The sequence below is a fragment of the Culex pipiens genome, chromosome 2 (genome assembly GCF_016801865.2).
Source record: "Culex pipiens pallens isolate TS chromosome 2, TS_CPP_V2, whole genome shotgun sequence".
NCBI lineage: Eukaryota > Metazoa > Arthropoda > Insecta > Diptera > Culicidae > Culex > Culex pipiens.
In genome coordinates, this window is record NC_068938.1 from 120,954,834 (window position 1) to 121,080,105 (window position 125,272).

Below are 125,272 nucleotides of genomic sequence, written 5' to 3' on the forward strand. Positions count from 1 at the left end.
AAAAAAGTCACTCAACGCCTAATTTATGGCGCATAAATTCCGCTGTCGGTTGGATTAGCGAAGGAACATCAACGGTTTTGGGTTTTGGGGTGAAATGGGGCAGGTTTTCCGGGAGGAAAATGGATTTCTATTAGGAATCTGGGAGTTTAAACAGAGAGTAAAGATCCTACATCCCAGAATATTTCAAATAAACAAAATAAAAAAGTTGTTCTAGATAAATGTTTCGATCAAAATCAAACTGCTCGCTCTACAGCACTTCCTTATCTTTCTCGTTTGCGAGATTCCTACTCGAAACTAGGTGTTCGAAGGCTTGATTGTTGAGGCAAAATTGCAAACCTCTTTTTACACCTTAGCTTCCATCCACCCCGGGATTCGAACTTGCGACCTTTGGATTGTTAGTCCAACTGCCTACCAGCGACTCCACCGAGACAGGACCCAGGGTGACGACTCCAACTCCTGGACTGAGCTAACGACCTAACCGTGATCAGACAAATCTCGTCTCGAAAAATACCACCGAGACCGTCTGGGATCGAACCCAGTCCAACTGGGGTGAGAGGCAACCACGCTTACCACTACACCACCGGTCCTGGCTGAATAAATGGTCAAATATATTTAAAAAAAAATCATTTAATCCATCTTAAGGTAATTGGTGTCCAACTCAAACTTTAAAAGTAATTTTATCTGACATAGCAAAAAAGGTTCAGAACTTATAACCACAGAACTTCAAACTCTATGAATCGTTCGGTAGAACTTTTATATCCTAGCCAATGAAGGGGTACCTATATGTTAAACACATTTTTATACATAGCTTATGAACTACTTACTTCCATCGGATGAGGAAGTAAAATGTCGGCCCCGGCCTTGGTTGTTAGGCCGTCCAGGTGTAGGAGTCGTCTCCATGCCATAAGTACAACCAACACACCAAACCAAGCCTACTCCGGTGGAATCGCTGGCGGCGGTTGGACTCGCAATCCAAAGGTCGTCAGTTCAAACACTGGGGTGGAAGGTTCCTTGGAGTAGAAAGAGGTGCTACTGCTCTCCCCATTCAAGCCTTCGGACTCCTAGGTTCGAGCAGAAACTTGCAATAGAGACCACAAAAGACCTGGGGGTCGTTAATGTGGATGGTTTGATTTTTGATTTTGAACTACACTCAACCCCCGGTGGTTGGTCACTTTTTCGTTTGACACTTTTTTAGTTTGTACCCCGTTGGTTGGTCAAAGTCAAACTAAAAAGTGACGAACTGTCACTTTTTACACGGCGCTCACGCACACTATCAAAACAAACGTTTAGTAGAGTGTGTGAACTCCGTGTAAAAGGGGTGTCAAACTAAAACGTGACCCCGTTCGTTTGACAACAGTTGGTGTCAAACCATCGGGGTTTGAGTGTACTTATATAATATTCACGACCAGTTTGGTTGAAATCGGTTCTGCCAGTACTGAAAAACTGAGTAAAATTATTGTAACATACAGACGAACATAAACCCAGACAGAAAGACATTTGTTCAGCTTCTGAGTTGATTGGTACACATGATGGTGGGTCTACGAGCTTTCTGTGAAAAGATCATTTCTAGAGCATGATAATATCCTTTCCTCAGTGTCGAACGGTGTTATAGATGACAAAAAGTACAACTCTAGAGGAATGCCCGAATGAACGAAAAAATTGCCTACCTTTTATTTTTTCGAAATTACACCTTTTGAATAATCAGAAAAATCCATATTAACTTTTTAACCGGGTGAATCCTCAGTTGTAAACAAGCAGCCTATCCCTTACTTACTCAACTTAACTGTCACTAGAACAAGTGGGATAGACTGTTTGTTTACATCTATGAATTTGCCCTATTGAAAAGTTAATACGGAAATAGAAAAATATATTTAGCTTTAGGCTGGAATTTTAAAATTGTGTAATGTTTTCTAGGTATAACAACTAAACTGTAAATTTACTTGATCATATAAATGAGCTGAAAAATCACTGATTGCGTTTTTACACTCAACAATATTTTGACTGAATGAATGTACCTATATGGAAAAGAAAATCTGCGATTTAATATTTTTGGAATAAGAAGATAACAACTTCCTTGGGTGCTGTGCACCCTTAAGTTTTTGAAATTTAAATTTGTTTCTATACTTCAAATTGTTCGCTCTACAGCTTCTCCTACTTCTGGACTGACCTAAGGACATCTATGTTAGGCCGAAACCAACTTCCTCATCCAAAAGATCAGACAAATCACGTCTCGAAAAATGCTTCCATGGCCGACTGGAATCAAACCCAGGCCAACTGGGGTAAGAGGCACCACTCTTACCACTACACCATCGGACCCAATTTTATGAAACTGAAATAAAAAATATCTTATTTTTTGGAGATTTATTGGATTCTAAGAATATTTAACTCGTCATCCCCTAGCCACTTAATCCTAGACTTTATTACTAAATCTATCAAAACTCTCACAGGTTCATAAGTATGGAAGATGTCCAAACTGGATTAAGAGAACTATTTATCACACCATCAGACTACTTATTTCAATAGCAATATTGTTTCACTTTTTACGGCCACACCCCTTAAAAAACGTTATAAAAATTAAGAATTTGCGAGATTTCTACGCAGTTGTGACCTAGACAGAGCGACCGAACGTGTCGATAACTCTCTGAAAGCCTGACAATAATCGCCGACCGCCGCCGGCCGGGGAGAGGTCGGTCTTGTCAGCGGATTTTTGAATATTTGAAGGATGCAAATGGCGCACATTTAATTTAGTTGACAGTTTAATTTAATGGTGTTTATGTTTTGGTGAAAACATCAATGGCATGGAATTAAAAATACTCTCCTCGGGTGGCCCAAGGCAGTCAACCCGAGGCGGTCTCGGCCAGTGACAAACGATCGCCGCGGTGATGAGTTTGACCGTAAGGAAATATTTCCGAGCGATTCTGAACTACTGTCGCAAATGTTGTCATATAAATTTTGCCACAATTTACAGTTAGTCTGGGCGCAAAGTTATGTAGTGATCATGATGTCATAAATTCGCAAGCCCCCTCTGGTTTGCAAAACGTCTGCCATGGAAATAAATGTAAGAAGACAGCGTTAGATATGACAGGTCACGTTAATCTTAATTGACACATAAATGCGAAAATGTTTATCACATAATAAATATAAGTAAAGGAGGCGACTTACAGACTGTAAACAAAATTAATCGAGATAATTATCAAGGGGTTTCCAGCATCAAGGATTACTGACCAGTCTAAACAGAATTACCAGGATTACTGGCAATATGCCACGGATTACTTTGATTTCCCAGAATTACTTGGAATTACCAGAAACCACGCAGAATTGGTAAAATTTATAAAAATAACTTGAATTACTGCCTAGCGTCCAGCATATTGAGAAAAGTCTTTGGAATTGGATCGACTGACGAGCTGTCAAATGCACAAAACCACTTGCTTGGCTATAATGCGTCCATCCCGGTAATTCCCGGCTCAAAATTCCCGGGATTTTTTTTTTCAAAAACCGGGATTTCCCGAATCCCGACAATTTTTATAATTTGTTCGGGAAATTCCCGGAACTAAACAAAAATCTAATTTTGGCCTGGAAATTACATTAGCATTACAATTTATAAGTTTAAACTTTTCTAAAATTTTACATAAATTGGTACCATTTTATTTGTTGTCATTTTTTGTTTTTTAGAAATCTTAAACCAATTTTTTAAGCTTTTTCAGTCATGTCATATAGAAATAAATGAAAAATAAATATTTATAAGATACCGTAAAATGGAGTGACTTTGATAGCCGGGGTGACTTTGATAGGTTCGCGATTTCCCGCAAAATGAAGAGTACAATTAAAATACTTACGGAATGGTTTAGATGGTTTAGAATCATACTGACCGTGGTAGAAAAGTGTTTAAAGTACCTCAAGAAGAACATAAAAATTTGAAAAGTTTAAAAAGTTAGTTTACTATAGTTAAGAAAATGTTGATGAAACTCATTATTTTAAGCTTCTCAAAGTGTCATGATTTTCTCAATGATCATGATTTTGAATCGGTAAACGGAATGCATTTTCGGATTCATTGGACAATTTTCCACTAGGAGAAGGTTAAATAAGTTTATAAATAATAAATAATATGTGTTTTTGAAACACAATTTAAAAAAAATCTCCAAATTTATAGGCAATTTCAGTTTAACAAATTTTATGTAAAATGTGAAAACTTGTGATTCGTGCTTCGAATTCAGTATAAAATGCAATATAAAACGATAATTTTATTAACAAAACGAGTCAGGCAAAATTCCGACTTTTTAACAATTTTATCCAAAGGTTTAATTGTATTTTATTAAAAGCTTATAAACTTAGTTAACTTTTTCTTAAAAACGATATCAGCTACTTTAGCGATGTACATTTAACTAGAAAAAAGTTTGAACATCTTAAAATATGATGTTAACAAGAAAAACTATGACTATCAAAGTCACCCCGGAATTTAAACTAAGAATTTTTAACGTAACTATTTTTTATAAACGCTATTAAATTTTTTTTGTCCAAAATAGTGCATGGACTTTGTGTGGCCTACCCCAGTACATGTTTTAAAAATAATAATCTTGAGAAAAACCTTACATGTTGGAAAATATTCGTAAAACAAATCCTATCAAAGTCACCCCGGTTTACGGTACTCATTTAATTTGATTTAGAAATGTGGTGCATATAAAATTCAAAGCACAACAGAGAACAACAAAAAATAGTTCAAGCTATCTAAAAAATGCTATCCTTGTTTAGATTGATCTTAATAGTATTAAGATTTTGTGATTTTTTCAAAAACTTCCTGGGAATGAATATTTTTCACGTTTTCCGGAAAACTCAAAAACCGGGATTTTGACGTTTGAGTGCATTTGAATACATTTGAATTAGAGAGCATCCAAATTCGCGGACATTCCGAATCCACTCTGTTCTTCTTACAACCATAAAAGGTATCAAGCAAAAGTAAAATGCATTCTGCCGACTTCCCTTTAATGAATTACTAGTAGTAACTTGAAGTAATGGGAAATACGCGAATTACTGAGTAACTATGGAATTACACGAATTACTACGGAATTACTAGGTAATTCGAGAATTACAGGAATTACTGCAGAATTGCGGAGTAATAATGGAATTACTGAATTACTTATTCAAAATCCGAATGATCCCGTACTAGCTATAACTTTGGTTTCCTACATGAAAACTAATAGGCAATAAATAGAATCATAAAAGGTTTATCGAAATTATCTTTTTAACAGTTATTTTATATTATTTTCTGAAGTATGTTTTAACAAAAAATAATTATGGAATTACCAGAATTACTGGGATTATTAGGAATTACCAGGATTACTCTGGAATTACTCAGTAAATCCAGAATTACAGAATTACTTGATCAAGTTCCAAGTAATTCCGGATTAGTGACCAATCTGACACGATGCTGGAAACCCCTTGATAATTATTAGAAGTAATTATTTGAATCATGAAATATTACTTGTAGTTATGGCTGTTAAGAAAACCCTTTCAAATTTTTATACAAGCTGTCTCTTGAAGACCATGATAATATTAACATAAACATCCAAGAAACTTCAATAAGTAAGTTCAAGCCAACCCACAGGATTTTCAACTTGCCAAAAACACGTGGCCTAATCCGCAACAGGTGAAAAGATTACGACATTTCAATGTCACTGGTTCGAGCGCCGGGAAGGCCAATAACCTCCCACCGGAAATTTGTCTAACGTGAAAGCGGAATTTGATCTGTCCACGAATCAGCAGATGGTAAAAGCCTGGCTGATCGTAAATTCCACTGTGTGGAAATATGACAGTTTTTAACGATCTCTCGAAGGAAACAAACCCGTTACTTTTCATTTTATGATCTGATTTGAAATTGTTGTGACCATGAAAATGTTTCAAGTATTAACGGATCCATCCAGCCTTAGGTTTAACCCTCTACAACCCAACCCCGCCTTTAGACGGGCTTCGATTTAAAAAATCGCCAAAAATCCATTTTTCAACCAATGTTTGATCTTTAAAAAGCATTGGAAAGAAGAACTCTTAAAATTTTAGAAAATGTATGGGTTGGAAGTTTTACTTGTTTTATGTGACTTCGCCAATGTATTTAAAAATGTCATTTTTTTAAGGGTCAACTTTGGCTGTGTTTTTTAATAACATTTACTATATTTTAAGTAAAAAGAAGTATGCAGTAATTTTTCTAGTGCCCCAGACTATGCCTTTACGCATTTATTTACAATTTAAATGATAATGGTGCCATTTTATAGCAGAAAATGTGAAAAACATGCAAAAAATTGAAAAAGTTACTGTAAAAACATGAAAAAATTAGATAGGCAAAATGTAATGATAGGAGGTGGTAGAATAGGCCAAATACTACCGAAAACAAACATAAACTAAACAAGATAAATGCAAATTAAAATACTAAAAATGAAACAAGAAAAACATAAAACAAGAGAAGTAAAGTTTTTCGTAGAACAAAAGTTGCTCAAAATGACCTCCTGAACACGGGAAAAATAAAAATATTTGAAAAAAAAATTTGGGCAGTAGAGGATTAATCGGAGCAGCGCTTGCGGAATTTTCTGAAACGAAAAATCGTTGTCCAATGCTTCCGTTAAAATGTATATCATGTGAGTCCTACCCTGCTATGTTGTCAAGTCAATGTGGAAAAGAAACATTTCGTGCGTTCAATTTCATTAGGACACAAAACTTTTGTAAACAAGAGTGTATCCTTCTTATACCTTATGTAAACTGTAATTTGAGTTAAAAAGATGCACTCATATTTACAAAAGTTATTTGCCCTTGTGCGAGGTAAGGGTCCATTTAACGTGAAGTTGCCGCTCACCCAGTCCGATCACGCCTTCCGTCGGACAGGGAAGTAATTGTTGGTCCCGGTCTAACCTAGAGGTTAGATCGTAAGCTCAATCCAGGTGTAAGAGTCGTCTCCCTGGGTCCTGCCTCGGTGGAGTCGCTGGTAGGCAGTTGGACTCACAATCCAAAGGTCGTCAGTTCGAATCCCGGGACGGATGGAAGCTTAGGTTTAATAAGAGGTTTGCAATTGCCTCAACAATCAAGAATTCGGACACCTAGTTTCGTGTAGGAATCTCGCAATCGAGAACGCCAAGGCAATGCTGTAGAGCGAATAATTTAATTTGATTTTTTTAACGCGAAGACTTCCATCATTGCCACGATTCTCGTTCAAAGATAATTTTTGCGTCGCTATAAATATTTCGACAAAATTCCTTCAACGTGTTGTTTAGAATAGTACCCTACATGTGTTGATACTTTTTGGTAACGATTATCCAATTCCTTGTAATGTTATGGAAATCGTCATTAATCAATGATTGCCAACTATTGGGACGTCAATGATTGTACCACAAAATGAGTAATGATCAACTTTCTATAAAAATGATCAACGGCTTCACCTTACGCAAATGGGTAACTCCAAGATAAAATTAAGCAATTTTAAGCATCACATTTAGAATTCAGTTTACTTATTGGTTTCTGCTTTATCTGTTGTTAAAATAATCAATCAAAACAATCAAATACTATGCAAAAACATGACTATAACATTTGTCCGTCCCCTGATTCGCTCCAAAGTTAAAAAAAAATTAAAACTATCCCATGCGTTCAAAATTCAGTAAAATGTAATACTTTGATGCCTTGGTTTTGATAAAAACAAACCATTTAAAGCGTTAATACACTCATTAAATCAAAATATTTAGCATATTTTACTCTCAGCAATTTCTCTTTGATCCCACACCGGAATCGCTGCTCTATGACACAGCAAATATTTGTCCCAAGAGTGTTATAGTGTTTGGCACGGTATAAATCACATCAGATAGACCATAAAATTGCATTCCACGCAAACGATGCGGAATAGAACGTGCTCCAATTTGTTTTATGAGAAGGGAAAATCAAGTTCGCCACCCTGTAGATCGCGCTAATGCGTCACGAGAGTGCACTCATTATTATACTTAGAACTTTTGCAAGCATACGCGCAGGTTGATTAACGACCGAAGCACCCAATGAGTGGTGACACGATCTTTAACATGTGGGGCTGGTGCCCGCGTAATGATGTAAACATTGTCAACCCTGGCACGGTGCCCACCCGCTTGCGTTTTACATTTTAAACAAACCTTGTCCAATGGGTTTTTCCTTTAGCGAGTGTGTGATCAACCAATCAATCAAAGGAAGAGCACTGATGTTTATTGAATCAAATCCGTTAAATTGAACGACTAAGATGTCAAAAGATGAAACCAATATTCTATGGGAAATAAAGATTTGTTTTTAGAAATTATAGATGTTTTTTTTTTGCATAGTTGAAAAATATAAGGTGCAATTTTAGTTTTTAAAACTGTAAAATTTACATAAAGTTAAAAAAACTAAATTAAAATTACATTCATTGAAATCTTGAACGATAATCTATCTCTAATCTAATCAAACACAAATCTTGAACGATAAACTTTTTTTTCTCAATTCCGGGACTTTTTTAACATTGAAAACTTCAGGTAACTAATTTCTAATTCAAACTTAACATTTTGAAAACTTTACTGAACCGGTGAAACAAATGCACCTATACTTGACTTATTGCAAAATAGTTTTAAGAGCGAGTCCTCGAAAAGGGCATATCCCTTTGTATGGGACGTCGTTTGGACCTCACCAATCTGCCTGAAATTTTCAGGGGTTTTTTGTTCATATGGAACTAGCATCTGGCCAAAATATGAGCACTCTAGGTCAATGGTAAGTGCACTCAAAAAAATGAGTTCGCGTAAACGTGAACAGAGTTCATGCCACCGGGAACCAGGAAGAAAACTGTTCAACTTTTATAGTGCATTGCACCATGAAAGTGAACAGTTTTCTTCCTGGTTCCCGTTGGCATGAACTCTGTTCACGTTTACGCGAACTCATTTTTTTTTGCGTGTGGGGTGAATTTTTTGGTTGTACATTTTTGTTCGGGGAACCCTTAGATCTCATTTTCTTGTGATAATTTTATCATATTTGTATTCCTGAGTCAATGTCACAGTAGAAACATGCATTTAAACCCTTTTAAAAAAGTCCAAAAAATCTTCGATTAAAATTTAATGAAATTCAAGTTCGTTTCCAAGGATACTAGATATCACCAGAAAAAATATCAGCTTCTTATTTTTTTACCTTTATTTTTTAAAGGGATGAAAATGAAATTTTTTATGTATTTTTCTATTGTGAAATTGACTCAGGAACACGAATATGATAAAATTATCACCAGAAAATGGGAACAAAGGGGTCCCCCGAAAAAAAAATGTACAACCAAAAAATTCACCTAAAGAAAAGTGTCAGGCAGATCTGAGAGATCGATGCAAGATGGGTATGCTTTGCTCGTGGACTTTTAGTAAACTTAATATTGAATTTCTTATTTAATCTATTCAAAGCCTACAGCGCAGCCAATATTTTAAAGGGATCCTGTAGAAAGCCTTACACAGTAAACAAATGTGTAAGTTTGGAAGGTGTAATTTTGGAAGGTTGAATATTACCTCTTTTATGATGTAATTTTACCTCAATCTAGACTGAAAAAGTTACATTACACCAGAATAATGGCAAAATTACACATTTTTAGAGGTAAAATTACACATTTTTTCTGACATAAAAGATGTACATACCCCTTCCCAGATGTAATATTATCATATGTTTTTCTTGTCAATTATAAGCATTTGTTGTGCGCCATAGCATTAGCATGCATTGAAACAGAACAGACGTTAAAACGGCCAGGAATACTTCGTAAAGTTTGCCGCAGGGATGATTCGTTGAAGTGGGTTGAGTTTCTGAATCTACATGGGAGGAAGAATTATTTATTCTACATGGGAGGAAGAAACAATTATTCTACATGGGAGGAAGAAACAATTATTCTTTGGGAGCATGGTGCTAAGAAGTTTTCTCGAAACGTCAAAAAGCGACGTGCGACAAGTTAGCACGACAGCGTCGGTATAAGCTTTAATGATTGCAAAAATATTTTTTTTGCCGCTTTGTTATAAAATATTTTTAATAAAACATTAACACACTAAACGGACGAACACAAATTTACGATCATACAGAACATACCACAAGCAGAACATTCCTGCTGTCAGTTCGAAAATGTCTTCCTTACATAAGCCATGACCCCCAACGGACGTCTCATTTCCCGATGAGTAAATTACGGCATGTTAAAACCCGACGCCGCCGTCAGCCTGTCGTGTATTTATTCACCGCAATCCTTTCGTGTGTGATTCCCACGAAAACAATCCGCCCTGCCCCAGAGCCCCGGTGGAGGGGCCATTCGCGCGTCCACTTTCAAAGGGAAAACTGTAAGCACTTAATAAAATGTATATTTTCATATAAACTGCGCGAATCACGGGCGCATCACAAGTCAACACGAATGGCCAAATAAACTCTGAGCTGTGGGGTAGTCTTTTCAAGAGCAATAACTGCCAACCACTAACTGCCCAATCCCACCCCGCGGAACAACGCAATGTGGCCAAGTCAAGTCAGATGCACTCTCTTTACCGCCGGCGGGCACTCTCTTTACCGCCAGATTTACGGGACGTTCCATTGAAAACTGTTTTGCACGCTTTCATCGATAAATTACCTGCGATGCAAAAGTGCCAACATCTCTTCGGCAATAGCGAACGAACGCTTGTTGTGAAGGTCATGTTTACGTGTTGATAATGAAATTGAAGACGGCGGAATTCGGAAGTGATGTTACGTCCTGAGGTACCGTAATTAGGAGTGACTTTGTCATATTGTTAAACAAAACCCGATTTAATATCACCAGAGGTGAAATAGAGCCTTTCTTACAAAATGATGAAACTGCGAGAAATATATTGGTGCAATTAATTTTTCAGAAACATAATGATACCATCCAGTGAGAATTTTACCTAAAGCTTCGAATCTTTTGAGGCTAAACCTAAAATGCCATTTTTTTTTAATTTCAGAAGTACCGTAATCTGGGGTGAATCGGGACTACAGTCTGAATAGGGACAGCAGTTTTTAGAGCACTTAAAGCTTTTAAATTTGGAAATGGATGCACACATTTTGTTGGCCTGAGTCTGTTCTAACCGAAACCAACCAAAAAAAATCAAAATATTGTGCTCCAACATGGTTAAAACTGATGTCCCAATTCGCCCCATGTGTCCCGATTGACCCCAGTTTACGGTACATTATTTGTCGCAAGATATTTCAATTTAATTAAGAAAAACATATTGGATTGACATTATTAGAAAAAAATAAAGGGTACTCAATCTTTATTGTTAGTCTATGCTTAACTTAAAAAAATATGTATCGCTGTTGCACTTTGTCGATCAATTATCAAAAGCCAGAAAGAACACTTTCACGCGCAGCGTAAAACGCGCAAGCGTAAAAGCGCTGGCGTTGAAGCGCTGGCGTTGAAGCGCTGGCGTTGAAGCGCTGGCGTTGAAGCGCTGGCGTTGAAGCGCTGGCGTTGAAGCGCTGGCGTTGAAGCGCTGGCGTTGAAGCGCTGGCGTTGAAGCGCTGGCGTTGAAGCGCTGGCGTTGAAGCGCTGGCGTTGAAGCGCTGGCGTTGAAGCGCTGGCGTTGAAGCGCTGGCGTTGAAGCGCTGGCGTTGAAGCGCTGGCGTTGAAGCGCTGGCGTTGAAGCGCTGGCGTTGAAGCGCTGGCGTTGAAGCGCTGGCGTTGAAGCGCTGGCGTTGAAGCGCTGGCGTTGAAGCCGGGACTTCGAATTAAATGTTCAGTATATGATTTTGTATAAATCCAAAAATGTAATAGGAAAAAATAGGGTAAAAATAAGACGAAAAACACTAAAATCGCTATATCTCTGGAAATACATTTTGGAAAAGCTTCAAATTTTGGGCCCAAACAGTTTATGGCGCATGTTTTCGAATGGCTTTTTGTTTGAAACTGAATTCTTTAAATTTGATAGTGTTATCTGTAAAATAGTCCAAAAAATACCTCTAAAAATGGCTTTGACCACATTTACTGGTCGAAAATTGTGAATCGAAAAATAAAATGTTCGTCTCCGACCCCACGGCTACAGATCTGACTTATAAAAATTGTGGGTTTTACGAGCGGTTTTCCAGTGATGGAAGACACAAATTTTTAAGAGCGGATACAGACATCGCTCATGTATTTCAGAAAAAGAGCTCTCAAAAATCAGACTTTGAGTTCTGAGTTTCGGGCCAAAATTCAATCGAAAGAGCGCATCTAAACCTTCAATTTAGTAATAGGATTTTTTCCTGGGACGAATCCTCGCCGTGCACGAATTTTTTAAGATTTCTGAAAAAAGCGTTTTTCCAAAAGCAAACCTTAAACCTTTCTTTTGTTAAACCTTTCTTTTGTAAGAAAGGCAAAAAGTGATATAAGTTCGTACTGGGTATTAAAAATACAGTAGAGTCTCTGGTTGTCGATCATTGCTACATATATTTCTCCATTTACCGATAATTACTTAAAACCGCATACTTCGATAGGGTAGAGTAGTCATCAATGAGACAAGGGGAACAAAGATAAAATGGCTCTCACAAGACGTAGTTTCAACCAATCAGGCTCATATTTGGGGGAAAGGTGTGTCTACACGGAGAAAAAAGAGTTCCCAAAATCGTGAACAAGCGTTCATGAAAATGGGAACCTCGAACAAAGTGTTCAAATCCCATGGTACGATTTTGAAAAACGTACCATGAAATTTGAACACTTTGTTCGTGGTTCCCATTTTCATGAACGCTTGTTCACGATTTTGGGAACTCTTTTTTCTCCGTGTACGTCTGCCATAATAGTGGCTTTGGTTATGGAAGCTCCCTTGCAAAGTTACATGTTTGATTCTGGGGTGTAAAAGTAAATTATGACTAAAAATTACACTTTCGCTCACAGGCTGCCATTAACACAAAAACTAATATTTCTCCAATTTTCTTTTATCATTTCATAGGGCATGAGTTGGGCTACAATGTCCTTTTATTAGGTTTGACCAAAATAAAGAATATACCCAGAATCCAGGGCTGTCTCATTGTCCCCCACTCTTCTCGGCCCATGGGAAAAAACTGACACTTTGATTTTTCTTCATTAAACTTTTCAAAATCTATGAAAATCTTTTAAAACATGAATTGGAAGTGATTTTTGGCATATTTATTGAGTTTGAACTTTTTTTAACCAAAAATATAAAGTTATTTGGTAAAATATGTGGATTTTACAAAATTTAGATACTTTTTAGTACAACTTTTGTTAATTGAAGTTTCATGTTGTTAAAATTGCTTAAAAATGTTCAAAGCAAGTCACCTGCAATGGAACAATATAAAAACATGACGTTTTACTAGAAAAGTATTGATTTTTGTAGAATGTCTCATTGTTCCACAGCTGTCTCATTGTTCTCCTGCCAAGTGCGTCTACGATGAGACAGTTGAATAACTCTGGCTGTAGAAGTCAGATCGATCTCATATTTTGGTCAATGTTAGAACAAATTAAAAGAAAAAAAAATGCAGCAAAAAGCTCTTCAAAACACGCTGATGAAAAATATACAAAAGTCGTTGAAGTTTAAAAACCAAAAGTGTCTCATTGATGATGATACCCTACCCTACACTTTTTTCCTTAATGCCCCCTTTAACACGTTTTTTTTCCTTGATTGGATGGTCAATTTTTTTTTCTTCAAATTCCTTCTTTTTGTCAATATTTTCCCATTCTTATGGCTTGCATAAGGGCGATTCTTTCAAATTCGCAAAAAGTATGTTTTTTGATTTTATTTTTTTCATTTCGATGAAACTTATAAAAACATTGACTTTTGTTCTACAAAAAACGTTACTTCTCTTGTTTTATGTTTTTCTTGTTTCATTTTTAGTATTTTTATTTGCATTTATCTAGTTATGTTTGTTTTTGGTAGTTTTTGGCCTATTCTACCTGCCTATCAAATTTTTCATGTTTTTACAGTAACTTTTTCAATTTTTTGCTTGTTTTTCACATTTTCTGCTATAACATGGCACCATTATCATTTAAATAGTAGAAAAATGCGTAGAGGCATAGTCTAGGACATTAGAAAAAATACTGCATACTGAGCAATTCTCTACAAAACCGGCCGATTTCGACCATTTTTATTTTTTGTATTTTTTGATTTGGCTCAAACTTTGTGGGGGCCTTCCCTATGACCAAAGAAGCCATTTTGCATCATTAGTTTGTCCATATAAATTTCCTTACAAATTTGGCAGCTGTTCATACAAAAATGGTACGTAAATATTCGAAAATCTGTAACTTTTGAAGGAATTTTTTGATCAATTTGGTGTCTTCGGCAAAGTTGTAGGTATTGTTGAGGACTTTTGAGAAAAAAATAGGTACACGGAAAAAAAATTTCCCGATTTTTTTATTAACTTTTTTTTCACAAAAACTCAAATTCCCAAAATACGTATTTTTTGATTTTCGAGATTTTTTGATATGTTTTAGGGGACAAAAATCCGCAACTTTTGAGCTATAGAGAAACATGGTCAAAAAATTTGCCGCCGAGTTATGATTTTTTGAAAAACTGGTGATTTTTGGAAAAAATCGAAATTTCATACATAAAATTTTTTTGACCAAATTTTTTTATGCAAAATTGAATTTGCAATCGAAAAGTACTTTACAGATTTTTTGATAAAGGGCTCCGTTTTCAAGATATAGCCACCGAAAATTTGATTTTAGCGAAATATTTGCAGTTTTTCAATTTTTAAAAATAGTGACCATGAGTGACCATATCTAAAAATATTTTTTTTGAAAAGTTCAGAAAATTTGCTATAAAATTGTCTAAGAGACATTGAAGATTGGACCTCTGGTTGTTGAGATACAGCGGCTTAAAGAAAAAGAAACACGAAAATTGAAGTTTTCTAAGTCTCACCCAAACAGCCCACCATTTTCTAATGACGATATCTCAGTAATTAATGGTCCGATTTTCAATGTTAATACATAAAACATTCGTGAAATTTTCCGATCTTTTCGAAAAAAATATTTTGAAAAAAATTAAATCAAGACTAACATTTTAAAAGGGCCAAACTTTGAATATTATGCCCATTAAAAATGCTAGTATTGATTAAATTTTTTTCAAAATATTTTTTTCGAAAAGATCGGAAAATTTCACGAATGTTTCATGTATTAACATTGAAAATCGGACCATTCATTGCTGAGATATCGTCATTAGAAAATGGTGGGCTGTTTGGGTGAGACTTAGAAAACTTCAATTTTCGTGTTTCTTTTTCTTTAAGCCGCTGTATCTCAACAACCAGAGGTCCAATCTTCAATGTCTCTTAGACAATTTTATAGCAAATTTTCTGAACTTTTCAAAAAAAATATTTCTAGAAATGGTCACTCATGGTCACTATTTTTAAAAATTGAAAAACTGCAAATATTTCGCTAAAATCAAAATTTCGGTGGCTATATCTTGGAAACGGAGCCCTTTATCAAAAAATCTGTAAAGTACTTTTCGATTGCAAATTCAATTTTGCATAAAAAAATTTGGTCAAAAAAATTTTATGCATGAAATTTCAATTTTTTCCAAAAATCACCAGTTTTTCAAAAAATCATAACTCGGCGGCAGATTTTTTGACCATGTTTCTCTATAGCTCAAAAGTTGCGGATTTTTGTCCCCTAAATCATATAAAAAAATCTCGAAAATCAAAAAATACGTATTATGGGAATTTGAGTTTTTGTGAAAAAAAAGTTAATAAAAAAATCGGGAAATTTTTTTTCCGTGTACCTATTTTTTTCTCAAAAGTCCTCAACAATACCTACAACTTTGCCGAAGACACCAAATTGATCAAAAAATTCCTTCAAAAGTTACAGATTTTCGAATATTTACGTACCATTTATGTATGAACAGCTGCCAAATTTGTATGGAAATTTATATGGACAAACTAATGATGCAAAATGGCTTCTTTGGTCATAGGGAAGGCCCCCACAAAGTTTGAGCCAAATCAAAAAATACAAATAAAATCCATTTCCGGTTTTGGTAGAGAATTGCTCATACTTCTTTTTACTTAAAACATAGGAAATGTTAGTAAAAAACACAGCCAAAGTTGACCCCTAAAAAATTGTCATTTTAAAAAACATTGGCTAAGTCACATAAAACAAGTATACCCATAAATTTTCTAAAATTTTAGGAGTTCTTCTTTCCAATGCTTTTAAAAGAACAAAAATTGGTTGAAAATTGATTTTTGACGATTTTTCAAATCGAAGCCCGTCTAAATTGTGTGAATTTGAGAATGGTTTATTATTTCCTTTTCTATGATATAATATTACCTCAATTTAGACTTAAAAAGTGGCATTACTACGGAAAATTGGTAAAATTACACATTTTAAAGGTAAAATTACATTTTTTTGCATAAGAGATGTTCTTATTCCCAGATGTAATATTACCATGATTTTTCTACTGTGTGGCAAATGTTCATGATACAGCGTTATGTAAAAAAAAAAAAATAGCTAAATCTAAACAGGAACTTTTCTCGTCGTGAATGTTGTTTCTTGCCAGAAAGGTACTTTTTGTTATTTCATTGGAAACGTATAAAAAATGTTTACCTTTGGTTTGACTGTAACAAACAAAAAGTAGAGGCTAATTAACATTATCATTGATAAATACGTTTTTGAAGGTTACCAATCTAAACCTTATTTATTTTGAAGAGTTTCAAAATAGGAATTTTCAAAAGACTTTCAAGTCGAAAATTTAGAATTATCATCTAATATTTTTCTATGTCGTCCTTTTAACGGTATGAAGGTTCCACGATCTTTTCCTAACCGCAGAAGTCTGAAAGCTTTTCAAGGTGTTTTAGGATGTCTATGATTTTTTTATATTTTTTTTTTTCAATATTTGGCTATCAGGGGCAAACACACGTGCAAATCGCCCATCAACCAGCTCAACCAATCGGTGTCCTCTCTCTCATGACGGCGACGACGTCCAAGCTCTCATCCTTTTCCCCAACCACTGTTTACTCTCTCTCTCACCTCGTGGTCATCTCACCGCAGCATCCCGTCGGGGCGTAATCAACGGACGGCGCGGCGCCCGCCAGCAAAAAATTACGCGCGCCAGAAGCAGCAGGAGCGGATCATCACCCAGGATTGAGCGTGAGAACACTTTTGCCGAAATTATTCTTGTATAAATAGGACCCGGCCGAGCCTATCAGGACCATTTCGTTGCAGTCGGTCGGTCTCGATCACGGGTTTTCGCGGTTCGTCGGTTAGTCGGATTAGCTAGTCTCGGATACTTAGATATCCAAATCGGTTTGGCTGGTGGTTCGTTGCTGCATTTGTGCGTAATAAATTATCCGGATCAACGGTGTGAGTTTCTTGAAGTGACGTGAAGGGAAAATTTTATAATAGAAATTTTATTTGAGCGATGAAATTAGTTTCAACTTTAATGGGCAATGTGTCGTGATTTACATCCAAACGTGTTAGAAGCTGTTGGAATAAAGAAGAGAGTTTGTGCATTTGGGCTAATTAAAGTGAAAAGTGGCGACAAAGAAAGACCAGAAGGGCAAAAGTGATCATAAGAAAATATAAATGAACAATTTGACTGACTTTGATGAATTGCAGAGGAGAGAGAAATAAACTTTAATAATTATTTGCAACGACCTTACTGTGTAATGGCAACAATATTTTTCAAAATTCACCGGTTAATCGTTTTTTTAGATTTCAGAAAATTCATCAAAAACCGTTTTCACAGTCAATACTTTGGTTAGACAGGATGAAAATTGGTATTCATACACTTTTACGTGGTTTTTGATCAGAGTATCGAGCAGCAATAATTCTCAGCAAATAACATAAGAAACTAATCAGATCAAGAAAATTTGCACCATTGCCTCACGCCCCTTAGGCCGATGCAAATATTTTTCAAAGTTTTTGTCCCTCGACCCTGGGGACGGAGTAACAAAACATAAAAAAATATAATAATTGAAATTACAAACCAGAATTTAACCGTATCGATGAAAAAACCATTTGAAAATGCATTATTTACCCGTACAGTTTATATGCAATCATTGTTTTACAAAAATGTAAAATCTCGAAAAAAAAAATTACAAAAAAAATCCCTTTACGGTTATGCACATCGAAATTTCACTAGAATTCAAAAGATATTTGAATTAACGCTTAAATTCTTAAACTGATTCTAAACACAGGGGACTGCATTTTACATTGATTTCAGTTGATTGCAACTCAGTTTCCATTGAAAATGTGAACTATTTTGAAAAAAATAATGTTTTTGCTCTCTGATTTTTCGGGCCGATATTGAGAGGGGGAGGGTGTAGGGGACAAAAACTTTAAATAAAATTTTATACTAGCCTTATTACCGAAAACGAAACAAATGGACCCAATCTAACCCTTCTTGGGTAGAATGCAACTAAAATTATGCTCAAATAAAAATGGGTCAATACAAAGACCGTGAATCTTGTTAAAATGAATTTGAATTTTTAGACATTCAATTACTTTCAATCAATTACAAAAAATAATTTTAAGGTCATTTTTTCGAAACACAGTTGCTTTTCTCCGTACATTTTGACGATTTTTCCCATACAAACTTCAAGCGATTAGAGGGAGGGCTTCCCGTGGTCATAATGAGCTCAAATTTGAATTTCAGGGGGTAGCCCCGAGAAAGCCGGAATTTGGACCACTCTACTACCTACGCTGGAAAAATCTCTCTAAAACTTACATCATTTTTTTCAAAGTTTACCCTGAAGCGTAGAAGCCGTTCCTTCACAGAAAAAAATAATGTAAATTTGGAAGCTGTAATTTTGGAAGGTTGAATATTACCTCTTTTATGATGTAATTTTACCTCAATTTAGACTGAAAAAGTGACATTACACCAGAAAAGTGGTAAAATTACACATTTCCAGAGGTAAAATTACACCTTTTTTCTGACATAAAAGATGTACCCTGGGAAGCCAGATGTAATATTACCATGATTTTTTTTTTCTGTGTAGTAGTAAACTTATTGATAATTTTCAACTAAGCCAAAAGTTACCTCTCTTATTTACAACAACGTTTCCGAATAAACTTAAGCTACAAAACCGCTCCATTTCAGGGCATGATCCCCTAAACAGCAAAAAATTGTGTAAATTTGGAAGGTGTAATATGGAAGGTTGAATATTACCTCTTTGTGATGTAATTTTACCTCAATTTAGACTGAAAAAGCATCATTACACCAGAATAGTGGTAAAATTACACATTTTCGGGGGTAAAATTACACATTTTTTCTGACATAAAAGATGTACCCCTTCCCAGATGTAATATTACCATGACTTTTTTTTCTGTGTAGGTGTACTGAGCCCGAATCTCAAATATGAGCTTAATTGATTGCGACAGGACTCGTAAAATCGGACCCGTTTTGTTACATCAATTAAACCAACTACACCTTTTCCATTAGGCCAGCAAAAATGAGCATCACCGACCGAATGAAGCGATGGGAAGGCAAGGTGGCCGTCGTGACCGGAGCCAGTGGGGCCATCGGTGGAGCCATCGCAAGGGAACTGGTTAAAGCCGGGATGATAGTTTGCGCACTGGCCAGGAGACGCGATAAGGTGGAGAAGCTGCGTGCCAGTTTGTTTGACGTGGCTGGAAATTTGAATTGCGTCGAGTGTGATATAACTCAGGAAGAGGATGTTAAGCATGCTTTTGGATGGATTGAAGGGGCTTACGGTGGGGTTGATTTGCTGGTCAATAATGCTGGCGTGATCACAAAGTGCCTGCTGACGGAGAAGAACAACACTAAAGATCTGTACACGACAATGGAGACCAACATCATTGGACTTTGTTTGTGCACTCGGGAAGCGGTGAAATCGATGAAGGCTCGAGACGTCCACGGTCACATCATCAATGTCAACAGCATATTCGGCCACAAGGTTCATCAAGCCGTACCGGGAACGAGGCCACTCAACGGAATGTACCCGGCGTCCAAGTACGCTGTCACTGCAATTACCGAATGCATTCGACAGGAGCTGGTATATCTGGATAGTCAAGTTAAAGTATCGGTAAGAAAACGACGTTCGCCATCGGTCACATTCGATAAGTGTACTAATTCGCTGCCCAAAATCTATCTCTTTCCCCTCCCCTCTACACGTTACAGAGCATCAGCCCAGGACTGGTGGAGGGTGACATCGTCGCTAATCACACCGTCAACGAGAACGACCTCGTTAAGTACATGCCAAAATTGAAACCCGAGGATGTCGCCGAAGCGGTTCTTTACGCCATCACCACGCCGGATCACGTTCAAGTAAGTGCCTCTTTGGAGACGCCGGCGCCTTGTCGAAAGGCCAGATCAATTAATCCACTGATGTTACATGTTACAGGTCCACGAACTTGTCATCAAACCCATGGGAGAGTTTTTATAATCAATGGTGTGAAACGAAACCGCATTCATTACGCTATAACAAATCCATTTAGAACAAGATTTAAACATTCAAATTTTAAGCATCAGCATCAGCCAAAGAAAAAGAACAAAATACAAAAGTATGCTTTCTAGCGCCATTTTATTTACTTTATAATTTATTTTTATACAGCAATAAAAACGAAGGAATCTCACCACTCTAGCTCTAAGCTCTAATGGTCAATATCATTTGCGATGAAAGAAATGCCCGGGTTACAACAGAAGCCAACACAGAACAGGTTAATTGGTCCGAGTTCTTAACGGTGTGCACCAAGGGAATTGGGATGATCGTCCGTCGTCGCACTTTATTCTTGTCTCTCGCTTAGCCATTGGGTGGCCTGGTTGGGCGGTGCTCAACTCGAAATCAAGGTTTTCTGTAACGACTGAATGTTATAAAATCGTTTTTTTTTTCTAAGAGTCTGTATAATCCGAATTAATTTAAGAGTTCATCTAAAACAAATTTCAGAATTTGAGCGAATGTGTTTTTTTTTATTTTTGTTTATACCAAAACATGTTGAACAGCTTCCTAACATCGTTGTTAAACTGAATAAATATCAATGCTATATGAAAGTTGTTGTAACTGCAGTGCGACTAATTTGATAATTTGCTTATGTTAAGAAGTTTTTAGACAAAAATAACACACTAAAACAATTAATTATATTTTTGATTTTAAAGCTAGAGCTGAAATATGAATTCCCAAAAAAAAAAAACATTTTTATAATCAACAAGTTTTTTTTAAACAAGAAAAATTGCGATCTTCTTAAAAATAGACAAGAAGATAAAAACAAAAATTAGGTAGAGAATGAATTTTAAAAACCAGCAGTGGGAGTGACATTAGATCTAGGGGATGAGATTGATTTTTTTTAAAGGATTTTAACCTTCCTTATGTTCTTCTCAATTAAACTAAATTCTGTTAAAAGGATTGAGTTGGGGACATCTTAAGATGACTTGAAAAAATCTTACTCCTAGAACATATCCTGTCATTTTGAAAGCTGTCTCAAATTGAGGTACGATTTTGACTAAGAATGAACTTTCGAAAAAGGAACTGTTTAAAAATCTCTACGCCTCTAATCTCTACCCCTCTAAGGGGTCAGATTAGGGTCAAATTTTAAGCGATTTAAGGTAAAGTTCATAAATTCCACCATTTTTTTTTTTTGAAACTATCCTAGAACAATTATACGTTAACAGTTTTTCGATGTTATTTAAATTGTTTTTGTTATAAAGAAATCGTTTTTTGACCCCCCACCTCGCCCCACTGCAATAATTACAGTCGACTCTCTGGCAGTCGATCTTTTCGGTATCAATATTGCTCCAGCTGTCAATATTTTTTTTCAGTCCCTTCAAGAAGCATGCTTTAATTTTTCGTTCTATAATTTGATACCTCCCGCTCTCGACGTTCCCTTCAATATCGACAAGGAGAGAGTCCACTGTATTAGAAAAAGAACAAAAATAAGGCTCAGTTCATTCATTTCGAGAATTATTAATATTCAGATAAGCATGCCCATTAGGGTGCTCAGAAAAAATGACCCCCTGCTCCACCAGTGAAAAACGGTTTATTGGGTTATTTTAAGCATCTGTGTAAATTTTGAGCAAAATTGGTTAAGATTAACCCATTGATACTCATCGCCTAAAGTTTGTGAAAAAAATGTTTTTCATGCTAAATTTATAAAAAAAAAACGAAGTTGACTTTATAGCTGTCGGCCACCATTGCTAGTACCAATCACTAGTGTCTTCCTTTTAACTACAAGGACTTCGCCGCCCTGGGCTCCTAAGTGTTTGAGTACGGCACGGAGCGACGGCGCCGGATACCCATATTTACACAAAGAATTTTTAGAGCGCTCGCCGCGGGATTCGAACCAACAACTTCTGGATTGTGAGTCCAGTGCGCGGTCCGATTTATCCACACGGGCGGGATTTCATGCAAAAATGACATATTTAAATCGCTTATAACTTTTCAAGATCAAGTTTTACAGCTTTGGCATGTTGGACAAAGTTGTAGAACATTAAATTTCCAATGAGAATCTTACTTTTGAGAATATTTGGATAGAAGAAGCGCGCCCTGCACACAAAACCGTAAGAAAATTGAGTTTTTCATACCTTTTTTTGATGTTTTCCACACTCAAAAAAAATAAGTCCGCGTAAACGTGAACAGAGATCATGCCACCGGGAACCAGGAAGAAAACTGTTCAACTTTTATAGTGCATTGCACTATGAAAGTGAACAGTTTTCTTCCTGGTTCACGTTGGCATGAACTCTGTTCACGTTTACGCGAACTTTTTTTTTTTTTTTTGAGTGCATACAAACTTCACCCTTGAGTATCAATGGGTAAATGAGACCAATTTTGCTCATATTTGACCCAGAGTCCTAACACAGCTTGTGGAGCGAGATTTTAACAAAAGTCCAATATTCTGGTCACCCTAATGTCCACACAAATCCTATATATCAATGCCTTTGTGCTCTCTTATGGTAACTAGATAGAAGTCCAAGCAAGCTTAGCACAAGAGAGCACAGAGTTATCGATGTATTAAAAAATGTTCAAAAAATATTCCTATGCATTTGAACAAAAAAAGTTGACAAAGCTCTTCGTCAAAACTTGATGGGAATGTTAATGAAAATGTAACATTAATCAAAACACTCTATCCGATGACGGGCGGACAGATGCTAGCAGAACAGATGTTTAGTAACCATTTGAATAAGTATAGCACTAAACCAAAAGTAAACATGCATGTATTACTCATTCAACGGCGCGAGTCCATTCAAATAGGCAGACAAACGAGTGGCTTCCGAAAAACTGTTGGATTTAGTTTATTTTCATGTAGCGATTTTATGCTGAAACATCTTAACCAGGAGCACACACACACCGCGACACATGTCGTTTCAATCAGAATTAAGCCGAGACCATTGTAATTAAACGAAATGTTCCCGCATAAATCATCTCAGCCCATTAGGAGTGGATTTACAACATGCTAAAACAGTGATTCTCACATCATCGCGTCAGAGGAGCAGATGAAAATAACTAAAGTTGACAAATTCCGCACATTTGCGCTTTTTATTGTAAAGTTTTCAGCATAAAACGGAACAAAACAAAATTAAGAAAAAAAAAACGTTTCTCAGCGCAAGTGAGCAAAGCTATCGATTCTTGTTAACTCTCTTGATTCGTCAATTTTTCATTCAATTAAACAGCTTTACGATGCAGGCTCGAAAGAGATTAAAATTAACATAAAAATAATATTCTTCGAAACTGGTTCTGTAATTGAGCTGCATCTCGATGAACGTTTGTGCATATCTTGGATTCTTTCAAATAGATTCTCAACGATTACATGCATGCATGCATTAACGATTAATCTTCGATGTTGATGATTATGATTATTTTTAGGAATTTGCGAATAAGCTAGTTTGAAAAAGTGCTTCATTTCCATCTTTGATTTGGCTATTGTGGTGAGTGAATTAAACCATGTCATCACTTCCCCTAATAAGCCAATGATAATTACACAAAATCACGCCTCGTAAAAACGAATCCAGCCAACAAGGGGAAGAAGCCGCAAACGTGAATTTAAATGATGTTCTGGTTTGATTTGTGGGTATAAAAATGATACCTTTTGCAATCAATTAGGCCGCCGCCAATTTGAGAAACAATAAAATGTATTCAATCTGCTGGAGTGCTTCTTGTTTCGGGTGAACTTCATCCATTTGTGGCAATTTTGTGGGGCGTTCCATTTTATTTTGAGTACAGTCATCCCACATATTCGAACACCCACATATTCGGAACACTTTTGTGTTAATTTGTCTATAGGATGCAAAATGCCACTTTTCTGCCGACCCTACTATTTGTAGGGCCTTTATTTGGTCATTCGCTTGCTATTCCACTAGTAAAAGTAGTACTTTTTAAACAAAAACTGCATTTCCAGACTATTTTATCCAGAGCAGCAAAACACTGCCTCCAAATTGCCTGTTCCATGATTGTGAGATGTTATTGTGTCTCCCACAATTGTGGAACACCTGAATTTAACTGATATTTTCACAAAAAAAATCATCATACCATTCATAAAACATTACTAAGCATGAGTTTTATTGGTTTCAGAGTGCGAAGTCATTATTTTGTAAAAATATGTACTCCTGGAGAGAAAAAAAAGTTTGTTTACCTCGCAAGAAAAGGGTGTTCCAAATTTGTGGATTTCAAGGGTCAATGTTTTTCTGTGAAAACTTGATATAAAACGTAAAAATGTACAACCGGTCTATACATCAATCGAAAGATCGCAAGAAAAGCTTTCACATGAAGATAAAAGCAAATGATTATGTTCTTTTATTAATTTTCTACGATTTGTTGAACAATGGCCGATCTGTAAACTGTTCCGAATATGAGGGATGGCTGTAGAGTTTCCCTGGCCTGATGTGCGAGTTGAACTTCATAAATAAAGGTTCTATCCACCTTGTAGTGTTTCTTTTAAATTAAAACATCGTTTTATTGAATTGTTAGTTATAAATTCTACAGTGTAATGAAATGGGCGTTTTTACACCGCCTACTCAGATGATTGCATTGATGTTTTTTTGTTTAAACATAAAAATAACTTCAAATTTTGACAAAATTCATGTCAATTATTTTATAACAATCATTAATAAAATAGTAGGCGGTGTTCATCGTGTGAAAAGTAATTAAATCCAGAAATTTTTTAGAAGGTCCCTATTTATTTTACTAAATTAGGCATAGCTCTGCTTTTATTGAACCAAAACTGGTACTTTTTTAGGGAACTTGTTCAGGATCTCTACAATGTTATTGATTCGAAAATGTTTTAAAATGTCTTAGTGTTATATAGCAGAGGATTGAAAAAAAAATTAGAGCCATTGAGTAATAAACAGCTTATCAATGAAATAATCTATGTTTTGCATTGTATAATGCTCAAATTTGTATCCGGGCAATATGTTACTGTATTCTCATGAAAAATTATGCAAATAGAATATTTGTATTCGGTTGTCTTGGTTCTTCAAGCTTTGATTTTGGAGTTATTTAAAAGAAAGTCAAAAATCTGGTAAATTTGGATCGGAAACTTTTTATTAGAGGTCAAGTTAGAGACTCCTTAGGCTTTTTTAAAATATGGTTATCAACATGAATGCACCGATTTCCAGCGACTTTTTTGTTAAATTTTGCCTTATTGTTCGTGATATCACCATTTTTTAAACCATACCCTTTCGAGTAAAATTAGGTAAAATCATCAAAAATCCGTCATTTTGCTTTGATAGTCGCCAAATCAACACCGATTTCGATTAATAAAAAGTTTCATCAGATATTAACCCAATACAAGTCTACTTTGATGGAAATCTCAGACCGCGATTTTTTATCGTTTTTCAATTTTATAAAGCCAAAAAGTTAAAATATCTAGGTTGACGCATAGATTTTGCTTAAACTTCGGCCATCGGCCTATTTTTCCATGAAGAATCGACTACTAAATATTCAGATTGATCTGAGAAACTTTTTTCAAAAATTGGTTCCAAAACGAAAATAGCATAGCATAGCATAGCATAGCATAACGGGTCTGCACCACGCTGTAGGGGGTGCCACAATGGTCAATTCAATATTCTTAGACAATTTGATTGCTGCCCGGTACAACCAAGAATATCTAAGAACGTAAATTTCCACACTGTGCTCCAAGGCTACGCCCATACAGTCCCGTGGGGATTTGGGAGGGGATGTTTTTGTTGTTCACTAGTGGCAAAAGTGCAGGGAACCCATGCGACTTTTAAAAGTGAACGGAATATTTTTGGGAGGTTTGGAATGGGGGTTAGGGGAATTTCATCGGGCCGATGAAAATGGTTGAGTGCGTAATGTATTTAATGATTTGAATGTTTGTAAGCGTAAATGTGAGTCTGTAGTGTATTATCTAATAAGCATATAGTTTTGTAATAATGATAAATAATAAATATAATAAATATAGTAAATAAAATGAATATAAGAAATATAATAAATACAATCAAGATGATTCCAGGAAGCTGTAAAAAAACAGTTATTTAAAATATGAATGCTTAGAAGGTTTCCATGCTGTTTTAGAAAGTTTCGTTAATTTAAGCAATTTGATCAAATATGGTATGAGGAGATGGTATACTACAGGAAAGGAATAGGATCAGGAATAATATGAACATTTAAATAAATCATATAGTGAGTAGACAAATTTACATATAGACATTTGATTTAAAATAATTCCAGAAAGCTGTAAAAAATTAAAATAATTTTAAAACTAATACTTCAGATGGAAACACAAATAAAACAACAAAGACACAAGAATCCTAACACGCGGCTTCGCACCTTCCACATAATTCGACATGAACACGATCACGAATACAGCACAAAAAGAACGCCACAAAAATCCATCTTCTCGGCGCTGCTGCTCACACGACATTCAAATTGGTTCCAAAACGAAAATGGAAAATTAAACAAATAGAAAAAGTTCGAACTTCTTTTTTGATTTTGTGAAAGTTTGTAGAGCTTACCCGTGTCATGAAGATTCAATATCAAATAAATGTGATTTTTTTTAAGATTATCATAAACTTCAATACTTTTCTCAATCATTTCCCACTCAACTCGTACTTTGGGTTCATCAAGATTTGGAATTTAAAAAAACGCTATTATAAATTTACTTCTGCCATTCTTGATTACCGCCCTGCCTGGAAGAATGAGTAAATTTCAGCAAGTTTCCGACTATGTATATCATCTCATTTTTGTTGTCTTTTTTGTTGTTTAATGCTTGGGCCCAAGTTCTCAACGGCTCTGGCGTCCTCAGCGTCATCATCAACATGATCATCATGTTTCGCGAATATTTTTATTGCCCACCGGGCCACCGGGTGGTTTGGCTGTGGTGGTAAATTGGACCGACTCTGCCCATGCCCAACCACCGGGGTGATGTAGGTAAATATGTTTCGGAAGGTGTGTTGTGTTTGGCGTGTGAAGCCACCACTGACCGACCGCCACCGCTCAATCCATTCCTCGACTGACCGCGGCGGTTGATTCTGGTGGCGTCCGTCGTCCGGTGCGGAGTTCTTTTTGCGCGCGCACGCTCACGGGTCTTACTTTTTAACTTCGTCGTGTGGAGAACTTACGCCGCAGGTTCAGCGCGTTCAGGTAGACCGATCTTCTTCGGCGTAGAACCCGGCGTGAGGAGGAAACCCAACAGAGCGCGGTCATTATCAGCGTTCTTCTTCGGCTGAAGCTGCTGCTGCTGTTGCCATTTCTTCATCATTATGTTGGGAAAGAACGAGACATCGGGCAGAACCGATATGTGTACTATATAAAACTAAAATGTCAAGAAGAGCTTTAATTCATTACGGTTTTGTGTATCGAGGTGGTAACACATGCGCGCGTGGCATTGAAATTAAGCAAATCTGAGACAAGTACCCGGCGTGTCGAGATCGATGGACACTGTTCAGCTATTAGGAGTGGATGGGCTTGAATAATGATTTCGAGCCAAGTGATTGAGCAGGATTGAACCAAGCCGAAGAAGCCCGGGCTTATAGTTTGGAAAAGTGGACCGATTACGGCGCGTGTTTGTGCACGATCCTTGAGAGTGTCTTCAAGTTAATTTGTGAAGGAGTTTTTTTTTCTACTAAATCGAAACCGGAATATCGACGAGACGAGCAAAATGCTGTACTTGAAGTGAGTGTGGTGTGGTTTGGTGAAACAAAAGATTGCTAATTTATGCCTTGGTTAATGCTGATCAATTGAATGGACGTTGTGTTGTGTGAAGAAGAGGAAAGGATTAGGCCTTAAAGATCAGCAACAGCATTCTGTGAGTTTTGATTCAGTGAATCAAGCGAAAACTTCACAGGATATTCGGATAGATAAACGAGTACTCGAGTAGAGCATATGGGTCATTCAATGTTACTGAGTTCACTTTCGGGCTTGACCTTCACAGACTTGGGCCAATCCCAATATTTTTGGTTCTTCCCCTTTCTGGAGGATCTTCTATTTTTTTACTCAAAACTAAGCAACTATTAGACCAGAAGACTTTCATTCGGTATCATTTTATACGAAATTGTCCAAGTAATACGATAGAAACAAAATATTAACCCCCAAATTTCCCCCAAAATCACTGGAAAACCCAACGCATTTTAAACACGGACGCCCAAGTCTCCCGTTGGAAATGGTAACTCCAATGGAATGGTAACTTCAATTCGCTGGTTCTCGAGCATAACTCAACCAATCGGGACGATTATTTTTCTCCAGTGATTTTATATAACTTTGCAGAACTCGATTTGATGAATTCTGTAATTTTTGCGATCAAAAACATCGTTACAACATTTTTTTTTAACGCGATTGCTTCCGTGGAATTTTGGGCGAATTTTTGTAACACGCGCAGCGCAATCAGACATTAAGTTAGAAAAAAACAGTTAGAAAAAATATCGAAAATATAAACGACAATAATTGTATTTCCATTACAAAAGGAGTGTTTTAATTTTAGCCGAGTGTTTTACTATAGGAGGTATTAGACTATGACAAACAAGCAAACAAACTCCCACTTTTTGACAGTTTGTTTGTTCGCAGAAAATGTCAACCGTAATACATTTCGCTTTGTTTGTGAGTTTGACAAACTGTCAAACACGAAAATGTGCGAGCATGTTTGTTTGTTTGTCACAGTCTAAAACCTCCTTAAACGAAACGAAGTTGACTTTATAGCTGTCGGTCACCATTGCTAGTACCAACCACTAGTGTCTTCCTTTTTATCTACAAGGACTTCGCCGCCCTGGGCTCCTAAGTGTATGAAAGTATGGCACGGAGCGACGGCGCCGAATACCCATATTTACACAAAGAATTTTAGAGCGCCCGCCGCGGGATTCGAACCGTCGACCTCTGGATTGTGAGTCCAGTGCGCGGTCCGATTGATCCACACGGGCGGGACCTCCTTAAGCAAACTTTAATTTTATAACATTCAATCTTTTTCAGACCGGTGGGTCATTCTTTCACAACTCACACAGCAGTTGCCCCGACCTTTCTTAGTTTTTTTTTAATTCAATCCCATTTGATCAGGGTAATTCTCCACTAACTCACATGATATCGGGAAAAGATGTCCCGACCCCTCTTCGATTTACGTGAAACTTTGTCCTTAGGGGTAACTTTATGTCGTGACGGAGGGGCGTTACAACCCCTTATATTTTTGAACATGCGAAAAAAGACAAGTTTTTCAAAAAATAGCATCTTGAAAAGGTAATGTGATGGAAATTTTGTGTCAAAGGAACTTTTGTGTAAAATAGGACGCCCGATTTGATGGCGTACTCAAAATTACGAAAAAATGTATTTAAAAATGTACTTAAAATGCTGTTTCAAAACTAGATTTAGGCCGTTGCAAATATTTTTCAAAGTTTATGTCGCCCCCCCCCCCGCCCCCCCTTCAAAATTGGTCCGAAAAATCAGGGGTCAAAAAAATATGTTTTCAAAAAAAAAAAAATAAAAAATTCAATGGAAATAGAAGTCTAATCAACTGAGAACAATCCAAAATGCCTTTTTCTGCATTGATAATCATATTTAACATGTTTGGACTCATTTAAAAATATTTTGAACTTTTATGAAATTACAGTGTACAGCACCGCAAAAACTTTTTTTTCTCGCAAAAATAAAATTTTCGTCAGTACTTAGAAATTTTGGAAATCAATGATTGCAAAACAGGTGTATGATGCATTTTAAAACACTTTTTTCATTCAAATGTTGGCGCAGTGGCCTGTCATTCCAATTTTTAACTTTTTTTATTTTTTTGCCCCTCCCCTCGACTTTGATCAGAGTCGAGGGACATAAACTTCAAAAAATATTTGCAACGGCCTTATATAAAAAAATAAAATTAACGAGATATTTCAATGGCATACTTTGAATTTTTCAATATTATTGCTACATCAAAATTCCAGTGAATACATTTTTCATGGTGTACATAACCAATAAAATAAATAAAAAATCGGCAAGTATGAAACTTGACAACACGAAAAAAGGGCTCTTTTCCCACATTTTGCGGGGTGCATTGAAGTATTTCGTAGGGGGGTGCGAACATCGGCAAGTAAAGAATTAAAATAAAATTAGATTAAAATGCATAGAAAAACATTACACTGACCTACAAAAGTTGTCAAAAATGACTGCGCAGCCACAACTCGAGGGAAAGCATGCAGTTTGAGGGCCCCAGAATCACGTGCACTTTGAATTTTTCAAAAATATTTAATGGTTTTCTCCAAAGTTTGTGTGGAGAATTAGGGCGGTTCGTCGCTGTTGCATACAAGCAAAAATTGCATGCAATATGTGGTAGCAGTGAACAGCAACTTTTGAGAAAAACCATTCGGCCTTGTCTAAATAATTTTGTTAAATTCAAAGTGCACGTGTTTCTGGGGCTTTCCCTCGAGTTAGGCCTGCACAGAAATGTTGTTGGTCGGTGTTATAGTTAGGTAAAGTAACAGCATTTCAAAATTTCGTCTTCTTTGAGACGGGTTTTTCTTGTGCTTTTCAATGCAAACCGAGTGTATGAATTAAGTGGTGCGTTCATAAAGCGATTTGAGTACATGGCCAATTTAAAATCTTATCAAAATGAGGCAACAACCTGGATCGTACGAAACACAGAGGGTATTAAATAGGACAAAAAATATACATTTCATTCGAATTTTTATTCTCTTTGGGGTTCAGAATCATTTTCATTATAATTTAGTAATAAATAAAATAAATCAAACCGCCTTTAACCTTCACATTCGCCACAAACGTTACGATCCCATTGTGCGGGTTCTTCGTGGCTACTGGGCCATTTTAATAGCGGCAGTTAACGTCATGCGGCTTCATTTCACATTAAATGCGTATACCCGACCCGGCCCCCGGGAACCGATAATTGTGGTAATTATTAATGTCATGATGATGAAGATGGGTCTAGTCTCTTGCGCGGGTAAATATAGAACAAGAACCAGAACCATCTCACGCATCAACCAACAACAACAGCCCAGAAGATACACGCCAGGGCCAGATTGACAAGTCGTGACCGCGAGCTTACATGCATCACCGGTGTGACCGTCACCAACCCCAGTGGTCAGCTTAGGCTAAGAATGTCTTAACTAGGTACGCTAGGACAGCCATCATCAACGAAGCAACTGTAAATGAATCTTGGGAATGGATGGCGCGCAAAAGTGCCGGAGCTCAGACACTTTCTTCCAATGGCAAAGAGATAATTTGACGGCTCAAGTTCATTGAACTGGTCCACTTCTAGCGACGGCAGGTGTTACGATGGATTGCCAAATTATTCTACTGAATTAATTTTGCCCGGAGTGCCTAACGTTGAATTAAACATCTGTGATTTAGGAGCAACTCTCGTTCTCTTTTTTTAACCATTAATCATATCAATAAATCTTCTTTATAAATAATGCTTAAGCCATTTTCTTACAATTTCTGGTGAGGTAGAGCAAAACATTAAATAAAAAAAATGAAAATTTAGAGTTTAGTAAAACAAAATTTAATAAAAAAAATGAAATATCAAGTCAAAACGAAAGCCTGAAAAAATTAAAATAAAATTATTTTTTTTGCTATTTTTACATTAAAACTGAAAAAAAAAGAAAAAATATCACATCACCTTTAGAAAAATGAGAATTGCATTTTATCTTGACACCAAATGTCACTCGAGTGTAACTCATCGAAAATGTTTAACAAATGTTGTCTGCGTTCATTGTCAATTAGTACAACTGAATGAAACAGCTCAACGACAAACAACAATCGTACGATTTGTTTTGAGATGTACGTACAAGTCAGGCTCAGCCCGTACTTACTCTTACAGAACCGTTTGGTGTGATGTGGTTTGTTTTGACGCGAGATTTACGGATTTTCTTGCGTGTATGAGAGGGGAGGTTATGTCGTTGTTGTTTTCCCTCATTCGAATGAAAAATAATTTCGGGAATGTGCACTTTTTTATGACAATTGTGTGCGCCCATTTCTATAACTTTCACTTCCTTGTGGTTGAAATCGTAAATAAAAATGTACTCAGCGGTGGTACAGATAAAAACGAAATTACAATCATGGCCATGATGTAGCAAATTTTCTTCTAAAAATAAACAAGAGATGCTTCATTGAAAATTTTAATTTACGAATAACGATAGAATGGTTCTTAAAGAGAACCAACAGACTTAAAAAAAAATTCTCCCGTGATCAATTCAAGAAACTTTACACCAATTTTCGTCAGTTTAAAAATTAAATAGAAACGGAAATTGAAATTACAACCATGAATTTAACATCTCAATAAAAAATTGTTATGAAATGCAATATTCACCAGTAAAATCTAAGTTTTGACGAGAACATTTTTTTGCGAAAAAATAACTTTTTGCGGTGTTGCATTGAAATTTTACAAAAATTTCAAATATTTCTAAATTGTTACAATCATGTTTAAAATTATTATCAACACAGAAAGAATCATTTTAAAGTGTTTTCAATCTATTTGCATTAAAATTGTTAAGATAAACACAAAAATGTGTTCATCAATTTTATGATATTTCACAAATTCTTGGCAGTAGCATAGGTGTTATCTTCTTATCTTCTTATATATATAAAAAATTTCGACGGTTTTGTTCGAACGCGAATCAGTTCAATACGGAGCGTTGGATCGAGGTGCTCTTTGTTGCGTTGGAGCCCAAAGGAAGGTTCTTAAGCCAAAAAGTGTCAACTTTAGCCACTCTGGAACCGATTCCGGAAAATCTGCAGATTGTATGGGAAAAGTTACGTAAAATCAAATTTTGATCACAGGAGGCTGAATAAGCCAACAGGCAAGAAACGTCAGGAAACATTTAAAGGGCAGGACGAAGTTTGCCGGAAAGAGCTTGTAATTTATAAAGCATTTTAAGAAATTTTTGCTGTCAAATTTGTGGAATAATGCACGAAAATTGAGGTTCCTCACTTTTTTTAAACACTAATGTATTGGTTTGCAAAAAAGAGCAAAATAAAAATTTAGAAAAGAAGTTGAAAGTGTAGGTTTTCCAAAATTCCTTATTAAATAGAAGTGCTAATACATTCCAACCAATTGTAACCAGCAAATCGATCCCAAATTTTGGGAGCTCGATCCCAAATTTTGAGAGCTCCCATTCCCCAGGATGCCATTCCCTAGAATCCCACTCTCCAGTATAACCCATTCCCCAGAATGATCCATTCCCCAGAATGACCCATTCCCCAGAAATATTTAGGATCTTGAAAAACATGTTATGTTTCCCATTAGGCATAATGCCATTTAGCATAACGCCGTTTGGCATAACATAATTTGGCATAATGGCGCATATTGGTCAATAGGCAGATTGATATTAAATTTTCAACATTGTTTTAATATAAGAATCGCTTTAAAGAAGACATCGCGACTTGTGATAGTTGATGACACTAATTGTTTTTTTTTTTTTTTTCATTCTTTAAGAAGGGACAATTCTCTTTACTAGGGATAACTGCTAAAGGAAAATTCAACTTGTGTCAGTATGCTGCAGTTATCGCAAGTCAAGAGAGTTTTCCCTTCTTTAAAGAAGGCAAAATTCAACTTTAAAGGGAAAATTATACTTTTGTTAGTAATTATCACAAGTCAAGAGAGTTTTGCTTTCTTTAAAGAAGGAAACATTCAAATATTGTTAGCAGTTATCACAATAAAGGCGAAATCTAAACACTTCACACTTTAAAACTGATCACTTTTTGAAATAAAGTACATTCATAATATAAAAAACTTTTCTGGGGAAAGGGTCATTCTGGGGATTGAGTTTCTGCGGAATAGTCCATTCTGGGGAATGGGATTCTAGGAGAATGGGATAGAACCAGTTTTGAGGTCGAAAAGTCATCGAAATTTTTTCTGCTAAATTTCTTACAATTTTTAACCCCAAAAGACGCTTTTCCTAGATTGAAAATAAAAAGCACAAAAATCGATGTCAGTGAATATGTGCAACACGTGAAATCAATTATCTTTAGAGAGGACTGTTATCCATACTAGGCATCTTTGTCGATTTTTAAAGATACTACGCCTGCAAAGTCAAAATCGCGTGTTGTTACAGTCCAAACTTAATTATATGAATTCCTCGGGAAATCTCACTTCGGACTATCGAATCACTAAACTTTTTTTTCTCTCTTCTTTAGGGTCCTTAAGCTCAAATAAGTCAAAAAAAATGTTCTAATATGATTTGGAAATTTTTAACCCAAGATGGCAGCCAAAATGGCGGAATTGAAATAATAATTTAAAAAAAGAGTTTTGTATTATAACAGGCATTTAAACACTCAAATTTCATTATAACGGGGTCACAGAACTGGAATTTGATGTTATAGGTGAGAAATTATTTAAAAAAAAGGAAAAATGTGTATCCGTGCTACATATAATCGTACTTCGGATAATTGAAATCTAGACTTTACCATGCATGGCATGGCATGACGCTAAACTGTTTTTTTTTCTAATTTTGATACCACCCCAATTATTCATTAAACCAGCTCCGAGACTTTTGTGAGCAAGGCTAATTACGACTGCCGAGTAAAATAAACATCTAGCTCATCGAAGTGTTCCACCGTGAAGCAGTACTTCTCTAGATGCATCTCTTTTTTAAACAGAAGCTTTCACAATTTACCCCATTTTACGGTGCAAAATTCATTCAAAGAAAACACTTTACTCACTCTCCGTGCGATCGTTTTCAATCGCTTCGCCGTTTCGTTCATTGGCAATAGTGCTGCTGAGAATGAAAATACACAAACCCTTTCCATCGCTGAATGAAGTGCAAACCGGCACTTGCTACCGCAACCGATAACTTTTGTTCGTTTTTGCCCCCAAAGAAATCACTCAAAGCGCAGGCAAACAAAGATTGCGATCATCGATACCTGCTTGCCGTGTGATTAATTGAGCTGTCCTGATTTGATTTCGCGTTCCAGTGGGCAGGTGCGTTTTATATTACGGTGGAATAAAACAATAAAATCAAGCTGAAATTGACGTTCTAACTGTTTTCATTTTCTGAATGAGGATAATATTTCAATTTTATGGAACACTTTTTAAGTCCAGCGAAAATCCGTTTGTGTCTTTATGCATGACATAATTTTCACACCAATAGTTATTATTTTGATTCTAAGTTCACCCTTATAGCCATGGGAATATTCTAGCCTTGAACTTCAACAGTGTTTTGCGCTATTTTTATTAAAGCACTAACCACAATCGGCTGCTGTGCCGCAGATTGAGCGCAATAAACGAGTCTAATTAAAAATTCGTCTGTCACTTCTTTTTTTCTTCACCCGAGAGTAACGACTTGGGACTTGGGCGGCCCCGGCGACCAAAGCGGACTGACCACGGACCAAGACCAGAACAATTCCGAACGGCAAGGTGGTATTGGCGGCGGTTGGCCGCCATCGGGAACGGTTTGGCCGAGATTGCAGGAATTCTTTTGATGTAATAAATTTTTTTTTCGCTTCTGAAGGGGTGAAATATAAAGAGCATTGATGGATATCCCGGGATTAAAACAGGCGCGAATTATGCGACAGATGATATGCGTGGCAAAGCATAAATTAATCCACTTTGAATCGGTTATCTTGATTTGAGAGTGTCGACAAGGCCCTCGTGAAGCGTTTCTTCTTGTTTTGTTTTCTGAGAAATATAATATTGTATGCCCCAAGTAACCGCGAGGCACTAAATAGCGGCATTAAATCAGCATTATATTGGCATTTAATACCAGCAAATAATGCTTAAAAACATTAAATCAGCACTTTTCCCTTGAGAAATATTTCAAGTGGCGCACAGTGATGCCGATTTAATGCCTCACCGAAAGCTCGAACAAAAAAACTGCTTTATCGACGTCAAGGCTGGGGGAAAAAAAAGGACAGCTACCCAGTCAAATCAATAGTTTTCCGAGGAGTGCTTGGTCCACGGTTGGCAAAATTTCACAAAGTGTATCAGACTTCCGGAAAGCAGCTTATTGCTTGTAAGAAAAGTCATACAATTTACCAGAGAACTTTTGATAATGTCCTTTGTCCTTTGGACATATGTTTTGAAAAATTTGGCTTAATTACAGGCTGCAGTTTTCCACAAAAAAAAAAAAACACTTCAATCGGCGGGAATTGAACCCAGTTCACGCAAAATTAAAATTTATGCACACCGGGGGAACTGCGCCTTAGCCAGCACGCTTATTAGAACGGTATGACGGGAGGAGGATCAAAGTCAATAAGAGCGTGTCTGGCTGAAATGTGTCCCGTATCGATGGGTTACTTTGTTGATAAACATCAAATGCTTTGAAGCACATTTTCAATGTCGTAAATGGTGATTTAATGCCAGTTGTAATGCTGCAAAGTTTTGGTACTATGAGGCATTCGCAAAGCTTATTTACTACTTCAAATCATTCGAGTGCTGATTTAGTACTGAATTAATACTTCAATTTAGTGCTTGTGGTTACTTGGGTGGTCATCAAATGAGATAAAAAAACGTTCAGACATTTTTTTGTTTGTAAAAATGTTATTATGGTTTTTTGTTTTTGAAATCTGTCAAAAGTGTCATAAATTGTATTGCGAATTTTTTGGTGGACCAAACTTACTTTTTTCTCAGGTGTTTAAAAACGGGGATTTTATAGAAAACTTTGATGTTTAAATGTCAAAAGTCGGAATTGTTGTGCTTTGTTTTTGTTTATATTTCGAATGGTGTAAATCCCTCCCAACGAGAAAGTTAAGAACACATAAATTTGAAATGATGAATATGAACGAAAAATCAAAGTCGCTCGAAGCGGGGTTCGATTCCTCCGTCCTTTGGATTGGTAGGCAAAAATGCTAACCACTAGGCCATGACGACTTGGTGAGCGTGGACTGGAATAAGGAATACTGTTACAGAGAGCGAGTTGTGGCGCTATAACCACGGCAAATAGAGTCCAGGGCATTCGTGGAAATACAATGTCCCATCCCAGAGGGTCCCGGAGTACCAAACCTTCTTAGCATGGTGCTCCCAACGAATACAACCAAATCTCGGAGCGTATGGTGGTGTGTCCCCACGCTTCTTCCTCCCCTGTCGATTTAGAATTGTGTTGTTGTTCAAACACTCAGTGCTCAAACTCAACCCAATTACGAGTCATCTCTGCGATACGGCTTTACGCAGTAGGCCTGGCCGCTTCAACGCTTGTGATGTTTCAATGCATTCCGATGCAATGGCGCACTACAAATGTTAATAAATGACAAGAAGAGTGCTAGGCGTCATCTAACCAAGGCACTCTCCAGGATCCCTTCGAAAGATTGGCTGCGCTAGGGTCTGATTAGATTAGATTAGATTAGATTAGATTAGATATTTCGAATGGTGTAAATCCTTCATTTGTCCAATTTTTGCATTTTGTTTGTCACTCTCACTTTATGTCTCTTTGTGAACTCTTTATAGAAATAATCTTTTCTTGACCTTTTTGTTGCAAAATGTTTGACATGAGTTTCTGAACAAAACTTAGTACTAAGCTATTGCCAATGTACTTCCAATAATACAATAAGACCAATGCAAATTTTATTAGATGTGGCGCTCCCCCTTTCACATTCACCTCTTCTTTTTTTTCTTGTCAAAATATTAGGGGGCAAAAATATATTCCTTAAATAGAAATTTTCAAGAAAAAAAACCTACAGCCGATAGTAAACTATTCAGAATACATTGCAAAACGTTTTTCAGTTTTTTTTAGATAACCACAGATCAAACAAAGTCGTGAATGGAATTATTTTTTCAGTAAATTAATTGAGATTTTGTAAATTGTTGACAGTAACAGACCTGTTACAATGCTTCAACACTAAAAAAAGCGTAAAGCTTGTTTTTTTTTAATTTTGTCTCCACTCGATCTCGATCGAAAAAAATCTTAATACCCCAATTCCAAGTTATTTATTTTCAAAAACGAATCTGTTTATTTTTCCAATCTCGAATAGTGTTTTAATGTTTAAATTAGGCGTGGTCTACAACCTCCAATCAGTTGTTTTAGTCTAAAATTGTAATTTATGCTTGTTTTACCTTTTTCATAAGGCCGTTGAGCTACCGGTTTCCCCCGAAAAATTTTGGAAGAAAGTTCTACTTTCATTTTTTTTTTGTGTAAATCGTTAAAATAGAAATATGTGTAAAAAAAATTTACATCATTTTAATTACAAAATGTGAACAAAGAATCAAAACGGATACTTAAAAAAAAATCTCTTATTTTCCCTAACTTTTCAGATTTTTAACAGTGCTGGAAATAACAGTGCTGCTCATGCTGCAACAAACTCAGGCACAATTCAAAATCCTGGGAATCACTTCCGGCCGGTCAAACAACGGCGATGTCGCACTTGTGCAAATCAAACCATTGCAACCAAACGTGTCTGAACCAGTCCAGTCTAGATCGTTTGGAGACGAGCCGATAATGATGGTGGAGAGCAGCATGACTCCAAATACCACAGTGAGAATAATATCGATGCCAACCGAAGCACCCGTCGAGTCCCAAACGAGCAAAATCATCAAACTTCAAATCATGGACTCGTTGCCGGCTCGGAATATCTCAACCCGGGAGGGCAAACTACAAAATTCCGGAAACCATCGAACGGACAACGACATCATCAACATCGCTCCTCTGCAGAGACCCACGATCGCAACGTCCACGCTGGCCAGTCCCACGTCCTCACACCGCCGGAGGGCCACCGGTTCCGTCAAACTGACAGGCGATTCGGAGATGTTCTTCATCCACAAACCCTCGTCACCGGCGCCCTTCAAAAAGCAGCACCAAAGCAAGGAAAACGACGTGATTGCCGACTACGTGATCCAACGGTACAAACGCCGGAAGTACAAGTCCAAGTGTCGCTGCGAGCGAATCTGGAACTGTCCGCGGATTCAGATCTCGATCGCGAGGTGCGCCCCCGACTATTTTATGTGCTGCTTCTAGGCTCATAACGGAGCGCGCCAATTAGTGGAGGGCAGAATTTTAACAGTGATAAATTAGACCTAGCCTCGTATTTATAACTATTTATGAAATAAAAGAAGATGAACAAGAAACATTCCAACTGTACCGCAAGCTGAACCCGTTTCTCATTCGCAAGAAAGAACGCCCAAAATTGGAGGTAGAATTTGGGGCCAATAAAGTTTGTTCGCTTCTAACCCTTTCAGGAATGGTTTTTTTGATTAACTTAGAGATTATGCTTTGATAAATCTGCATTTCATTTGAATTGGTTTACAAACTAAAAAGCGCACAATAAAAGCCAAAAGAAAAACAATCCCAAAATGGCTTTTGATTTAATTTTGCTGAGGATGTGTTTCAACAAACCACAAAAAAGTATAGCAATTGAACCACTAACTTGGATAACCATGCGTCTCCACAAGACCCCATCTGAATACGCGTAAATATCTGAGTAATTATTACAATTTACCAAATCTAGCTAAAATTTAGCAAAATGTGTCGAGAAATCAGCGTTGCCTTTGTCTTACAGAAAAACACCTGAAAACATCTTCACAACACAAAATTAATTTAATCAGCTTCTGAACAAAATGTACAATGAGCACCCAGAGCGCACCTCTGAAAAAAAGAAAGTGCTATGAAGCCGTCGGGAGCTACAGCATCTAACTACAGGCGTTTTTCTAAAAGCTCTTAAATTTTATCTCTCTAGAGCTTCTGCAAGAAGTAAGGTAGTTTTGTCAGCAGTGAAACCCTAGCGACCTAAAACAATTTGTTGCTTCAAATTACTTTATTTTTAATTTCTGTAGTATATTTTCAATAAGGTGAAACCTTGGATATAAACAAGCAGCCTATCCCACTCTTACTCAATGTGCTGTTCGCCCATTTGAAAAGTTACTACGGATTTATTTATTTGCCCATTCCATCTAAAATGCTCAAGCTGAATATTCTACAATAGATAATAAATCCCTAAAATTTCTTAAGAATGAACTCTTCGACAAAGTTGTTCCCTCGAACCCAATCTACAACCATATTAAGTTAATTAAAAAGCAATCGTTAAAGGTACAGATTACATAGAAAAGTTGTTGTTACACTGTTACATTTATGGTAGAAGCTCATTAAAAATGACCTTACTTTGTTGTAAATCATTTGATAGCCTTTGAACTTTGAATAATTTTCTAAAGCTTGTGTTAAATAAAGATAAATATAGGCTAGCACAATATTTTGGAATACATGATTAAATAATACGAACGAAATGGTACAGAATCATACTGAGCTTTTATTGAAGTGTTCAATAAATGCACCATGCGTCTCCCGCAAATGTACAGGGAACTAATCATTTCTTTGGAGAAGCATGGTACTTTTGGTTCGATTGATTTACCAAAATCCGATTTATTTTTTCAAAAATTCAGCTGTAAGCTCTTTGATCTCGAGACCTTCAAATACACAAATGTTTGTTTGTCATTTGATCTATACTGCCGCTCAAATCAAGTCCGTCCCATATGTAATTTCGTCAATATTGAGTTAATGATGCAGTTTGGTTCAAAATCATTTGAACTATCAGAAATACTCATAAAAGTTAGTAGTTTATTCTAGAAAACTGTAGCAAATTTCAGTTTTTCGTAAAATCCTAACACGTAGCCATATGAGCGGGACAAATTTGTCTTGTGTTTTTCTCGGCTTGCTGTTTTTACATATGGGACGGACTAGATTAGAGCGGCAGTAATAAGTATGTTTTAAAATGGCATAGTAATTTTCTATTTAAAGCCCAACTAATCACATTTCTTTTGAAACGTAGCTAGCTAGAATTAATTCAGCTGTTCTGGATATATGATTTGATGAAAAATATGATTTTTGTAATAATCGTAAAAAAACGCTTTTTTAAACCACCATATTAAGCCAAATCGGAGCACTGGATAATGTGTGGCCTACTCTGCCGTTTTACGGCGATATGATGTATACGCCATTGAGGTGATTTTGCTGTAGACACGATTTTCTGTTTTTGTTCATTTTTTCAATTTAAAAAAAAAACGAAACTATTGGCACTACGCCCCCCGGGGCATGGCCTTCCTCTAACGTGGGATTTCTGCTCCAGCGCCTCTGACGAGACAGGAGAAACCGGGACCGACGTTTTACTTCACCATCCGATAGAAGCTCAGTGGATAAGGCGGGAATCGAACCCGCGTCTCATAGCATCATCGGGATCGGCAGCCGAAGCCGCTACCCCTGCGCCACGAGACCCACTTTTTCAATTTAAAATGACTAAATTATGGTCTGCTCTGTAGAAACTGTTAAAAAGTACAATAAAAATGTGGCCCCTACAAAATTTCTTGTTTTTTCCTATTCTCTACGATTTTAAACCACAAACATCATTTGGCCGAAAAAATAGCAATAAAAAATCACTACTTTTCCTTCCCAATGATGTATGTATACATTGCTCGATCAAAGCAGGCTATATTTTTTGTGCCAGCTATTTTGACAGCTGAGCGGATCCCTTAATGCATTGTACACGTGAATACTTTACGGGAGGGGGGGGGGGGGTAATAGGGAGCGTTCTTTTATTACGTAACGCAGTTGTGGGGAGGGGGTGTCAGAGGCCGTGTTACGCTCCATACATTTTTTTAAAATTTGTATGGAAATTTTGTTACGAGGGGGGAGGGGGTCTAAAAATCCGATTTTTTGCGTTACGTAATAAAAGAACGCTCCCTTAGCGATTGTCTACGCTCCATAAACACATTTTTTGCATGAACAATTGTCCGCAAGGGAAGTGGGTGGGTTTAGAATTTTCAAAAAAGTGTCTACGTGGATGTGGATAAGGTGTCATCCATTAAGTACGTCACATTAAAATCAGCCAAAATTTACTCCACCCCCCTTTGTCACGATTTCCCTATGCTTTTAACACGCAATGTCACGCTTGCTCAAAACCCCCCTCTTCCCTCAGAACGTGACGTACTTTATGGATGACGCCTAATGGACGTCCCCTTAAGAATTAAATCGAAATAATGTAATAAAATGTTGCCCAGTCTTGATTTGGTCCCAAAACCTCAAATTAACAATTTGACTTCTATCAATTCTCAATGTATACATACATCATAATGAGTAAAATTGGCGTATACATCATTGTTTGTTTGCTTAATAAAATGGGCCCCAGAGCAGTTTTTTGAAAAAATATTTCATCAGGAGGTAGCTTTTAAGATTCTTTATCAGACTGTACAATAAAATTGAAAATGTCCAAAATGGCGTATACATCATATCGCCGTAAAACGGCAGTTACTCCAGTACATGGTTTAAACATAAAAATGTTGTAATATTTTTTACCTGTTTAATAATATAGTTGAACAATAAATTGAATCTTATCAATGCTACTCCTATTTACGGTAGTGCAATTTAAAATACCTTTCTAAGCAATATAGTTTTAACGTTACTACAAAATAATTTCTTTCACGTGCCAAAGTTCGGCATTACGTTGCTGCTTTTTTCAATTCAATTCGGTTTTATTGGTGAATTATCAATATACAATTAGTTCTTTTGGAATACATAACAGAGTTTTGGAGTTCCTTTCAGCTGTGTGTTACATCATAATCCATTTTGGAACAATTGTTGCTTGTAGTTAAGGGGTTACCGAAAGTAAGAAAAAGATAAGAAAAAAAAAATTACTAAAATTGCAAGGGAAAGGGGATAGAAATAGAGAAAGCTTAAAACTAGATCACAATTTTTTATCCTTTATAGATGTGCTTGATCATCAGCTCCCCGAGGGCCAGAAATTGCTCCGCCTTGTTACGACAGGTCCGAAACCGCGTCATCATCTCCCCCGCGAGAGCAAAGAACTCCGGCAGGGTAAAGAGATCTTCCCCGGTGACTCCTTGCTGGGTCGCATCGCCGCTACCGGCAGCGACCACGCTTGCAAACGACCGCCCTCATCCAGGAGGGAACGCTGGGTTGTCCGCTGGAACCGTACGCTGGCCAGCTGCAGGAACGGCTGCGCTCGTACTTCGCTGAGGAGGATGGGACGCTGCTGCTTTCTTCTTCCTCTTTTCCTGCTCCTCGAAGTAGGACTTCCGCGCGACGCATCCGCGGTAATTACCGGTATGGTTACCGCCGCAGTTCGCACACTTTACGAGCGGCTTGGTTTGTTCTGCATTTTCCCCCAAGTCCGCCTTTCGTGGCAGTGCGCACTCCTCCGAGAGGTGTGACTCACCGCACTTCACGCAGCGGGGCCGGAGGTTGCAGTTCCGCGAGCCGTGGCCGAATTTCTGGCATCGGTGACATTGCGCTGCGTCCGTCGGATTTTTTGAGTAAAACCGCCAGTTTACCCAAAAACCGTCCAACGCCTTAGTCCGCCGCAGGTCTTGAAGTTTGACGGTGCCGCGATCGAAGTACAACAGGTACAGTGTGTGTGTACCTGTGACGGTTGTCTTCCGCGAGAGGACTTTTATCTCTCGCAGCGTTATTCCGACACCCGAGAGGTGCTCCTTGAGGACGGACGTCGGGCGGTCTTGGTACCCCTGCAAGACGATCTTAACAGTGGAAATATAACAAATGGTATAGATCAAATTTCGGTTCGACCCTATTTATCCACAGCTGGTTGTTTATGATAGCATGTTAAACATACACGTTGTAAAATTTAAAGTATTCACAATATTTGAAGTCTAGACTCGATTATCCGAAGTCCGAATTTCAGTTCACATAATGGAATTACGAAGTTTATAAGAAGCTTTCGGATAATCAATCTTTTGATAATTGAAACTTCGGATATGCGAGTCTGGACTGTAAGATGAATATGTCTCAACAGCAACTGCTACAGTCCCAACTCGATCATCCGAAGGTAAAAATCAGTTCGGATAATCGAATCACTAAAATAATATTTTTATCACTGTTTTTTTTTATTTCAAGATGGCGGTCAAAATAGCGCATATAAAATATTTAGAAAATGCATTTGATAATTGAATAGGCAATCATTAAAATTTGACAAAAATGGAGATGCAGAACACGAATTTAATGTTTAAGTAAAAAAAAAATAAAAAAAGAATAACAATTTTTTGTTCGATTATCCGAAGTCTCATACAAACTTTTTGGATAATTTGGATGGAATTGTTATGTGGCAAACTCTGATCGAAACATTCCTCTAAGTACGAAAGCAAACTGCCACTTTCGGTATCTATATCAACATTACAAATTAACTAGAAATCTAATGAAAACCACCTTTAAAAATACAATAATGAATAGGGTCCTATAAAGACGCTAGGATGCAATAAAATTGATTCATACATTTTTAAATTCAGTTTCCAAATTTAAATGAGAGAAAATGTAATAAGTCCAAATACAATAATTATTTAATTTAAGTTAAAAATATTAGTTTATTCGACTAATCAAACTCAATTTCTGTGGCAACATAGACCAGCTGTTGCGCGTTCTTTCGCGTGAGCTCACTCGGAAAGAAGACACACAACTACCAACATCGCAGCAAGCCGGCTGGTTTTTTTTGGCGTCGCGTAAACAAAATACATCGATCGATAAAAGCTCCGACTGCGGGGACGCACGGTGAAGACCGCCAAATCGAAATCGCGACGCCACCGGCGACAAACACAACCACGCCGTCACGTTTTGAGTGTGACTGTGAACAGCAGGCGGAATCGGAGCACATGCCGGCAAATTGCACACAGTGGGAGATTGATATGACAATTTTTGATTTGTTTGTACAATATTGATGATTGCTTTTATTTGGCATAATTGTAACTAATGGAGTCGCACGGTATTCAAGTTCTTCAAATGAAGACGCATGACGTACACGTACAACGTAAATAAGTACCATGCGTCTCCATTCAACTAAATGTGTTTTATAATATAAAATGGATGCAGTTTTGTTTAGTGAAACTTTTATTAACTTGGAGTGATTTTGGGTTATTTATAAAAGAAAAAATAAGTGTTATTTTTCAAGTTATTTTTTCCAATGCCAAACCAACAGTGTCGACTCTTCGTTGTCGTTGTCCCCAGCCAGTCAACAGCCCCAACTAAGGTGGTGTTAGGGAAGCTCTGTAATGTCTGGCAAGCGAGACACTGCTGCTGGTTAGTAAGAGCAGCACGACTGAGGGGAACTTCAGTTGCTGGTAGAACGTGTCGGCGTAAGGTTCAACGCTGGTTCAAGTGACGTGTGCTTGTAACATACGGATTTCCTTTTGCAAACAGAAGTTTTTTTTGTGTGTGGTGCTCCTCAACCCGTCGCCGTGCACCACCTCCCGCCCCTTCAGTGTCACCAGCCGGTAAAAATCGTTTCCTGTGCAGGTTTCTTTGCAGTTCCTTAGAGTGGTATTTTAATTAGTGGCGCACTTTATGAGAAGAATAAGAGGGGAGGAAATATACACACATCCCAAGGACATTCCAAATGCGCAAATCACCACGATGTATGATGGTGGCTGCTGCTGAATAGTGGTGCCACACACTGATAACACGCAACGGGTAGATTTATCGATTCAGCACAAGTGCCCTCCACATTGATTTGTCCTTCCCCTCCCCACCAGAACCGACCGCCCTGTCTGCTCATCAGCTGTGAAAAGAAGGTTGCGAATACGCAAAAATCAGCTAATGGCGATCGAGAAGTGAGCTTGAACATGTGCGAAAAAAAAGTGTTGTTGCGTAATGTGTGTTTGATCAGTGAGTTGGGTTTCCCTCTAAGTTCTAGCAAGTGTGAAAGATTTTTTCAACAAATCTACAAACTAAGTGGAACCAGCAATCACAGCCTAGACAGTTTAACATTGTTTCCAGCAACCATCATGGAGATACGATCTGGACTTTGGATTGCCTTTTTAGAACAACAAAAACACTCAACTTACAACTAGCATGCATAGTAATGATTAGATTGCCGAAGGTTGTGCTATTATAACATTCTGACAACGGCAATCTCCAGTCTGTATAAACAGCTGCTCGCGAGTCGAAATCGCACAGGTCGTCATTAAATTCTTATCAGCACTCGTTCCGCGAGTGAATCGTCTGTTTCGCTCCCAAAACCTGCTCAAACGCTGTCGAATAATGTGATTAACGATTCCGCATTTTGCTAAGTCGTACCCAGAAAATGTAATCCTCAAAAACCGGATTCTCGATCTTCACCAAAAAATCAGGTTTCAACCAGTTTTTTCGACTCAAAAAATGCAAATAACGTTCTTATATAACCAGTATCGGTTCGTCGACTCCAAAAAAACACAACAGCCCGTCGATCAACAGACCACTTTTTGGCACAGTTACAAGTGGACGTCCTAATGTCGAACCGTATTTTTCCGTTTCCCCACCGCTCATGCATAAATGGAGAACGCGTTTGAAGTTCACGCCACCCTTCGGTGGTGGTGTTGGTTCGGTACTTTACCGCAAAACTGCTCTGCCTTAGCGCCATCACTGTGACCCAGTATCGCTACCACAGACAAACAGAGTTCTAAGCTTCAAGCAAATTTACATTTAAAGCGTCACGTCCACTTGTCTGTGGCGGTACGATGCACAAGATGACGACTTTGTAACAGACGGTAGAACAGATCGCGTGAGTAATGTCACATGCAGCGAATCAGTTATCGAAGACTGACTGGCTAAAGAGTGGTGGCGATGGAGGAGGTGGCAATGGGAGCGTTCTTTTATTACGTAACGCAAAATTTGGGATTTTTGACCCCCCTCCCCCCCCTTTGTAACAAATCGTAACAGATGAGACATCCCCCCTACCCCCCCTGTAACGCGTAACGCAAGGTCTTTTTGCAAATTTTTATGAGTGCTTATATGAAAATTTTGCGTTACGTAACAGAATTTTTCAGCACTCCCCCCCTCCCCCAATTTTCGTAACATTTGGTAACAGACACCGACACCCCCTCCCCCCCCTAACTGCGTTACGTAATAAAAGAACGCTCCCAAAGGCGTCACACGTTCTCGTCGTGTAGATGTAGACGGCGACGCCAGGTTTACCTTGACAAGGGTCAACGAGTTTATGCGTCTCGGCGTGTGACGATGTTAGTGTTGTTGTTGCAGCATGTTTAGTCTGGAATCGTTTCGATTTACGTGAGCTGTTCTTAGTCACTTGATCTGAATTTTTAATAACACAGGTTGACAAAATGCAACTAGTGGTTCTGGAGTTTTACAATATTGTTATTGCCTGGTCGTACTTGATTCTATTATCTTGTCATGGCCGGGGGTGCGAAAAATCTGTTCTAATTCCGTTCCGTTCAATACATAAAAAAAAACAAAAATAACAAAATTCATTTTTTTTTATTTGAAGCTCTGAAAAGCATCATTTTCGATCGGCCAGTTGGCGGCCATCTTTGTTTTTGAAAAACATTCAAATCTTGATTCAGAGTGTATCAATTAAAAAATGGATTTCTTTGTGTTGTTTGTAGAATCGTTTTACATACCGTCGCTTGTGTGCTATCTTGTGACACGTCTGCTCTAAAAAGATAGGACGTGTCACAAGATAGCACACAAGCGAGGATATAGTGAATAATTTTCCATTTCAATTGACTATTTCTGGACCCTGAATCCAGAACCATCATTGACAATCATTGCCCCAAAAGTGAAAAACTCCTTCTACGACCTTAAAGCTTTTGAAAAAAATAACACGGAAAAAAACTTAAATTTTCAAAAAATTAAGAAATATATTCAGCATTTTTTCGGAGGATTCCTTGTTTTATTCTACACGGAGAAAAAAGAGTTCCCAAAATCTTGAACAAGCGTTCATGAAAATGGGAACCACGAACAAAGTGTTCAAATCCCATGGTACGATTTGGAAAAACGTACCATGAAATTGGAACACTTTGTTCGAGGTTCCCATTTTCATGAACGCTTGTTCACGATTTTGGGAACTCTTTTTTCTCCGTGTACCAACTGATTTTTGGTAGAGTTATTCTCCCAGCTTTCTATTGTGGGTGTAGAGCATGTTGTTACTGAGTAATTCTCTACGTTTTCGCAAATCGATTTTTCTTTGTATTTTTTGATTTGAATAATACTTTGTCCATCCATTCTCTACGTAAAAAACATTATGTTGGATCAATTGATTTCCATACAAGGCTTCATAAAATTTGCGAACTGGTCATACAAAATAGGCATGTGACAATTCGAAAATCTGTATCTTAAGAAGAGATTTTCTTCTTGATCTGCTGTCTTGGGCAAATTAGTAGGTTATAAAAAAACAGGTACAAGGTAAAAATAAATTCCCGATTTTTTTTAATTTTTATTACAAAAAGTCGCATTCCCAAAATACACATTTTTAAATTTGCAATTATTATTATAAAAACTGTAAAGGTACCCTTTGCGCTAAAATTAAGAATGGTACAAAATCTGTTACATGTTCATCACGTTTAAGACAAATCAAATTTGCATTTTGCAAAATATAATTGTACGCATTTTATTATAAAGTGCACTTTTTATTGTCATAGGAATTTTAAGGTTTATTTTTCATTGTTCATTTTGTTTGCAAATCATAAATATTTCATGAAGAATAAAAACCCCTGCTAAGATATTTAGAAATGCTGAGAAAATTTCCTACCATTTTTATCATTATTGATAACCGACTACTATTTGCTGATATACAGCCTCTAACATTTTAATTTTTGTGAATAATGTGTTTTTCTCAATGTCATCTGATTATCTCTTATTTTTTAACTGGCGTTCTCGGACATTTATTCGACATTCAACGTAAAAAAAGGAAACTCTTGTGAAATTTTCTGGTCTTTTCCAATAAAAATAATTTTAAATTTTTATAATCAAGATCAATTATTTTAATTTGCTAAAAACACTTATCTTAGACATATTTTCAAATTTCGGACCAGATTTTTAAATTTCTAAATTATTTTGATTGAAAAGAGCATAGATGACAGAGCCTTGTATGGAAAAGTTAATGATGGAAAATCGTTTTTTTGACAAAGGGAATTCAAATTTAAAAAATGCAAAAAAAAGTCAATCTGCAAAACGTAGAGAATTACTCATAATTGAATTTAAAGAGTTTTAAAACACATCGCTCATAAAAAATTTAATACCGGCTTTAATTTAGTGGATACTCTAATAATATTTTACGCCATAAATTTTAACACTTCTGCTATAATAATTTCATACTCACAAGCACGTTCTAAAAAGTTTCACTCAACCGAGATTTATAGATATTTCGCGCATCACGAGAGTGTTCTCCCGACCTTGAACCGGGTTATTAGCAGCAACTGTATAACAATACCAAAATGAAATGCCGGCAAGCTTCAATGAAATGTTTTCACATTTACGTTTGTCAATCCCCACGCGCTAGTTCATGCGGTTCTATTTTAAATCCGCAGATCATTAGCGTCTCCGCTGAATAATGATAAAAGCGTGTGCGAAACTACAGGGAATGACATGCGGTCATTAAAAATGAAAAAAAAAATAAATTGCAATAAAAAAATCTAAAAGTTTTTGTTGGATTATCAATTAAAATGGGGTGTCGAGAAAAAAATATGGTGATATTTTTTATATAAAACAAGCTCTTCCCGGCAAACTTCGTCCTGCCCTTGTTTGGTTTCCTGACGTTTCTTGCTTGTTTGCTACGTTTTTGTCGAAGAATTCAGTTTAAAATTGGTGACACATAAAAAAATCAAATACAAATTTCATCCTAAAATATAAATGAATTCTCAAATATTGTGACCAATTTCGCTCATATTAAACACAGAGGATTAGAAAGCATGATTGAAATCCACTTGAAACATTGTTTCATATGCTGAACTTTCTAACCAACATATCGACACATAATTTAAGACTTGAATGTTCTTCTAAATTTCCCAGCGCCTGCCTTGATTACCTTAATTGGGTTTTACGATATAACTAAATTTTGGTATCAATTGAAAAAGCGAGAAAGAGGGCAGAGTTGAATTCCGCATGGTGATAAATATTCGCCAAGAAATATTTATGACGCGTCCAAATATTCGCGACTGATAACGCCACCAGGAGGGGCTTGGCTACAAGATAGCGAGAACCTGTCCGATGTTCTCGCCGGACACGATAAACGTGTAGGCAAACAGACGAAAGAAAAAGTTCAGTGTCATGAGCGGCCGCGGTTAATTTACAGCCGATACGAGCAGTTAAGGGAGCGTTCTTTTATGAAGTAACGCAGTTGGCGGAGGGAAAGAGTTTTCGAAAGCAAAAAATTAAAAAAAATGGAAATTTTGTTACTAACGAGTCCAAAAATCATTTTTTTTGCGTTACGTAATAAAAGAACGCTCACATAGAGGTTTCTACCCTAGTTTTGTCCGATAAAAGAGCGAAAAACTTGCGGTGTAACTCTATTAAAATTGGCATAGGCATCGCAGTAGCCGGTGTGCCGGCTGCTCGAGGAGAGCAACAAAATATGATTGCCTTGACACGCCGCCGTTGCCCTGGTGATACGCGTTGGGCCAATTGAGGAAATGTATGTGTTCTAGTTCAGCGTGGTTGACATTGAACTTTCCAAGCACGTGTTGAGCTTAGAAGCTATTTTTAACTCAATTAATGCTTCTGTTTAGAAAATGTGCAAAAATTTACGCAAATGTCATGAAAAGTTGGCGCTGTCAAAGCAAAAACAAAAATAAATAACTACTTACAATGTCATGGCATGCTAGACATCCTTAGTCAGCATATTTTTGACTATGGGGAGCACATAATCAGTAGTACAATGACTTGCAAAATTTGAATCTTTCTTCGAGATAAGGATCTCAAAAAATACACTAAAATTCTATGGAATCGATCTTTCACAAATACAGAACTAGACCAAAGCAGCCGTCTAATGATTTTCTTATTTTTGAAAAGGAGATATTAAGGTTCACTCAGGTAGATTAACCCTCTACTAATAAGAGGTTTTTATAGCAACTTCTACAAAACAAAATGCTGTTTTTATCTAGTTTGCAATGTTTCAACTTTTAATGTTAGAGTTTTTATTTACATTTTTTCTGGCAAAACATTGAACAAATTGAATTGAATTTTTTCTGACATGGCAATATTACCATCATTATTTTTTATAGCGTGTACATCATAATTGTCACGAAGGTCCTAAGCTAACTGATTCGACCGTTTTGATCTAATTTGAACTTTGCTATTGATTTTTGTAAGGGTTTGGTTACCTTTTGTCATGTTAAGGTCACCTACGTGATAATTTCATTTTTTTTAACACGAATCACAGCTAATTTGATGAAAATGATGACTAGATCCGTCACATTACGCATCATCAGTTAGATATTAATTATAATTAGTGTTCTGGTCACTCTATCTATTGTTAAAGGCCACACGAAACAAGTCAAACCACCATATTAGATCAGCAATTCCATTTGAAAAGAGCCTAAACCGAAAAAAAGTTCTCCGATCGGGCTCAAATTTTTTCTGTGGTTGCTTGGCCAAAATAATTAGACCCGTATTTTTTTTTGTTTGGCCATTAGGGTGACCTACATCGTGCTATGGTGGTTCAAAAAATGGCCATTTTCGTCATTTTTCGCAAAAATCTCTTTTTTCGAAAAATCATATCTCCGCGCCATTTCAGCTGTCTTAGATGCAAAAGAAAGGTGATGAGTTTGGCTATTTGGAAAAAATAGTAAGAAGTTTCAAAAATCTAGCTTACCATTTGAAAAAGTCGCATGAAAACTTAAAATGGCGTTTTGACCGTGTCTGGACCAAAGAGCCTATGTCTGAAAATATTTTTATCGGATTCCTCGGAAAATTTCACATAACATGTCAAAAAATTGGCGATGAATTTCAGCGATGACCTATAGATGTTTGGGTATCAAAATTTTCGTAATTGAAAGACGCAACTTTTGGTACTTTTGGTTTTCCGAGGAATCCGATAAAAATATTTTCAGACATAAGCACGGTCAAAACGCCATTTTAAGTTTTCATGCGACTTTTTCAAATGGTAAGCTAGATTTTTGAAACTTCTTAGTATTTTTCCCAAATAGCCAAACCAAAACCTATCTTTTGCGTCTAAGACAGCTAAAATCGGATGAAATGGCGCGGAGATATGATTTTTCGAAAAAAGAGGTTTTTGCGAAAAATGACGAAAATGGCAATTTTTCACCCTAATGGCCAAACAAAAAAATACGGGTCTAATTATTTTGGCCAAGGAACCCCCAGAAAAATTTTGAGCCTGATCGGAGGATTTTTTTTTTCGGTTTAGGCTATTTTCAAATCGAATTGCTGAGATAGTATTCCAAAATTAGGAAAAAAAATATATAAAAATATAATGTTTTTGGATGAAGTTCACTCTATCAAATTTGTTATTCACGCCACAGCAGATGACCTTTCGCGTTCTATTTCCATCTGAGGGAAAAAACAGCAAGGTCACATTAGATTACAAGCCTTACGTAACCAAGATGGTCAGCTTCACTTTCCGCTGCTGACGATCATGCTTCGATTAAAGCTTATAACGGCTCATTTATTATCAGCAGACTACATGCCCATTGAGAGTGCTCCGATGTTATATATTTTTATGTCGCTGATGCGTGAAAAATTGCGCGTGCTGGCGGTATGAACTGGTGGTCCGAGGGGCGTGCCACTGTTTCTTAGTTTCGATTCGGTTTAATTTTTGAAGTTTAAAAAGTTTATTCGAGAAGATTATTGTTTGTCATGTTATTTACAATAAATTTTCAAACTGTAACTTTTCCAAAAATAACTACTTTCAAGCCCCTCGGTTATCTGACACGTTCAACACAGTAAATCTTTCAATGATTTTAGTATACACCTTTCATGAACAACCGTTGCACACAGTGAAGCAGGAGGACGGATCCACCGGCATTGGACGGATGGCGAAAGTTGGTTAGTCTTGTGTTTGCCTAGGAACAGTGCACATCTCAAACGGCACTGAGTGGACGAGAAACGGATTTTGGTTACATGGCCGGTCAATAACGCAAGTAAATAATTTGGTCGCGATAATTGCAAAGATCAACCGTGTGCCCTCGGGCGTGAACTATATCAAAGTAAGATATCGAAGGACTGGTGCACTGTGAAAATAGGTTCTTCAAGTTACCGTGATTTACGTTAGTGAATTTTACTTCAAATGGAAAGTTGTTAATTTATTTCAAACTGCTAAACAATTTAAAGTTTAGCATGTTCAATTAACACAAAATGGTTCGTTATCAACTTTTGTAACGACAATCACGATCAAAGTGGTTCACGTTCCAGTTTTTTTTTTTTCGAAGGTGATTCGAGTGAAACCGATAAGAAATGGTTTATTGTGGTCAAAACATTTCTGTTATTTTTTACAACCTACTATCTAAAGAGAATGGGTCTCGTGGCGCAGGGGTAGCGGCTTCGGCTGCCGATCCCGATGATGCTATGAGACGCGGGTTCGATTCCCGCCTTATCCACTGAGCTTCTATCGGATGGTGAAGTAAAACGTCGGTCCCGGTTTCTCCTGTCTCGTCAGAGGCGCTGGAGCAGAAATCCCACGTTAGAGGAAGGCCATGCCCCGGGGGGCGTAGTGCCAATAGTTTCGTTTTTATCTAAAGAAAAAGAATTACTTTCAGGTGTGATAAGACTGTACTCTGTGTTTCCGTACACAATGAGTGACTTGAATGGAAACGTTACCAAGCAAAACACATCGTAGCTTGTGTGGCTGAACGTTATCTAAATTAAACTGCAATCAATCAACGTAATCCTAATACAAACTTTGAGAATTGTATTAACAAAGTAATGGATTTATCAAAGGATAAAAATAAGAGAGTTTGAAAATTCTATCATTTTTTTCCACGTTTCATTTGACCTTACGCAAAACAGGTTGTAGGAAAATGAAGCAGTAAAAGCAAACAAAATCAGCTGATTCGTAGTCTGAGAGGTACTGCTGATAGCTATTACTTGACCCGGTGACCGAATGTTTGCGATGATTGATAATGTGCTGTGCATAAATCAACGCAACTTTACTCTCTATTGCCTTGGAAAATAATTTAAAGGCGGACAACATGTTTATACTTTAATTTTGCAATTATCGCAAAACATGAAAAATTTGCTTTTACAATAAAGTGTTATAGTTTGCCTTTTGATTAGGTGCTCATAAGTTTGTCTAAAAAACGTAGGTTTGCGGAAACATGTGGACTCACCCGAAATTACAATAAATTACAATGTTCTATGTTCTATTATTATTATGTATTGTAAAACTCAAAATTTTCAAAACGATGAATATATTATAAGTCTTTGTGAATTTTATTTAAGGATCTTGTCCCTTTGTTTGGTCTGGGTCAAAGTAAATAGAGGAGAATCCATAAAAAATCATTTGTTCCTGATTTTTTAGTCTTTTTCCGATCTATGATTCCAAAATTCAAAATTTCAGATTTCAAAAGTGCTCAATTTGATTGAAAATTCAAAAATAAACGTAATACAATGTATTTATTAATTGTTGAAAATAAAAAGTTTTAATTTGGCAAAAATGTCACCTTACTTTTCTCTACCAAAAATAATAGATTTGAAAAATAATACTTTTCAGAACCAGTGCTGAAAAGTTGAACTTTTCAGCACTAGTATCGAAAAGTAACATTTTTAAATATTGATTTGTTCTGCACGGTGGATTTACACAACACATGGATGTTTGCCATAAAATTCCATTCAAAAAGCGTTTTTCGTGGTTGCAAAAAATGTTATAAGTAACTCGTTACAAACCTTGATTTTATCAACACTCGGCAAACCTCGTACGACTCGTGCTTAAAAAATCTTCATTCATTGTAATCTATAGAAATCTAATAATTGCAAATCAACTGGACTCGCGTCGAAATTATTTTGATACACTTTTTCCATCAAATGTTAAAACAATTACAGTCCACTCTCTGGTTGTCGATCTTCTAGATCTCAATATTGTTCCTTCTACTGATGAATTTTTCAGTCTCTTCAAGCATACTTCTCGAATGAGTTTTCAAAAAGCCGTAAGAGCCATTGGTAAACAAAGGCCTTTTTGCATCGGTATTCAACCTTCTTACGAAAAACCAATTTCAAAAATGCTTGAGATTGTTCATCTACACGTCCTTCAAGAATCCCACACTAAAAATAAAGGAAATTTTGTTTCAATTTGGAGAAAAACGAAAATTAGTATCGGGGGTTACGGTGGCTCTTACGACTTTTTGAAAACTCATGCGAGACTTCGATTCTCATTTTTTTTTTGCTTGAAAGATCTCTTCCTCAACAGTCCCTTAGAATTCTCTTCCACTTGTCAATAATTTCACTTTTTCATGGCATGCATAGACATTTTCCTTTGCGAAACGAAGCTTTGAACGATTTTTGACAACTGATTTGTGAACTGATGATTCTCTGCCTCGATGTTATTTTCAATATTGACATCTGTAGAGTCAACTGTACTAGTAATTTGATTTTTTTTGCCTCGCTCGGCCTTAGTCAGTGTCAGAGACATTCAAACAATATTGGCAGAGGCCGAAAAAACCAGTTGTTCAAATGACAACAAGTTTAGCCGAAAGTTTGCCTCAAGAACTAAATAAACCTCGTTGAATAATGTTTTTGCAATTTGTTGCATTTCTCTATGAAACGTTTATTTCTCCAATGTTTAAAAAGAAAATAAAAAGAAGTTTAAAAGAACAAACTCTGGAATAATTTTGAAAATACGATAAAAAAATCTTTTTTCAAATATACCTAATAAAAAAACCTGGCTAAATTCAAAATGATTGATTGATTTTTTTTTATTGTATGACTTTGGCCAGAGTCGAGGGACGTTAACATCAAAAAATATTTGCAACTGCCTTATTATGTAACAAAAATAAAACACGCTCGAAACAACAATTTATTTGAAATAATAATATATAACGAAACCATTCAAAAAGCATTGGATTTCGTTGAAATCAAAACTAATTAGTTCTTTTGGTTGGGTTTATGTTATTCAATGATTGAAATACCACGCTTCTCCATTTGTGCAATTGACTGACGGAGGCGCAAGGTACATAAACTGCAGAACAAGTAATGTATTTTCGGCTCAAGTAATTTTTTCCATAAACACTCTAGTTGACGTTAACCATTTGCCAAATATTAATGTTTTCTTAGCAAGTCAATACGCTGCGTCATCCCGCAATTGATGTTCGTCAAACTTTATTGGGTTTATCGATCACTGCAAATTATTTATCAAAACTCACAAACAGTATGAAAAGATTCGACCTCCCAACAATCATCGGCTGTTGGTCGTTGAGCGCGGTGGAGTCTAGACATCGGTCTATAAAAGTTCTCCTCTCGTTCGGTGCGCCACTTGATTACTTTTAATTTCTAGGTGATAGATAGTGAGTGACGCCAGGTTATAATCCTTATCTCATTTGTTTTTGTTTTTCCTCTTTTTATTACTCCTCAGGTACCACAACACATCCTCTAAGCCGGCAAAACAGCACTACCAGACACTGTAGCCGACCAGGGTGAAACCCTGGGCCCTCTTTAAACTCTACCACATCGGAACCGTGACTGTGAATCTGTACCTCCAATTTAGTGAATTGCGTCCTGCACAAAGTACTTTAGAATCCCGCATAGGCTAATACCCAACGCGTACCTCCCACTAGGCGTTTAATTTTGAGCGCATTCATTTTTATTAGTTAGAAATAAGTTTTTGGCTTCTCCGAATCGTCTCAACCCCAGCTGCCCAGTGTTAGTTTTTTAAGGTTTTATTTTTGGAAAGCGCGCGCGTTTTCCACCACAACCACCAGCTAGTGCAAAGAAACAGCGGCTGCAACGTCGCTAGAGTTGAGTGAAAATCCATCACTGCAACCAACAACCACATCACCAGCACCATGTCGATGTGTGGAGCTCAAATTGCCTTGACGGCCCTTAAGAAGGTGCCACGTGTCCGGGTCTGGTCGCTGTCCAAGAATGCCTACTCAACTCAGGTGAGTAACGATTGTTTAAAAGGTTTCGAATTAATTTGCGATATCAGAACTTAACTTTTAAAAAATAGTGTTACGTGACTCTCTCAGCATATTCAATACAATTTTTTAAAAAGCTTTGATTCTCAAGCTATGAATATTTATTGAATTCAATTGATTCGCAAATTTGCAATAAATCTTACATGATCTCATTGGGGTGTATGCTTCTAAAATAGTTTGATACACCAGCACACCCCAACGTATTGGCGTGGCGCCAATTTTTAGCTCTGGAATACTCTTTTAATGAAAATGTGCCAGGGACAGACACGCGATCAGACCTGAATTGTAAATTCAGATGACGTAAACTTTGAAATGATATTTCTGGATCATAAATATTGATGTGCAAAATTGTGAACTGATATTTTTATTACTAGATCTAATCTAATCTAATCTAATCGAACACAAGCGCAGCCAGTCTGAAGAAAGCATCCGGGAAGAACTTATGGTTAGATTACGCCTCAAGTTCCTTCTTGTCATTATCAATGATTGCAGCACTTTCGAGATCCCCCGGCCTACTGCGTTGCATTAACCGCATGAGACAGATTCTATGAACGGATCCCACATTTCATAAAACCATCAAGGGAAGAAGAAGAAGCCGGGGACATACCGTACCAACCGGTTCGAGTTATTTATAGATTATAATGGTGTGTGGTGTGTAGGGGAATCGTTGGGGAAGGGATTGTTGTATTATATAGTAAATGACCTTGTGACATTATTTCACCACTACGGATTAATTCACTCAAGGAGTAATAATCCCTTGGTGGCCGAATGGCTAGAGCATCCGACTTCCAATCCAAAGGTGTGAGTTCGAATCCCACCTGATTCTATGCGTTTTTTGTTCATATTCAAAGTTCAATTACAGTCGAAAAATTCCAAGTAGACCGGTCGGGAATCGAACCCTGAACCTTCCGCTTATGAGGCGGGAGCCGTAGCCATTAAACCACGGGCCGGTCTGAACTGTTATTTTTATTACTAGAGAAGATAAAAAGCAAAATACAATTCAAAATTTAAGATCTGTGCTACACTTCGGGTAAACGATGACCTGTTAAAAAAACTGTAGTGAATGTCCTGATTAACTTTTTTCATTTTTTTTTTTTTTTCAAATGAGGCATAACACTAGCTTAAAACACTTATTTTTCAAGTGTAAGCCCTGATTCTTAAATTAATTTCAGTAAAACAACAGCTTGAAAATCGAATCAAAAGTTTCCCACTTCTCACTGAGACAAAATCATTTTTCACTCCCTATAAACATAAGCTCAACAACCTGCAGTCCGATCAACCTTGTCTTAAAAGGAATAATTGGGTAATTTTTCTTAGCTTTAAAAAAATGCAGGTGTGTACTTTGAAATTTCCAAATATAGAACATTTTTCGTACATTTTAACATAAAATCTGGCAGTGCGTGGCCGAATGGTTACGCTGTCCGCTTTGTAAGCGGATGATTCTGGATTCGATTCCCATCTGCTCCAACCTTCCATCGGATGAGGAAGTAAAATGTCGGTCCCGGCCTTGGTTGTTAGGCCGTTAAGTCATATCAGGTGTAGGAGTCGTCTCCATGCCATAAGTACAAACAACACACCAAACCAAGCCTACTCCGGTGGAATCGCTGGCGACGGTTGGGCTCGCAATCCAAAGGTCGTCAGTTAAAACACTGGGGTGGAAGGTTCCTAGGAGTAGAAAGAGGTTTGGGTGCTCTCTCCATTCAAGCCTTCGGACTCCTAGGTTCGAGCAGAAACTTGCAATAGAGACCACAAAAGACCCGGGGGTCGTTAATGTGGATGGTTTGATTTTTGAACATAAAATGTCTTCAACGTGTTAAGGGCGAACTCTATTTTTCGCATGCAAATTTGGATCTATGTCCATATTTTTTTTAAAATCTAATTTTTTGTCAAATAATCATTACTCCGGTACTACAAAAATCAAAAATTAAAAAAAAAATACTTGGGTTAAATTTTAAAAAAAATATTAATTTAAGATTAAAACTTTTAGTGATGATCAGTAAACAAAAAAAGGGATTTTTCCGTGTACCTCTTTTTAAAATTCTAAACAAAATTGTATGGAAACATCTTTAGAAAATCTAATTATACAGAACGGCATCTTTTAATATAGGTAATGCCCGAACAAAAAATCATCCATAATCCATAAAAATTGTAAAGAATTACTCTATAAAAATATTTATGAAGCTCGGAAGGAATATAAAAAAGTTCGTATTCGAACTACTAATTTTCCTGTCCTCCTTGAACGACGGAACCGCCTACTTTTCTCTACAAAAATAAAAGATTCCAAAAGTAAACCTTTAGATACAAGTGCTAAAAAGTTTCCCACCAAACCAAGCCTACTCCGGTGGAATCGCTGGCGGCGGTTGGACTCGCAATCCAAAGGTCGTCAGTTCAAACACTGGGGTGGAAGGTTCCTTGGAGTAGAAAGAGGTTTGGGTGCTCTCCCCATTCAAGCCTTCGGACTTCTAGGTTCGAGCAGAAACTTGCAATAGTGACCACAAAAGACCCGGGGGTCGTTAATGTGGATGGTTTGATTTTTGATTGTTGAATAACTGTTGAACTCATGTTGAAAAACACAACTTTTTGCAACTTTTTGTATAAGCTACTATTTCTTAAGCGGTATAGACAAGAAACGAAACGAAAAGTGACGTTTGATGTTTTATCGCGCGGTGCAATATGTTTTTGATGAAAAAATGCAAAAAAAAACAAATGGTTGAATTTAGCTTTTTTGCCCACAATTGAATAAACCAGAGTAAAAAGTCATAAAAAATCATTTAAATTTGTTCTTAAATTTCCAAATACTTGAATTCCAATATCAAAATTGGTCCGAAAAATCAGGGGGCAAAAAATATTTTTTCAAAAAAATATCAAAAATTCAATGGAAATAGAAGTCTAATCAACTGAGAACAATCTAAAATGCCTTTTTCTGCATTGATAATCATATTTAACATGTTTGGACTCGTTTAAAAATATTTTGAACTTTTATGAAATTACAATGTACAGCACCGCAAAAACTTTTTTTTCTCGCAAAAATAAAATTTTCGTCAGTACTTAGAAATTTTGGAAATCAATGATTGCAAAACAACTGGACAGGTGTATGATGCATTTTAAAACACTTTTTTCATTCAAATGTTGACACCGTGACCTGTAATTTAAATTTTTAACTTTTTTTTTTTTTTTTGCCCCCCCCCCCCTCGACTTTGATCAGAGTCAAAGGACAAAAACTTCAAAAAATTTTTGCAACGGCCTAAGTCATATTTTCCAACACTCAAAAATAATAAAAAAATTATTCAATAAATGAACAAAAACAGAAACACAAAAATGTAAAATGTTAAAAAATACGATTATAAAAAAAGTCAACTTAATAAAAAAAATAAAACACAAATACACAACCAAAAAAAAAATCATTAAAATTCTGGGATTCAAAACTGAAAAAAATCGTGGATTCAAGAATTACAAAATATAAATTTCATTTTTTTGTCCTGAAAATTCAAAAAGAAATCTTAATTTTTATTTTTATCAAGACTGACCAATAATATTCCAAACTGATTTAGTATAAGTAATCTAAGATGTCCGTCAAAATGGCGGCATTGGGATTCTGTAACATATTATTTTGCGATTTGCAAATTGGGCAACCAACGTGTTGAATTCAACTTATTTGGGGACGCTGACCTTAAATTTCACTTAAAAAACAAGAAGTTCTAAATGATTCGTAATAGAAATTGATATTGATTCGGATTTTTCCTGTTGGCAAAAGTATAGAACATGTTCATGCCATTGAGACGCATGGTGTATTACTTATTCAAAAAAAAAATTAATAAATTTCACATTTTGTTGATCAAATTTGCAGAAAAAATAATCAGAGAAACTTTTTATCCCAAACCAGGTCGAGTACAAGCCCATCCGGTCCGTGCTGGTTGCGAACCGCGGCGAAATCGCCATCCGTGTCTTCCGGGCGTGTAACGAGCTGGGCATCCGGTCGGTGGCCATCTACTCCGAGCAGGACCGGCAGCACATGCACCGACAGAAAGCCGACGAGTCGTACATCGTTGGCAAGGGCTTGGCCCCGGTCGAGGCCTACCTAAACATTCCAGAAATCATCCGGGTGTGCAAGGAGAACGACGTGGACGCCGTGCATCCCGGGTAAGAGGTTACGATCTGTCGTTTTTTGTAACTCGTTGTAACAAGGATCGTTCGTTTCAGATATGGTTTCCTTTCCGAGCGTTCGGACTTTGCGCAGGCCGTCATCGATGCAGGTCTCCGCTTTATCGGTCCATCGCCGAAGGTGGTCCAGCAGATGGGTGACAAAGTGGCCGCCCGTAAGGCTGCCATCGAAGCGGGCGTTCCGATCGTACCGGGAACGGACGGTCCCGTGACGACCAAGGAGGAAGCGTTGGACTTTTGTAAGAAGCACGGATTGCCCGTGATCTTCAAGGCAGCTTACGGAGGAGGTGGTCGCGGAATGCGAGTCGTGCGAAAGATGGAAGAGGTCGAGGATAACTTCCAGCGAGCGAGTTCCGAGGCGAAGGCTGCCTTTGGTAATGGTGCCATGTTTATTGAAAGGTTCATCGAACGGCCTAGGCATATTGAGGTGCAACTGCTGGGTGACAAAGCTGGCAATGTGGTTCATCTGTACGAACGTGATTGCTCGGTTCAGCGGCGGCACCAGAAGGTGGTGGAGATTGCTCCGGCACCAAGACTGGCCCGTGAAGTCCGTGACAAGATGACCGAGTACGCTGTCAAGTTGGCCAGACACGTCGGATACGAAAACGCCGGTACCGTGGAGTTCCTCTGTGACGAGACCGGCAACTTCTTCTTCATCGAAGTGAACGCCCGTCTGCAGGTCGAGCACACCGTGACGGAAGAAATCACCGGAATCGATCTCGTTCAGTCCCAGATCCGTGTCGCTGAGGGAATGACGCTGCCAGAGTTGGGATACACTCAGGATAAAATTAAAACTCAGGGCTATGCCATTCAGTGCCGTGTGACCACCGAGGATCCCGCCAACGACTTCCAACCCAACACGGGTCGTCTGGAGGTGTTCCGATCGGGCGAGGGTATGGGCATCCGTCTGGACAGTGCCTCCGCTTACGCCGGTGCCATTATCTCGCCGTACTACGACTCACTGCTGGTCAAGATCATCTCGCACGCTTCCGACCTGCAGTCGTCCGCTGCCAAAATGAACCGTGCCCTGCGCGAGTTCCGTATCCGCGGTGTCAAGACCAACATTCCGTTCCTGTTGAACGTGCTGGAGAACCAAAAGTTCCTCAACGGTGTCCTGGACACGTACTTCATCGACGAGCATCCGCAGCTGTTCCGCTTTGCCAAGACCAAGAATCGTGCCCAAAAACTGCTGAACTACCTCGGAGAGGTGCTGGTCAACGGACCCACCACTCCACTGGCCACCAAGCTGAAGCCGGCGGAAGTGAAACCGCACGTACCTCAACTACCTCTGGGTGAGTTTGGCAGGGTCCGGGACCCGATGGTGACTGTACGTGTTGGTTTGGTTTTGCAATAACAGATTTTAAGTGCTGCATTTTTTATCTATTCTTTAGTTGTTTCGTTTGTGTGATGTTGATTGTTTAAATGTTTGCCAAGTAGAGCCTCGATGGAGGCACATTTGAAATTGGTTAAATTATTCAAACTCAAAATTTTACGTTAATTTTCTTTATTTTACGTGAGTATGACGTGATGTCCATGTCCGTGTGCGCTTTGAATTTTATGTTATCACTAATCTTTCGTGTTACGCAACGCCGTTTGAATGTGTTTATTCACAGATCTTTCGCCAGAAGCACTTGCTGATGAAGAGGAAGGCAGAAAAGGTACTTTTATTTATAAGGCTTAGCTGTAAATGCACTCGAATACAAAGGGCAATCGAAGGATCATTTTTTGAACAAAATTTTTGAAGCAATAATTTTGGACCGCTTTCTGAAATGATGTTTAGTTGCCACACACACAAACACACGCACAAAGTTTTAAGCAAGTAGTTGCACGCAAATAACATTTGACTACCTTTCAAACGCATGGTGATAATGATTGTGATTAACATGTTTGAAGATGCAAGACGGTACAAGCTGCGATTAATAGTCCAAACGACCTACTCCCAAACAGTGACCGACCCGCCCCGTGGATTCAAGGACATCCTGCGCGAGCAAGGTCCCGAGGGCTTCGCCAAGGCCGTCCGATCCCAGAAGAACCTGCTGCTGATGGACACCACGTTCCGCGATGCGCACCAGTCGCTGCTGGCCACGCGAGTCCGTTCGCACGATCTGCTGAAGATTTCGCCGTACGCGTCGCACAAGTTCCACAACCTGTACGCCCTGGAGAACTGGGGCGGTGCGACCTTCGACGTGGCGCTGCGCTTCCTGCACGAGTGCCCGTGGGAACGGCTGGAGGACATGCGCAAGCAGATTCCGAACATTCCCTTCCAGATGTTGCTGCGCGGTGCCAACGCCGTCGGTTACACCAACTACCCGGACAACGTGGTGCACAAATTCTGTGAACTTTCGGTAAGAATTGGGCGATCCGTGTGCTGCTGATCATTAACCTCCCAACCACCCATTGACCTCATGTCCGTTTCCGTCATGAAGAGTACTGCTACCGACTTCGAAAGCTGATTTCAGCACAACTGAATCACTTTTATACTTTCACGCCAATCGTTCCCTTCCAGCTGTTTTAGCGTCAACATAAACAAACATTCTTATCCGCTGGCGTTGCGCTGTCATTGTCACACACGTTCATTACAGATAACTAATTTTAAGGTTAAAGTTACACAGTTAACCAAAAAACCAACCAACTTCCAACCCTCTCCCACAGGTCCAATGCGGCATGGATATTTTCCGAGTTTTCGACTCGCTGAACTATCTGCCGAACCTACTGCTGGGCATGGAGGCCGCCGGTAACGCCGGAGGTGTGGTCGAAGCTGCGATCTCCTACACCGGAGATGTGAGCGATCGTACCAAGACCAAGTACGACCTCAAGTACTACACGAACCTGGCCGACGAGCTGGTGAAGGCTGGCACCCACGTACTGTGCATCAAAGACATGGCCGGTCTACTTAAGCCCCAGGCGGCCAAGTGAGTATTGCCCGTTAGAAAGCTAGAGTTGAACATTGACCAACAACGTAATCTTTCGCTTTCCAGACTGCTGATCTCGGCGATCCGCGAGAGACACCCAGACGTCCCGATCCACATCCATACGCACGATACTTCCGGAGCTGGAGTCGCCTCGATGTTGGCCTGTGCCGAAGCCGGAGCCGATGTGGTGGACGTGGCCGTTGACTCGATGTCCGGCATGACTTCGCAGCCCAGCATGGGAGCGGTGGTTGCCTCGCTGCAGGGAACTCCTCTGGACACCGGCTTGAACCTGGCCGATGTTAGCGAGTACTCGGCCTACTGGGAACAGACCCGTACCTTGTACGCTCCCTTCGAGGTATGCGATCCTGAGTTGGTTAATTTGAATTCCTACTTATACAAATTTAACTTTTTTCAGTGTACGACTACGATGAAGTCCGGAAACGCCGACGTGTACCTGAACGAAATTCCCGGAGGTCAATACACCAACCTGCAGTTCCAGGCCTACTCGCTGGGTCTGGGAGACTTCTTCGAGGATGTCAAAAAGGCGTACCGGGAGGCTAACCTGCTGCTCGGAGACATCATCAAGGTCACCCCGTCGTCCAAGGTCGTGGGAGATTTGGCTCAGTTCATGGTGCAGAACCATCTGACCGCCGAGCAAGTGATGGAACGCGCCGAAGAGCTGTCCTTCCCCAAGTCGGTCATCGAGTTCCTGCAGGGCGCCATCGGTACTCCTCACGGTGGATTCCCGGAACCGTTCCGCTCGCGCGTTCTCAAGGACATGCCACGTATTGAGGGCCGTCCCGGCGCCTCGCTGGCTCCGCTCGACTTTGACAAGCTGAAGAAGGACCTGCAAGAATCTCACCCAGACGTGTCGGAGCGTGACGTCATGTCCGCTGCCCTGTACCCTCAGGTCACGAACGACTACCTCAACTTCAGAGACAGCTTCGGACCCGTCGACAAGTTGGACACCCGCGTGTTCCTCACCGGACCCAAGGTCGGTGAAGAGTTCGAAGTCACCATCGAAAAGGGCAAAACGCTCGGCATCAAAACCCTGGCCATGGCTGAGGATCTCACTGCCAACGGTGAACGGGAGGTGTTCTTCGAACTGAACGGTCAGCTGCGATCGGTGCTCATCCGGGACAAGGAGGCCGTTAAGGTAGGTTCTCGATCTTCTGTAACCGAAATCTGCTAACACCTCCCAACCTTACAGGAACTCCACATCCACCCCAAGGCCACCAAGGGAAACAAGGACCAGGTTGGTGCTCCGATGCCGGGATCCGTAATTGGTAAGTGACCCACTTCCCCAACCCCAAACAACCAATTAAACCTAAATTCTTCAACCTACAGAAATCAAGGTCAAGGTCGGCGATCGCGTCGAAAAGGGTCAACCGCTGGTGGTTCTGTCCGCGATGAAGATGGAAATGGTGGTCCAATCGCCCCGTGCCGGTGTCGTCAAGTCGCTCGACATCAGCTCCGGCATGAAGCTGGAGGGTGAGGATCTGCTGCTGACGCTGGAGTAAGTCGCGCGGTATGATGTGCGAGGAGAGAATCAACAAAAAGACATTCGGTGTATATTCGCGCTTCGTTTGGAAGTGTTTTAGCATGTGGAATCACAATCATTTAATGTTAGTGCCGAAGGGATCCGCTTACAAGTGAGACATACTTAAGAAATTTCGTCATTTTGTGTCTTGTTACAGTTCTGTTTTTGTCATAGGCAACTTTTTTGTTACGATTTTAGATTTTATGTTTGTTAGAAATCACAAAATACATTTGATAAATACTCAGGCTATAGTAGTTTGCTATCTTTGCTCGATATCACCCAACTCTCCGTTTCAAATCACATGCTTTTATTGCCTCACTCTCCAGTTAATGCTACATCTCGTCCGAATCTGGCCGTCCCAGCATAGACGACTGTCCTAAAAGTTAGCTCGTGGTATCTTTTTGCAGATGATCGAGTCGTACGCGACATTGAAATAGTAATGAGAGTTGAGAATAGTGATAGCTTCTCACATTTCAACTTGCCCCCTTCTTGTAGATCCGTCATATTACTCCTTCTTTGCACTCTTTAAGTAGCTGTTCTTTGTCCCAGATCATGACTATCAACTGGTGTTGATAGGTCACCAATGAAGCCGTTCGAGAGATTTGCTGATTTCCTTCTTCTCCACTTGTTCAGGGCTGTACGTATTCCACCTCTTTCGTCCTTTTTCCACAGCGTCAAAGCGTCAAAGTCTCGTGGGAATCAAGGGTACCGGTGTAATCAGTGAAGAGTGGATACAATTCTGGATCTCTAGGCTGTTGTTGTTGTCGCTCGTTACAAGTGATCCCAAGCACACGAACTTGCGCACCTTCTCCAGCACATCACGTTGTACTCACGATATATCTTGAGGATCTGCCAGAGTACGGTTTCTGCAAACGAAAGAGGATTTTAGAGGCAGCATTGATGAGCGTAATGCCACGGTAGTTTCAGCAATTCAGCTTATCGTCCGTTTTTGTAGATGGGACATACGTCGTGCCTGTGCCACTCTCAAAGGTTCTACAAGCTGCGGTCCTGACGGCATCTCCGCATTTGTGCTCAAAAAGTGTTGCGATGCACTCGCGGAACACCTGGTACAATTCTTCAATACCTCGCTTGCTACTGGAGTTTTCCAGTATTAATGGAAGAAGCCATTGTGTTCCCAGTTCAAAAAAGGGCCCAAAACGTGATGTGTGTAACTATCGTGGAATTGCTACCCTCTGCACAGTCTATTCGAAGTTATCGTGCTGGATTTCATCAAGTTAAACTGCTGTGACCATGTCGCCCAGGAACAACACGGCTTCAGTGCGAAACATTCCACCAACTCCAACTTGGTCTGAAAACTCGTCCTTCATTCCGTGTTGGTCCGTATAGATGGCATCCAACTTTTGCGTACTGTTCTGCTGGAACATCTGCTCCATTTCGGCGCGATCTCGATCTTCCAGCTAGCACTACTTTAACTTGAACACAGTTTCTGCTGTTTCAGCGCTTGTTTGTATCATGCCACGTTCTCATCGGTTGTAGATTGCTGCTTCACCGCATAAACATAAACCACCGATTTCTAGATTCTCATGAGAAATGTCATTCAACCAGAAAAAACAGCAAATTTGATTTCAGATTATACTTTTTTGGATTATTCATGTTAAACGTTGAAACACATCATAAGTTGCGGTTATAATTTGTATTATAGCAATTCGAACAAAGTCAACGCCAAACCTTACTGTTTGGCTTTTTTAAAGTCAACCTCACTCGAGCCGCCCGCCCCCTCCTTGGCCTTACGTTTGTGAATAATGTTCTGAATCTGCTGCCACTCCCGGTCGAGCTCGGCCTTTTCGTTCTTTTCGGTCTTGTGCTTGCGCGTCTTGCGCCCATCCTGCATTTTCACGCCGTACTGGAAGGCCGCCTTCGGAAGTGCTTCCTTGCTGCTCATGTAATCTATTCGGGAAAGAAAGTGCATTGAATTGATGTTTAAACATTCTTACGAGTCAATCTTACCCGAATACTCCTCCTGTGTGTCGAAATCCCACCGTCCAATTGGGCCCTTCTTGTTGCCTAGATCCATCTTGGTGTAATCTACCTCATCGTCCGAGTCGTCGATAGCATCGTTCATTTCCTGCAAACCTGGATAACATTCGGCGTATCCTTCCGGCTCTGCCGTGAGCTTCGTTATCAGTTGCGCTGATAACTTTGGCGGCGCTGGAACTGTGTAACAAAAAAAAAAGATCAATAAAGATGATAACTCACTCTCTCTTTCATTCTCTTGTTTCATAACCAAAAACTTCCGTAACTTACTCTGAATGGCACCAATTGCTTCGCGTTCCTCTTGCTCGCTCGGCTTATCAAAGTATCTGTGCTTGTTCTGGCCGTCGTCCGCCTTAGACGAAGAAGCACCCTGATCATAACGACGAGTCGGTTTGTACTCGCCAATGTCTCCGTAGATGGAATCGTCCATGTTTTTATCCTCCGGAAGTTTGAACAACGGCTTGTCCTTGTCCTAAAGATACAAAAGAGATCATATCATCTGAAGAAAAAGCCATCAATCAGCACAACCCTACCCTGCGCTTGTTCTTCTTGCCGCGGCCTCCTTGCCGCAGATAGGACAGAATCTGCGCCAGCTTGTTAATGACGATGTCGTTGGTCGTGAGCGTCTGGGTATCCCCAGCGACCAGCGGGACCTCCGCCTTGGACCGGATCACCGTCGTCGGGATGTCCGTTTCGGCGTTCTCATCCTCCAGCTCGATGTGGTACGCCATCCGGCCGGGGGCGAACATTTCGTTGCGCTCCACATGGCGGGACCTGCGAAGGAGTCACACCTTAGTCACGAGGGAAATTCCAAAGTCGAGGTGTGACGCCAGAACGCACGCTAATAGTGCTGAGCTCACCCCCTAAAAAGCGGCAGCAGGATCCGATTAAATGATTGATTATCTTGCACAACCAAAACCAATCGCAAACCCCCTCCCACAATCCAATCACAGCACCAGCTGTCCCAGAGATTAGGATTACATTTATGACGGGAAGCCGACTCTTATCGGGATCCAGCTAGCAAACAGGTACCGTAACATGGGGTGTGCACGGGCGCAAAGATAGTATAATCATCAATCAATCGTTGTGTTAGGTAATACACACATACTGTTAAAAAGTAAGTGGGTTCGTTCAATTTTCGTAAACATGGAAAACCATGTAACTCAAAGTTGTAGTTCACATTAGCAAATACGACGGTGAATCCCGTAAATTACACCATCCAACACATTTTCTGCACATTCTCAATTTACGGGGAAGCATAAACTAAAACAGTTTTAAACAGTTACACGTTTCGTCTCTCAACGAATCATGTATGTGGTAAACTTCAAGCAATAAAGGAGAAAAGCTCAGAACTTAACCTCAAAGGTAAACAACCGAATGAACTTTTTTGACAGGTGTCAGTTCCGGGACTTAGCATTTAAAATTATAATTTTGTTCCGGTTGTTCCGTTTCGCATGGACACAAACACGGTTAGGAGCACGACAAGGACACGGCCACGGGAATGTCCAGGAACAGGCACCTACACAGCCAGGGACACGAAAACTGTCAGAAGCACGGACACGAACACGGTCAGCAGTTCGGACAAGGAAACAGCCTAGAGCACGGTCACGGGAACGACCAGGAACACCTACGTGGTCAGGTGCACGTACACGAACTCGGCCAGAAGCATGGACAAGCACACGGGCACTAATACTGAAAAAAAACTCGGGTTATGACGTTTCGCGCAATCGGAAGCAAATTTAAATTCAAAAAACTGCTAAGTTCCGATTTGACACCTGTCAAACCACTCAAATGGCACTCACAAAATGAATACTGAGTTCTTTGAGTTCATTTGCTACGTCACGGTTTTCTTGTCTTATAGGCCTGTCCACATTTATGTTTGAAAAGTTTCTTAGCAAATATTTACCTAACCGTTTAAATTTGGTTGATTGTCAAGTTGATTTTCAACTCTAGAGATTTATGTAAAAGGTCTTTTAAACATATATAAGACAAAAACTTATAGGCATTTTCAAAAAAAAGTCAAAGTAGTTATGTCACAGACATAACCGGAATGGCGTAGACTACGTAAAGTTTTGATATGTGAACCATTTCTTAATTTTGATGAATTAGCTAGACACTTGATATACATTAACGGAATAAGATCGTGAATGCGATCGGTAAATTCAGTCGGATCGTGTACGTACCGGTTGTTGAAACAGAATTTATATACGATTCGAATTGACTTTTACTAGAAAGAGATGGCAAATCTAATGCGAACAAAACCGCAGCTACCATGTAAACATACTTTGAATGTGTTGATAAATCTTTGACTAGACAACATCGAATGGAGGAAGGAAAGAGAAGAACGAAAAACGATTTTTTCGCGAACCGAGTGAATGTTTGGTAGCAGAATGAGGGGGAGGGCAGCCTCAGAAAGCTGTGCAATCCGTCTTTTCGGCGAGAAGGAGCAAGCGCGCGCCCCATCTTGTTGCTGCCTCGTCCCGGGTGGGACGATCCAAACGGTCCGGCCATCGAGAGGCAACTGGCTGACGGTGACGACGAGAAGGCGATGCGCACTTCTTTTGCAGTTCTGGTCCCTCTCTCTCCTGCTGCTGCTGCTCTGGTCACTCTCCTGCTGCTGCTGCTCTGGGCTGAGCTTTCCTGCTGCTGCTGCCGGTCCGACGTCTGAGACGTGAATGATAGAATGGGCTGAGCGCGCGTTCTTATATATGATTTCGGTCTGCTACTTCCCCTCCTTTTTCGCGACCGACACTCGGTCGCGTTGCTCGGATGATTTTCCCCTCAAAATAGGTACTTGACATTCCCGTCCGTGAGTGGGAAGCGCTCATTTTGCTTGCAAAATCTCTGCTTTTTGAAAACATTTTAAAACATTCAATTGTTTCAATAGTAAAACTATTTTGCCAACAATGAAAGTTTTATAGCAAATTGCTGAATAATTTTCGAATCGAATAGAACCAAAATCGTGCCGATTCGATTTGAGGGAAGGAAGATATAAGCGATTGACGGATGACGCAATATTCCAGGGCCTTCGGCCCGGGTTTTTTGGAATGACACCCCAGTACCTTCGACAAAGACGTAAGTCTACGTCAAAACTCTAGAACTGTTCTTATCGAATTCCAAATTTTCAAACTAGGTCAAATGTTAAAGTCACTCACAAAATGAACTTTGAGTGATTTGAGTTCAATAGAGGAGAAAATCGTGACGTCAGAAATGAACTCAAATCACTCAAAGTTCATTTTGTGAGTGACTTTAACATTTTGGCCTAGTTTGACAGCTACCTCGTTCCCAGGTTTTCTGTGGGAGAGAAAAGGAGGCGAATACTTTATGAAAATCATACCTGTCAAAATTCCTAGCATCAAAATTTTGTCGCGAGTTGCTTTTCTCCTCTATTCTGACTTCACGATTTTCCCCTCTATAAAGGAGAAAAGCTCGGAACTTAACCTCAAAGGTAAACAAATCAAATGTCGCGAGTGGCTTTTCTCCTCTATTGCATGACTGTTGGCCTAGTTTGACAGCTACATTGTCCCCAGTTTTCTGTGGGAGAGAAAAGGAGGCGAATACTTTATGAAAATCATACCTGTCAAAATTCCTAGCCTCAAAATTTTGTCGCGAATTGCTTTTCTCCTCTATTCGCAATTCGCAATTTTCAGTGTAAGAACGGGCCTTGACCGATCTTATGCACTAGGTTCCCGACGAACACGCACTGCCCTTACACCTACATCTCACCCTTGCTCTGAGTCAGTACGAACAATACGCTAGAACACGCTTTGAGTGTTCGTGCCAGGCATGCACACTAGGGTGTAATATCAAAATCGGTTTTCCAGCACAGGACTTTTCCAGTTCCTTTTGGGGTCCTAAACAACTCCCCAAAGTTTGGGCATGATTGGTTTAGTCCTCACTTTGCGCAAAGCGATTCAATTTTCCATATAAATTTGTATGGGAAAACCCATTTTTTTGAATTTTGATATTTATAAAATCCACGTTTCAAGCTGTACTAAATCCGGATTCATATTCGGATGCTCTGAAAGGTACTCTACAACTTTCCCGAAAAGAGTATGGTGCTAACATGTCCCTGAAAGAAGATACAGCGTCCTCAAAACTCGTCTAAAACGTGATTTTAGAGCAAAAAACACGTTTTAGACGAGTTTTGAACACGCTGTATCTTTTTTTAGGAGCAAGTTAGCACCATACTCTCTTCGGGAAAGTTGTAGAGCACCTTCCAGAGCATCCGAATATGAATCCGGTTTTAGTACAGCGTGAAACGTGGATTTTATAAATATCGAAATCCAAAAAAATGGTTTTTCCCATACAAATTTATATGGAAAATTGAATCGCTTTGCGCAAAGTGAGGACTAAACCAATCGTTCCCAAACTTTGGGGAGTTGTTTAGGACCCCAAAAGGAACTGAAAAATTGCTGTGCTCGCTAAATTTGGACAACTTTATTTTTTTCCATACAACCATATTACACCCTAATGCACACCTTCTTTTCCGGTTACGCATTTTAACTCGGCCGGGGGTGGTACATTACGTAGGGTTTGATGTAAGTATAAGCGCCTAACCATTTATAGTGTGCCTATCAACTTTCATTAAAGCAAAAGCTTTTAGATTTTTAGTTTAAATTCAAAAACTAGTTGTTATTTTACTGTGTATTGTTTTCTCCTGAAATCTTTCCTAGTGTTAAGTCGTTTAATCTGTTGCTATTTCTTCTGTCGCGGTGTTTTCTTACAATATTTTGGTCCTAAGCATTTTAGACAAGTTTTTCAAAAGTACAATAGAGGAGAAAAACAACACGCGACAAAATTTTGAGGCTAGGAATTTTGACAGGTATGATTTTCGTAAAGTATTCGCTTCCTTTTCTCTCTCACAGAAAACTGGGGACAAAGTAGCTGTCAAACTAGGCAAAAATGTTAAAGTCACTCACAAAATGAACTATGAGTGATTTGAGTTCATTTCTGACTTCAGAATTTTCGCTACTTAATCCTTAAGGTGATTGGTGCCTTCCTCATAAATTATTTTTTAAATAGATTTTAAATAGAGACCTATGGGACCCCAAGACGGATCGAATGAGACTAAAACAGTCAAAATCCGTTCATCAAGTCAGGAGATAATCGAGTGACAATTTTTTTGTCCGCCCACCTACACACATCCACACAGACATTTGCTCAGAACATGATTCTGAGTCGATATGTATACGTGAAGGTGGGTCTACGAGGTCAAACTAATAAGTTCATTTTTCGAGTGATTTTATAGCCTTTCCTCAGTAAGGTGAGGAAGGCAAAAATCATGACGTCAGAAATGAACTCAAATCACTCAAAGTTCATTTTGTGAGTGACTTAAACATTTTGGCCTAGTTTGACAGCTACACTGCCCACCATTGGAAAAACGGCTAATATCCACTTTTGGCAAAAACGAGATATTAGCACCAGGTGGTAGAGGATGTTCCAACGCATCTTCTGGAACTTGAATTTCACTGAAATAGTGTTTAGACTTGGCTGCCGATGCGAAAAACCAAACGGCAAATATGCCACTCTTATGGGAAATTGCCTTGACAGAGATTTTGTGACAAACACTAAAACGTGTTTTTCTCGGAATACTTGATTTGGCATAATAGCCGAATTTTCAATAAAGGAGAAAAGCTCGGAACTTAACCTCAAAGGTAAACAAACCAAATGAACTATTTTGACAGGTGTCAGTTCCGGGACTTTGCATTTAAAATTAAATTTTGATCCGGTTGTTCCGTTTTGCATGGACACCAACACGGTCAAGAGCACGACAAGGACACGGTCACGGGAATGGCCAGGAACAGGCACCTACATGGCCAGGGACACGAAAACGGCCAGAAGCACGGACATTAACACGGTCAGGAGTCCGGACAAGGACACGGCCTAGAGCACGGCTACAGGAACGACCAGGAACAGGCACCTACGTGGTCAGGTGCACGTACACGAAGACTGCCAGAAGCACGGACAAGCACACGGGAAATAATACGGGAAAAAACTCGGGTTATGACGTTTCGCGCAATCGGAAGCAAATTCAAATTCAAAAAAAAATGCTAAGTCCCGATTTGACACCTGTCAAACCACTCAAATGGCACTCACAAAATGAATACTGAGTTCTTCGAATTCATTTGCTACGTCACGGTTTTCTTGCCTATTATGGGCAGTACATTGTCCCCAGTTTTCTGTGAGGCGAGAGAAAAGGAGGCGAATACTTTATGAAAATCATACATGTCAAAATTCCTAGCCTAAAATGTTAAAGTTACTCACAAAATGAACTTTGAGTAATTTAAGTTCATTTCTGACGTCACGAGAAAATCGTGACGTCAGAAATGAATGAACTCAAATTACTCACGGACCCCGGATTCATTATCAGGGACCAACATTACACCTTAGCACAAAGTTTGCGGAAAATGACCCAACAGCTAATCTGGATATATCAATAACATGTTGTTGACCTTGGTTTCGACAAGTTATGATCTTCTCGTCTTGTTGTGAGTAATGAAATAATATCAGAAAATGTTATTTTCGAGTTATTACCAGCAGCTCGGGTAACGGAAGTTAATTTCTGACCCGTTTCAAACCTGCTGGTTCGACGTTGTTCCTGCTGAATCGACGACTGAACATAGACTGCAAAACTGCATCGGCGGTGTTAACCATCAAATTGAGACGATATTGATGACAACGTTAATGTCCCAAAAATAGAATAACAGTTTGTTTTGCCACCAATAATGGTTCCAGGAATCCATCCCGGTGTTGAACAGTGTAATCCATCTTTGTTGTGCCACCCCCAAAACAATACTGCGCGTTCGAGAAAATACGAAGGATTTCCTGCAGCTTGATTCATAAAAAATGGGCAATCGCAAATCGATGTATTTGCAAATTTAGCAGTTCCACAAACGCGTAGTTGTGTATGTTCGGCAGACGACATTCCGTATGTACCGACACCGAGAGTTCGATGTAAAGCAATATGTCCCGTAATCTTGATTGCGTGATTTTTTCGGTGGCCGTTTATCGCAAAACAACGTTTGTCTCAGCTTTTCCTGATAACGACTCGGGAATTCGGCCAAAAGTGACGAAGGCCGAGCTATAAAAGTGAACTCCGCACAATCATCGGACATCAGTAGTAATCCAGCAACCGAGAAGACAATGAAGGGATTTGCATTGCTCGCAGTTTTGTGCATTTTGGGCGCTCAGGCCGTGCCCGATCGCTCCAGCCGGATCATCAACGGACACAGCGCGCCGCACCAGCCGTACAACGCCTATGTGCTGTACCTGAACAACGCCAACGCCGGATTCTTTGGCGGTGGTTCGCTGATCTCCGACCGTCATGTTGTCACCTCTGCCCAGAACATTCAAGGGTTAGTAATTTAGCGGAACGGTCGGCTTTAAGATCGGGATTAATTCGAGATTCTTCCAGATTTGTCCGGTGGGACGTTGGACTGGGAAGCAACATTTTCACACAGCTGACGACGATCAGCTCCAACCAGGCCATCGCTCATCCCAACTTTGCGGCCGCAACCCGCGCCAACGACATCGGCATCATCACCCTGCCGGCGTCCATCGTCTTCACCTCGACCGTGTCTCCGATTGCGCTACCCGCTGCCAACTACCCGGTCACGCTGCCCCTGGAGAACGAGCAAGGCAACGTTGTTGGATTCGGATTCACCACCGGAGCTTGTAAGTGGTTGTTTAGACCACCGTTCAACCTTGCCATTCAACGAATGCTTCCGTAATCTTTCCAGCGACCACTCGTGCCGATTTCGCCCACCGTGCCTTCCAGCGAGTTACGATCAACACCCGCTGTCAGCAGTTTTTCCAGATCACCATCCCGAACCACTTCTGCGCCGAGGATAGCATCGACCGGTCGAACGTGTGCAACGGAGATATCGGAGCTGGCTTCGTGACCAACATCCGCGGCATTCCGACCCTCACTGGAGTGGCCTCGCTGATCACGCACAGCTGCGACTCGCAGAGCCCGACCGGTTTCACCCGTGTCATGACCTACCGAGCATGGATCCAGCAGGTGACCCAGGTTTAAGACTCGACAGATGAATGCATTTGCTAGTGCAAACATTATTTTTTAACCATGAATAAATTGTGATGCCCATGAATCAACTATGTTTTGTTCGTTTTCGTTTTCGTTTTACGGAGCAAGGTGGGGGACGCGGCCTCAAGTCAGTCCAAGTCCGGTTTCTTGTGGAAAAAAGGGTAGTGGCCGAACTAGTATTGCATACCAAATGAACACCACCGGAAGATATAGGGGATCGGGAGGGGGAAGGTGAAAGAAAATTAGTGTAGGTGTGAGTAGTAAGAACTTGGATGACATGAGCAGTTACGGTAATCTAAGTTTAACACTGAATAAAGGAAATCTGAAATTATGATTCAATCAAAAACTAAATTGAGATTTATACAAAAGGAACCTAGGATATATTACTAATTTAATGGAAATCAAATAAATTTACTGGAAAATTAAAGATTTTTTTTTTTGCGGAGCGAGGTGGGACAGCTAGGATCAAGTCAGTCCAAGTCCGGTTGTGTCAAGGAAAGGTAATGAATGTGTTAGCCTGTGAAGTGCCACTTACACCCCATGGGGAGCGGGGAAAGAGGACATGATTGGGTAGGTTATAATGAGATTGTGTATGTGAGAGTGTGTATTGTTGTAAATATTCTAATTTGATATTTCGTTCTCTATCGCCGCTCCCCACAGTGTCATAAAAACCCCGTCTGCAAGAGCAACCCAAAACTAGTTTTGAAGGTTCTAACTGTTTAAAGTAAAACTGTTAAAACTCCCAAAACCAGGATCAAGTAGCACGTGCAAACGGAGTACATTTTCCATACGCTAACGGACTTTTACTGATTGACAACTTCCAACAAAGCAATAAACGCAAAATTAATTATAAGGGAAAATGCCAGAAAAACTTTTTAATGGAAATTACTGTATATATAACCTGTAAAGTTAGGAAAAATATAAAGAGTCGAATCTCTGGTTGTCAATAACTAAAGGGACCATCGAGACAGATAAAATAAGAATCCAAAAGCCGATTCGATTAGAAAATCTAAGCAAGGTGTGATCGTCATTGAGATCATATTAACAAAAAGAAAGTTTAAATAAAATCAGATAGACCGTCAAAATAGAGAAATATTGGGATAAAGAGAAAGTGAAAAAAGAAAGCATCGAAAAATGAAATTTGAAGAACTAAATAAATCTTCTACAGAAGGAGGAATACATAGAGACATTGACAACCAGTGAGCCGACTATAAATAATAAAGACAACTAAAGTCACATACCTGATGATGGGTAATACCTTGGGTAATACCCATCTTACCGATCACTGGGAAAAGGCACTTTTTGCGGGAGCTGCAATTGCTTGATGGCCTACATGCCTTGGCGATCCCCAGGTTGAAGTTTCAATCGCTTACAGCCGCATCCGGAACATCACGCAGACGCTGTAGTTTCTCATCGTCCTTTTAGTGTTCGTCTTCCTTCCTTCTGGTGTAAGCTGCTTTCTTTGGTTGTTCTGGTTTTATTTCTCGATCTTGATCTGGAACTGGTTCGAAAAGAACAGAAGAAAAAGGACAGCAGTATCTTCGTTTTCGTTTCGTTTTACGGAGCAAGGTGGAGGCGCGGCCTCAAGTCAGTCCAAGTTCGGTTTCTTGTGGAAAAAAGGGTAGTGGCCGAACTAGCATTGCATACAAAATGAACAACACCGGAAGATATAGGGGATCGGGAGGGGGAAGGTGAAAGAAAATTAGTGTTGGTGTGAGTAGTAAGAACTTGGATGACATGAGCAGTTACGGTAATCTAAGTTTAACACTGAATAAAGAAAATCTTAAATTGTGATTCAAAGTAAATAGGCCCGGAATAAATTAAATTATTAGTTAATTAAATAAAAAATGTAACTTATCGGAGATCTATACTAAAGAAACCTATGATGTATTCCAAATTTAAAGGAAATAAAAAAAAAAATACTAGAGAGCAAAAGATGAAAACTAACTGCCGACCTGTCGCGTCTCTCAGTAGTCCTGTCGTACATTACAAATAGAAACAGACACTTCGACCAAATCAACTCATAATTTAAATCCAATTATTCATCTACGGAAACCTAACTAACTTTAATCAACAACCTAAACTAAATTGCCTGAATGTAAATTTAATCTCAAATCCTTAAATGTTTTATTACAACGCCAAATAAGGTAAAGGACCTTTTTAAACCAGCCTTGCCGCTTCCAAAAACCAATAAACATAAATGAACAGTTCATAAGTTTGCACACAAGCTTTGCAAACAAGAGTGTATCTCTATAATACCTTATGTAAACTGTCATTTAAGTGAAGGAGACACACTCTTGTTCACAAAACCCATGCGCCCTTTTGAAATGTTAGGCACCATTTGATCGTCAAGGCTCCAGTAGACCCTCGATTCGCAACAATGGTAGATACAACCATAATCCGTCAACCGTTAGTTCAACAGATTAACGAATTTTGTCCGATGTCATTACATTATTGATTGACCGAGACTCTATGGAAATTTTGACATATCAAAATAATACACAGCTTATAATATACTTATAAATCTATGTTTTCTGCAGCCCTACCAGGCCTAGAAGAGGCATCTGTTTATTGTGAGTAAGCGCTTGTTTTCAGAGTTCATTTTTTCAATTTAAAAGGGAGGGGAGACTATTTGCTTCAATGAACTCCTACTTAAGCCCTGGGACCATCTCTAACACTGATCACTCCTAGCTAGGAATTTACACCTAGACACAATGTAGAGATCCGATCGCAAGTGTTGGCCGGATAATTGGGTAATATTATCAATATTTAATTTTATAATTGAGCCAACCCGCTAGCGGCGACAAGATCCTTACTCATGCCCAAGGAAATTGTGATGCCCATGAATCAACTATGTTTTGTTGCGCTGATAAGTTTTCGAAATCGATTAAATTTGTGGGGAGTTTCCGAACAAATGTAATTGGATCGTTCCTATATCCGTGTAACTTAAAGCCATACCAATTGACTGCTGTGTTGATACGGAATTATCAGCTCTTCTACTCCCTTAATGAAATTAAAAAAGTGTTTTTTTGTAAGCCTAATTTTCCCAGTCAAGAAGAATTTTTAGTTTACAAGTTTTTCAAGTTAATATACGGATTTTTTAAGTTTAGGTTGCTCTAGAAAATCAGATGTCTTCAACTTTTGTATTGACATCTCAGATCATTAGGACAAAGTTTCTTGTCAAACTATGTGCGAAATAAAAAGACATCTTTACAAACCTCTGCATCTCCAACGTGCGAAAGATGTTCTTTCCCATCGCGGTGCGGAACTCGATTTCATCCTTGACCGGTTCCTTCTCGCTGACGGCCGGCTGCTTGGACGCAGTCGCTTGCGGAACCGGCGGAGCTTCCGGCGCCGGCATGTCGACCAGCTTTTCCATCTCATCTTCCTGCTCGTGCTCTTTGGCGACGATTTCGCAGCGAACCTTCTGCAGCAGCGCATAATCGAGACCCTTGACCAAATGGGTGTGCTCCATGTCACCTCCCAAAAACTTGGACTCTTGAATCTGCTGGCGGCGCCGTTCGGCCGCGTCCAGTCCGGATTTGACGTCCGGCGCCACAGCTCGGTAGCCACTGGTCGAGCTGGACGGATCCAGATTCGTGTAGTCGGGATTGGCACCGTCTCGTCGCTCCCGAGCACGGTCGCGGTACTTTTCGGCCAGTTCCTGCAGCTTATTGTCCTCCTGCTTCTTCAATTGGGCGTAAAAGTTTTTCTTCTTTCGGCGGGCTTCGTGCCGCTCCGAAGAGGGTGGCTTCATCACCGAGCTGGACGTGCTCGATGCTGACGCTTTGGCCATCGCATCGCGAACCGACCCCGCAGCGTGAGATCCGCCGGGGGCTCGTGGTGTCATCAGCAGCTTCCGGAAGTCATCGTTTGTCAGCCGCTGCGTTGCCGGGGTTTCCGGCTCATGCATGTCGTCCCCAGGCATGTTGGCTGAAAGGTCTAGTTAATTGCTCTAAATCTAGCTACGAGAATGATCACTATTTTTGAAAAGTTCACCAAATTAATCAATTTCACATCCAACTTCCAACTTTTTCACATAAACATAAACAAACATCGAATTGATGACAGTTCTGCTCAAAGCAAGTGAAAAACTCCTCCAACTACTACAGCAATGTCGATGCTTTGCAGACCTTCTTGCGTAGAGCAAATGTCTGTACAAACCTGGAGTTTATTTTTTTGAAAATTTGTAATTTGTAGTTTGTAATTTATTGGAAACGATAGCCTGTTAGTATCGAGAAATTAAAAGTGAGAGTGTGTGCGTGCAACATGGAGTTAAACTTTTCAAAATGCTATGGTAATCTTCACAGCAACTTCACAGAAAGTTTATCTCCATGTTGCACACACTCTCACTTTTAATTTCTCGATAACACTTTGTATCAGGTTAAGGAAGGACGTTGTGATGATTACTTTAGATCCAAAAGGTTCAATAAACCAAATTTTCAGTTTTTGCTTTTTGGGTGATCCAGAAATCTATTGTTGAACCTTCAACCATCAGGGTTTTTAGTTCGTTTAGTCGTTTAGTATACTGTGTATACACTATTTAAAAGAAAGTCTAGCCAAATATTTAGCCGAAAGAGTTTTCAAAGGATCACAACGTTGTTTTCTTTTAAGAACGGGTTAATAAAAATCGCTGACATAAAATTTTTCAGCACAATCTCGATCTCATCCACGTTCCACGTTGAGTAATATGTGAATGATTCAAAACGAAAAGAAAACAATCGCGAAACCGTTACAGTTTTTGTTCGCACTAAACTTGAATGGAATCTTTGTTGGTGCGAGTGTTTTCGTTCGGTGAACGCCGGATTTTTCTACTAGAAGGTGCATCTGAATTAACAAAATTGAAAAATTCCGTTGGTTTATCGCGGTTCCCTAAGATACCGCCATAATAGAGAAACATGTCTGAAGCCAATCCTTGATTTCTTAGCAGAGTGCGGACATTTTTCTGTGAATCGGCTAGGGGAAATTCTCGTATGATTGGCAGGTTAGGCATTCGCTCCTAACTCGATCCAATTTGCTAATTTTCACTATTTAAACAACTAATTTTGCAAAACTTTTTTTTTTTTTCATAAAATTATTTTTATTAGGTCCTTTTCGGTACTGGGACCTGGTTAGGACCGAGTCGGCTTTTGTAATTACATTTGGCTTAATAATTACAGAGGATCTTGTGTGTAAATGTTAGTGGGAGGGGAGCCGATTACCCGCGGCCTACTCGGGGTTAGTAGGGAAGGGATTGATGTTAAAGAATTTGCAAAACTTTTGATAGAAACTTGCTTGATCACTTCATATTGAGCTATTTATCACTCGATTTCAGTTGAAAACGCTTTTAACTAGCTTTAATTGAATATCAAAGTTCTGACGTGCCAACATTAGAGGCACGCTGGAATTAAATGATGTTCTCCTATCCTACATTCTGGCGTGATAATGATTGTGTCGGATACAAACAGTAACCAAATCGCACGGATGAATCCAAAAAAGTAAGACAGCCACCCTGAGGTGAAAACGCATTTTAAAGCAAAATAAATCGCAATTTTCACCTCTAACCTAGTACATATTCAGAGATTTTTTAAGGACCTATGAGCTATTCTCTTTCATGTGTGTATACCACCGGCAGTCACGTACTTGTATTTTGTACACACTTTGTAATGACACTTGTAAGAACGCCAAAACACGCGACTTCCAAACGGTTATATGACCTTTTTTTAAAAAAAAATCTCTGGATATCCTATTTTGCGTTTTTTTTAAACGCCTTGAGTCAGGGGTATTAAAAAACACCCAAAAAGCAAAAACTAAAAAAAAACTACAGAACTGGTTCTTCAGATTTCTGAACAAGTATTTGGTATTTTTGTTTTTTTTTCCAAACTGCATCAAAACTCAAAAGTGATTAAAATGCATATGGGAAATTTATGCCAACCGAGATGCCAACAGTTTTTAATTTCCTTCGCGAGTGCTGGAATAACTCACTAGAAAATTTTAGAATATCTTCAAAAAGTAAAACTCTGGTCAAAAAGATAGTAGGTATGTACACGTATGAAACATGTAATTTTCATTGGTTGTGGTCGAGGTTGTGTTTCTGATTGATAAAAAATCAAAGGAACACCATAACGATAGCAGATTGGGACGTCATAATTGGTAAGTAAACTAAGTATTTTGTTTATAATGTTTATTGAAATGCTTTTGAAATCTATACTTAACTGATTCCTTAGAAAATAATGAAACACCTCTTCACTTTTGGTCTTCATAATTTATAAGTTTTGCGATAGACAGCGTTTTGTTTTCAGATTATAAATATGTTTTCTCTCAGTCACAATTATTGAAGTTTATTCTATGTAGATTTTTATAAAAAGTAGCAACGCTCAATACTTGAAGTATGTGTCTTACAGTGATAAAAGTAATGTTCAAGCTTAAAATTATGGACATAAAGGCACTTGAACTGTTACAGTAGTGTATACCTTTGCATAAACTTTTGTACGCTCCTAGCCCTATCTATTGTGCCAGCAATTTGTAGATCATATCTAACGCTCTTAAGCAAAAACGGGATAAAAGTGATCGGGATTGAAGATGTGGTACAGCACGCCTGCGCCCATGAGCATAAAGTAGATTGTCACCGCACACCACCACAGGTATCTCTCCCAACGGTTAACCTTCAGGTTCCGAAGCACTCCGATGCCAACCAAAAACCCGGCCAACGCTCCGCTGGCATGCGCAATGTAGCCGACCTTATCGAACGGATCGTAAATGCTGTTGTAGATCGAAACGCTCAGATCCGTTACGCAAAACACGAGGAACACAAACAGCTGCACGATGGCGTACTCCATTTGGCCCCAGTTCTGGAATGATTTGATTTCTTATTTTGGAGAATAACAAAACATTTGAAATACTCACCATAATAATTGTGGCTATGTGGGCAGTTATGAGGGCGTAAACTCCACCGGAAGCACCGGCCAGAAATACTCTCGGCGAGAAGATGGACGTTCCCATAGACCCGGCAAGCACTCCCGCCAGATAGACTAAGGCCACGCGCCACCAACAGTGGACGAGCTCGAGGGCAACTCCGAGAAAGATCTGCACCAGTAAATTCATTACTATGTGCATGAAACTAGAAAGGTTTAAGTAAACATATTAAATTTACGTTAAAATAGGAATTCGTTAAATATTTACCCAATGTGGACAAACATGTAAGTCACAAATCGCCAAGCTTGCTCTCGGAGCTGTGGGCTATAGATGAAGAGAGTCGCCATCGGTCCGGAGGTGCTGGTTCCTTGTTGGCTGCAAATTATGAAGAAATCATCAGTCAATGCTTCCATAACGACTAAACATGTTAAAGCAAACGAAAAATCTATTAATTTTTTTTTGTTTGAACTAAACTATAGAATGAGAACTATTTAAATACAAACATTCTGGGATAAACCACTTTTGAACTTAAACCACACGAAATTTCTATTAAAATACTTACTTGTTAGTTTCGATGATATCGATCACGAAGAAAATAATCTCCACTATCGAGAACACTATCATGGTCAATGGGGGAGGCCAAAATGTCATGCTACGTTCGTACTCGCCATCTGAAAGAAGATAATTTGGATTACATTATTTGAATGTCTGTCAATGCAACTGAGTGTAACTTATATGTTTGATGGATTATTTTCCAATGATAATGAGTCCAAAGCATAACAAAATTATGTTAAAATATATAGAAAAAAAAATGTAAATTTTGAAGGTGTGAAATTTTAGAAGGAATGAATGAGTGTATCTTGTACGATGTGATATTACCATAATTACCTCATTGTCATCAGATAGAAAATGGAAAAAATAAACTTTTTGCTGGAAAATACAAAAATTGTCGTACATAAAATACGTTCTAATTCTCAGATGTAATAAAACCAATTTTTACTGTGTAATTAATTATAAAAATATTAGGGCGTCCAATTTTCCCGGGTTTTGAATTCCCCGGGAAACGGGAAAAATATCCCGGGATCCCGGGAAATTTTTATATCAGTAATTAAATCTATGTTTTCATTATATTTGTTATGTTTTCAAGTTTAAAATCATAGAATAAGCTTAATAATATTAAATGGTGATAATCTACACTTTGATCTAAACAAGGACGATAGTTTTTAAATAGCCTATAAGAAATAAAAAAATGATAAAAATCAATTTTGTTCTTTGTGGTGTTTGGATTTTAAATCAAGTACAATTTTCAATTCCAATTTCAATAACTTTTTTTTTATTTGCGGTTAAAATTACATAAGTCTTTATGAAAATATTTCCTCATGATTTTTTTATATGACATGAGTAAAACAGCTTTGAAAGTTTCTTTTATATGTTTTAAAAAACAAAAAACGACAACAAATAAAATTATACCAGTCAATGTTAAATTTTTGAATAGTTTTGAATTCATTGTTTTATATAAAACATATTTAACAAATTAACTTCAAGTTACTACCGCCAACCGGAGGAAAATTAGGTCTAAAGTATTAATAGGTACAGGAGATTTTAGAGCAATACATTTAGAAATCGGTGTACTAATTGTTTTGTTCTGTTCCTGTTTTAACCGAAGTCATCCCAAATGTTTTTTTTTTTTTGCTTAAGTAGCATTTGTCCTTATTTGCCCCAGATGCCGGTGTTTGATTGAAAATATTTTAACATGAGATTTTTTTTCAAATTTAAAATCGGTATTTCTCCACCAACTCACACGAAATCGGAAAAAGTTGCCCGACCCCTCTTCGATTTTCGTGAAACTTTGTTCTAAGGGGTAATTTTGGTCGATATCTTTCGATATCTCGTAACGGTGGGGCGGTAGGGGTTAAAAATTCGAAAAACTGGTCAAAAATGGTCAAAATCATAACTTTTTCAAAAAACTTTTTTGGAAAATTCTGATAACTCGTGAAGAATACATGCAAACCCCTTATGTCTATATATCAAAATTTTTGTTTTTGTCTGCTCTACAACTTTGTAGAACATTGTTACACTCTAAAATGTAACCCTGCAAAGTTAGAAAAAACACGTAATTTTAAAATGAAAATTTTTGTTTTAAAGGAAAATATGACCCTTCTAGGTTATTTCAGATTCGAAACATACATTAAATTTCCCATAAAATGACATGTCTCGCGATTTTTGACAGTTGAGTAACGGGAAATGGAAGCGATTTTAAAACTATTTTTAAACTTTTTTTGATGAAAAATATGTTTTTTCGGAATTTTGAGTACGCCATCAAATCAGGCGTCTAATTTTACACAAAAGTCCCCTTGACACAAAATTTTTATCTCGTCACGGTTGCGAGCTACAAATCACTGAAAAACGTGTCTTAGAAAAAACCAGAAAAATGAAAGGGGTTGTACCGCTCCACCAACACGAGATATCGAAAAATGGACTTCGGATTCGTGATCAATGACCAAAATTACACGAAAATCGAAGAGGGGTCGGGGCCACTGCTGTGTGAGTTGGCGGAGAATGACCCATTTAAAAAATAAAAGAGAATAAAACTAAAGCGCTAGGCATTTTGTGGACCTGGTAACTAAAATTATAAGAAAATAAATGCTGATATTTGCCGAATACAAATTTAAATTTATTTTATCGATTAGGGTAGAGTAGTCATCAATGAGAAACGGGGAACAAAGATAAAATGGCTCTCACAAGACGTAGTTTCAATCAATCAAGCTCATATTTGGGGGAAAGGTGTGTCTACTAGATACACGTCTGCCCTAATTGTGGCTTTGGTTATGGATGCTCCCTTGTAAAGTTATTCATACATGTTTGATTCTGGGGTGTAAAAGTAAATTATGACTAAAAATTACATTTTCGCTCATAGGCTGCCATTAACACAAAAACAAATAACGTCATGATTCGAATTCCCGGACGCTTCGAAACCCGGACACTTCATCTTGTTCTATCAGTTATTTGGATATAAGTTCGCATTATGAATGTCAAAACTGTGTTATTTGATGAATTCCAACATCAACTTTCATTTAAAGCTTGTTTGAATGCTGTAGTTAATGCCAAAACAATTTAATAAAATAAAATTATAAGTTTACCAAAAATGCGAAACATTTCACTTGAAATATTTCATAGGCGTTCGAAGCACCGGGAAGGCAAAGTAGAAATTAATGGTTTCGATTTCCTTAAATTCTAGCAAATTTTTATATAAACTATCGATTGTTTTGATGTTAACAGCTTATTTGAGACCTAAAGAATGCCATTCACTAACATTTCAGTCCAAATTTGTGCGATTCATAAGTAAAATCGAGTGTCCGGAATTCGAAGCAAAAGTGTCCGGATTTCGAATCAGCTTTCATCATGTCCGGGATTCGAAGCACAACAAGTCATTTTAATTTTAAAATTATGATGAAAAATTGTTAGAAAAGATATATTTTGCATGCATTTTCTTGAAACTGACTGTTTATACTACATCCTGATGATGTTTCTACATTTCCAACTTATTACATGTGTTTTTGCCAGCTATAACAAAAATGATATGTTACTAAGTGTCCGGATTTCGAATCATGACGTTATTTCTCCAAATTTCTTTCGTAATTTTACAGGGCATGAGTTGGGCTACAATGTCCTTTTATTGGGTTTGACCAAAATTTAGAATATACCCAGAATCCAGGGCTGTCTCATTGTTCCCCACTCTCTTCTACCCATGGGTAACAATGAGATACTTTGATTTTTCTTCATTAAACTTTTCAAAATTTGTAGACATTTTTCAAAACATGAATTGGAAGTGATTTTTGGCATATTTATTGAGTTTGAACTTCATTTAACCAAAAATATATAGTTATTTGATAAAATATATGGATTTTAATACTTTTTAGTATAACTTTTGTAAATTGAAGTTTCATGTTGACAAAATTGCTTGAAAATATTCAAAGCAAGTCACCTGCAATGGAACAATATAAAAGCATGATGTTTTACTAGAAAAGTATTGATTTTTGTAGAGTGTCTCATTGTTCCCCAGCTGTCTCATTGTTCCTGCCAAGTGCGTCTACAATGAGACAGTTGAATAACTCTGACTGTAGACGTCAGATCGATCTCATATTTTGGTCAATGTTAGAACAAACTAAAAGAAAGAAAATGCAACAAAAAGCTCATTTAAACATGCTGATGAAAAAATGAGAAAAATCTTTGAAAGTTGAAAACCAAAAGTGTCTCATTGATGACTACCCTACCCTACTTAGTATTCAACGGTTCTTCTATGTTATTGCTTCTTATCGATTACTTAGTATTCTGCTATTTCCACAACATAATCTGAATTTCTAGAACAAAATATGATATTTTTTTTCAATTTTGGAAATTCCCGGGACAAATTATGAAAAATCCCGGGATTCGGGAATTCGCGGTTTTGGAAAATCCCGGGATTTTTGTCCCGGGAATTCCCGGGATGGACGCTACTAATTATTGTAGCTTATTCTGAAAGAAATCTTTAAAAGTTAGGGAAAATATATTAATGAGTCATTTCGCGCCAACTGGCACACCACTTGAAATGGACTTTCTCTGATCAAGCTCAAATTTGGTGGAGCTGTTAATACTACTAGGGCCGACTGGTTTTTATCAAAACCAAACTTGATTTTCCGAAATCCTCGAAAAAAAAGCCATTTTAAAAATGTGACTTCGGCCGTTGCAAATATTTTTTTTTGAAGATTTTGTCCCTTGGCTGAAAAAAATAAATCTAAAATTAAAGTTTAAAAAAATTTACCTATTTTTTGAAAAACAAATATAAAAATGTTTGCGAAAAAATCATTTTGCGGCACTGCCATCTAAAATTCCCAAAAATTTACTGGTTTTTATCAAAACCAAACTTGATTATCCGAAATCCTAAAAAAAACCATTTTAAAAATGCGACTTCGGCCGTTGCAAATATTTTTTTTGAAGATTTTGTCCCTTGGCTGAAAAAAATAAATCTAAAATTAAAGTTTCAAAAAATTTACCTATTTTTTGAAAAACAAATATAAAAATGTTTGCGAAAAAATCATTTTACGGCACTGCCATCTAAAATTCCCAAAAAATTAAATAATTTTTAAGTGGTACTTTATTTGGGGAAAACGTTTTTTATATTACAAGATTTCAATAACAATTAAACTCTCTATTTTCTCAAGCTTTGATTGATAGCCAATAAATTTTATAATTGAATCATATCTGTAACAAAGATTTTTTCGGTTCATATCTATCTAAGAAACTAGTGACATTGATTATAAATTTCCTCTGCAATGAGGTTTTTATCTTTTAAGCAATCTGTATCTATTTGAAAACTTTTGCTTTAATTGTATTGAAAATAAATGCACAATGCTCTGAATTCATAACGAGTAAATTCCAGCGGCAATCATAAAACCACCATAAAATTGTTCACCAGGTGCCAACTTGTTGCAACCTCTATTACAAGATGATGTCACTTGTTCAGAGTCGCCGTGTGATTCACGCTTCCCAATGTCTAAACTGATAATACTGTCTCAAATGAAATACCATCGCTAAGATTGCGCTATTCAAAGCATTCGCACATTTCGCGACGAACCAAATCGTGTTCTAGACAAGAAAATGGTACCGTTTCTTATCAAGCCCCAAGTTAATTGATAAGCCATATTCGTGATATAACGCGTAAAGGTCAGTGTTCAAAAGAAAGGTTCAGAAAATGATTCGGCAAGCAAAAATGTGTACAGCAGTTAGATAATGAAGTTTGGTGGGAGCACGAGACGTTTCTAAATCTACCAACCTCGTTCGGAAATTACAGTTCCAGTGGAAAACTGTCGCTGGAACATCGAAGCCGAGCCTTTGGTTGCATTTGATGGGAGAAATTTAGTTAGCACGTTCTAGATTTCTACATTCTGGGAAGTTGGCACATACCTGGTTCATCGGCTGCGACCGGATTCCGGCTGGGCACCACAAGTCGACAGTACCGAACGCACATATCCCGGAAGAGATAGTTGTGCTCGCGGGACATTTGATAAAATTCTTCAAAGTCAAGATATCCATCGTTGTTATGGTCTGCAGCCTTCATCAGCTTTTTCGCGAACCCTTTGGGCAGATCCGGGCATCGTCGGCTGTTGATCATCCGCTTGAGCTCTTGAACCGATAAGTTGCCGGTGTGATCCCGGTCATACTGGAATAGAACGGTTATTTATTGGTTGATGATGGATTGGATGACGCGTTTGAAATACCTTATCGAAAATGTCCCTGATGCGTTGCCGTTCGTCGAGTTCCTCCCGGGTGGTCATTCGCTGGAGGGGAATGATTTCGTGGGGAGGAAGCTGAACCTGTTGCTGGTTGTTCAAGTATGCCGCCATGGCGAGGCAATGCTCTCAACTTCTTGGAAGTTACGTATCGATAAGATATTAGTCGCTTATCGCTTAGATGGCTCGTTCTGTTTAAATTACACACTAAAAAGGCACTATTCTGCAGATTTTTAAACTTTCTCTTTATGCCATCACTCGGCAGCTCTGACCCACTTTTCACACTTTACAGTAATGTTAAAAGGCAATATCGCACACAGATCAGAAAGAAACAAAAAATCACGGACAGATCCAAGAATCGACCGTCCCCGGCTAGGCTCAAATGATTAGTGACTCATTATCAGTATCACACCCGTCTACAGGCAGCCAGTTCCAATTATTTTTTTCGCTGTTGTGTATCTCTTTGATCAATTCACATTCACGACAAACGCGATTTGTATGTGTACACACGGATAAACGGAACGTCACCAAAAACAAACGTTGTTCCAAACGGGGATTCAAATGTGAAAGAAAGCCATCCACAAAGTCGTCTTTATTACGATACTCCCATCTTCAAAACATTAAATTACATGAATAACATTATTTTTTCATGCAACTCTCTAAATCCTTTCATTAACAATTCAGGAATGATAATTCCAAATTATCCTCACTCAACAGAAATCCCACCCAATCCCAGCAAAACTACTCACTCGAGTGCCGTGCGCTCTATGCGCTCTCATTCATGAATCCTGGCCGCAAAGCAAAATAAGAGCCATCCGCTCGTAGTAGTGTGTAAAAAGTGTACACATTCCGCTTTGCCCGATTCAACAATGTAAACAATTTATAACGGTATTTGTGAGGCAACTTGTGAGCCGCCGCCACCGCTCTGTGCCTTTCTGGAAATGTTTCAATGGTTTGTGAAAGCTTTCATTGCGAAACGGACGGGTTGCCATGGTTGCCGGGTGCGGAAACAAATGGTGGTGGAATAGGAAGTTGATGTTTGGAAAATGTCAGTAAAGTGAAGAAATATCATGTTTTCCACTCAAAAAAGTTTTAAAACGGGAGTTTACAGATCGAATGGGGCTGTTGCAAACTGGAAGTTTAGGTAAAAAGTGGAATTAATAATAAAGCCACCATAAATAAGTCCCAAAACAATTAAAAGGTGATAAAATGTAACTCTCTATGTGCTATTCTGTCCATGTTCGCATAAATGTACCATACGCAAAAACAGAAAGCTGAGAAAAACGCATGGCAAGTTTGTCCCACACACAAGGCTATGTGTTGGATGCCCGCAAAAAATAGATTTCTTCCGGTTTTGTGGAACTATCGGTTGCACATTAGCCAAACATGTCTTTACATTTATTCTGGATGAGGCTGGATTTTTGTCAAAAACTTAAAATATTGCTCTTTTTCAAAAACAAAAAATTAATTTTTCCTCGGAAAAATGATTGTAAAAAACTAGTTTATTGCAAAAAAAAAAATCAAACCATCCACATTAACGACCCCCGGGTCTTTTGTGGTCTCTATTGCAAGTTTCTGCTCGAACCTAGGAGTCCGAAGGCTTGAATGGGGAGAGCACCCAAACCTCTTTTACTCCAAGGAACCTTCCACCCCAGTGTTTGAACTGACGACCTTTGGATTGCGAGTCCAACCGCCGCCAGCGATTCCACCGGAGTAGGCTTGGTTTGGTGTGTTGTTTGTACTTATGGCATGGAGACGACTCCTACACCTGGAATAACTTAACGGCCTAACAACAACCAAGGCCGGGACCGACGTTTTACTTCCTCATCCGATGGAAGGTTGGAGCAGATGGGAATCGAACCCAGGATCATCCGCTTACAAAGCGGACAGCGTAACCATTCGGCCACGCACTGCTCCGCAGTGCATAATATATAAATAAATACAGGTAGAACAACTATGCTTTTCTAGGCAGCACAGGCTTCTGAAATAAAATAATTTTAAAATAAGGTTTTTTAAATAATATAAACAGTAGGGTGGGTACGTTTTTCAAAAAGTTCTCGGATCAAGTTTTAGTATGGTTCCCCTTGTAGGGCATGCCCATAGGGACTTTCATGCCAAATATCAGCTCATTTGGTTGTAAACTGGCTGCGCGCATCAGGGTTAAATTTTACATGAGAATTACTATGGGAAATTGGAACTTTTTGTTCAAACGCTCCTACAGGTCTGAGAAAATCACGCGCCAACTTCTGGTATGGTCAAGCCTATGGCGAATGGTCTGGAGAACACTTTTCTCGAAGAGAGCATATGGATTCGTTGTCCCTAGACATGGCGCATCGGCAAACAATCCGATGTCTCCGAAATCAACGGTTTTCCATCAAAAAGCATCAAATTTTCCTTAGCATGCTATGAAAGCTTGATGAACACTGCGACGCCATACGTCAGGCAGCTACCACGTGGTTGAAATATTTGCAAAAAAATACAAATTTGCTATGCAAGGATTCTGAATTCGTCTAAATAATATCAGAAATGCTCAAAATGATCATTTTCTAGTTGAAAGAAGGTTACCTATAGGGGAAATATAACCATTATTGAATCACTCTAAGCCGTTTGACCACATCACTTTTGCAGTTTTCCGCTACAAAATCAACATTTTTAAGTACATCAACAATGGAGAGTTGCTTGCTTACTTTTATTTGAGCTATTTGTTGCATTGGGACAGTCAACAGCACTTTATGAAAGCTGTAATTCATGATCAAAGTGCTGATAGCCGATAATAGAAATATGCTGAGTTTTCCCCTATCATTTAAATAAAAAAAATAGAGCAAAGAGGCACTTCCATCCAAGCCGAACTGATTCCGTTAGATCGTGGTAGATTTTCTTGAAATAAGTCGTTGGCGTCGAACTGTCAAAACTTGATCGCAGTAAATACTTTTTTACCACGATTTTTTGTTTGATCAATGTGGTGAATTAAATGGTAGATTTTCGACAGTTTGCTGCTAGCGAATTATATCAAAAAAATTACCACGATCTAACAAACAGCTCCGGTTTTATGAGAACTTTCTGTTGCAACAACTATGCAATTTATTACGTTACAGAACATATTGTTTACCTATCAAAAAAAATGCCTTTTAATTCATCGTTAAATCCACAAATATTTGATAAATACTTTTCGTTTAAATCATTCTTGACCATTTTATTCACTCCATTTCCATTTTGAAAGGCTTAATAAACCCATTTTGATACATGTGTTTATTTATACCGTAACTATTAATTTTACAGAATTTCACTCAAAAAAATCCATTCCCTTATCGAAATACCACGATTTGATCAAACACTTGAGCCCAACATCCTTGAAGAACAAACCGAAAATGAGGAAGTGCAGTTGAACATAAGCTGGCAGGAAAAGGTGTTTAGCCAGTACGAGATTGACTATTATGGTGTGAAAAATAACTGTATCACGGATCTGCAGAAGAACTATCACCATATTATTAAATCAACGGGACTCTCTGAGCAGAGAAAAAATGATAAAATTTTCACGTACACAACCGCCGATAACTACTCACCGGATGAGGAAATCTTCGATATGGCCAAACAGGCAACCAGGCAAAGGATCGATCAGGATGAAAACGCTTTCGAAAGCATGTACATTATGGCTGACCTGGATTCGGAAGTATTACTGTTTTCTTTGAGATGGGACCCAACGGAAAAGTTGCTGCTCATTTATCCGGATTTTAACTGTATGAAAATTAATCCTTACTACAAAGAAATTCAAGGGGACAGTCGTCAGATGTATCACTTTGGCATAAAAAATCTTAGTCGAAAAGGGCAATTCACCGGATCCAAAGAAACTGTTCAAATTCAGGACAATCTGATCAATAAAGTAGGGGACATTTCAAAGTTTCAGCTAGTCTGAAGTTTAACGTTATCGTTTTTTTTATTTTAGCTTATGCGCTTAACTCTTCGGGAGGAACTGTCCAAGGATCACTTTTCGTATCCCAACAATCATCAGCAGCAGTTTTTAGTTCTTTTGGAGATCAAATCTGGGGTTGGATTTTCCTACGATTATACCCACGTTCGGTTTAAGATTGATCTACCGATCGAAGCGAAAATAACTGACGGATTCATCGACGGGTCGACGCACAGCAGCAAGCAAACCAAAGGAACCTGGCAGTACGCACATTGTCACGAAATTTGCTTTGAAATTCCGGAAAATCATGATATTGATGGTGAGACTAACAATCGTAAATTACGAATATATTGATAGTCTTGTCAATTTTCAGAAAATGTCAGAGTATATTTTGAAGTTATTTCAATTGATAGTTGGAAACGGGAACGTTTGCTTGGGTATTTAAACAAAATCAGTTTCCGTAAATTTATTTTTAACAAGGATATTATTTTAGAAACGCTTGTCTTGACATTAAACTGATGTCACAAGTTGTTGAAACAACGCTAACATGCCTCAAAATCGCCAATAATAACAACTTTTACGACAAACTGGAAGCATTTCTTGTTGGTGGTAGGAGAGAAATCAATCTGGAGGAATTCTTTGGCTCGGTAAGGCAATGAATATGAAAAAGCGAATCCATAAAAAAATCATTCAAAATTACAGAAGGAAAACAGTCTTCTCAACCGTTACGGAAGCAGCACGGAGCGGTCCGGTGAGCTGGACATCAAATGCCAAGTTGTGCAGCAACATCGGCCACAAATCATCCAACTGGCGGGTGGTCCCAACGCGAAAAAGCACGGCAAGTTCCGAGCGAACGTTATAACCATTGAAGAGCTACTTTCGTCATATCAACGAGCCCGAGAACGGCTGGAAGATATTGTAAATTTAAAGTACTAGCAATGTGATACGTATAAACAAACAAATAAATGTTAGATTTCTTCATGAACACAGGATTTGATAGATTTTTGCGTAGAAGTGTCCCCATTTAACATTTCCTCATGCAATGCAATATTCACATTAAATCTTCGGTATATATCAATGGCACTGTCCAGAAGAAAATGTAAAATTTAATTTTCATTAATCTATTAATCCATTTCATAAGAAGAAGCGAATAAAAAACCGGTTGCTACACGCAAAACAAGTCCGTTGAAAGGTAGATGGAGAGCGTGAAGTGTGTGAAATGCGGTGATAACCGCACTGCTAATTGCCGCGGTTGCGAAGGTTCCATGAAACTACGGAATTTGCTTGCAATCCGTATTTTGAAACAGCGTTTGATGTTGCCGGTTTATTTTCCTTTAAGTAAGAATAATCTTGTTAAAGGCATCTAAAAAGTACAAATTTGCCCACTGTCCATTGGGTGGAATTTCAGAGCCACCCTGATGCACGCCACGAAGGTATATAATGCGCTGTTGCCACGACGTTCCGCAGACTCGGTCCATGTACTTAAATCCATCTCACAACACAGCAAGAGCGCTGACACAGTGAGACCGGGCTGATGCTAATATGACGGTTGTTCAACACACACAAACACACGGCGAGGAAAAAAAAGAAAAAAGAAATCGAGATTGTACTTTGTATAGATTCATCAATTTTTTTCTGTATGAACGATATTAACAGATGAATAATTTGATTGTATTTCTTTGTAGGGGAGGAGGAGGGACCCCACCTCCCTCATGTACCGGCTTTGCCGTTCATTTGTAGACGGTTATTTATTTCCTCGAAACTTGTAGCGCCGTTTTGATAAATAAAATAAGAAAGTTGCCCGCTCTGTAATTGGATGTCAAAACACGGCGTCGATCTGTAATTAAACTTTGTGTATGATTTTCTAGCATTTTTAGCTTTAACTCAAGGTCGATTTAAATTTGTGAGGTTTGTTTTTTAGTTCTTTGAGTTGAGATTTTTTTTCCTTGAGTTTGATTAATTTTGACATCAATTCTGTCCACGTGATGGTTGATGTTGATCCATAGTTTGGAAACAATGTTTTTCAAAAGCGATTTTAAAAAATTGCCTTCGAATTTAAAAATTTTGAACTCTTTGATGATTTTGAGAATCATAATGATTTTTGCAAGGAGGGCAAATTGAATTATTTGCATTGAATGAACCAGAAGCAGAAGGCTGATCCTAATGTTTCACAGGAGTAATTCCTATGAATTTGTTCTACTAAAAATGCCCACCGTCATCAGGAGTGACATTGGGTCTGGGGGTGAGATTGGGTCGTACAAAAATGCTGAAATTTGTATGACCTAATCTCATCCCCAGACCCAGACGATGGAATTCGAAAATTTAGTTCGAAAATTTAGTCAACTAAAGTCTGTACGGCTGTCAATGTCATCCCGGTTTACGGTATCGCTTTAAGTTCATTTGACTACCGATGATGACAAGCCAAATTGTAATTTCATGATGTATTAATTAAGCAGTCTGTATAAAAACGAATGATTTTCATTTATCAATGTTTTTTTGTTTGACAGGGAATATCAAAATATTTCTCTTACATTTCTGGAGTTTTTTTTTTTTTTTTTAAAAGGTTCAATAAACCAAATTTTCAGTTTTTGCTTTTTAGGTGTTTTTGAAACCGCCTTGAGTCAGGGGTATTAAAAACACCCAAAGCAAAACTGAAAATTTGGTTTATTAAACCTTTTTTAAAAAAACTCCAGATTTTAATTTTGTGTCTTTACGACTTTATCAAACTGTGTCAAATGAGAAATTGATTTTGGATTTAAAAAAAAAAAAACAAATTAGTGGAACAAGTTTAGCTCACATTAAATTTTCAGACATTTTCTTAATTGTTAAGATTGTTAAGTTAAGAAAAATCTCGACTCTTTTGCCTTCCTCACTGAGGTAAGGCTATAATCCTGCTCTAAAAATGAACTTTTTATTAAAAGCTCGAAGACCCACCTTCATGTATACATATCGACTCAGAATCGAAAACTGAACAAATGTCTCTCTGTGTGTTTGTGTGTGTGTATGTGTGTGTGTATGTGTGTGTATGTGTGTGTATGTGTGTGTATGTGTGTGTATGTGTGTGTATGTGTGTGTATGTGTGTGTATGTGTGTGTATGTGTGTGTATGTGTGTGTGTATGTATGTATGTGACCAAAATTCTCACTGAGTTTTCTCAGCACTGACTGAACCGATTTTGACCAAATCAGTTGCAATCGACTTGGTATAGGGTCCCATACATCGCTATTGAATTTTAATGTTTCGATAACTAGTTCAAAAGTTATGTATAAAAATGTGTTTTCACATATATCCGGATTTCATTTATATGCATGTAAACGATGTCCGGATCCATCACCCGACCCATCGTTGATTAGGTAATCGAGAGACCTTTCCAAAGAGTCCATAACATTGAAGATCTGGCAACCCTGTCTCGAGTTATGACCACTTAAGTGATATTTATGTACTTTTTTGAAGCTGGATCTCAATTAAATGTATGCAAACGATGTCCGGATCCATCACCCAACCCATCGTTGGTTAGGTAATCGAGAGACCTTTCCAACGAGCTTCAACATTGAAAATCTGGCAACCCTGTTTCAAGTTATGACCACTTAAGTGATATTTATGTACTTTTTTGAAGCCGGATCTCGATTAAATGTATGCAAACGATGTTCGGATCCATCACCCGACCCATCGTTGGTTAGGTAATTGAAAACCCTTTCCAACGAGTCCACAACATTGATAATCTGGCAACCTTGTCTCGAGTTATGACCACTTAAGTTATATCTGTGTACTTATTTTTCTGGATCTAAAAAAATAGCTGAAATATGTGTCCAAACCACTCATCTTACCCATTGTTGGTAACAAATAAGGAAGGCATCAACCACATAGGTGGATTAAGTAGTTTTTTTATTAGGTCCTATAAATATATGAAAGACAATAGCTTGTAGGACCTTTTTTTAAAAAAAAACGTTACTTAATCCACCTAGGTGAATGGGGGCTTCCTCTTCTCGGTTCATACACAAATAAATGTATTGAGAATGTACATGTATATATAGAGGCGATTCGTTGATTGAGTTCTAAAATTCAACTAAATTGGTAATATTATTGTTCACAATGATAAAGCTTAATTTTCTGGGTACAATGACCCTTTGTACGACCGCAAAGGATTTAAAATGGATTTTTAAAACAATTTAAAATAATAACTTTGCGATCCTTTTTGACTGAAAGCAGAATACTTAGTATATAGTCTAGAGACTTACTAAATCGAATGCTATTCAATCCGAGTAGAAGTAAAATACGCCCATGTTCGTCGACGAAAATCCATGTAAGCAATGCACGCGAGTTTTTACACCGTGACGGCATAGGGGGATGGCGTCACTATTTTTAGACCACGTTTTCCACTTTTTCTTATCGAAACCGACTACTTTATCGACTTCATTTTGCTGGGCGAGATAGGACGCCGTCTATTTTTAGACGATGACTCAGCACTTTTGCACTTAAAAAAACCAGATGGCAGCACGATGTAACGCCACGTCCCTATGCAGTGCTCGAACGAGTCAAAATTTCCGTAAACTCTCTCCTTTTTTTTTTTTTTTTCTCATAAAATTATTTTTATTAGGTCCTTTTCGGTACTGGGACCTGGTTAGGACCGAGTCGGCTTTTGTAATTACATTTGACTTAATAATTACAGAGGATCTTGTGTGTAAATGTTAGTGGGAGGGGAGCCGATTACCCGCGGCCTACTCGGGGTTAGTAGGGAAGGGATTGATGTTAAAGACAAGGCGTGGGAAGGGAAGGGGGATTGTGTAGGGGTCTTGGTTGGCTCTGCTGGCCTTTGCGTTTTGTCCTCAGCCGCAACTCGGTGTCCAGCTGCTGGGGCGTTCTTGCTTTGCTTCCGGTGCAACCAGAAACGACGGCTTTGTGTGAAGGCGAGTTATACTAACTGAAGGAAAACTAACTGAAGGAAAACTAACTGAAAGAAAAACTAAATAGATATATTGGAATCTAAGAGGAACTGATAGATCGGATAGAGAACATCAAGGTCTAGTTGAGATAACGCGTCTCGCATCGGAATTTCTGGTGGTCTTCCTCGGGCCCTGAGGGTAACTTTCAACTTAATTCTGTGAGCCTGGTGATCTGGACACGCCCATACGAGATGGTCGATGTCCTGATAACCCTGCCCACAGTCGCATAAGTTCGTATCACTCATGTTGATAAACTCTCTCCTTCTCTCGCCTTGCATTCCGCTCTCACCTTCTACAGCTAAAGCGAAAATTTAAGAAAGGGTAAAAAGTGTATCGCTAACGGAGTCGATCGATGGCTCATGGATAGGTATCTAAGAACACATTACATATTGTCATTTCCCGAAATGACTTGACTTGTCTTGGCTTGGCGAAGACGTTTTTGAGGCTATTCTGGTCCTGATTTAGGGACGACAGAATCTTAGCATGCTGGACGCGATTCACAAAGGGAATTTTATTTCCTAAAATGACATTCGAAGCACGATGAAAAATGCTTTCGAGTGAAGTATAATAGTTCTGGGTTTTTTAGCCGGATGGGCGAACCAGCATGTGATAATGCATTGGTATCGTCAAAAATAGCAGTTTAGTGCAGATATTAGCGACTAAGCCTAATAATTCGTCGAGATATGTATCTCATTGGATTGGGTTTTGAAAAAGCTTTACAAAAATGTGCAACATGCCGAAATTTTGGTTAATTTTGGCCACGTTTTAGTCGATTTGGAGGCGGCTGAATGCAAACAGTTTTCTTAAAGTGGCTGTAACTTTGGCTAATTTCAATGGATTTTTGTCCCGTTTCAGCCGTGGATGGAGGACATTCCAGACTACCTAGTTGTGCAAAAATGAAGCAATTTTGAAAATTTTTCATCGTTTTTTGTTTTTCCATTTTAGTTTTGCAAATCGTTTTTCGTAAATATCTTTTGACAGGAAAGGGCTACGGGGAAGATTTTCAATAGCGACTTATCGGAAGCTAAGAGGGATCGAATGCAACCGGAAGTGTCCAAATCCGTTCAGCCATTTCCGAGAAATCGAAGTGCAATTTTTTGGCCAATTTTCAAGTGATTTTATATGGCATTCCTCGGAGAGGAAGCCAAAACTCGGGTTCCCCCAAAATAAAATAATCTGCCGTAAACCAATTGCGACCAGTTGGTCGCGTTCTTGTTGCACTCTTCTCAACAAGTCGAGTCGGCGTAGTGAGCTAGGGCGCGCCCTAGAATTTTATTTTTGGCCGTGGGTTCGAATCTCGTTCTCTCCCGCTCGCTCTCTGAGCTGATTTGTTTTTTTTTCTCTCTGCGCGTTGTCGAGCAATCTTCCGGCCGGAAGGTGCTCGACTTGGTTTTTCGAGCAATCTTCCGGCCGCTCGACTTTTGGGGCCATGCTGGACCTGATTTGAGGTCGGCGGAATCTTTGCATGCTGGACGCGATTCACAAAGGGAATTTTATTTCCTAAAATGACATTCGAAGCACGATGAAAAATGCTTTCGAGTGAAGTATAATAGTTCTGGGTTTTTTAGCCGGATGGGCGAACCAGCATGTGATAATGCATTGGTATCGTCAAAAATAGCAGTTTAGTGCAGATATTAGCGACTAAGCCTAATAATTCGTCGAGATATGTATCTCATTGGATTGGGTTTTGAAAAAGCTTTACAAAAATGTGCAACATGCCGAAATTTTGGTTAATTTTGGCCACGTTTTAGTCGATTTGGAGGCGGCTGAATGCAAACAGTTTTCTTAAAGTGGCTGTAACTTTGGCTAATTTCAATGGATTTTTGTCCCGTTTCAGCCGTGGATGGAGGACATTCCAGACTACCTAGTTGTGCAAAAATGAAGCAATTTTGAAAATTTTTCATCGTTTTTTGTTTTTCCATTTTAGTTTTGCAAATCGTTTTTCGTAAATATCTTTTGACAGGAAAGGGCTACGGGGAAGATTTTCAATAGCGACTTATCGGAAGCTAAGAGGGATCGAATGCAACCGGAAGTGTCCAAATCCGTTCAGCCATTTCCGAGAAATCGAAGTGCAATTTTTTGGCCAATTTTCAAGTGATTTTATATGGCATTCCTCGGAGAGGAAGCCAAAAACTCTGGAATCAAACACGACTAAGTATAACTATCCTTCTCTTATTTTTTGTAAAAGGATCAGCCACATAGTTCCGGTATTGAAAAAAATATTTTCAAAAAAAATACCATACAAGTTTAACAAATCAACTTAGTAAGTTCTCGATAATACGAAGTTTCGATTATACAAAGGTTTCATAGTTACATTACCAAATTATTTTTATCTCAATATTTCATCTCCACCATTTTGGCCGCCATCTTGAATTTAAAATTTCAAAATCACTTTGGAGCAAGTTTGAAGTCATATTTGAGTTTAACGATCCAAAACCAAGACAAAGAAAATAGTATTTTATGCAACCAGTTGCAAAAAGACGATTTTTTCAGCACGAGTCGTACTTTCATAAATTCGACAAATGCTGAAAAAATGAAGTTTTGCAACGAGTTGCTTACAACATTTTTGCAATCCCGAAAAACACCTCTTGAATGTAATTTTATGTCAAACATGTGATTAGTAAATTCTCCGTACAAAACAAAAAAAAACATATTGAAAAGTGATACTTTTCGATACTAGTGTCGAAAAGTTCAACTTTTCAGCACCCATTTCAGTGGTATTAGGTATTAATTTTCCATTCTGTCACTTTTGGTAGGGAAAAGTAGGGGTTGTTCCAGAAGGGCAGGCAATCGGAAATGTTACATCACATTCCTGTAAGAATTTGCTCCTCCTCCATAGGCCAGCTGATGGTGTGTGGCATGACTACTGGCATGGTTCGATGCAACGGGGTAAATTACAGGAAGTTTGATGATTATCAATTTTGCACAATAGTCCATCCAGGTAATTACGCCTAATCCGCGTAACGTTTCTTGCCACGTGCTCGACCCGGTTTCGGGCGAGGCTCTCCGCCTCGGAAATAACATCTTTATTTTTCGAGATTGTGTGTGGAGTGTGGGGCGGAGTGGACAAAAGTGATGGGCGGTGGTGGTGGTGGGGCAGACAGCGAAATGTTATTTACAGTGTAGATATACGGTTTCTTTGTGGCTTTTTTTTTCGAGTGGTACGACCGTGGTGAACGTGAACGTACACGTACCTACAGTCAGTGTACAAGTACATACACTACACAATTGTACCAGGCGAGCTCCTCTGCAAAAGTGCGGGTAAGCGCATTTGAGCCAAAATCGACGTCAGCGTTTGGAAAATTTCCGCCATTTGATGCCTGAAACAGTGCCTGGCTCTGAAAATAACGCAAAAATAATCAGCAAGAATTCAAACTATGTTCAGGCGGCTATTTCAAGGGTGATTTGATCAAAAGAAAATTAATGGAGTTTCAATTTGGGACCATCCATAAACCACGTGGACACTTTAGGGGAGGGGGGTGTCGGCGATTGTCTACGCTACATACAAAAAAGATTTTATTTGTATGGCCAATAGAGTTATCTAAGCCCGACCTCACGCACACCAGCTTACCATTTGTTTTTGCTGCCGGGTACAAATTTTAACCTAAAAACCCTTCGTGTACGCACACGAAATACATGCGCACGTAGATAACTCTATTGTCCACGATGGGGGGCGGTTAAGATTTTCAAAAAAGTGTCCACGTGGTTTGTGGAGGGTCCCTTTAGGTGATTGACAGATTGCTTGTTATTGACCTATTGAACGTCTGCAAAAACCTGAACTTCTTAAGGTAAGACATTTTCCTTAACACATTCAGGCCTGAATTTTCAAAAAAATGTTTGTTCAGTTAATGATGGGAAAATAATCCTTTTTTGGGACGACAGTTTTTATACAACTCCTGTGAATCTGAAATCAATTTCTGATTTCAACAGATTGCTTGCTATATTCACAGTCTGCAACGGACAGAACTAGTTTAAGTTAGAGGTGCTCCCAAAAACTCGTGCATTCAATATGACGCAGTCTTCCTGTTTCACCTGAACTCATTACGTATCACGATATCAAATCGAGATGACCCACAGAAGATTTCTGGAGCTTATACATTTTTTTTTAAGGTCCAATAAATTAAATTTCCAGTTTTTGCTTTTTGGGTGTTTTTGAAACCGCCTTGAGTCAGGGGTGTTAGAAAACACCCAAAAATCAAAAACTGAAAATTTGGTTTATTGGACCTTTTCAAAAAAAAAAAAACTCCAGATTTATACGTAGTAAGTTGTGGCTTACCTTCTCGACTAAGAATTTGTATTACAGTCTAGACTCGATTATCCGAAGATTAGTATGGGACTCGGGATAATTGAATCATCATCGAGTTTGAATGTTTGATTGTCTTAAAAATAAGTAAATGCATTTTTCAACATATCATCACCGCTGTTTTGGCTGCAAAACGGCCTCAATTTTGAACTGTCAAAGTGGAACCAATTTACTGTTCACAAAAAGTAGAGAGTATTGTTATCGTTTTTATTTGCAAGAATGAAAAATGTGAGGCTTTTGAGAACCTGGAGTTGAAGTCTAGAAAATTGAAGGCGAGATCGTCATTTTTTATAAATATGAATGAAAGGTGTTTATGGAGTCGATGCGGTTGTATCCATCCAGAAGCTGTCTTTATTATTTGATTCTGTTTGAAAACCTACTGGTTTAGTGAAAATCCTGTTTGTTGGATCAGCTTCGCTAGCAATAGAGATATCCACGCGCGAGAGTGTGTTAGTTTGTAACAAAATTTACACGCAGACATAGGCAATTCGAGTAGATTAATTCGTATGTCAAAATCAGCTGTGTCCTTTGTTATACCACGAGCACGTGGTAAACAGCTGGTTTTTACAGACGATTGATCTACTCGATTTGCCTATGTCTGCGTAAAAATAGTGTAAACAAAATCAGCTGCTTGGAATTAAGCCAATCACAATCGTTCAAAACCAAAACAATACTTCAAATACAAATACTAACACAGAATGATGGTGTGCGTGAGAGAAACCGTGGAGATCTCTATTAGCATAATGTTTTTTCGCTGGACCAGGAAGAGCTGCAGGATTCCAAAATCAGCCAGGGAATTTATCTGCAACATCGCAGAATGACACTCTCGCCGCAGTTCTTCGTCACCCGCGAAAGGTGATTAGTTGGTCTTTCACATCAAAATAGTTAAAAGTTTTAAAAAATTTAAAAAGTTAGACATAAAAATTTGATATATTGGACCAATAAAAAACATAATAATGCATATTAAAAGCAATTCATGTTGACTTGAGTTATTATGGTGCTTTTTATGGAATAAAGTTGTTGACATTTTCAAAAAAAAAAAAAAAAAAATATCCATGTCATATAATGATCCCTGGTTAAGTTATCAGAGTTCTACGACACAATGTTTTCCAAATGTTTTCTGAGCGCAATGACAGTTTGTGTACAAACGACATTCTTTTGACAAAGAACTTTGTCCTAAGGTTTCTATACGTGGTGTCAATTCAAAATTTTCGCGAAGCGAAAACGTTACGTGACGAATTCCCCTCTCGGCAAATTTCCCCTCTTTTTGGTGCACGCTGGTTGGATGAACGAACGTTTCCCAATCAGTCGATCGAGAGACGTGAGATTGATGTATCTAAAATCTCCCCCACTCCACCTCATAATTTTCGGATCGTCGACGAGCCAACAAAACTCGGCTCGGTCGGTCCCGAAAATTCATTCTATTGCTGGACGACGACGAGGACACATCAGAAGCAGATGGCCTGGTGGCCCGGTAGCAGACGGCCTGGAGGTCCGGGAGCAGATGGCTTGGAGGCAAGGACCAGCTAAGACATGCCGGTCGCGTGAGTCGATCATTGGAACTGGTCACCACCTGGAGTGGCCGGAGGCCCCGCGGATGTTCCGATGGGGGGACATTTTCCGGACCGTAAGAGTTGTGGCAATATGGGTATCAAACTTTATGGTTTTTGATACTGGACATGAAATTTGACATTTTGGCAGTAGTGGCCACCACCTGGAGTGGCCGGAGGCCCCGGGGATGTTCCGATAAGGGGACATTTGCGGAACCATAAGAGTTGGGGCAATATGGGTATCAAACTTTAGGGATTTTGATACTGGACATGAAATTTGATGTTTCGGCAGTAGTGACCACAATCCGGAGTGGCCGGAGGCCCCGGGGATGTTCCGATGGGGGGACATTTGCCGAACCGTAAGAGTTGGGGCAATATGGGTATCAAACTTTAGGGATTTTGATACTGGACATGAAATTTGACATTTTGGCAGTAGTGGCCACCACCTGGAGTGGCCGGAGGCCCCGGGGATGTTCCGATAAGGGGACATTTGCCGGACCGTAAGAGTTGGTGTAATATGGGTACCAAACTTTATGGTTTTTGATACCGGACATGAAATTCGACATTTTGGCAGTAGTGGCCACAATCCGGAGTGGCCGGAGGCCCCGCGGATGTTCCGATGGGGGGACATTTGCCGGACCGTAAGAGTTGGGGGAATATGGGTATCAAACTTTAAGGATTTTGATACTGGACATGAAATTTGACATTTCGGCAGTAGTGGCCACAATCCGGAGTGGCCGGAGGCCCCGCGGATGTTCCGATGGGGGGACATTTGCCGGACCGTAAGAGTTGGGGCAATATGGGTATCAAACTTTAAGGATTTTGATACTGGGCATGAAATTTGACATTTCGGCAGTAGCGGCCACAATTCGGAGTGGCCGGAGGCCCCGCGGATGTTCCGATGGGGGGACATTTGCCGGACCGTAAGAGTTGGGGCAATATGGGTATCAAACTTTATGGTTTTTGATACCGGACATGAAATTTGACATTTTGGCAGTAGTGGCCACAATCCGGAGTGGCCGGAGGCCCCGCGGATGTTCCGATGGGGGGACATTTGCCGGACCGTAAGAGTTGGGGCAATATGGGTATCAAACTTAATGGTTTTTGATACCGGACATGAAATTTGACATTTCGGCAGTAGTGGCCACCACCTGGAGTGGCCGGAGGCCCCGAGGATGTTCCGATAAGGGGACATTTGCGGAACCATAAGAGTTGGGGCAATATGGGTATCAAACTTTAGGGATTTTGATACTGGACATGAAATTTGATGTTTCGGCAGTAGTGACCACAATCCGGAGTGGCCGGAGGCCCCGGGGATGTTCCGATGGGGGGACATTTGCCGAACCGTAAGAGTTGGGGCAATATGGGTATCAAACTTTAGGGATTTTGATACTGGACATGAAATTTGACATTTTGGCAGTAGTGGCCACCACCTGGAGTGGCCGGAGGCCCCGGGGATGTTCCGATAAGGGGACATTTGCCGGACCGTAAGAGTTGGTGTAATATGGGTACCAAACTTTATGGTTTTTGATACCGGACATGAAATTCGACATTTTGGCAGTAGTGGCCACAATCCGGAGTGGCCGGAGGCCCCGCGGATGTTCCGATGGGGGGACATTTGCCGGACCGTAAGAGTTGGGGGAATATGGGTATCAAACTTTAAGGATTTTGATACTGGACATGAAATTTGACATTTCGGCAGTAGTGGCCACAATCCGGAGTGGCCGGAGGCCCCGCGGATGTTCCGATGGGGGGACATTTGCCGGACCGTAAGAGTTGGGGCAATATGGGTATCAAACCTAATGGTTTTTGATACTGGACATGAAATTTGACATTTTGGCAGTAGTGGCCACAATCCGAAGTGGCCGGAGGCCCCGGGGATGTTCCGATGAGGGGACATTTGCCGGACCGTAAGAGTTGGGGCAATATGGGTATCAAACTTAATGATTTTTGATACTGGACATAACAAGTTGCATTTGGCCATTATCTGAAATCAAGCAGTTAAAATATGCTAATGCTAAGCAGTTAAAATATATTGCTTATTAGGCAGGAACTAATAAATAGACTACTGCAATGCACATTTTTTTGTGCCACTGTGAAAATCTGTTTCTGGAAATTTAGAATAACTATCTCGTAATCATTAAGAGCCCTGTAAAGGGTAGTTTTTAATGTCTGCTGTTCAAATTTCCTTTACTGCCGCCGATTGCTTGCAACAGCCTTGCAAAAACATTCCCGCATCTTGGTAACTTTCGAGTGGTGAAGGAAAGTAAATTGATTTCACTTCGATTTCTATTTCAGCTCCACTTGCAATTTCCGTCCCCTTAGTTCGATAGGACGGTTATTATAAGGGGGGAATTTGGACCGGATATTCTAATCGAAGCCGGGACCGTGGTGTAGGGGTAAGCGTGATTGCCTCTCACCCAGTCGGCCTGGGTTCGATCCCAGACGGTCCCGGTGGCATTTTTCGAGACGAGATTTGTCTGATCACGCCTTCCGTCGGAAGGGAAGTAAATGTTGGTCCCGGACTAACCTAAAAAAAAGGTTAGGTCGTTAGCTCAGTCCAGGTGTAGGAGTCGTCTCCCTGGGTCCTGCCTCGGTGGAGTCGCTGGTAGGCAGTTGGACTAACAATCCAAAGGTCGTCAGTTCGAATCCCGGGGTGGATGGAAGCTAAGGTGTAAAAAGAGGTTTGCAATTGCCTCAACAATCAAGCCTTCGAACACCTAGTTTCGAGTAGGAATCTCGCAATCGAGAACGCCAAGGCAATGCTGTAGAGCGAATAATTTGATTTTTTTGATTTTGATTCTAATCGAAAATTTCAACAACCATCTTGCAAAGTTCTTTGTCATACTGGTCATGTGTAACATAACCACCTGCACCTTTTTTTAATTCATTCTGTGTTTGCAAAAAATATTTTCTTCGATGGCTCGTTCAAGGAGGCCATGAGGATTTATTATAAAATATTTTTTTATTTCTCACCAAATTTAAAAACAAAAGTTTTAGGTACATGAGCATTTTATTAAAAGAATTAAATAAGTTAACCAAGTTCATAATATTATTTATTTGCCTTTTTCCTGTAAAGGTGTGAAGGAGCATGACAGTTAGCAAAAGAGCAACTCTCGTTTCTCACGATTTATCCTGTTTTTCGCTGCTCGACTGCCCATGGTTTCATAGTTTAATTAAACTGGAGCAAACGGTAGCGAAGCAGAGCGAAAAGGTTAGGATTTGTGAGACTCTCGTGAGATACTGCCTTGCTCACTGTCATGCCCCAGAGGGAACACACTTAAATGTTTTTGTAAACCTTCGGAAAACTCCATGTTATTTTTTTAAAGTCAACTCTGATTAGTAATCCAGAGGCGTACTAAGGCCGGGTGTCACCCGGGGCGGGCTGCCCGGTGTCACCCCTCACCCCCCCCCTCCCTCCTTCTTATCCCACCCCTTTCTAGGTTTGTTCCCACCAATTTTATGTAACATGCAGGGTTGTTACCGTTGTTACGGAGAAGTCGAAAAAAAATCCGCGCCAAATCCGCACCGTCCCAAAACTCAACCCGCACCATATTAAGAAAAGAATATTTCGCGACAAGCATACAAGAGAGTATTTGAGAACAGAATTGAACTCGTTTTATGTTCAAGGGCTCCGTCGGAAGGAACACAAAAATCACAACTGTTTGATTAATGTTGTATTCAATAAATACAATTTTAAATCCAGAATAGCCTCATGAGGCCGAATATTAGAACGCAGAATTTTTTAACGTTTTTTTTTTATTATATGGACAAATTTATTTTTGCTTGGATGAAGTAAACCAGAAAGAAAAGCCATAACAATATTTTTTGCAAAAATAGAAATATAAACATTTAAAATTTATGTATAAAATCTAAATAAAATTTAAATTCAAAAATAAAAACAAGAATTTAAGAATTTAAGAATTTAAGAATTTAAGAATTTAAGAATTTAAGAATTTAAGAATTTAAGAATTTAAGAATTTAAGAATTTAAGAATTTAAGAATTTAAGAATTTAAGAATTTAAGAATTTAAGAATTTAAGAATTTAAGAATTTAAGAATTTAAGAATTTAAGAATTTAAGAATTTAAGAATTTAAGAATTTAAGAATTTAAGAATTTAAGAATTTAAGAATTTAAGAATTTAAGAATTTAAGAATTTAAGAATTTAAGAATTTAAGAATTTAAGAATTTAAGAATTTAAGAATTTAAGAATTTAAGAATTTAAGAATTTAAGAATTTAAGAATTTAAGAATTTAAGAATTTAAGAATTTAAGAATTTAAGAATTTAAGAATTTAAGAATTTAAGAATTTAAGAATTTAAGAATTTAAGAATTTAAGAATTTAAGAATTTAAGAATTTAAGAATTTAAGAATTTAAGAATTTAAGAATTTAAGAATTTAAGAATTTAAGAATTTAAGAATTTAAGAATTTAAGAATTTAAGAATTTAAGAATTTAAGAATTTAAGAATTTAAGAATTTAAGAATTTAAGAATTTAAGAATTTAAGAATTTAAGAATTTAAGAATTTAAGAATTTAAGAATTTAAGAATTTAAGAATTTAAGAATTTAAGAATTTAAGAATTTAAGAATTTAAGAATTTAAGAATTTAAGAATTTAAGAATTTAAGAATTTAAGAATTTAAGAATTTAAGAATTTAAGAATTTAAGAATTTAAGAATTTAAGAATTTAAGAATTTAAGAATTTAAGAATTTAAGAATTTAAGAATTTAAGAATTTAAGAATTTAAGAATTTAAGAATTTAAGAATTTAAGAATTTAAGAATTTAAGAATTTAAGAATTTAAGAATTTAAGAATTTAAGAATTTAAGAATTTAAGAATTTAAGAATTTAAGAATTTAAGAATTTAAGAATTTAAGAATTTAAGAATTTAAGAATTTAAGAATTTAAGAATTTAAGAATTTAAGAATTTAAGAATTTAAGAATTTAAGAATTTAAGAATTTAAGAATTTAAGAATTTAAGAATTTAAGAATTTAAGAATTTAAGAATTTAAGAATTTAAGAATTTAAGAATTTAAGAATTTAAGAATTTAAGAATTTAAGAATTTAAGAATTTAAGAATTTAAGAATTTAAGAATTTAAGAATTTAAGAATTTAAGAATTTAAGAATTTAAGAATTTAAGAATTTAAGAATTTAAGAATTTAAGAATTTAAGAATTTAAGAATTTAAGAATTTAAGAATTTAAGAATTTAAGAATTTAAGAATTTAAGAATTTAAGAATTTAAGAATTTAAGAATTTAAGAATTTAAGAATTTAAGAATTTAAGAATTTAAGAATTTAAGAATTTAAGAATTTAAGAATTTAAGAATTTAAGAATTTAAGAATTTAAGAATTTAAGAATTTAAGAATTTAAGAATTTAAGAATTTAAGAATTTAAGAATTTAAGAATTTAAGAATTTAAGAATTTAAGAATTTAAGAATTTAAGAATTTAAGAATTTAAGAATTTAAGAATTTAAGAATTTAAGAATTTAAGAATTTAAGAATTTAAGAATTTAAGAATTTAAGAATTTAAGAATTTAAGAATTTAAGAATTTAAGAATTTAAGAATTTAAGAATTTAAGAATTTAAGAATTTAAGAATTTAAGAATTTAAGAATTTAAGAATTTAAGAATTTAAGAATTTAAGAATTTAAGAATTTAAGAATTTAAGAATTTTAGAATTTTAGAATTTTAAAATTTTAGAATTTTAGAATTTTAGAATTTTAGAATTTTAGAATTTTAGAATTTTAGAATTTTAGAATTTTAGAATTTTAGAATTTTAGAATTTTAGAATTTTAGAATTTTAGAATTTTAGAATTTTAGAATTTTAGAATTTTAGAATTTTAGAATTTTAGAATTTTAGAATTTAAGAATTTAAGAATTTAAGAATTTAAGAATTTAAGAATTTAAGAATTTAAGAGTTATAAAAATTAATTGTTTTAAATTTTTATTGTTTTTTTTTCAATTTTGAAATTTTAAAAATCCTTGAATTTGAATTTTTACAATTTTTGAGTTCTTAAAGTTTTGGAATGAAATTCAAAATTTCAGAATTAAATATATAATGAAAATATGAAATATTTTTTTTTTCTGAAAATTGCTAAATAAATATTAGAATATATTTTAGCATAGCAAATTATTTTGAGTGGTTTAGGGTAGGATATTTTAAAACGTGAATTTTCCATTATTTTTTAGGCAAGACACTTTTTTTTCTTCAAAGAACTGCAGATCAAAAGATACATTTTTGAACTTAGGGTTTCTTGAATTATTATTTTTTAAATCTGATTAACTAACACCACACTAGTTTTTTTTTGCATTTAACGATTGATTTGATCAATTCTGTATTTTCATTTTATAAAACAATAATTGATTCCGGAAAGGTTCAAAACTTGACAATGTTTATCGAGATGTTAGTTTTTATTTTAAATTGGTTAAATATTTTTGATGTATTATTACTCATCAATCAAGAAAACCGAATTAAAAGAAATGCATTTTTCCTCGAATTTTCCTTGAAACCCAGAAATGAGTTTCTTTCATATTTTGAAAAATGTCCTTAGTATTTTTTCAGTGCTAACTCATTTTTTTTATTTATGATTTTTTTATTTAATATTTCCAGAATCAGTTTATTTTTATTTTAATAAATGAAATGAATGAAATGAAAACCTTTTTAAGTTGCATTTAGAAAATATAAATCCACTTTAAGAAACTTTTCTAATGGAATAAAATTTTAGAACTTTATACAGAATGTTGAAAAATCTATGATTTTTCTTCAGTTATCTTACAGTTGTCAAAAAACTATTTATTTTTTGTCCTTAAGACTGAATGACCTTTCAATGAATTGTTAATATATCAATATTGCGATAACTTGAAAACATTTACAAAAAGAATGGAGTCAACATAGTTTTTTTAAATTACTCTCCTCAAGTATTTTTTGGATTTTCTCGCATCTTTGTATTTGTAACATTATGATTATATAAAAAACTAAAATTAAATTTACAAATATATTTGAATTTAACAAAATATTGTATTGGTTGAAATAAAAATAAAATTCATTGATGATTGAAAAATTGAACTTATTTGTGTTTTTCCGGTTGGATTTTTATTAAACTTAATAGAACATTTTTAAACTATTTTAGGCCGCTGCAAATATTTTTTAAAGTTTATGTTACCCCCCTTCAAAATTGGTCCGAAAAATCATCGCTTCAAAATTTCAAAAAACTTCAAAATTATAATGAAAGTGGAAGTCGAATCAACTGAAAACAATCTTAAATGCATTTTTCTGCATTGATAATCATATTTAGCATGTTTGGGCTCGTTTTAATATGTTTTGAATTTTAATGAAATTCCTACAGCATCGCTTTCAGAAACTTTAAAAACTTTTTTTTCGCAATAAATAATACTTTCATCAATACTCAGATATTTTGGAAACAAATGACAGCAAAACAACTGGGCAGGTGTATAATTCATTTTAAAACACACAGTTATTATTCAAAAGTTGTGATTTTGATTCACTAAAGTATACTATAAACTAAAATGAAAAAAAAATCGAATCCCAACTCAAAGATCTTCATATATTCTAGAAGCACAGCAACAATACGGGCCAAGATTGCGCAATCTATATTTTAATTTAGTTGTCGATTACTTTACCTTTTTTTGATTTACGGTGCTGTTTTTCAATAATTGACAATAATATCAAACTATTCTAGTTCAAATAACTCATCAGTGTTTGAAAGTTCATTTCATGTTATCAATGATTTTGATAATTTAAATTCGGAAAATCAATTTCAAATTTTGAAACAGCACAACCAAATTTAAAAAAATCCAAAGAATTATAACATAATTAAATATTGTTCGAAACTTAAAACTCGTTTCTAATGGTTCTACGGTTGAAACAGTATCAACTGGCAGGTTATACTTTGGCCTTCCTAAGAGAAATACGGTGATTTTTTAAAACAAAATTGTTGAATACATGAAAAACTATACATGTTATAAAGTTTTAGATAATTATGAAGTTTTCTTTATATTTTGAACTGATTATTTTTTTAATTTGGGGACATTTTTCTTTTACGTGATTCGGCTCAGGGTGATGAAAGTTCGAAAGCGAAAAAGATTTTTTGATGATTACTCCATTCCTGGTTGTCATTAAAAAATAATTTGTCATTTTCTTTCATTAGTTTAGTCAGATATGATTTTTAAAAGCACATTTATGATTTTTAAAAGCACACTTAGTTTAACCAATTTCATATTTATTCAATTTTGATCGCAAACAATTTTTATATTTTTAATTTTCAATTAAAACTTTTTTTTATTTTTGCTTTTAATTGGAACTTTGCCGAAGAAAACAAATATGAACTTATATTCCAAGAATTTTTTTTTTCAAACTCAAGAGTGGTTTGTCACAAGATCATTTTTTCGTGAAAACATTTTCCTTTTAACTCTTTTTGTAACCTTGTAAATTATATAGAGGTGACACCCCTTACAGATTAGTTTCTTCATCGAAATTGCTTCATTTGATGATCGGGTGTCACCCCTCAATATTTAATTTTTGAAGTCTTAAAAACGTGCACTTTTACTAACTGTGAATTCAAACATTCATCATGACCATGTAAACATATTATAAAACACGAATGTTACTTTTGGGTGTCACCCCTATCTAAAAACAATGTTTCAGAAAATTTAACTCTTTATTTGTTTAGGAAAGATGATATATATTAGCTTGATACTTGATGATTTGTAATGATCATATTTTAGGTCAATTATATTTTTTTTCTTCGTTCGAGTCAGGTGTCACCCCTTCAGCTCGGGTGTCACCCCAAGAAGGGTGACACCCGGGGCGGGCCGCCCCCGCCGCCCCCCCCTTAGTACGCCACTGCTGATTAGAATAGATAAAGCATACATCTGCAAACGTATGTCATCGTTGAATCTGAGACAAAAAGGGGATATTGATTCTTCTACGACTTCGAACGAATTGTCAAAATCTGTCTTGATTCGTTGTATCCTGATTGAATCAGTTGCCTAGGAATGGATTGGATCTGCTTCGTCATTTCTATTTGTACCGTCAGTGGGGGTGACATTGGGTCTGGGGGGTGAGATTGGGTCAAAGTGATTTTTTACGGATTTTACCATTTCTCAGATTCTTTTCAATGAAACTGAATTCTGTTAAAAGGGTTGTGTAGGGGACATCTTAAGATGACTTCGCTGAAAAAAAATCGTTCCTAGAACATATCCTGTTATTTTGGCAGATGTCTAAAGTTGGGGTACGTTTTTGGCCAAAAATGACCTCTCGAAAAATCATTTTTCTAATATTATTGTTAGAATTGCTCGAAAACTACCCAAATATTTGAAAATCTCCACTTCAAACATTGTAGCGTGTCAATACGATTCCCTCGAACAAGAAACGCTGTTGGATGACTTGTTTTTACCATATCTTTGTATTTCAGCATCATTTTAGTTTCATTTGACCCAATGTCACCCCCTCTAAGGGGTGAGATTGGGTCAATTTTCAAACAATTGGCATTTAAGGTAGTGTTCATCAAAATCGACCATATTTTGGGAAAATGTTAGTAAACTATCTAAGAACAAATCTACGTTAAAAGATTTTCGATGTTATTTAAATTGTTTTTGTTATTAAGAAATTTCGAGAGGTGTTTCGTTTTTTGACCCATAGTCACCCCCACTGACGGTACTGTATATTTGATTGTTTATTCGTTTTCTTGGCTGTCTCAGTTGTCTGAGTTGCTAAAATGTGCCAAGTCTAAAATCAATAAAGCAAATTTTCTGTTTCAAACATAGTTACTTCTCACACCACCGGCCAAGTACACTGACATGGACGTGTAATTGATATTCACTGCGTGGAAAATATTACCTTTCATTCATATGAAGGGTATAAGAAACAACAAACCTCTGCCTCTTCTGTTGGCTTCAGCTTCGTCTCATGGAAGGCTAAAAAAGAAACAAAAGAAAAGAGAGAAAAAAATGTAAAACACCTCACCTTTTCTGCGACGTTGCCGCATTTTGCCGTTTTGCTGGTTGCCGCTCTTTGCTGGCCTGGCCCGGACTTATGTATGTACTTATACACGTTTTTATGAGGTCTATGTATCCCTGTCTCTCTCTCTCTCTCTCTCTCTCTCTCTCTCTCTCTCTCTCTCTCGTTCCCTGCCCCGTACTCTGCCCCTCAGACCGGCTCGGAGCATAAGGTAGGCAACAGCAACACAAACAACAACAACAACAAGCACCACCACTATAAGCAGGCTATGATGATGGCGGCGCAATAAAATCGACCGAAGAAACGAGGAAAAAGTCACTTGCCGGCTAAGACTGGTTTCTTATACGACGAACGGACGGGGCTTCTTTTTCCATCTTCCCATCTGGATAAATTATGAAGCTACATGGGGTCTTGAGAGTGGAGTAGAGAGAGACAGAAATGGAGAAGCCATGAGGGGGGACAGGAAACGCGGAGGCGAAGCATTTTGCGTGCAAATCATTTGCGAATACTGATGAAGAATCTTGTTTGGTTATGTGCCGTATAACTTTGGCCATGGGCAGGGCATTGATTACAGAAAAAAAAACTAGAAACCCATTCGATTAAAGAGGATGGAATGATTGCTGGAACAGCAAATCTGAGCATTTGTGCTAGATAAATTTATAGCAAAAATAAATCCTTACTCATGAACGATAGAAATATATCTGCAAAATTCTAGTTTAGAAGCATTTTGAATGATAATCTTGATGAAAATCCTTCATATCGATGTACCCAAAAACTTCTATCAATTCTGAATGTTTCATCAAGATGGATTCATTGTTTGAGTGAGTAACAGACGATTCAAGTTCGGGTTTTTGTCACACGCAATCGGCCTGGCAAACTAGCAAAGCGCTTTTCGTGAAACACAAGATGATTTACGGGTGCCACGATATCTCTAGACGAGATGGACTAAATTGGAATATTGTTGGAGTGAATACATTCAACATAATATCTATTTGTAATGTGTTACTTACTCTAATTCGTGGTCCATTTTACATTTTTTCGATATCTTGTGAGGGTGGGGGGCGGTTTGATCCCTTCATTGTTTTGGATTTTTACTAAGACACGTTTTTTCAATGATTCGAAACCGTGAAGAAATTTAAATTTGGTGTCAAAAGAACAGTTGTGTTAAGTTAAACAAACGGTTTGATCGACGTCGTCGAATTCCGAAAACAAAAACGTACCTATTTTCAATCAAAAAAAGTTTTAAAAATAGTTTTAAATTGCTGCCATTTCCCGTAACTCAACTGAAAAAACGAGAGACTTGCCACTGTTTGAGAAATTCAGTGTACTTTTCGAATCTGCAATAACCCAGAGATAATCGCCTTATCAAGTTGGGCGTCCAATTTTACCCTAGTCCCTTTGCACTAAATGTTTATTTCTTCACGGTTCAGAGCTACAAATCACTGAAAAACGAATCTTAGTAAAAATCCAGAAAAATTAAGGGTTTGTTCTAACTTACTGTCTCAAGATATCGAAAAAAATAACCACGGTGTTGGTGTTTTAGGAGAAGCAAATTTCAACTAAAAGCTACAAGGTATTTTTTTCGAGCAAATTTAACATAGTTGAAAGACAAGGTGTGACATCATGTCTCGGATTTGTTTTCAAAAAGACATAAGAGCCAATGGTTATTAAAGCCTTTTTTGCATCGGTATTCGACCACCTTACGAAAACTAATTTCAAAATGCTAAAGATTGTTCATCTACACGTCTTTCATGTGCCCACAACTAAAAAAAAATGAAATTTTGTTACAATTTGAAGAAAAACGAAAATAATTGTCGGAGGTCACGGTGGCTCTTACGGCTTTTTGAAAACTCACCAGAGATGTATTTGTGAAAGACCACTGAATAAATCTAGAGCAGGAGTTACCAAAACATGGACCGCGAGGTGATTTTTTGACATAGGACTATGTCTCTACTTACTATATTGGGGGGCCAGTTCAGAAATTCGATCCAAAGCGTCACTTTTAAGCGTTAAAAAAGGGGACATTTTGAACGCTTATATCTTTTTTCCCTGTGAATCAATACAGACGGTTGGACCACCAATCGAAAGAGGAAGACTTCAGCTATTGTTTAACTACATAGATAGTCTGACTAAACATAGTTAAAGCACTTAAAACATGCAATCAAAATGAGTAATTTTTCAGTACAAATCGGACAGATGACCAATCAGAGCGAGCGTATGCATTCGAGACCGCGCCCCTTTTGTGCCGTTCTCCGGCTCTGCCGCTATTTAAGCAGAAAATTTCGCAAAAGCAAGTCACTTTGGAACGAGCACTCGAACTGTGCACGTCGGGCCGGCGCGGAGCAGCAGCAGCAGCAGCGGCCAATAGAAGAAGAGGACCGGCAACCAGAAGGAAGAATGCTGGAATGCAGAAGGAGGAAATTCGAGCGAAGCGGACCGTGTTGAAGCCACTATGATGCGGCGGTTCTCATGTAAAATGTCGAATTGGTGGTGGAAAAAACCTGGAGTGGCCGGTGCCCTCAAAGAAGGTTCCCCCGGGGCCTGGGGGGACATTTACAGAACCATACGAGTTGTGGCAATATGGGTATCAAAATTCATGCTTTTTGATACTGAACATAATAATGGCCATTTCGACAGTAATGGCCACAACCTGGAGTGGCCGGTGATCTCAAAGAAGGTTCCCTTGGGGCCCGGGGGAACTTTTACAGAACCATACGAGTTGTGGCAATATGGGTATCAAAATTCATGCTTTTTGATACTGAACATAATAATGGCCATTTCGACAGTAGTGGCCACAACCTGGAGTGGCCGGTGATCTCAAAGAAGGTTCCCTCGGGGCCCGGGGGAACTTTTACAGAACCATACGAGTTGTGGCAATATGGGTGTCAAAATTCCTCGTTTTTGATACTGAACATAATAATGGCCATTTCGACATTTCGACAGTAGTGGCCACAACCTGGAGTGGCCGGTGCCCTCAAAGAAGGTTCCCTCGGGGCCCGGGGGGACATTTACAGAACCATACGAGTTGTGGCAATATGGGTATCAAAATTCATGCTTTTTGATACTGAACATAATAATGGCCATTTCGACATTTCGACAGTAGTGGCCACAACCTGGAGTGGCCGGTGCCCTCGAAGCAGGTTCCCCGAGGCCCGGGGGGATTTTTAAAGAACCATATGAGTTGTGGCAATATTGGTATCAAAATTCGAGGTTTCTGATACTGAACATGAAAATGATCATTCCGACAGTGGTGTCCAAAAACTGGAGTGGCCAAAGCCCTCGAAGCAGGTTCCCCCGGGGCCCAGAGGGCCTTTTACAGACCCATATTTGTTTTGGCAATATGGGTATCAAAATTCGAGGATTTTGATACTGAACATGAAAATGGCCATTTCGACAGTGGTGGCCAAAAACTGGAGTGGCCGGTGCCCTCGAAGCAGGTTCCCCCGGGGCCTGGGGGGACTTTTAAAGAACCTTACGAGTTGTGGCAATATGGGTATCAAAATTCATGGTTCTTGATACTGAACATGAAAATGGCCATTTCGACAGCAGTGGCCACAACCTGGAGTGGCCGGTGATCTCAAAGCAGGTTCCCCCGGGGCCCGGAGGGCCTTTTACAGAACCATATTTGTTTTGGCAATATGGGTATCAAAATTCGTGGTTTTTGATACTGAACATGAAAATTGCAATTTCGACAGTAGTGGCCACAACCTGGAGTAGCCGGTGCCCTCACAGAAGGTTCACTTTGGGGAACATTTATGACAATTTTGCCGACAAATCTATGAAACAAAATAAAATAATCTTATTCTAAATTTCACTAGCAATCCAAAAACATCAACAATCTCATTAAAATTGTTTGGTCCTATGTCTTTCGGTTATGTCTCTGACATACCATCTTGAACTTTTTTTTAAACTCGCGGACCCATTTCGAATGATCTTGTGAAAAGACCCATCTGTCAAGTTAAGTTTTAGCGAAATTGTAAATTTCGTCAAAAGTTTTTGGACGCGTAGAAATTGACTAAAGTAGAAAACTGTAAAGAAAGCAAAAATATAGGTAATCAATATGAGTTCAAAAATCATGACGTACATTTTTTTTCATGGGCTGAGCCTCAAACTTATTTTGCATAAAAATCCTTCGAGAATCCGGGATTCAAACTTATGACATTTGGGTTACAAATCTGAGTGTCTAACATCTAATTAAGGCAGACGAAAATTTGTTGATATTGTTTTGAAATTAAAGAATAATTGTTGAAAACTTTTCAAAGTTTGTGTTACCCCTTTTAAAAACTTAAATAAGTAAATAACATTTCAATAAAAATACACAGCAAAAAAAAATGAATTTTGGAATGTTGAAAATTTAGTTGGTTGAATATTAATCATTTTTTGAGTAATATTACATAAAAAATGTGTAAAAATGTGAACCTGATGAATATTCATCAGAAACTGATGAAAATTCATCAATTCCTGATGTAATATTACACATATTTTTTGCCACAAAATCTGTCACCATTTCCTGATGAATATTACCATCATTTTTTTTCTGTGTACCTTGATAAAATAACTTTTTTTTTTAATTTCATTATATTTGGCCATAACATGTTCAGGCACCTCGACCCTGACCTGACCTGAAACTGCAATGAAAAACTTATGAGTAATATGGTTTGTTATTTTTTAAGTTTTGATGATTTTGATAAATTTGAACCAATCAAATTGGAATCTTTTTTGAACCAGCACTGTAAATGAATTTATTTTGAGAAAACCGTGTTTTTCTCAAATAAAATTCAGTGAAATCACCAGTTGGTGTACAGATTGATTATTCCAATACATAGTTGAGTTCTCATTTTCCAAATTGAGCTAATGTGCTTACTACAAAAAAGTTGATTTCGTAAGTAAACTCTGGAATAGCTTGAAGGACCTAAAACTGGGTAGGTACTGCACAACCGAGCTGATTACGACGTCGATGGTCCTGCTTTTTCCCTTCTGTTTCATCCCTTTTATGTATAAATATCGACTGAGTTGTATGCCATGCCATCTATTCATGTTGCGCAATAGTTGCCCTACAACGGAGCATTTCGAAAACTATCTGCTGCTCTCAGTTTAATATGGTGGTGAGCTATTTTCCTCATTCCCGGAGACTTTTCCTAGCCATATAGCGCAGCAGCACTTCCGCTTATATTGTCTGCGCTTATCAAGGACTACATAAAACTTTCCGCCTCTGAGCTGGAAGCCCCGGAAGCAAGAACGGAACTAAAGGGACCAGCAGCAGGGACGAACAACTAGATTATAGACATTTGGGCCGCTTTATCAACCCCCTTTCCCGGAGGACGAGGCAGACTGGCTGAAAGGATATAACATATTTTAACCCCTCAATCAGTGGCAAAAGCATGTGATGTATGTATTGTATTCCGTACTAGAAACAGGTGCATTGAACAAGAATTTATTTTCAAATGCATGCATTATAATAGTTATTATTATTATTATTATTACTATTCTGCACACACCATCCCAGGACCAGGACCTGGCAAGCGGACTTCCAAGGACATTAGTACATTATATAAGGATTTATGTTTTTCCTCCTGCTTCCCGCTGTTCCGCAATGTAGTACAGCAGTACATATACGGGGAGGTATGTGCAGGGGCATTTATTTTTATTTTCACTGTTCCAGGATTTCTTTCCCAACATGTATGAAAACCCTCCATTAGGAATTTAGCAAGAATGCTGTTTCTGCTGCTGAGCTGCCTCTGCTGCTGACAGAGGAAATTTCATTTTATGTTATTTTTCAACTTCTGGCTCTTCTCCGGACTTGATGCTTTTTAAAAGCTGACCCGTGTCGGTGTCCTTCATGGCCCTTCCGGCCCCATCAACCATGGAACATGGGAGGATGTTCGGAATATGGTACTCTTGCTACTGCTGCTAGCTGCTACGTTACATGCATGTATGTTATCCTTTTGGATGGAATAATGTCTAATGTAAGTACGAGAAACCCATATCGGCAGGGTCATACTTATTTTTCGTTAATACACGTTGTAGTACAGGGTGGTTTTGGAAACTTTCCACAAAACTAAATTGGCCTCTTAAATTGAACCATAAAATTTTCAATATCGATCGAAGGATATCTGTTTCGTTATTAATACAAATGAACTCAGAGCCAGACTCTGAGTCATTCCTTCCCTTCGAGTCTTCGTATGAGCAAAATTTATATTGCGCATCATGGAAATATTTTTGATGTTTGTTCGTTTCTTTGGGCTAACTTTGAAGTATGTATTACTTTAAAAAATCTAGATAGAATGACAAATCGAAGGACGCGTTTCCGGGTCAAACCAAATATTCTGATATCTACACGCATACGAGAAATTGGTAGGCCCTCCAAATTTGAATTGTGTGGGACAGCAGTGACATTGCGCGGAAATCCCTCCCGGTTAGAACGGTACAGGTTCTTATTCTGGACTTTTTTTTAGTAGGTCCTATACTGCCCCTGATTGCATAAATGTCTCATATGCATTTTCATCGATTTCGAGTTATTGATGCAGTTTGGTTCAAAATCGTGTGCTCTTTCAAAAGAGCCTATAACATCTAGTACTTTGTTCTAGAAATCAGGAGGAAATCCAGTTTTTTCGCTAAAATTTAACACGAAGCCTTATGTATGGGACAAACTTCAAATGCGTTTTTCTCGGCTTGCTGTTTTTTGAAAAAGATGATTTTTGCGAAAAGTGACGAAAATTGCCATTTTTGGGACCACCGAATCGAATTTTGCGGAACTATACTGCCCATGTTCGCATAAATGTCCCATATGCATTTTCATCACTTTTGAAATATTGATGCAGTTTGGTTCAAAAGAGCCTATAACATCCAGTACTTTGTTCTAGAAATCAGGAGGAAATCCAGTTTTTCCGCGAAAACTTAACACGTAGCCTTATGTGAGGGACAAACTTCAAATGCGTTTTTCTCAGCTTGCTGTTTTTGCATGTGGGGCATTTATGCGAACATGGGCAGTATAGGTCATCGCTGAAATTTTGAAGTTATCGCAGTTTTAGTGAAAAAAGTTGATTTTTCCCCGTTTTCGTCATTTTATCGATTTTGTGTGCGGTGCGCCGAAAATCCCACTTCTAGTCCCACTTTTTATTTTCAAATAAGCCTATCGCGGAATCCTGTTGATGATCACCTTGTTTTTGTTACGTTTTTTTAAGAATGGCCAAACAAAAAAAATACGGGTCTACTTATATTTTCCAAGGAACCCCCACAAAAATTTTGATGCCGACCGGAGAACTTTTTTTCGGCTTGTGCCCTTTTCAAATGGAATTGCTGTATATTAATACATGAATTGGGTGCTCTATTTATTGTCAAAAAGCGCCATTGGGTTTGGAGGTGAAATTGAGTCATACAAATTTCAGTATTTTTGTATGACCCAATCTGATGATGGTTGTCAAGTATATACAAAATCATGTACATTTTTTTACCGGATTAAATTTTTTCAATGGGGTCCTAAAGCGCTATGTATATTTTTATGTACAACGGTAAGAAACATTATCAAAAACCACTTCTGATCATTTTTTATTAATTTTAATGCAAAAAAAAAGACAACACAACATTTATTCGATGTATCAACTATGGTCCCCTTGGAGCGAGCTGTCAAGTAGAAACTTTTTCTGTCAAGAAGGGCCGCGATTTTTTTTAATTAATTGAAAAATCCATTTTAAACCTTTTGCGGTGGTACAAAGGGTCATTGAACTCAGCAAATTAAGCTTTATCATTGTGAACAATAATATCACAAATTCAGGCTTAATTTTAGGACCCAATTATAGTTGGAATTGGAAAGTTCCAACTTCTCATATTCTAATATTTTTGCCAACTCCACTGCATTGATTAATTCAATTAGCAAGTTCTGCGACCTCATGGTTGAAATTTTGAAATGCATTTTTTACAGTCCAGAATGGATTATCCGGAGACCTTGGAATGGTGACTAAAATGGCGTACATGAAATCTAGAATACTTTTTCAAATCAACGAATGCGCCATGGGTTTCCTATGTAGATAGGACCTTTTGAAAAAGTAGGCGAGAAATACACCCAACCCCACTTTTTCGTTTGAGACTTTTTTGTTTTGTACCCCGTTGGTTGGTCAAAGTCAAACTAAAAAGTGATGAACTGTCACTTTTTACACGGTGCTCACGTAGACTATCAAAACAAACGTTTGGTAGTATGTATGTATGTATGTATGTACGATCCCCATACCCGCAGGCAACTTGGTCCTGGAACACATGTGAGCGCTAGGTGAACAATTCGTTCATATTTTACACACCCACGTGCATAAGTTTTTTGCACGATTTTTTATGCTACAAATACCGGCGCATAAAATAAAATGGGTTCCCTCTTCCCTCCCCAAGTGCCGGAAATCGGGACATTTTGTATAGACGCCCTTGTTCTCATCACGTCACTGAGGGTATGGAGCGACAAGAAATTAATAAGCATGCCCCCTCAGTCGAACCTTCATTAGAGAAGCAGGCAATCCACAACTCACAGCGAACGACCAAGGGAACACCCTACCGCGTATTTAGTAAAATTTGCGTGGTTGGTCTTAAATGGATTGCATGAATGTTAGAGTGAGTGAAAGTATATTTTGATATTTATATAGGAAAGATCTCATCAAATCGGGATGATTCAGTTCCGGCATCATCGGTCTTGAACCTTGACTTGAATCTTCTGGGAATTCTGGGCTTGATTTGCTGCACTACCGAAACCGGAACTGGTACATCACCAAAACAGAAAACAACTTCCTGGTTGTCGGTAACATCTTGAGGGATGCTGGAGTTGATGAAAGCTTCCGATCCCGGCTGATATTCTTGTACATCGAGACTGGAACCACAGGACCGATGGCAATTTAGTGGCTTATCCACTGTTATTTTCTGTTTTTTTTTGCCTGATTCTGATTTTTTGTTCGGATGAAACACCCTAGTATGTATGTACGATCCCCATAGAGCTATCTAAGCCCGATCTCACACACACTAGCACACCATTTGTTTTGCTGGCTGGTACAAAATTTAACCTAACTTTTTTCGTGTACGTACACGCAATACATGCGCACGTAGATAACTCTATATCCGCAGGCAACTTGGTCCTGGAACACATGTGAGCGCTAGGTGAACAATTCGTTCATATTTTACACACCCACGTGCATAAGTTTTTTTGCGCGAATTTGTATGCTACAAATACCGGCGCATAAAATAAAATGGGTTCCCTCTTCCCTCCCCAAGTGCCCTCATTTGACAACAGTTGGTGTCAAACCATCCGTTTGAGTGTATTGAAAATGCATGTTAATTTTTAATTTAAATTTGTAATTTGTTGATTTATTGGGTTCGATAACTTGTTAGTTAACACTTTTGATCAGGTCAAGGAAGACACTTTAGGAAATAGGAAAATTACAAAGGATCCATTTTGTAATTTAATAGGCAATGGAACTCTCAAATTTGACTAAAATGAGGTCACAGAACTCTAATTTGATGTAAAAAGTAAGAAAATTAAAATAACGAACCCATACAAATCTTCGAACTTCGGATAATCGAGTATAGACTGTATTTCATCGCAGCCATTTTGGTCGTTATCTTGGATCTACAAGATCCAGATTACTTTAGTGAAGTTTAGGGACTTAAGCTCGACAATCAAAAATAAGAAAACGAAAAAAACATCGTGATTCGATTATCCGAAGTGAAAATTTTCCTAGGCCTTCGTAACAATATAATTTGCATGATAAAACAGCTATTTGAAATTAGGTAAACCGTGTTGTCGTCCAAGAAGAAATCATGGAATTAGTATGATATTTCAAAGTGGATTAATTCGCTATTTCCTAACTTATTGATAACATGTTAAGGTTAATATTAACATTCCATAGGTCATAGGTGTGTTGGTCCCTGCCGGGACTTGAACCCCGATCTACCGCTTATGAGGCGGAAGCGTTATCAATAGGCTACGTGGCTCGGTCATCTTGCATGGACCTTTTAAAAAAGTTGTCAAACCTGATGCAAAACCATTTTTGTTTTATACTATCTGATGGAGTATTTATAACCTGAATCATTCTGTTCAGCTATTCAAGTTTAATATAAAAATCGTAAAAACGTATCAAAATCCGCTCACCCTCTTAGGTGGATACATGTTTATCAGTCTTTCATTCTCGCTCTTTTTTTCATTCGGTTTCGACGTCTTCACTCTATTCACAAAATTATAATACGAAGTTATAGAAAGCCAGACCGGTTGTTTGTGCGAAGAGCAGAGAGACAGAAGAGAGAGAGAGAGCGAGTTTACGAACGAAAGAAGAGCGATTGATCTTGAAGCACGATGTGTTGATGAAAGGAAGGGGAATGGGAGGATGGGAGGGGAGAGAGAAGAACTCGGCTCGGGAAGGACCGTTAGCCAGAGTGAGAGCCCAGCTGTGGTGAGATCGGTAACTATGGGTCATCCCTAAATTCCATTAACGTGATATTCACGGATATTCACCGATTCTTGTGAATATCAGTCGAGAAAATTCACTATCATTGAGAAATGTCGTTTAAATCTCCCTAGACGTTTGATATGAATGAACCATTGAGCTTCACAAACACGTGCCCAGAAGGCCAAAATAGCAGTGGTGTGCGTTTGCTTTCGCGCTTCATATTGGAGTAAAATGTCAGCCATTTCGCACTGAAAACGGGTACGCTGTAAAATGTTCAACCTATTCGTGAGTAGCTTTCGTGGCAGTGCGGAGGGAAATCGATACAAAATTGTTACGCAAATTTGGTGCATCAAAGGGCGTTACATTCGCCACTGATCACGGTAAGTCCTGTAAAGTGAAGTTCAAGAACAACAAAATTTTCCAAATTATTTTTTCTGAAGTGTACCTCGGTACATCGTAGCCGTTTTCAATTCTTATGCACCGTCTATCGGCGATACTGTGAACTTGTTCATTCGACTCCCGATGGCCTAGTCTTCAGCAGTGTTGGCAGCCACGAGGAGGGTACGTTTCCATTGTTGCGCAAAGAAAAGGTATTGCACTGGTAACATAATTATTATTATTATTATTAATTATTCAATGCATAATATGGTCCTAAAGCCCCATGCCAATTTGTATGTACAAAGGAAAACCCACGATCAAAAACCATTTCTGATTGCTTTTTTCATTTCAACGCAAAAAAATTAAAAAAAAAAAAAATGACAAGACAACATTTAACAAAATCGAGATTACGTTTTTCTACATTACTCGTAATTGGATCGACAACATTTGATAGAATTTTAATGGTTATAAGTTAACATTCTACACTCAAACCCCGATGGTTTGACACCAACTGTTGTCAAACGAACGGGGTCACTTTTTAGTTTGACACTCCTTTTACACGAAATTCACACACACTGCCAAACGTTTGTTTTGATAGTGTACGTGTATGTTTAGTAAAAAGAACCATAAAATTAAGACGATCAAGAAATTACCGTGTCTAACTAAAAATTTTAATTTTGTATACGAAACCACGTAGTTTTACTTTATTAAATTCTTGTACTAAATATTTCTCTTTCACAGTTCATATTTTTTTTAGGAAAATTTCATATTATTTTTTTACTATTTTCATCAATTAATTTTGAATTGTTGTTTGCAACTTTCTGTTCTGAAACCATATTCATAAAAGTTCCAAACAGGTGCACGTTTTCCTTTAATCGGCAACCCTGCCATTCATCTGTGTGTACTACAATAACAACAACAAAAGCAACAACACAGCCAGCCAAGTCTCTGCTCGCTGTTGCGGCT

General features: G+C 38.1%; 7 protein-coding genes across 12 annotated transcripts; 5 read left to right on the forward strand and 2 right to left on the reverse strand.

The window, feature by feature from the left end:
* Positions 1-17,089: 17,089 nt before the first annotated feature.
* Positions 17,090-20,496, forward strand: LOC120421360 (farnesol dehydrogenase-like). 2 transcript variants are annotated; one of them, XM_039584549.2, is made up of 4 exons: positions 17,090-17,254; positions 19,227-19,938; positions 20,034-20,180; positions 20,257-20,496. In XM_039584549.2, the coding sequence occupies exons 2-4, from the start codon at positions 19,345-19,347 to the stop codon at positions 20,296-20,298; spliced, it is 783 nt and encodes a 260-aa protein (XP_039440483.1). In that variant the 5' UTR covers positions 17,090-17,254; positions 19,227-19,344; the 3' UTR covers positions 20,299-20,496. The 2 variants fall into 2 exon arrangements, with proteins under 2 accessions (XP_039440483.1, XP_039440481.1); XM_039584547.2 differs by having other exon boundaries at positions 17,090-17,252; positions 19,335-19,938.
* Positions 20,497-27,304: 6,808 nt separating this feature from the next.
* LOC120421358 (uncharacterized) lies at positions 27,305-39,273 on the forward strand. The gene is made up of 2 exons (XM_039584545.2): positions 27,305-27,975; positions 38,468-39,273. Exons 1-2 carry the CDS (start codon positions 27,962-27,964, stop codon positions 39,165-39,167), a joined length of 714 nt encoding a protein of 237 aa, XP_039440479.1. The 5' UTR covers positions 27,305-27,961; the 3' UTR covers positions 39,168-39,273.
* A 6,002-nt stretch (positions 39,274-45,275) lies between these two features.
* LOC120421367 (pyruvate carboxylase, mitochondrial) lies at positions 45,276-65,871 on the forward strand. Of its 4 annotated transcripts, none has more exons than XM_039584556.2 (11): positions 45,276-45,433; positions 56,452-56,977; positions 60,897-61,153; positions 61,214-62,466; positions 62,788-62,832; positions 63,122-63,519; positions 63,827-64,086; positions 64,153-64,441; positions 64,502-65,242; positions 65,297-65,372; positions 65,434-65,871. In XM_039584556.2, the coding sequence occupies exons 2-11, from the start codon at positions 56,882-56,884 to the stop codon at positions 65,604-65,606; spliced, it is 3,588 nt and encodes a 1,195-aa protein (XP_039440490.1). In that variant the 5' UTR covers positions 45,276-45,433; positions 56,452-56,881; the 3' UTR covers positions 65,607-65,871. The 4 variants fall into 4 exon arrangements, with proteins under 4 accessions (XP_039440490.1, XP_052563127.1, XP_039440492.1 ...); XM_039584557.2 differs by lacking the exon at positions 45,276-45,433 and adding an exon at positions 52,899-53,029; XM_052707167.1 differs by lacking the exon at positions 62,788-62,832 and having other exon boundaries at positions 63,098-63,519.
* A 1,334-nt stretch (positions 65,872-67,205) lies between these two features.
* On the reverse strand, positions 67,206-79,723 carry LOC120421368 (protein Red). The gene is made up of 5 exons (XM_039584559.2): positions 78,887-79,723; positions 68,155-68,395; positions 67,892-68,093; positions 67,595-67,801; positions 67,206-67,534 (listed from the first exon to the last, which is right to left on the reverse strand). The coding sequence occupies exons 1-5, from the start codon at positions 79,594-79,596 to the stop codon at positions 67,317-67,319; spliced, it is 1,578 nt and encodes a 525-aa protein (XP_039440493.1). The 5' UTR covers positions 79,597-79,723; the 3' UTR covers positions 67,206-67,316.
* On the forward strand, positions 74,727-75,732 carry LOC120421369 (collagenase-like). Its single transcript, XM_039584561.2, has 3 exons — positions 74,727-74,979; positions 75,039-75,298; positions 75,364-75,732. The coding sequence occupies exons 1-3, from the start codon at positions 74,768-74,770 to the stop codon at positions 75,657-75,659; spliced, it is 768 nt and encodes a 255-aa protein (XP_039440495.1). The 5' UTR covers positions 74,727-74,767; the 3' UTR covers positions 75,660-75,732.
* A 2,093-nt stretch (positions 79,724-81,816) lies between the features above and the next one.
* On the reverse strand, positions 81,817-89,554 carry LOC120421354 (rhomboid-related protein 2). 2 transcript variants are annotated; one of them, XM_039584539.2, is made up of 7 exons: positions 88,820-89,554; positions 88,506-88,761; positions 88,375-88,431; positions 83,125-83,233; positions 82,830-82,937; positions 82,554-82,767; positions 81,817-82,498 (listed from the first exon to the last, which is right to left on the reverse strand). In XM_039584539.2, the coding sequence occupies exons 1-7, from the start codon at positions 88,943-88,945 to the stop codon at positions 82,193-82,195; spliced, it is 1,176 nt and encodes a 391-aa protein (XP_039440473.1). In that variant the 5' UTR covers positions 88,946-89,554; the 3' UTR covers positions 81,817-82,192. The 2 variants fall into 2 exon arrangements, with proteins under 2 accessions (XP_039440473.1, XP_039440474.1); XM_039584540.2 differs by lacking the exon at positions 88,375-88,431.
* A 175-nt stretch (positions 89,555-89,729) lies between these two features.
* Positions 89,730-93,748, forward strand: LOC120421353 (tectonic-like complex member Mks1). The gene is made up of 6 exons (XM_039584538.2): positions 89,730-89,975; positions 92,111-92,711; positions 92,775-93,057; positions 93,112-93,175; positions 93,232-93,385; positions 93,441-93,748. The coding sequence occupies exons 1-6, from the start codon at positions 89,902-89,904 to the stop codon at positions 93,672-93,674; spliced, it is 1,410 nt and encodes a 469-aa protein (XP_039440472.1). The 5' UTR covers positions 89,730-89,901; the 3' UTR covers positions 93,675-93,748.
* Positions 93,749-125,272: the final 31,524 nt, after the last annotated feature.

Bases quoted from the DNA above. Each gene is read 5' to 3' on its own strand.
- LOC120421360 (XM_039584549.2), top strand. From the start codon at position 19,345: ATGAGCATCACCGACCGAATGAAGCGATGGGAAGGCAAGGTGGCCGTC. The intron at 19,939-20,033 runs GTAAGAAAACGA...TACACGTTACAG, and splicing joins ATAGTCAAGTTAAAGTATCG to AGCATCAGCCCAGGACTGGT. The intron at 20,181-20,256 runs GTAAGTGCCTCT...TACATGTTACAG, and splicing joins CCACGCCGGATCACGTTCAA to GTCCACGAACTTGTCATCAA.
- LOC120421367 (XM_039584556.2), top strand. From the start codon at position 56,882: ATGTCGATGTGTGGAGCTCAAATTGCCTTGACGGCCCTTAAGAAGGTG. The intron at 64,087-64,152 runs GTGAGTATTGCC...TTCGCTTTCCAG, and splicing joins CTTAAGCCCCAGGCGGCCAA to ACTGCTGATCTCGGCGATCC. The intron at 65,373-65,433 runs GTAAGTGACCCA...TTCAACCTACAG, and splicing joins GATGCCGGGATCCGTAATTG to AAATCAAGGTCAAGGTCGGC.
- LOC120421369 (XM_039584561.2), top strand. From the start codon at position 74,768: ATGAAGGGATTTGCATTGCTCGCAGTTTTGTGCATTTTGGGCGCTCAG. The intron at 74,980-75,038 runs GTTAGTAATTTA...AGATTCTTCCAG, and splicing joins TCTGCCCAGAACATTCAAGG to ATTTGTCCGGTGGGACGTTG. The intron at 75,299-75,363 runs GTAAGTGGTTGT...TAATCTTTCCAG, and splicing joins CGGATTCACCACCGGAGCTT to CGACCACTCGTGCCGATTTC.
- LOC120421368 (XM_039584559.2), bottom strand. From the start codon at position 79,596: ATGCCTGGGGACGACATGCATGAGCCGGAAACCCCGGCAACGCAGCGG. The intron at 68,396-78,886 runs GTTTGTAAAGAT...ACTCCTTCGCAG, and splicing joins CGCACGTTGGAGATGCAGAG to GTCCCGCCATGTGGAGCGCA. The intron at 67,802-67,891 runs GTAAGTTACGGA...TTTGTTACACAG, and splicing joins AGCAATTGGTGCCATTCAGA to TTCCAGCGCCGCCAAAGTTA.
- LOC120421354 (XM_039584539.2), bottom strand. From the start codon at position 88,945: ATGGCGGCATACTTGAACAACCAGCAACAGGTTCAGCTTCCTCCCCAC. The intron at 88,432-88,505 runs GTATGTGCCAAC...ATGCAACCAAAG, and splicing joins GGTCGCAGCCGATGAACCAG to GCTCGGCTTCGATGTTCCAG. The intron at 82,938-83,124 runs GTAAGTATTTTA...CATAATTTGCAG, and splicing joins GATATCATCGAAACTAACAA to CCAACAAGGAACCAGCACCT.
- LOC120421353 (XM_039584538.2), top strand. From the start codon at position 89,902: ATGTTTTCCACTCAAAAAAGTTTTAAAACGGGAGTTTACAGATCGAAT. The intron at 89,976-92,110 runs GTAAAAAGTGGA...TTAATTTTACAG, and splicing joins GTTGCAAACTGGAAGTTTAG to AATTTCACTCAAAAAAATCC. The intron at 92,712-92,774 runs GTAGGGGACATT...TTTTTATTTTAG, and splicing joins AGGACAATCTGATCAATAAA to CTTATGCGCTTAACTCTTCG.